The sequence below is a fragment of the Salvelinus fontinalis genome, chromosome 12 (genome assembly GCF_029448725.1).
Source record: "Salvelinus fontinalis isolate EN_2023a chromosome 12, ASM2944872v1, whole genome shotgun sequence".
Taxonomy (NCBI): Eukaryota; Metazoa; Chordata; class Actinopteri; order Salmoniformes; family Salmonidae; genus Salvelinus; species Salvelinus fontinalis.
This window is the reverse complement of record NC_074676.1, coordinates 31,110,889-31,229,727: the sequence shown is the minus strand read 5'-3', so window position 1 is coordinate 31,229,727 and position 118,839 is coordinate 31,110,889. Positions and strand designations below refer to the sequence as shown.

At 43.7% G+C, this 118,839-nt stretch overlaps 6 protein-coding genes and 1 pseudogene across 17 annotated transcripts; 6 read left to right on the top strand and 1 right to left on the bottom strand.

The window, feature by feature from the left end:
* The first annotated feature begins 6,447 nt into the window (after nucleotides 1-6,447).
* On the top strand, nucleotides 6,448-18,406 carry LOC129866542 (anillin-like; annotated as a pseudogene).
* A 111-nt stretch (nucleotides 18,407-18,517) lies between these two features.
* Nucleotides 18,518-29,026, top strand: exoc3l1 (exocyst complex component 3-like 1). 2 transcript variants are annotated; one of them, XM_055940391.1, is made up of 14 exons: nucleotides 18,518-21,331; nucleotides 21,660-21,869; nucleotides 22,387-22,562; nucleotides 23,142-23,361; nucleotides 23,589-23,998; nucleotides 24,236-24,525; nucleotides 25,303-25,420; nucleotides 26,095-26,220; nucleotides 26,399-26,499; nucleotides 26,675-26,791; nucleotides 27,012-27,288; nucleotides 27,376-27,534; nucleotides 28,116-28,249; nucleotides 28,424-29,026. In XM_055940391.1, the coding sequence occupies exons 2-14, from the start codon at nucleotides 21,830-21,832 to the stop codon at nucleotides 28,608-28,610; spliced, it is 2,355 nt and encodes a 784-aa protein (XP_055796366.1). In that variant the 5' UTR covers nucleotides 18,518-21,331; nucleotides 21,660-21,829; the 3' UTR covers nucleotides 28,611-29,026. The 2 variants fall into 2 exon arrangements, with proteins under 2 accessions (XP_055796366.1, XP_055796367.1); XM_055940392.1 differs by lacking the exons at nucleotides 18,518-21,331; nucleotides 21,660-21,869; nucleotides 22,387-22,562 and having other exon boundaries at nucleotides 23,273-23,361; nucleotides 23,594-23,998.
* Nucleotides 29,027-29,208: 182 nt separating this feature from the next.
* On the top strand, nucleotides 29,209-34,110 carry prmt7 (protein arginine methyltransferase 7). Of its 3 annotated transcripts, none has more exons than XM_055940380.1 (17): nucleotides 29,212-29,587; nucleotides 29,833-29,869; nucleotides 30,066-30,215; nucleotides 30,383-30,491; nucleotides 30,811-30,923; nucleotides 31,008-31,237; nucleotides 31,342-31,522; nucleotides 31,598-31,725; nucleotides 31,868-32,006; nucleotides 32,125-32,208; nucleotides 32,320-32,367; nucleotides 32,460-32,549; nucleotides 32,698-32,859; nucleotides 32,931-33,005; nucleotides 33,182-33,339; nucleotides 33,465-33,561; nucleotides 33,716-34,110. In XM_055940380.1, the coding sequence occupies exons 1-17, from the start codon at nucleotides 29,493-29,495 to the stop codon at nucleotides 33,872-33,874; spliced, it is 2,055 nt and encodes a 684-aa protein (XP_055796355.1). In that variant the 5' UTR covers nucleotides 29,212-29,492; the 3' UTR covers nucleotides 33,875-34,110. The 3 variants fall into 3 exon arrangements, 2 of the variants coding, with proteins under 2 accessions (XP_055796355.1, XP_055796354.1); XM_055940379.1 differs by having other exon boundaries at nucleotides 29,213-29,587; nucleotides 33,179-33,339; XR_008761585.1 differs by lacking the exons at nucleotides 33,465-33,561; nucleotides 33,716-34,110 and having other exon boundaries at nucleotides 29,209-29,587; nucleotides 32,698-33,005; nucleotides 33,182-33,268.
* Nucleotides 34,111-34,143: 33 nt separating this feature from the next.
* LOC129867168 (anamorsin-A) lies at nucleotides 34,144-59,325 on the bottom strand. 6 transcript variants are annotated; one of them, XM_055940386.1, is made up of 9 exons: nucleotides 59,201-59,325; nucleotides 46,640-46,802; nucleotides 36,347-36,490; nucleotides 36,169-36,248; nucleotides 35,919-36,081; nucleotides 35,752-35,828; nucleotides 35,544-35,665; nucleotides 34,659-34,740; nucleotides 34,144-34,565 (listed from the first exon to the last, which is right to left on the bottom strand). In XM_055940386.1, the coding sequence occupies exons 2-9, from the start codon at nucleotides 46,794-46,796 to the stop codon at nucleotides 34,455-34,457; spliced, it is 936 nt and encodes a 311-aa protein (XP_055796361.1). In that variant the 5' UTR covers nucleotides 46,797-46,802; nucleotides 59,201-59,325; the 3' UTR covers nucleotides 34,144-34,454. The 6 variants fall into 6 exon arrangements, with proteins under 6 accessions (XP_055796361.1, XP_055796357.1, XP_055796356.1 ...); XM_055940382.1 differs by lacking the exon at nucleotides 59,201-59,325 and adding an exon at nucleotides 58,822-59,079 and having other exon boundaries at nucleotides 35,752-35,825; XM_055940381.1 differs by lacking the exon at nucleotides 59,201-59,325 and adding an exon at nucleotides 58,822-59,078.
* Nucleotides 48,056-57,970, top strand: coq9 (coenzyme Q9 homolog (S. cerevisiae)). 2 transcript variants are annotated; one of them, XM_055940388.1, is made up of 9 exons: nucleotides 48,056-48,147; nucleotides 49,832-50,051; nucleotides 53,770-53,905; nucleotides 54,016-54,158; nucleotides 55,500-55,584; nucleotides 56,051-56,155; nucleotides 56,524-56,625; nucleotides 57,283-57,336; nucleotides 57,601-57,970. In XM_055940388.1, exons 1-9 carry the CDS (start codon nucleotides 48,090-48,092, stop codon nucleotides 57,634-57,636), a joined length of 939 nt encoding a protein of 312 aa, XP_055796363.1. In that variant the 5' UTR covers nucleotides 48,056-48,089; the 3' UTR covers nucleotides 57,637-57,970. The 2 variants fall into 2 exon arrangements, with proteins under 2 accessions (XP_055796363.1, XP_055796362.1); XM_055940387.1 differs by having other exon boundaries at nucleotides 56,470-56,625.
* polr2c (RNA polymerase II subunit C) lies at nucleotides 58,067-63,438 on the top strand. Of its 2 annotated transcripts, XM_055940389.1 has the most exons (9): nucleotides 58,067-58,280; nucleotides 58,628-58,677; nucleotides 61,659-61,727; nucleotides 61,840-61,892; nucleotides 62,011-62,139; nucleotides 62,237-62,288; nucleotides 62,423-62,591; nucleotides 62,687-62,761; nucleotides 63,009-63,438. In XM_055940389.1, the coding sequence occupies exons 1-9, from the start codon at nucleotides 58,195-58,197 to the stop codon at nucleotides 63,151-63,153; spliced, it is 828 nt and encodes a 275-aa protein (XP_055796364.1). In that variant the 5' UTR covers nucleotides 58,067-58,194; the 3' UTR covers nucleotides 63,154-63,438. The 2 variants fall into 2 exon arrangements, with proteins under 2 accessions (XP_055796364.1, XP_055796365.1); XM_055940390.1 differs by lacking the exon at nucleotides 61,659-61,727.
* A 14,890-nt stretch (nucleotides 63,439-78,328) lies between these two features.
* Nucleotides 78,329-116,614, top strand: LOC129867165 (NEDD4-like E3 ubiquitin-protein ligase WWP2). Of its 2 annotated transcripts, XM_055940377.1 has the most exons (24): nucleotides 78,329-78,412; nucleotides 84,236-84,317; nucleotides 85,077-85,230; nucleotides 85,343-85,464; nucleotides 85,801-85,938; nucleotides 92,227-92,308; nucleotides 94,542-94,687; nucleotides 94,790-95,027; nucleotides 95,165-95,254; nucleotides 98,350-98,524; nucleotides 105,109-105,166; nucleotides 108,144-108,225; nucleotides 109,039-109,167; nucleotides 110,221-110,299; nucleotides 110,451-110,522; nucleotides 110,719-110,807; nucleotides 113,654-113,813; nucleotides 114,403-114,536; nucleotides 114,699-114,839; nucleotides 114,991-115,111; nucleotides 115,279-115,383; nucleotides 115,489-115,585; nucleotides 115,674-115,746; nucleotides 115,909-116,614. In XM_055940377.1, the coding sequence occupies exons 2-24, from the start codon at nucleotides 84,248-84,250 to the stop codon at nucleotides 116,006-116,008; spliced, it is 2,655 nt and encodes an 884-aa protein (XP_055796352.1). In that variant the 5' UTR covers nucleotides 78,329-78,412; nucleotides 84,236-84,247; the 3' UTR covers nucleotides 116,009-116,614. The 2 variants fall into 2 exon arrangements, with proteins under 2 accessions (XP_055796352.1, XP_055796353.1); XM_055940378.1 differs by lacking the exon at nucleotides 109,039-109,167.
* Nucleotides 116,615-118,839: the final 2,225 nt, after the last annotated feature.

The following is a 118,839-nucleotide window of genomic DNA, read 5'->3' as shown; positions in this document are numbered from 1 at the left end:
TCCTGTGTCAGTGTTTGTGCCACACGGGACTGTTACGGTTAGTTTGTTTGTTTGTTAGTTTGTATTGTGTCTTGTTTTCGTGTATATTAAATAATGGAAACTTCCACGCTGCACATTGGTCCTCCGATCCTTCTCGCCTCTCCTCGTCCGAGGAGGAGGAAGAGCTAGACTGCCGTTACACCATCACTCTCAACCATACAATTGTTTAATTCCTCAGCAATCCATAGGTATCTAACAGTTTTCACAGTCATTTTCTTAATGGGTGCATGCTTTTTAGCAACTGGAATAAGCAATTTCATAAATGTGTCAAGTGCAGTATCTGTTTGCTCCTCATTACACACCACGGACCAACAGATATTCTTTACATCAATAACATAGGAATTACTACAAAACTTATTGCATGACCTCTTATACACTATATTAGGCCCAGCCTTTGGAACTTTGGTTTTCCTAGATATGGCTACTTATATTGTGATCACTACATCCAATGGATCTGGATACTGTTTTCAAGCTAATTTCTGCAGCATTAGTAAAGATGTGATCAATACATGTTGATGATTTCATAATTGTGCTGTTTGTAACTACTCTAGGTTGACTGATAACCTGAAACAGGTTGGAGGCACTGGTTACAGTTTGAAGCTTTTTCTTGAGTGGGCAGCTTGATGAAAGCCATTCAATATTTAAATCACCCAGAAAATATACCTCTCTGTTGATATCACATATATTATCAAGCATTTCACACATGTTATCCAGATACTGACTGTTAGCACTTGGTGGTCTATAGCAGCTTCCCACCAGAATGGGCTTTAGGTGAGGCAGATGAACCTGTAGCCATATTACTTCAATAGTATTTAACATGAGATCCTCTCTAATCTTTACAGGAATATGGTTCTGAATATAAACAGCAACACCTCCACCATTGGCATTTCTATATTTTCTGTAAATGTTATTACCTTGTATTGCTACCACTGTATCATCAAAGGTATAATCTAAGTGAGTTTCAGAGATAGTCAGAATCTGTTACTAGCAAATTATTGATTTCATGAACCTTGTTTCTTAAGCTACATAAGTTAACGTGGGCTATTTTGATTACTTTTCTTCTGGGAAGTTTACTTACTTTTATTGCTTCACTGGGAAGCTTAGCAGCAGTAGACATGCTCATGTTCTTCATGTTAGCGCAGGGTGAGCTGCACACCAGTGGACTTCCTCCTAGGGCACACCGGCTTGGTGCTAACAGTATAAATCTGGTGCATAGGCACATGATTACTGCATACAATAGCTGTAGGATCAGCAGAGGCATTCAGGACAGTTAGAGGGACATAAATTAGGTTACTCACATTGTGTCTACCAACACCCCTGGTGTAATCTACATTTGCTGAAGCATTATGGCAACTCTGCATCACAATGGTAGGGATTAGCTGAGCTGGGCTTGGGTCATTGATAAGTCATTGTCTCAATGCAGCCTTATAGTGCTGTGAAAGGATACAGGATCCCATATGATTTGGGTGGATTCCATCCTTATAAAACGTGTTTTGTTTCCAAAAGTTATCTAATTTGTTAACAAAAGTTATACCCATTGAGCTGTGATAATCACATAGCCAGTTGTGAAGCGAAAAAATCTGGCTAAAGCGTTCAAAGAACTCAGGGCCTTTTGTTCACCTGATCTAGAATTCCTTACAATCAAATGCCGACCGCATTATCTACCAAGAGAATTCTCTCCGATTATAATCGCAGTCGTGTACATCCCCCACCAAGCAGACACCTAGACGGCCCTGAAAGAACTAAATTGGACTCTATGTAAACTGGAAACCACATATCCTGAGGCTGCATTTATTGTAGCTGGGGATTTTAACAAGGCTAATCTGAAAACAAGGCTCTCTAAATTTTATAAGCATATCAAATGCGCAACCCGGGCTGGTAAAATGTTGGATCATTGTTACTCTAACTTCCACGACGCATACAAAGCCCTCCCTCGCCCTCCTTTCGGCAAATCTGACCACGACTCCATTTTGTTGCTCCCAGCCTATAGACAGAAACTAAAACAGGAAACGCCAGTGCTCAGGTCTGTTCAACGCTGGTCTGACCAATCTGATTCCACGCTTCAAGATTGCTTCGATCACGCGGACTGGGATAGCGAGTTTATTAGCAAGTGCATCAGTAATGTTGTACCCACAGAGACAATTAAAACTTTCCCCAACCAGAAACCGTGGATTGATGGCAGCATTCGCGCAAAACTGAAAGCGCGAAGCACTGCTTTTAATCAGGGTAAGGCGACCGGAAACATGACTGAATACAAACAATGTAGCTATTCCCTCCGCAGGGCAATCAAACAAGCTAACCGTCAGTATAGAGACAAAGTAAAGTCACAATTCAACGGCTCAGACACGAGAGGTATGTGGCAGGGTCTACAGTCAATCACGGACTACAAAAAGAAAACCAGCCCTGTCGCGGATCCCGATGTCTTGCTCCCAGATAATGTAAACAACTTCTTTGCTTGCTTTGTGGACAATACAGTGCCACCGACATGACCCGCTACTAAAACCTGCAGACTCTCCTTCACCGCAGCCAACGTGAGTAAAACATTTAAACGCGTTAACCCTCGCAAGGCTGCCGGCCCAGACGGCATCCCTAGCCGCTTTCTCAGAGCATGCGCAGACCAGCTGGCTAGTGTGTTTACGGACATATTCAATCAATCCCTATCCCAGTCTGCTGTTCCCACATGCTTCAAGAGGGCCACCATTGTTCCTGTTCCCAAGAAAGCTAAGGTAACTGAGCTAAACGACTATCACCCCGTAGCACTCACTTCCGTCATCATGAAGTGCTTTGAGAGACTAGTCAAGTATCATATCACCTCCACCCTACCTGAGACCCTAGACCCACTCCAATTTGCTTACCGCCCCAATAGGTTCACAGATGACGCAATCACACTGAACACTGCCCTAACCCATCTGGACAAGAGGAATACCTATGTAAGAATGCTGTTCATCGACTACAGCTCAGCATTTAACACCATAGTACCCTCCAAACTCATCATTAAGCTTGAGACCCTGGGTCTCGACCCCGCCCTGTGCATCTGGGTCCTGGACTTTCTGATGGGCCGCCCCCAGGTGGTGAGGGTAGGAAACAACATCTCCACCCCGCTGACCCTCAACACTGGGGCCCCACAAGGGTGCGTTCTCAGCCCTCTCCTGTACTCCCTGTTCACCCATGACTGTGTGGCCATGCACATCTCCAACTCAATCATCAAGTTTGCAGACGAAACTACAGTGTTAGGCTTGATTACCAACAACAACGAGACGGCCTACAGGGAGTAGGTGGGGGCCCTCGGAGTGTGGTGTTAGGAAAATAACCTCACACTCAATGTCAACAAAACAAAGGAGATGATCGTGGACTTCAGGAAACAGCACAGGGAGCACCCTCCTATCCACATCGACGGGACAGTAGTGGAGAAGGTGGAAAGTTTTAAGTTCCTCGGCTTACACATCACGGACAAACTGAAATGGTCCACCCACACAGATAGTGTGGTGAAGAAGGCACAACAGTGCCTCTTCAACCTCAGGAGGCTGAAGAAATTTAGCTTGTCACCAAAAACACTCACAAACTTTTACAGATGCACAATCGAGAGCATCCTGTCGGGCTGTATCACCGCCTGGTACGGCAACTGCTCCGCCCACAACCGCAAGGCTCTCCAGAGGGTAGTGAGATCTGCACAACGCATAACCGGGGGAAAACTACCTGCCCTCCAGGACACCTACACCACCCAATGTCACATGAAGGCCAAAAAGATCATCAAGGACAACCACCCCAGCCACTGCCTGTTCACCCTGCTATCATCCAGAAGGCGAGGTCAGTACAGGTGCATCAAAACTGGGACGGGGAGACTGAAAAACAGCTTCTATCTCAAGGCCATCAGACTGTTAAACAGCCATCACTAGCATTGAGTGGCTGCTGCCAACATACTGACTCAAATCTATAGCCACTTTAATAATAAAAAATTGGATGTAATAAATGTATCACTAGTCACTTTAAACAATGCCACTTTATAATGTTTACATAACCTACATTACTCATCTCATATGTATATACTGTACTCTATACCATCTACTGCATCTTGCCTATTCCGTTCGGCCATTGCTCATCCATATATTTACATGTACATATTCTTATTAATTCCTTTACACTTGTGTGTATAAGGTAGTTGTTGTGAAATTGTTAGATTACTTGTTAGATATTACTGCATGGTCGGAACTAGAAGCACAAGCATTTCGCTACACTCGCATTAACATCTGCTAACCATGTGTATGTGACCAATAAAATTTGATTTGATCAATACCGCGATTCAGAGATGGCAGAGGGCCAGATATGATGGGACTTTTGTTAGTGTCTAGCAGAGAGTCAATCAACTCTTTCAAATCCAGTTGAAACTTTTCAGAGCTGCCCTTCATAATGTCATTAAAACCCACATGGACTACGATAGAATCGATGTCCATGTCCTGGCGTAATACATTCGGGAGCAGCTTAGTAATGTGATTTACTCGAGCTTCGGGATAAGACATTGTTTTGCACCAGGAACGGTCACATTTCTTACAATGGAGATTCCCAGAGTCACGGCTGGCGAGAAGGACAAGGAAATCCGCCCACTCCAACGCTTCTCAGGATTCTGAGAACTCTTTATGGACGGGCGAGACGCAGGATATGTTTGGCTCAGAGAGCTGAAATTTAGCACACATGCTCAGGGAAATTAGTCTAGCTAACCCAAGCGATATCTCAGACACCACTGGCCTGATTTTGACAAAAGGTATGTGAATGATGCATCTTGCCATAGAGATCCGGCATTTACAAAATTACACTGATAGGCTCAAAGGGGGACACTATTGTAATCAACTGTATGTACATTAGACACACACAATATCTCAAACACCACTGGCCTGATTTTGACGAAACTTGGGTAGATGATGTGTCTTGCCATAGAGATCCATAATTTACTATATTACACTGACTGACCCAAGGGAGGCGCTGCATCAGTCGTGAATAACTATATGTTTAGGCTATTGCCTTTTTTTAACATGGTTAATGATCAGTGTTGCCATGTTCGCAGTTTTCGTGCGAAATTGTGCTACTTTGAAAACTATGTTGCACTGGTGGGTTTTTGGGCCACTTTTAAATTGCACCGCGCCAGCCATGGCAAGTATCTTTAAAACATCTATATTTCACTGTGATCTGCTGCTGCTTACTATCAGGCAGTGAACAGGCTCTTACTGAGTGAGTAAGTACGTGGTGGAAGGATGTGTGTGCTTTGAGAAGCAGCTGAGTCACGGAGACAGAACAGCACGCCCCCATATTGTGACAACTTTTTACCAGTTGTTGCTATAAACTGAATTATAATGTTGACTTTTCTTATGGATCACAGTATTTAAGCGAAGGGTTTTACTCATGCTCAGTTTTAGGGTCTGGAGCGCTGCTCATTTTGAAATGGAAGTTATGGAACTCCTTGTGCTTGTGTTATGAGAAAAAGTTGACAATGAAAATGACATTAAATGTGGAGAATGATAGGCTACATTTGCATCTGTTGGCCATTGTAATAAATACCATTTAAAATAACACAAGCATATTGCTATTAAATTAAACTGTCGCTTGTCATACAATTTATCACCTTGTCTGAATCGATCCTTGACCGGCTCGCCCTTCTCCATATCCAATTATCAACACCATCAAGTAGTTGATATGCAATTGTAGGCTACCATTTGATACAATAAGTACAGTATGTTGAAATGACGATATCACGACGATAAGCCCAATGGGGGCGCTACAGTAATCAACCGAAATTCCAAACATTGAACGAGCAAATCTCCTGTCCCGTTGGTGCTTGAATTGTTATCACTAATTGGTCCAAATGGCGGCACTGCATCATTCGTGGGACACAACATGTTTACTGTTGACTTGTATTCGATTTTGGTTGTATTTGACAAATCGAGAGTTTGGGAGACTTCAAGGATCTAATGAAGTTAGTTAGATTGAAGTTCCTTGCCTCTTCCGCTCTGGAAGTTAATCGTCGACCTACCATAAATACAATACCAAAAGTTTAACGCACTAACGCTTGGCGTTACGGTAGTCTTATTGCGATGTTTTCAAGCTCACCAGACGTAACGTTACGTCTAAAACCCGCTGAAATTCAAAGTAGGAAAGGCGTTGAAAAAACAAAGTCGTTTGAATCTTCACTGAAATTTATGCCCAGTCGTGACTTGTTTGCCACACACTGACACTTCTGTTAAGGTAAGATGATGTTATATCCTACACATTTTAGCTAACGTTAAGTCGTTTCAGCCACCTACGTTAGCTAACGCTAGCTAGCTAGCAGCAGTATGCAGCAGGCTCGTAGCTGAACCTGCTGCTGGGTAAATCAGATAGCTAGCTAGGCACTTCATTTGGTGTTTATTTTATAGGAGCATGGATAGGAAACATCGAAGTGGGATGTCGACAGCTTTGAAGAAACAGAGAGACCCTCTGTCTGACACATAGGACAATGTCCCCTCGTCAGGTGAGTGTGTTGTCAATGTGTAACTAACAAACCCCTAACAGTGCAGTGTTGGGGCATACCCGTTATTATGAACGTCCTTATCCTGTCTTAGAGGTCAATGATGTTCAGAAGAGGCGTCACCTGAAGTTGTTGGGCGAGGACAACGTCAGTCCTAACAAGAGTTCTTCATCAAGAGACCACCTCTGCTGTGCAGAGCTGGAGGTGAAGCCCGACACCCCTGCTCTCTGCTCTGTCCGCTCCAGAGTACAGCAACTAACCCAGAGACGTGAGGGTAAAATAAGATATGCTGCTGCTAATATTATCTATCCTGATTGCCTAGTCACTTTTACCCCTACCTACATGTACATATTACCTCAACTATCTCATTGTAAACTCAGAAAAAAAGAAAGAAATGTCCCCTCACTGTCAACTGTGTTTATTTTCAGCAAACTTAACATGTCAAATCAAATCAAATTTTATTTGTCACATACACATGGTTAGCAGATGTAATGCGAGTGTAGCGAAATGCTTGTGCTTCTAGTTCCGACAATGCAGTAATAACCAACAAGTAATCTAACCTAACAATTCCACAACTACTACCTTATACACACAAGTGTAAAGGGATAAAGAATATGTACATAAAGATATATGAATGAGTGATGGTACAGAACGGCATAGGCAAGATGCAGTAGATGGTATAGAGTACAGTATATACATATACATATGAGATGAGTAATGTAGGGTATGTAAACATTATATTAAGTGGCATTGTTTAAAGTGGCTAGTGATACATGTATTACATAAAGATGGCAAGATGCAGTAGATGATATAGAGTACAGTATATACATATACATATGAGATGAGTAATGTAGGGTATGTAAACATTATATTAAGTGGCATTGTTTAAAGTGGCTAGTGGTAAATTTTTACATAATTTCCATCAATTCCCATTATTAAAGTGGCTGGAGTTGAGTCAGTATGTTGGCAGCGGCCGCTAAATGTTAGTGGTGGCTGTTTAACAGTCTGATGGCCTTGAGATAGAAGCTGTTTTTCAGTCTCTCGGTCCCTGCTTTGATGCACCTGTACTGACCTCGCCTTCTGGATGATAGCGGGGTGAACAGGCAGTGGCTTGGGTGGTTGTTGTCCTTGATGATCTTTATGGCCTTCCTGTGACATCGGGTGGTGTAGGTGTCCTGGAGGGCAGGTAGTTTGCCCCCGGTGATGCGTTGTGCAGACCTCACTACCCTCTGGAGAGCCTTACGGTTGTGGGTGGAGCAGTTGCCGTACCAGGCGGTGATACAGCCCGACAGGATGCTCTCGATTGTGCATCTGTAGAAGTTTGTGAGTGCTTTTGGTGACAAGCCGAATTTCTTCGGCCTCCTGAGGTTGAAGAGGCGCTGCTGCGCCTTCTTCACAACGCTGTCTGTGTGGGTGGACCAATTCAGTTTGTCCGTGATGTGTACACCGAGGAACTTAAAACTTTCCACCTTCTCCACTACTGTCCCGTCGATGTGGATAGGGGGGTGCTCCCTCTGCTGTTTCCTGAAGTCCACAATCATCTCCTTTGTTTTGTTAACGTTGAGTGTGAGGTTATTTTCCTGACACCACACTCCGAGGGCCCTCACCTCCTCCCTGTAAGCCGTCTCGTTGTTGTTGGTAATCAAGCCTACCACTGTAGTGTCATCCGCAAACTTGATGATTGAGTTGGAGGCGTGCATGGCCACGCAGTCGTGGGTGAACAGGGAGTACAGGAGAGGGCTCAGAACACACCCTTGTGGGGCCCCAGTGTTGAGGATCAGCGGGGTGGAGATGTTGTTACCTACCCTCACCACCTGGGGGCGGCCCATCAGGAAGTCCAGGACCCAGTTGCACAGGGCGGGGTCCAGACCCAGGGTCTCGAGCTTGATGACGAGTTTGGAGGGTACTATGGCGTTAAATGCTGAGCTGTAGTCGATGAACAGCATTCTCACATAGGTATTCCTCTTGTCCAGATGGGTTAGGGCAGTGTGCAGTGTGGTTGCGATTGCGTCCTCTGTGGACCTATTGGGTCGGTAAGCAAATTGGAGTGGGTCTAGGGTGTCCGGTAGGGTGGAGGTGATATGGTCCTTGACTAGTCTCTCAAAGCACTTCATGATGACGGAAGTGAGTGCTACGGGGCGGTAGTCGTTTAGCTCAGTTACCTTAGCTTTCTTGGGAACAGGAACAACATGTGTAAACATTTGTATGAACATAAAAAGATTCAACAACTGAGACATAAACTGGACATGTGACTAACAGAAATGGAATAATGTGTCCCTCAACAAAGGGGGGATTCAAAATCAAAAGTAACAGTCAGTATCTGGTGTGGCCACCAGCTGCATTGAGTACTGGATTGCATCTCCTCATGGACTGCACCAGATTTGCCAGTTCTTGCTGTGAGATGTTACCCCACTCTTCCTCCAAGGCACCTGCAAGTTCCTGGACATTTCTGGGGGAAGGGCCCTAGCCCTCACCCTCTGATCCAACAGGTCCCAGACGTGCTCAGTGGGATTGAGATCCGGGCTCTTTGCTGGCCATGGCAGAACACTGACATTCCTGTCTTGCAGGAACTCACGCACAGAACGAGCAGTATGGCTGGTGGCATTGTCATGCTGGAGGGTCATGTCAGGATGAGCCTGCAGGAAGGGTACCACATGAGGGAGGAGGATGTCTTCCCTGTAACGCACAGCGTTGAGATTGCCTGCAATGACAACAAGCTTAGTCCGATGATGCTGTGACACACCGCCCCAGACCATGACTCTCTCTCTCTCTCTCTCTCTCTCTCTCTCTCTCTCTCTCTCTCTGTCTCTGTCTCTGTCTCTGTCTCTGTCTCTGTCTCTGTCTCTGTCTGTGTGTGTGTAAGATTTTCAATGTGGTTTGTGTGCTCACCAACTCTCTTGAGAACAGCAGGTGCTTATCTAGAGATATGCAATGCTGAAATGTTGATATTACACAATTGTTAAGATTCCTGGGAAGTGTCTGTCTTAAGGCTTCTATTTGTCTGACCAATCAGGAAAGGGAGGGGGAGCTGCGACTCTTAAGGGCCCAGACAATCGCAGAGAATGTCTTTCTAAAGCAAAGATTCTCTGATTCCTCACTGACTGAGGTAAGTTTGGTGTTACCCTCCCCTTGTGTCTGGTAATAGAATTTTGTTCTTAAGGGTTATGTTTGTGGCTCTTTGGTTGAGCTCAAGTTCTCGCTTCCTGATAGAATAATGGTATTTCTTGTGAGATCATTCGAGGGCGACCCCAACCTTCTCCTCATCCTCCCCTCAGATGATGGTTGGCTATAGCAGGAGACTGCAGTGGCCACCGTTCCAACCATGGAATCTGAGTTTACATATATGGACATTGGACTGGGTGTAACCGGTTCTGCAGAGAAACCGGGGTGTCTCAATGTCACAGGTGTCACTGACCATCATTGTACTCTTCAAAGTCATGTGAATGGTAATCGGGTTTAGGGTTCACCTGGTCCTTCACATAGTGGCACAGTACCTTTTGTAATATGTCTATTACAAAAGGCTGCATAGATGTGTGCTTGAGAGGAACAAAGGTGCTTGCTTGTATTTTGGCCTGAGCTATGGGTGAAGGACGGTAGCTTTACCAAGACTTCTGTCACTGCTAAGATCCATGGAGTGGAGGCTCCGATCCAAGACATTGGTAAAACACTGCAAGAGGAGAAGTCACTGTATTACAGATGAAGAGCTTGGAGGTAGACACTTTAACGGTATATGTTGAGAAAAATCTAACTGTTCCTGTTAGTCAATCTGAGTTTTGTGCAAATGTCAGTGTAGAATAGGGGTGTGAGATTGATTATACAACAGGTGATGAGAGCCTCAGTTTACAACATGGATGTCCCACCACAAGAGGTGGAGGAGACGCATGACAGAGGAGGCGGAGTGCACTCTGGACATTTGTCAGGGAAATGCTCTGCCAGATAAACGACATGAGGCAGCAGAGGGTCCTTTAGTGAAAGAGCAGGACAAGGCAGAGTCTTCTGCTAGTAACAAGCAGGAGGAAAGAGGTTCAGTCCTTAGTGAGAAGCAGAGGGGTGTGAAGTTCTATATAGGTGAGCAGTTGGATGATGACTCCCATTCCCTTTTAGATGATAAGCAAATGTCAATGGAGTCAGGAGGAGGTAGGGTCCATGATAGAGGAAGCGAAGGGGATGATGAGGTCCCCACTAGAGGAGGAGAAGGAAATGAGGTGTTCTGTAGTTGAAGAGATGGGGTACTTTGTAGGTGAGGAGCAGATGGACGTGGGGTCTCCACTAGAGAAGGTTGGGTTGCCATTATGTCAGGAGCAAGAGGAGATGGAATCTTCTGGAGTTGAAGAACAAGGGAAGCCAGAAAGTCTTGTAGATGAGGTCCAGGGTGTGGCGTCTGCTGAAGGTGAAGACCAGGGAAGGGGGGTTCTGTTTTGGGTCATAAGCAAGGGTTGACCACAAACTCATCAGACAGGGAACAGGAAGACTCTGAGCTGCATAGAGATGAGGAACAGACTTGTGAACTGCAGTCAGAGGCAAGAGAGCTAAAGAAAGTCACCTTTACCCTGGAGCCAGAACTTATCAATGACTAGGCCCTGTGTGAGCTGGACTCCTCATCTAGCTGGAGAAGAGAGAGTATGTCAGGTGAGACAAATGTGGTCTAGGGCTGTTGGCACAAGTTGGTGAGGTGATAAATAAACAATTTGGGTTTCTTACAGTTATTTTAGAAGGTATTCATACCCCTTGACTTATTCCACATTATGTTGTTACAGCCTGAATTCAAAATGGATTAAATATTTATTTTTTTCTCGAACCCATCTACACACACACTACTCCATAATGACAAAGTGAAAATATGTTTAGTCATTTTTGCACATGATTGAAAATTAAATACAGAAATATAAAATTTACATAAATATTCACACCCCTGATTCAATACTTTGTAGAAGCACCTTTGGCAGTGATTACAGCTGTGAGTGTTTCTGGGAAAGTCTCTAAGAGCTTTCCACACCTGGATTGTGTAACATTATATTCAAAATTCTTCATGCTCTGTCAAATTGATTCTTAATTAATCATTGCTAAACAATAATTTTCAGGTCTTGCCATAGATTTCTAAACAGATTTAAGTCCAAACTAACTCAGCCACTCAGGAACATTCACTGTCTTAGTAGTAAGCAACTCCAGTGTAGATTTGTGTTTTTTATTGTCCTGCTGAAAGCTGAATCTCCCAGTGTCTGTTGGAAAGCAGAGTGAACCAGGTTTTCCTCTATGATTTTTGCCATTCGTTTCTTTTTCATCCTGAAAAACTCCCCAGTCCAAACCGATTACAAGCATACCAATAGCATGATGCACTGTGTGTGTGTGGTACTCAGCAATGGCTTGTATTGGATTTGCCTCAAACAAAACACGTTGTATTCAGAACAAAGTTAATTGCTTTGCCACATTTTGTGCAGTATTACTTTAGTGCCTTGTTGCAAACAGGATGCATGTTTTGGAATATTTGTATTCTGTACAGGCTTCCTTTTCACTCTGTCAATTAGGTTAGTATTGTGGAGTAACTACAATGTTGTTGATCCATCCTCAGTTTTCTCCTATCACAGCCATTAAACTCTTAACTGTTTTAGTCACCATTGGTCTCATGGTGAAATCTGAGCAGTTTCCTTCCTCTCCAGCAACTGAGTTCGAAAGGAGGCCTGTGTGTATTGATACACCATCCAAAGTGTAATTAATAACTTCACCATGCTCAAAGGGATATTCGATGTCTGCTTTTTAAATTTTTACCCATCTACCAATAGGTGCTCTTGTGAGGCATTGGAAAACCTCTCAGGTCTTTGGTTGAATCTGTGTTTGAAATTAATTTCTTGACTGAGGGACCTTACAGATAATTGTATGTGTGGGGTACAGAGATGAGGTAGTCATTCAAAAACGTTAAACACTATCGCAAACTTGTTAAGCACATTTTTAGGCTTGCCATAAAAGGGGTTGAATACCTATTGACTCAAGACATTTTAGCTTTAAATTTGTTAATTTGTAATCATGTTGAAAATTCATAATTCCACTTTGAGATTAAGGGGTATTGTGAGTAGGCCAGTGACACACAATCTCAATTGAATCCATTTTAAATTCAGTCTGCCTGTAACAACAAAATGTGGAGAAAGTCTAGGGGTGTGAATACTGTCTGAAGGCACTGTACATGCAGTCACTTACACACCTGGGTTATAAAGATACTGGCCATATTTTACTGTCTGCAGTGCACTCCATTCTAAACAATCAGTTCAATGGGTCACTGCCACCACCTCATACCCCTATCATTATTTTTTACACTGAACAACCAAATGATGAGCCATTTGAAATATTGAAATATTGGAAGTTGGAAAACCAGGTCCCAGACATACTACAGCAGTAGTTTGTTTGAATGTTAACTTACTGCATATGGGGATTTATCCACAGAGGCTGAGCTCTTAAGATGAAACCAACACTGCTGAGATGATTGACCTGATGTTTTAAGGACATGCTGGAGGCTGCTGCCCAGGGAAGGGAGGAGGAGGGCTCTGAGGATTACGACAGTGGCATAGCCACAGTGTTGCGCAGAAAGGAGAAAACGGACACAGAGTTGGACAAGGAGAACGCTGAGGAGGGTGAAGACCTGGAAAAGACCAGGGAACTGGACTCCAGTGCAGTTGAGCTGCTGACACTCCCACCCAGCTGCATCCTCTCTCCTCTCAGCAGGTCTGTGGAAGCTGTGGTCACTCCAATGGTAAGGCTCTGCAGACAGACAGAGGGCGATAGGGTCACCTTGTTCAATTTGATTCTGAAAGTGTTGCCTTGCAGTTTCAAAGCTTTGAGTGTTTTACACTTCCAAATTGACATCTAAGTGTTTTAATAACCCTGCAGAGACTTGCAGCTAGTCAGCCAGCCACCCCACCATCCCTACCTCTGACTCCTGAAGAGCTGACCACCCCCCCTGCCGACAGTGCCCCTCTTTACGGGTGAGTCATGTCCTCTACACCAGGGTTTCCAAAACTCTGTCTTGACCCCCCCAGGGTACACGTTTTGTTTTTTGCCTTAGCACTACACAGCTGATTCAAATAATCAACGCTTGATGGTGAGTTGGTTATTATGGTGTAAAACTAAACGGTGGGGGGGGGGGGGATCAGCTAACATGAGTGAAATTGGAAAAATGTATTGACTATGAAAATCTTTCAAAAGATATGATTGGCAGCCACCCGAGTAGGGCAGTGGTCTAAGTCACTACAGATTCGGGTTCAGTCACGGGCTGTGTCGCAGCCGGCTGTGACAGGGAGACCCATGCGGCGGTGCACAATTGGCCTGGTGTTGTCCGGGTTAGGTGAGGGTTTGGCCGGTCGGGAAGTCCTTGTCCCATCGCGCTCTAGTGACTCCTGTGGTGAGACGGGCGCTTGCACGCTGACACGGTTGCCAGTTGTACGGTGTTTCCTCTGGAGCATTGGTGCGGCTGGCTTCCGGGTTAAGCGAGCAGTCCAGGTTAAGCGAGCAGTGTGTCGAGAAGCAGTGCGGCTTGGCGGGGTCGTGTTTCGGAGTACGTGCGAGTCTCGACCTTCGCCTCTCCTCAGTCCGTACGGGAGTTGCAGTGATGGGACAAGACTGTAACTACCAATTGACTATCAAGAAATTTGGGTAAAAAGTACAACAACAAAAAATTATTGGCTTGTGATTTCTACCTGTGACTGATGACCCCAATGTGTTTTGTCATTGATTGATTGACAGCATCGATGCCTACCGTACATTGAGGCAGAGCACCAAGCCAGCAATTCAGAGTGTAACCCCAGGGTTGCAGAGGCGTGCAGCTGAGGAGTCCCGCCCCCAGCAAACTGTCAACACCAAGGACAGGATCATGGTCTGTAGTACAACTTGGAGCGGTTGAGTCTATTGTGTCTCCTGTGTCATGGAGCGTGACTACCAGTGTAGCATATCATCCAAAACGTTCCTTTATGTGAAGGCATTGACAAATGTACCACATGGATAACATAACTATGCCTCTGACACTGTAAATAAATATTATTTAAATGATTATGGCTGGGTGGAGTGAATATCCTGGCCTGCTGTGATTGGTCAGGTTCTGAATGAGGAGGCTGCCAAGCTGTAGACGGTCATCAATCAGACGTTGCAGGCCCTGAGCTGCTGCACTGATGAGGACAACGGCAGGGGTTCCCTGGAGGAGGCCGAGGCTGAGAAACTACTGCTCATCTCCTGTGAGTCGCCGCTGGTCATATCCACCTTCTAGCGCCATGATTACAGTTTTTCCATCTGCTCAGTTAGTTTCTACACAAACTCATCTCTATCTCTGTCCTATGGTTATTCCTCTCCTTTCCCTCCCAAATCCTTCTATTCTGGAGTGAATGATGAATCTCTTGATTAGTCTCCATTGTATTGTCATCTGACTGTCCCCTCTCACTCTGGGTCAGGTGAGCAGCGGGCGGCCCTGCTGGCTGAGGTGACCAGGCTAAGGGAGAGGGGGTCTCAGGGGAGTTAGAGGGCGGTGATGGTGAGGGGGACTCCAGCATGTCCCAGCAGCCCTGCAGGGGCACCGTCAGCATCAACAGTGACCAGCTCCCTCTCAAGGTGGAGTTTGTCTGCTCAGCCCGCACACAAACGGGTATCTACCATCCGATAGGCTACGCATGTTGTCACCTTTATAATGTAAAGTTTATTTTGAATCTGCCAGCTGCAGAGGTTAGTTTTTTGCCTCTTCATTTAGGTTACATGCACAAAACAGTGTAGTCCAATTCATGGTAAGCGCAAGACACCATACCAGATTATTAATGAACAAGTCTCCTGAATATTTCTCTTCTCCCTAAAGGTCGCCCAACTCACTATTTCTTTGTCCTGATTCGCTATGGACCCTGCAACATTGTTGCGACCCCATTGGCCACTGCAGCGGACGCCCAGAATGGAGACACCATCTCCTTCCCCACCTCCATCACCCTGTGAGTCCCGCCACTGGTTCCACATATGGAGTATGTGGAGTAAAGGTGACAACTCGATTGTCGGTCTATACAGTAGGTGGCTGTTTGTTCACCATTTGCTTGCTGTTGGCACGCGTGTTATAGAGACCACCTGCCGGTGGATGACTGACGGCCATCATTTTGGCCGTATTTCTACATGTAGAATCAGTTTGCAAATTACGGCCGACACTGTTCAGAGGTGCCAAGTACTCTCGGCCGGCAATCCTACTGGTCTGTCCGTGCCTTGAAGGAGATGCGTATGTAATGTCTACTGTATTACTGCTGAAATGGCTGTCACCCCTCGTCTGTCCAAGTCTTTCTGATTCTGTACTGTGTCCCTTCAGGCAGGACATTCACTCCAACTTTGAGATTGATGTTGAGGTCTACAGCCTGGTGAGATGGAACGTAATTACTGAATGTTTCACCTAAAATGGGTGTATTAGTAAATCTTTACAATAGAGGGTCAATGATGAGAAAGGTGTTAATAGGTTGTATGTATTATTTCCAAACTGTCTTCTATTACTCAGTCCCACACCTCAGGGAACACCTGTAATGTGGATCTCCGCAGCTCCTCCAGGTCAAGGGTGAGTGAGCTAATCTTCTGATTTAAGAAATGCTGTCCAATGTTTTATAGATTACAATGAAGTATACATGCGAGTGTTCTGCACAAAAGCTCATTTCTGATCTTACTACTTGTTCTTTAAGGTCACCCCAAGGAAGCTTCTAAGCACCATAAAGGTGATCAGCTTTCTTATCTGCCTAGTACTTGAAATATCCCACTCACTGTGTATGTATCTGCATGACCCTTTTCAATGAAATGCTGTATATGTTAGGACACTGTATTGATCTGGGATATCAGAGAATACATATTTGATCAGTAAGAGTGCAGAAAGGCACACATGCATTTAATTTGGAACAGAGATGGATAGGCACCAATCCTTTTTCCTTACTTTTTACACATTTCTCATCTGAAAACGTTTTCTTGTTGCTTTTCAACAGAGATCCAACCACAGTGTGACATGTAAGTATTATTGTCCCAGTTGCATATTATCTGAAGTTAACATTCATCCTGAGAGGTGGCAGTTTTTGATTTGGTTCAAATCAACCGCCCACAGCTTCTACTATCCCAGCCCTGAACACCCACCACACTAGCCACTTCTCTCTGGTTGGTTCTCACAAGATCTCCCTGGGCCAGAGCAAGTTCCCCCTGGACAAGGTAGACTCACCTCACCTGGCTGCACATCAGTCACACCTGCTGCAGTGCTCCAGCCTGGATGATTGTGTATCAGATATTTTTACTGCAGTATGGGAAGATGTGGGGATTGATGTTTTTGTCACTGCATTCCATGGTTTTATCTTGTCCTTTTTGATTTTGAACCACCTGATTGCCAGCTTGTTTCACTCACTGTCACTTGAGGATGTGGGTTACCATTTGATTGAATCTATGTCATGTCACATTTCAGATTTTTCCACCCGTTGTATTTGTCAGTTGCGACATACAGATTGGAATGGTTGTCATTTCCTCACAGGACTTTTGTTTGTTTTTGGTTTAAAGTTTTCCCGTGTCTGGGTGGGGATCACTAGTGAAGTAACCTTTACCACCCCCTGTGCTGTGTTTCTTCTTGTGCACAGATATAGTTTGAAGGCAAAATCAGGAGACTCCTGGGAGATGAGTTTCAGGAAAAGGTTTAGCTCTCACTTTTTCTCTTTTCTCTTTGCTTCTCCATTTGACTCCTTTCATGCCTCTGAGTGTGTGGCCAGCAACACTGGTATCAACAACCAATAATTAGTCTTAGCTACACTGGCTTCAATATCAGTGATGGTGTACTCTATAGGTAGAAATAAATGTATGTTCCTATGACTTAGAGGAAAATCCTCTCTGCACAGGTGCCCTTCCTATCTCCACTAGAGGGAAACCTCTACCTGCGACTAGACAGCGAGAGCCACTCTAACGTCCAACACCAGGGCTTCCTTGTGAGTTCCTGTGAATATTATCCTGCTCCTGTCCTCTATACTTTCTTTAATGTATTTCATCTTCCACCCACCCCTTCTTTCTCCCTTCTTCCATTCAGACTGTTTGAGGTGGTGAATGGATTTGGAGCTTGCCATCAACGCTTCTTTGTCCTGGAGGGAAACCATATGTCCTATTGGAACCACCAGGGCAGCAAGGTGGGCATTGAATTGACAGATGGCTATAGACTGGAGCTCTTAGTTCTATTTCTTGTAGACCAAGTTACACCCTGACTTGATATTTCTTAAGGTCATTGAACTCTTAAAAACATTCTGTTATTCCTCTACTGTTCTGTCTGTTTTGCTTGCAGGCAGCAGAAGGCAGCATCTCTTTGTTTAGTTCCTCTAGTCAAAGTGTAAAGCCAGTGAAGAGGGACTCCTGTGCTCGCACTTATACTTTTGAACTGGTCAGTGGCATCCAGACTGCACAACAGGATGACCAGCGCGCTCTGGCCAAGTAAGATGATATTTCATAGTTGTCCAGCATGAACTGCAAAGTAACAACTACTCACATGATACAAGCAAATTACCATTCCTTGACAACAAGTGGTCATGAATGTTTTGTGAATGACGGATCCTGCTAAAGTAAGCCTATCTGTGTATGCCATAGACGGTGGTGTATCTTCATAGATCTAGCATGACATTTCAGTATTCTCATTAAGTGTTGAATCCAATCTCTGTTTTATGATCTCTCTGTTCTTCAGGTGCTGGTTCTCAGCAGATACGCGGGAGGATCGAGAGGACTGGATGGAGAAGCTGAACCAGGTTCTCCTGGACCTGCATACCTGGACTCACCGAGCCCTGAACCATGCTGGAGCACAGCCCAACACTCAGGCCAGCAGTGGAAACATAAGGGAGAGCAGTCTGTAACACACTATTATATAATGCTATATCTTTATATATATATATATATATATATATATATATATATATATATATATATATATATATATATATCATTATGGATTCTTATGATTACCATTGGTAGGTTATTTTATACGTGGTGATATGTTTGCCTTGTCACTTTGAATAGCTCTTTGAAATAGAGCTCCATCTTGTGGCCTATTAGCATTATATACTATTTAACTGAGCTTGATGTGGATAATTAACTACATCCATATAATCTAGAAACACTACTGAATAAGTATCAAAGCTTGTGCAGAAGAGCCCTAACACTAAATGGATGATTAGTCCAATAGTGTAGTTATAATTCTGATAAGCCAAACACTACAAAGCATGACATGGCTACTGGACAACATTATTTCAGGACTACAGCATTGCTGTAATACCCTCTAAAGTGTGGAAATATGTCTCTCAGAAATAATATAGTCTACCTAAAAGATATAAATACCTCATCTAAAAACTCGATAATTTAGTGATTTAAGTAGAATTGCAGTGCAAGTTGAGTTATAGTATTGTACTTGGCAACCTGCTACGAGGTTGAAAATACTGACCATTAATGAGTTCCTTCATTCAAAATCTAGTGCTGTGTTGTGCATAACACAACAGGGGCCAGACCACAAAAATGGCGGCTACCCAGGCGACGCAAAGGAGAGTATAGAATGATGTACGTCCGAAGGAGATGTTCAGTATAATGTTAGTGCCTCATCTGATGATAAATCCTAGTAGGGCCCTAAAGGGACATGATGAATGTACCTGCTGTCTGTAGACTCTGTAGTTAACCTATTCCCCCCCCTCTTTGATGTATTTGCTGTCAATCTGTCATTCTCTTTTTGTATGTGGATGTTATCAGCTACCTGTCAACATTCTTATAGGCAGTTGATTTGAAGGTACTACAAGTAAATAATACAAATGGCTCTAATAGTGTACATTATGTGATGAATTTGTTTTATGTTCCTGCAGTTTGCGTGGCATTTTCTTGTCAAATTTTATTTTTACCCTGTACATTTTTACATGGAAAATATGAACATTCAATTCAAAGCCCCATGGGCTCAAATGTAGCATTTATTGTCCGAGAAGTCTTTAAAGCTGACACACACACAATGCAGTGTGACCTTAATGACCAATATTTCTCTATTTTAATATAGTGATGGCAATATTACAATATGAAAGAGCTAGCCATTGGCTGTGTTTATGACAGTTAAGTATTAAAGGCAGACTGCAGCAGTATGTATCTCAATTTCTATAAAATAATTTCTGGGTAACAATGAAGTAACTTACTGTGATTGTTTTCAATTGAATTGGCCAAAAATAAACAAAATAGCTTCTTAGCAAAGAGACATTTTTCAAGCAAGAATTGTGCTAGGACTATGGGAGTGGCAAGAAGGTTTGAAACTCTTATTGGTCTATTTGAAGCAATAGGGCCCGAGGGGATGTGGTATATGACCAATATACCACGGCTAAGGGCTGTTCGAAGGCACAACGTGGAGTGCCGTGGTATATTGGTCATATATCACAAACCCCCGAGGTGCCTTATTGCTATTATAAACTGGTTACCAACGTAATTAGAGCAGTAAAAAAATCAGTTTTTGTCATACCCGTGGTATACGGTCTGATATACTATGGCTGTCAGCCATTCGGCATTCAGAGCTCGAACCACCCAGTTTACATAAACTGATTTGACACCTAGTGATGTCACCACGCAGGCAAAAAACCCGTCCCACCAAAACAGCCAGAAATTTCGGGCAGTCTTTTCAAACAACGCCTACACTAAAAGGGCATTAAAATAATTCTCAATTTCACAGTATTATTCCAACCTCCTAGTGTGAGAATGTGTATATTAAACAGGATAATTACATTTGACTGCACTGGGCATTTAAGTGAATGGGGTTGGAGTGGAGCAGGAACTCAGCCCAGGTCAGGAATGCCAGACAGGAAGTACTCACTGTGTTTGGTTTACTACTACAGAAATAGACTTCCTGTTCCCTTGAGCCCCTCTGGGTGGAGGTGGGGCTGTTCTCAGCTCAAGGTGATGACAGTGGTGGAGGGGCGCAGGGGTACACATCTGTATAGACCACTTCTCAAAGTGTTGTGTTCAGCCAGCAAACTGGGGTCCTAATTGGCACCTTGTTCTAAAATGTAGTGTACTATGTGGGACCTGGTCAAAGTAGTGCACTTTGTAGGCAATATGATGCCATTTGGTATGCATACTGGGCCTATAGCTAGCATAACATTGACATGAGTGGTGAGATGCCCAGTGCACGCACACAAGGCCAATGTTGTGGCGGAAGTAAGGATAGACATCCAGTGACTTTAGTGATCCGGGTGGTAAGTAAGATACAGTAAGAACAATGGGGCACTGGCCTTGAAAGTACAACAGTCACACCCTGAGAGGAGACAATATAACATCCTCTTCCCAATCTGTTGCTGTCATATTTGGGAAGTTTCTCTTAGTCTTTTGTTTTGTTAGATACCTGGCCTCAACCCATTATGGTACTTGGCATATGAACCACTAAAGACATGGTACAGGAGGCTTTACATCAAATAAACTCTAATTGACTGCCTCACTGATTTGTGGAAGCTGCATCAACTGGATTGGTTACAAACTGGAAAGGAAAATAGTTGTAAGAAATCCCATCACGAATACCAAGGCTGTAATAATACCCCCACTGAGGCTGTTGTTGGCTAGTGTCTGTGCCACTTGGCATAGTTCAGTGTGTTTTGAAGAGGTCCAGGAAACGAGGAGATGTAAACACAGACGTGGGGAGAGGTCAGAGGCCTTGACTGATACACAAATAAACAAACTCCCTTTAGAGGTAGCAGTTGTGAAACGTCCCTAGTTTGTCCCAGATCTCAACAGCTGTGGAGGATCAGAGGACATTACTGGGACTTCGCTCCTCAAAGACCAATGTACAAGGTCAGTACATAATTTACTCATTGTATTGAGCTGCTTTACAAACTACAATGTCTTACAAATATGGAATAGAGTTTTCCCTTTAATTTCTAATGGCAAATACTGTATGCATGCATTTTTCTATCAACGAGTATGATTAACGTGTATTTGCCCGTAGAGGAAAATAATAATTTCAGACACAGAGCGGCACTCTTCGACACAAGACCATAACCCCTTAGCTCTCCCCCTTTTCCCCCATCCATCTGGATTTTGTCTTTTGGCTGGAGTCCCCTCCCTCTTGCCCTCCCCCTCTTTGCCCCCTCTCCCTCCCTTCCTGCCGGCCTCTGCGTAGAGGATGTGTCTGGGAGTGTGAGAGGAAGGCCGTCAGTACAATGGATATGTGCCTTCGTTCCTCCACCCCTTCTCTCTCTTTCGGGCTCTGATCATCCCCCTCGTTCAGTGGTGTTCTGGCCGTCTGGGTAGGCCACTGTTGGTGGTGGACAGGCGGACCACTGAACTTAAATGTCAGACGGAGACAAGAATGGTGGTGACAAACCTGAAGGTACAGACGTCTACTTTACACACACTACTAACAACCAAAACAGACTACCCACTGACTCTAACCAACACCCACTTCTCACTAACTCACAACAGAGGAAAGACTAGATTGTAATACATTTGCATGTATATCTCTCATCCTCTCCAAATTGAATTGTTTCTGTGTTTAAGACCGAGGAAGCCTATTCCTTTCTGTATTTCAAGCATGATGGTGCTGTTAACGAATACGTTAGTCTCATTCTCCATAGGTTTATTGTGCGGCAGAAATGCTGATTTCACATTTAATGCTTGTAGTAAACATCTGTCTCATGACCACCAGTGAGACAGACACAGAGCTGTTTGTTTAAATTGCACATGGATTAACACACCGTGCTGCTCTCCATTGACTCATAATCGCTCATGTCCCCACACACATACAAGCTGAACAAAACAGGGATTTTATTCTATAAAGAAAGAGATGCATACTTTCCTCCTGTCACATAATGTCTGGTGAATTGAGCTTGTTTACGTGTGATTGACAGATGCGGCAGCGCTCCCAGAGGTGTGGCCAGAGGCGGAGCGGGCAGAGAGCTTGGCCCGGGGCGCGGCCCTGAAGTGGGCATCGGGTGTGTTCTGTCGCCCTGAGCATCTGGAGAGGTTAGGACAGTACCGCAAAAGGGAAAGCCAGAGGACCTCATCCATCCAGTCAAGACTCAAGGTATTCTGTTACTACAAACACACCTGCTCTTACTAGAGGCTATTGTCACTTTCCACATGAAATTTAAAAAACTTAAGGGAGAAATAGATTTTTCAAAATGTTTGTGATGGCAGGTTATTAATCTGTGTCGATGTTAACATAATAAATGTTAAGGAGAAAAATCTGATGGCCTAATACAGGGCTGCCCAACTAAAATTTAACACACCTGGTTCTACTTATTAGCTGCTCAACAAGACCTTAAGTAGCTGAATCAGATATGCTAAATTAGGGTTGGACTGAAAACCTACAGGACAGTAGATCTCCAGGAAGAGGGTTGGGCAGCCCTGGTCTCATAGCTCAAGGGTCGCCGTTGATAATGGCAGACCCTGGCCGTACCACCACTCTCCGAGGGTGTCTCAGGGGGAGTTGGTAAATGCAAAAAACACATTTCCAATTCACACATTTGTATAATACACACTTGTACATGTGTGAAATAGGACAAATATAAGCACCCACCAAATTATTATTATATGGCACTTCCACTTGTGCCTTGATTGATTTTCTGATTGTGAGATCCTACATATGTTGCCTTTACCCCAGTCAGTGGTCCAGTCCTACCTAGAGGGGGTGGGCTGGGGTCTGGAGCAGCTTCGTGAGGCCCGGGCAGAGCTGAAAGAGGTGTCCCATGCCCTGGGGAAGGCAGGGGTGGAGTCCAGCAGAAACGCAGAGGGAGTCAAGGCTCTGGAGATGATGCGAGAGGTCTCTGTCAATCACTGTCAACTCCTTGCTGCCGTTAGCAACCTGCCACGCCTCTACTCTGGTGAGACTGCCCCAACAGCTTCCTTGGTTCTGTAGCTTCACAACTGGGAAAATATTTCATGAATCTGTTCAAATAAAACTTAATTTAATCTTCAGAGAGACTCCCATAAATGCACATATCCTATTCCCTAAGGAATAATTGAATGACTCCCTTTCAGCCTACACTTCAATAACTATGTCAATCTGTAACTTGGCTAAAACTACAGTGTCTCCCTTGTTACCTGTCAGTACAGAGCATGGTATCGGAGACAGAGAGGCTGGTGGAATCTCGCCGGCTCCTGGAGGCCCACGCACGTCTGATGGAGCTGGAGTGCTGGCAGGATGACGTCCTGTGGCAGCTCCATGGAGCAGGGGCCCCTGGGACAGCCCTCAGTGCCCAGGATGAGGAGCTGGTCAGGAACTACTTCTCAGGCGTTGGAAAGCTGGTGGAGGCTCTGGGGAAGGAGCTGTGGGCAGTGGTGGGGAGTGGACTGGCTTTAGCCCGGCAGAACCCTACGCCGTTTGTGTCTGCTGTGAGGATTGTGGAGCGAGAGGAGGCGCTGGATCAGGCCATGCTCGAGGAGAGAGGAGGTGCAGGGGGCCACAGCAGGCCTCTTCCCCCTGGACGGCCACGCTGCTGGAGGGAGCGCTTCTTCCAAGTATGTCTAGACTTGTATGTACACTAGTTGAATACAGTGAGATTCAATGATTGGGTTGAGCATCGTTCAAGAGCCCACATTGCTATGCAAGTAGAATTGTACAACACCATACATGACTGGAATAGAGCATGATGCAATAGGCCTAGGTCCTATGTTAATGAGATACAGGGATGGTTTTCCTTATGTTTTGACAGTAGCATTGTACAGGTGCTTTACAGTGATGTTGTACTCTGTTAGGTGTTGGAAGAGGCAGTGTCTGCACGTTTCCGTAGCGTCTCTTACCTGCACACCCGTGGGCCTGGCCTTGCAGGCCACCTGTCTGCCCTACAGCACGGAATCATGGGAGACCTGGCCACGGTGCGCCACCTGCTGGACCACTGCGTTCCGCCCCACTATAACCTGACCAGGGCCTACCTCCGCGCCTGCCACCGCTGTCTACAGTCACACATGGGCCAGGTCAGCGGATGGGAGCTGGAGAGCGGGGAGATCTTTGCTGTTCTTAACTGGGTGCTACACATCTACCACAGGTGAGCAAATATAGACCAAACAATTTGAGCCAAAGTATGTTTTTTGGTGTTAATAGGGTTGCAAAAGGAGGGTATATTACTGGAAACTTTATAAGTTTACCAGTAAACTTACAGAATTTTGGTATCTTTCAATGCTTTTATGTATTCTATCACAAGACATTTAGTGGCCCTTTTGGGAACTTCAGGTTATCACAGGTGGCTGTAATTATCTCTGGCCTGCTGTCTGGCCTTATCCCATTATTATATGAAATAATTACATAAGATGATTTCAAAATAAAACCTTGAATGACAAAGCTGTAAAAAATTATCCTAAATATAAACCATAATACCATTGGTGTTCAATACGGGAGTTTGAGAAGGAAATATCCTTTATATTTTTAATTATTTGATTATGGCATTGTCTATGTATTTGTTGACAATGTTTTTGAGTCAATCTGGTGGCAGTTGTAAAAAGAAAAGTCGATAGTTTGAGGAGTTGCAAAGGTAATTGAAAATAATGCTATTGTTGATTTAAATGCTTTTTCAATAACTAGGCTATTTTCTCTTGAACCATATGATCTATCTACTAGAAACTCATGGACAAATTAATGCTATATATAATTTAAGTTATTCAAGTATGAATGACCAAAGTTACCATAGATTCCAATCGATTTTCTGTTGATTACAAAATTACTGAAGACTCCGGTAACTTTGGTAAATTACGGTAGCTTTGCAACCCTAGTTGTTAATGAGTGTAGAGTTGTTTTGGTGTGATCAGTGTGTACTGTATGTGTGCAGCTCAGATATGATGGGGCATCCAGACCTAATGGTGGAGATGGAGTTAGAGGAGCTGGGACCCCTGATCTCCCAGGAGTGTCTGGAACAGTTGCAGAACAAATACGTACACAGTGTGCGGGTGGGTGAGACTTCTGGGTCTCTGAGTTGTCTGTCTGTCTGCCTATCTATCTGTGTTTCTAACTAGGTCTTGTTTGTTTGTGTACCAATGCCTCTGTGCACTGTGGTGTGGCATATCTGTCTCTGTGGATTTTTTTTTGTATTTTACCCCCTTTTTCTTCCAAATGTTTGATATTTTCTCATTTCTGCAACTCCCCAATGGACTCGGGAGAGACAAGGGTGGAGTCATGCATCCTCCGAAACATGACCCGCCTAACCGCGCTCCTTAAAACCCGCCAGCTTAACCCGGAAGCCAGCTGCACCAATGTGCCGGAGGAAACACTGTTCAACTGGCGACCGGGGTCAGCCTGCAGGCACCTGGCCTGCCACAAGGAGTCGCTAGAGTGCGATGAGCCAAGTAAAGCCCCACCGGCCAAACCCTCCCCTAACCCGGACAACGCTGGGACAATTGTGCGCCTTCCCATGGGACTCCCGGGCCCGGCCGGTTGTGGCACAGTCCGGAAATGAACCAGGGTCTGTAGTAACGCCTCTAGCACTGCGATGCCGTGGCTTAGACCGTTGCGCCACTCAGGAGGCCCCCGTGGAGTTTGTTTTATTGTGCTGTAGAAAAGTGTGGTGGAGTGTGTATTGTGCTGTAGAAAAGTGTGGTTGAGTGGAGTGTGTATTGTGCTGTAGAAAAGTGTGTCTGAGTGGATGCATAAGGCCCTGGAGGTGGAGCTGACAGACTGGCAGAGAGACCAGGAACCAGACACTGACCACGAAGGCTTTTACCTCACCAGCCTGCCAACCATCATCACACAGGTTAACATACATACCTCACTACCTCTACATTAATATTGGTTTAAAATGTTGTTAAATTATATTTCTATGCAGATACATGAGTTGTGGCAATGTTGTGTTTGTTTTGTGGCGACACATTGAGGTGTGTTTTGAGGCCGGTGATTGAGTTGGACTGATAATTGTGTTTGTGTTGTGTTAGATGCTGGAGGAGAATGCACGAGTGGCTCTGATGGTTAGTGAATCACTTCGGGATCAGACCATACAGATGGGGCTCTATGAGATGGAGAACCTCCTCAATAGGTGGGTCAGTGTTCTTATGTCTATGTTTGAGAATGTGGCACAAAATCAGTGATACTTTTCACACATTTAAGCTCTAATGCAACCTATGATATTTTATTGTAACTGCAATTAAATACGGGGTCCTCGTTCTCTTTCCATCATGTAAGTCTCTTATCCCGTCTCCCTCTGTTTCCAGGTTTCGGGAGGCTCTTGTGGAATTTGGGAAGGAGCACCGCAGGGATCAGAGCACAAATCAAAACAAGTTCTATCTCCATTATCTACTGGCCTCTATAAGCAACTGCATCATCCTCAAGTGAGCTTCTGTACATTGTTTTATTTTTGTCAGTGTTATCTGTTTCTGTTCATCTGTACGTTCATCAATGTGACTCTTCATCAATGTTCATCAATGTGACACATACATGCTGTATATTATACAGTTTGTTCAAGACTGTCCTTGCCTCTCCTCTCAACTCCTTTCCTCTTCTTCCCCTCCCCTCTCTTCTGTTTCTCCCCCTTTCCTATCCTCTCCTCAGGACCTCCACAGAGAGTTTGCAGCAGCAGCTCTCGTCCCGTTCAGCCAGCCGGTTCTCCCGGACTCCCCCCGGCCCCCTGGCTGCTCTGGACCGGGCAGTGAGGAGGGCCTGCCGCCTGGTGATGGACCAGCTGCTGCTAGAGCTCCAGCCTTTCCTGCAGGGACTACTGTCTCGCTCCTGGCTGGCCCAGGGAGACGTCATGGTTACCCTGAAGTTATGTGGAGTCCTGGAGCGCCATTTTGAGCTGTATAGTCGTGTTCGCCCACCCTGCCGGCAGGTCAGGCTCTTTGACAATCAAATTAGTCTGTAAAGGACTTATATTAGTCTCCTGTATGGTATTGTTGACCCCTCCCTGTTCCTGTAGCGTTTGCAGGAAGAGTGCCAGTGGCTGACGGTAGTGGAGTATGTGAGGGTGTTGATGCAGAAGAGGCTGGTGTGTCGGAATGCAGAGGAGCGGCGCCAGCTCGCCCAGAGAATGGCACTGGATGCCCAGCATCTGAGGGATCTCTTCCAGGGCCTGGTGGTGAGGATAGCCTTGAGTTTAGCCACACCCAGTGACACCCAGTTTAGTGGGACACTCGGCACAGCTCTGCTCTGTCCTCTGCTCTGTCCCACGGTCCACGGACTACATACCCAACCCACACCATACTCAACATATACCCACCCCTTCCTTCATTTTTATTCACTACACCATTTTATTTACAGTATTCCATGTGTAACAGTATAACTTTAGTACGTCCCCTCGCCCCGACACGGGCGCGAACCAGGGACCCTCTGCACACATCAACAACTGACACCCACGAAGCGTCGTTACCCATCGCTCCACAACAGCATCAATGTAACAGTATAACTTTAAACCGTCCCCTCGCCCCGACACGGGCGCGAACCAGGGACCTTCTGCACACATCAACAACGGTCGCCCACGAAGCATCGTTACCCATCGCTCCACAAAGGCCACGGCCCTTGCAGAGCAAGGGGCAACACTACTAATAGGTTTCAGAGCAAGTGACGTAACTGATTGAAACGCTACTAGCGCGTACCCGCTAACTAGCTAGCCATTTCACATCCGTTACACATGTTCATGCATGCACTGTGTCTGTTTAGGAAGTGGAGGGATCAGTGAGTGAGGTGAACCCAATGGCTTTACTGCCTGTTCTGGCTGACTTCATCCGGCTAAAAGACCCTAGCATGCTTACGCTTGAGGTGTCTGGACTGGTGGCCAAGTACCCTGATATCAGGTATACACACAATCTTTACCATATCAATTTCCTGTAAATCAATTCATGTTTTTTTAACACATCTAACATTTGCCTAAGACATGATTATATCAGGGACACTTGTACAGCTGTCTCTTCAGTAATCAGGTGTTGATCTTCTGTGTTGGTCTTCTCTCTTCTGTCTGTGCCCCTCAGTGATGAGCATGTGTCAGTGTTGCTGGATGTTAGGGGGGATGTTTCCAGGGATGTGAGGGGTACAGTTCTGGATCTCCTGGAGCAGAGCACTCCTCCTCTTCCTGCTGGCTACCGACCCATCTTCTCTGACATCCTGGTCCCTACTCCTAGCATGCCATTCTGTCTGCCTACTGCCAAGTGTGCCTGACTACAATTTTGCAGCCTTTAAATCCACGCAACACACAGCTTGTGATTCATAAGTTATATCAACTTTATAATACATCCATCCACCGCACAGTGGATTGTATATCAAGCTTGATGGTCTGCAGAGTTCAAATCTATGTTTATTGGTCTTGTACACAGTTTAGCAGATGTTATTGCAGATGCAGTGAAATGCTTGTCCAGCTTCACAGGGTGGTACTATGGATATTGTCTGGTGCGATGGTCTTAATGAATACATTACAATTCCAATGTAATTTAAATCAATCCGTTTGATGTTCTGAATTGATTGTTACCACAAGAGACTGTACCTACAGAAAATCGGGGGGCACCTGTAATGTGATGTATTTTACTGTATTATTCATTGTATGTATATTCAGATGAACAATACATTCTAAATGAAAATCTGTGGATTTCGTTACTTTTTACTTGGAAAAATAGTTGATGAATCTGTTACATGACAAGTGTACACTGCCAGAAAAAAAAGAGCCGAAGCACTCAGATTACAAGGGGTTAATTTGACACTAGTCATGTGACTTGGAAGGTGACGTCAGGTGGGTATTCATTACGGAAACAGTTAGCTTCTGTTTTGTTCTTAAACGGCCAACGGAGTAAAACTTGAGTTTCTATTGGACACATTCAGGTAATTTCCGCCCATTTTGTACTGTTTGAGAAACGTTTTCCAACAGAATTCACGGAGTGAATATACCCCAATTGACATTCCGTGGCAGAAAACATGTCTGCCCCCGTTAAAGCAATGCTGCCATAATCCAATTTGGTAGGGATTAGTGTAAAAACGGTATTATTCTGGAATACAATATATTATATTGAATCAAAAACGCGGCATCGGAATCGATATACAGCTACCGTAATGAAGACTTTCTGCGGACGTGCCAACCCGGCCACAGGCGCGTTGGATTGGGTCGAGGAGAGTGAGGAGTATGACTACCATCAAGAGATTGCCAGGTAGTTAACGTTATGCTAGCAAGCCAACCACTTCTATTCCATTAAAAGATTACGCCAATGCAACATTTCGTTTGTATATCATTTAATATTAATTTATTGCACTAGCTATACAAAGCACTATTTTCTGTCTTTTTGTCAAATCACTTTATTAACCATGAGGTGAACTCGATTTAGCGTCCGGGCCGTTTAGGCAGTGTTCCCACGTCCGTATCTGATCAAATTATGATCACCGGTTTGTTTCTCAGGTCCTGCTATGCTGATATGCTGCACGATCACGATAGGGTGAGTGTGTGTCCATGCTTCCTTTGACAGGAAATAACACTTACAGCATATAGTTTGTACTTTTCCTGTATGTTTCTGTGGTTCTCTGCCCGGGGGGTACCCCTGAAGTACCCCTCATGTGCATTTTACCAGTAGGCCTAGTACCCCTGGTTGGGAACCACTGATGTATCTGAACCTCTGTCTGTCTGCCCTCCAGAATGAGAAGTACTACCAGGGCATCAGGGCTGCTGTGAGCAGAGTGAAGGCACGGGGTGAGAAAGTCATCGTTCTGGACATTGGCACTGGAACAGGACTGCTGTCCATGATGGCTGTCACAGCTGGGGCTGACTACTGCTATGCTGTAGAGGTGAGCATGAGTTTGAAACCCACACACCATTGGCAAATCAATCAAATAGCAATTAGAATTCACCATCAATGACAGGATAGTGGAAATGGAATATAGGAAAAGGTGTTCTAATGAAGAATTGATTTTGAAACACCATTTAATTGTGGTTTGTTTGTCTCATCCAATAGGTTTTCAAGCCCATGGCAGACGCTGCTTTCCGAATAGTGAAGAAAAATGGCTTCTCAGACAAGATCAAGATCATCAATAAACACTCTACAGAAGTGACAGTTGGACTAGGTAAGTCACACGTATCATACACACAGTCATGTGATGTACAGTTGTGCTGATTCAAAAATTACTTTTCAAATTGCCTGTGCTGCAGCATCAGTAACTCCTGTGTGTGAATAACTCCAAGTTTGACGGCAAGTGCAAAGTTTGTTTTTGAATCATCTTAACAATAACCCATGTATTGAACTGTGACCTGAAATATTTCTTAAATATGCCTCATACAGTGCAGTTACATCCACTTTGAAGCACTTTTCTTTAACTGTGCAGGGAAACTTTTTAACCTCAACTGTATGTTATCATAAGATTGCTACATGTGTTTTCACTCCAGATGGAGACATGCAGACTCGAGCCAACATCCTCATCACAGAGCTGTTTGACACTGAACTAATTGGAGAGGGAGCCTTACCCAGCTATGAACACGCTCATCTCAAACTGGTCCAGGTAGGTGTGTCTGTGTGTGCTTGCGTGCACGTGTGTTGTGAGAAATAATCAGACGTGTGAAGCAGATGTGTATTTCTCCTGTAGGAGGGCTGTGAGGCTGTGCCCCACCGTGCCACAGTGTATGCCCAGCTAGTGGAGTCAGAGCAGTTGTGGAGTTGGGCACAGTTACAACCCATGGAGGTGGATGGTCGCAAACTGCTGCCTCCTCCCGCTGTAAGCCACTGTGCTGGAGCCCACTCGGTCTGTGACATCCAGCTCAGCCAGGTGCCCCCTAACCGCTTCACACCACTAGGGCCTCTCTGCACCATGTTCAGGTGAGATGCACATTGTTGAACAAACATGTATTATTCATATATTCCCAATGAATATTCTCCATTCAGTGGTCATTTATGCCTTTCTCTCTCTTTTCTTCTCTCAGTGTGGACTTCAGTAAGCCAGTGAGCAGTGCTCCTCAGTCCCACTCCTCCAGCTTCCTAGCTCAGTCCAGTGGCCGGGCTCAGGTGGTCCTCTCCTGGTGGGACATAGACATGGACCCCAGCGGCTCCATCGTGTGTTCCATGGCTCCCAGCTGGACCTACCCAGACCCTCAGTCTGCTCCTGTAAGTGCAGTGGGTATGTCATGGATGTACATGTGTGATACAGTTTGAGGAAGTAATGTTTGTCTGTCTTTTTAGTGGCGGGATCACTGGATGCAGAGTGTCTACTTCCTTCCTGTGGAGAGGAGGGTGGCAGAGGGAGAGGAACTCAGCCTTACTGTCTCCCATGACGACTACAGCCTGTGGTACAGCCTACAGCCAGACGGGTAACTAACTCCTATACACACACACTCTAGACTACTTAGATGTACAAAACTGTCTGTAGTTACCTAATGTTGCACAAAGAAGGGTGAGGTAAATGTTGTTTAATCAGAGCTGTGTGTGATTGTTTATTATGTGTCCTCTCAGTCAACAGGGCACATTGAGTGAGGCACCACCTTGTCGGCCATGTTGCGTCTGTCAGGCTCACCTGGTGTGGACACGCACACGCTTCGGGGAGCTCAATGACCGCCAGCGCACACAGAGCTACGTCAGAGCTCTACGCAGTGTGAGTGATGAGGTTTGAGGGTCAGGTATAGAGCAGGGTGTGTGCAGCTTTGCCATAATGGATATGGTGAAGCTACTATTCGATACAAATAATGAATATGGGTGTTGGTCAATTTTAGGTTGTAAAACCAGACAGCGTGTGCGTAGGGGTCAGTGATGGGAGTCTGTTACCCATCTTCGCTCACATGCTTGGAGCTAAGAAGGTATTACAATTTTGACTTTGTCATGCTCTTACTTGTATATGTTTACTCACCTATTTGGTATTTGAAATTATTCCAACAAGGCCACACTAAGGTTTGTCTGTATCCATCCAGGTGTTCAGTTTGGAAAACTCTGGAATGTTGAAGCAGGTCATTGAACAAGTGAGTCCCCATAACAAAAGCTTGTACTTCGTTCAGATCTATTTGTAAAAGTCAATGACCACAGGGTTGCTAAAATGTGTATATCGCTGTAGGTGCTGAATGCCAACTCCATGAGAGGAGGAGTTCAGATTCTGGGAATTCGTCCTGACCAGCTGTCTAGTACTGACCTGGCGGGGGAACAGGTATTAACAGTAACACTGTTTGGGGGTGATCTGTATATGATATACAGTATTAGAATCCCCTGAACAGTGTCTTTACAAAAACTATTTTACACTTGTAAAAGTTGTTACTCTTTTCTACTGCTTTCTATTTGATTCATGTGTCCCCTAGATATCAGTGTTGATAGGTGAGCCCTACTTCAGCACCACTCTTCTGCCCTGGCACTCCCTGTACTTCTGGTACTGTCGTACTGCCCTGGTCCGTCTGCTGACACCCAATGCCACCATCTTGCCTTGCTCTGCCATTCTGTGCATGGTCGCTGTGGAGTTTCAGGTAAGAGATATTGGTATCTGTAGTAAAATGAAAAGTAAACTTTTGAACTTGTGTGCCTCTCTTTCACTCAGGATCTGTGGAGGATAAGAGCTCCTTGTGGTACATGTGAAGGCTTTGATGTTGGACCTATGGATGAGATGGTTCAGGTTAGAATCCACCTCTTTCAATATGTACTTAAACTACCGTTAAGTGAATGGACATAATTTCATTTGGAGAAAAATACACTTTATCAATGTGATCAAAGATAGCAATGGGCACTGCTCTAGTCTATTCATTAGCTCTCTCACAGCAGTGCACCTTTTTAACGCTCCCCACGCAGCAGTCTCTGGATTTCCGTGAGTCCCATGAGGCCGAGCCACAGCCTCTATGGGAGTACCCGTGTCGGGCCCTGACCCAGCCCAGAGCTGTCATGACCTTTGACTTCCTACAGTGTGTTCCTGAACAGCCAATCAAATGTCAGGGATCACTACCATTTACGAGGTATGGGCTCAATTTTTTTCTCTTTCTCATACCGGTAAGTAAATTGTCATTATCTCCTAGCCAGAGCACAATCTCAAATAACAGCATTCCAAATGGTCCCTAACACCATTTGTGTTTCTGTACAGGAGGGGACGTTGCCATGGTGTGGCCCTGTGGATGGAGTACCAACTGAATGATGACATCAAAGTTAGCATGGGCCTGACAAGACCAGTCAGTGAAGAGGTACTAACATCACTCATTCAATACTACTAATGCATTGCAATTTGTATTTTTCTGTAATTCAGTATGAATCCCTGATAAAGGTTAAATAAATTCACTGATCCAAAATGGTTCTATACAGTTGAATAGTAAATTAACCCCTCTTGTTCCCCTGTAGGGTGCCTGTGAATGGAGTCTCCATCGGAAACAAGGCGTGTACTTCTTCAGGTCCCCATGGGAGAGCTCAGGGGATGGAAGGGCCTCAGTGTCTTATAGTTTCACCTTTGAACCCAGCATTGGGGATATTAAAATGGACTTCACAGTTGCCACACAGTGATCTGTAGTGGTACACATGAAACTGGACATCTCTGGGTTGGCTTCTATAAAGAGGACAGACATTGCAAATACAGCTCCAAATTACTCTAGTAAAACCAAATACTGATGGATGGTGTTTGTTTTATACTGTATTCCTGTGCTTTTAAAGTGTGAAAGTGAATATATAAACAGGTCATGTTTGAAAAATTGTCATTGAATCTGTAAATTACTTATTAAATGGGAAATCCTGAAAATAGACTAACACTTATTTTTGTAGAAAACAATAGATGGTTAATTGAACTGACATTTATTATGGACACCTGTACGTTGAAATATGGTGAGTGCCCTGTGAAATCTTCATTGTATGATATGTCCAGGAACAGTTTTCCCATGGTCAAATAAGCCTGTAACCTGGATCGATTCAGTAATGTTTCGCTACTCTCAATACATTTACTTCAAACTCTACCTGCTTTTTGCTCTTGTAGAAGGGCCATTCTGACCATCTCGGTGAGAACCTGGCATTTGCCATGGACTCCAGGGGGTGGGAGGTTAGAATGATGTAAGGAATGCGATATTCCAGAAAGTATATATTGTGGTTGTTCCTAGGCATCATTTAGCCCTGTGTTGGCTAGTACAATCTTCTCCCCAGGTTTGAAGGCAGGCATCCCAATGTACGGACAGCTGGCACATCGGAAGGCATCACCCAGGTAACACTGAAATACAGGTCAACAATTAAACTGGCTTCACAAAGATGCTGGTGTTGACAGAGCCATGGTGGTTGCATATGGGCAAAGAGTGACACTCACACTTCCACAGGCGGACTTGGGCTGGCTGATTGTCTTGGAACCCTTGCTCTCCTGTTCCAACTCCTCAGCAAGACCACAAGAGCTACATAGGAGTAATGACAAACAAGGCAACAGTAAGCATGCTGTCCCCCACAAATGATGCAGCGACCCCTTGGGCTAAGTGTCATTTTGGAAATGACGGATCTCTATGGCAAGAAGCATCATTCAGGCCAGTTGTTGGATAATGCGTGGGTTTGCTAGACTCATATTTCAGCACTGAGTCAAACAGAAACATGTTCATGGCTTGTTATAGCGTTGATGAGTGTTTGCACCAAAATTGTGTTACATATGAATATATGATATGAAATTGTGTTATATATGAATATCCTTGACTGATTTATATGCATTCGTGCCAGAACACACCCATGTTTATTGGTCAATAGTGGCCAGGTACTATTCAGGAAAATATTACATTGAGAGACCGTTTTCCATATACCACTCATTTGGTGCCAGCAGAGTATTGTTTTTTCCCACAAAATTTAGAATTGTGGAAAATCTGACCTTATGGGTCCCTGAGGCAAATGTGTTCCTTGCGGGGAGGGCCGTATGTACTGAATTTCATGACTTACGGTCAAACAGGGTGAGGGGTGTGACCTTTCAAAGTTAGCATTTTCAATCTGGAGACAGATCCACAGTCGCCTCCCCAATTTCATTGTGGGGGACATTTACAAGAGAATAATTATGATACAAGCAACCATGTGTGATTATCTCCATATTTGCACTAGAGATATTCAATAATCAGTTGAACTTTATCACTTGTCTCTTGGTGATGATGCCAGCTAACTTGTTGGTGTATGGGTGAGCCCTCTTTTCTGTAACCAAAGAAAGAGGATGGGTGTTTCTTACCAGTTCTTGCAAGCCTTCTTTTTCTTTGTGGTCCCGTCACCACAGGAGGGCGCTTTGAGGGAGGCTGCGTCTGGCTTCTTAAAGTCATCTGCATCCAACAGCGTATCTGAATCTACCAGGTCCTGAGAAGAAAAGACGAGGGAGGGGCATATTGAGAATCACCATCAGAGAAATATATATTTTTTAAATACACAAATCAATCACTCACCACATCATCATCATCCATGTCATTGGCTGACAGGGTCCACGCCTTCGCAGCATTGGGGTCAAGTACAGGTTTGTCTACTGAAACAAAATCAATTACATTTTCAAAGGAGACCAGGGCCAGGAGGAATTGTATGAAATGTTAACAGAAGGAAGGAGAACTCCACATACCTGGTTTTGAGGTATTTTTCCCAAAGGAAAGCTGGCTTGAAGAGCCCACTTCAAAGTTGGGTTTAGAAGCAGACATGCGCACCCTGGATAGAGTGTTACCCTGGAAGCCTGTGAATGTCTTCAGGGCAGACACAACCTCTGGGGTCAGGGGTTCTTTACTGACCTGTCAATGTTGGTAAAGAAAAAAATTAGTAGAGTACACAGTGCCTGGAGGAGTGAATCTATGACATTCCAGTGCTGCTTTACTCACCTCAGTCACTGACACCAGGCCAGACAACTTCAAGGCTGATATAAGCTTCTCAGCAGTCCTTACTTTTTTGTGATCAGTTCCTAAGAACAAGGACAGGTGTCAAGAATCTGAGTCCTTTACTATGTGTCCTCAATCATGACCAGGACACTCAAACACTTTGCACTCTCCACCTTCTTACCTGTAACAGGTTCTTCAAGCACTAGTTTTCCATCAGGTTTGATCACTCTGGCCATCTCTGCTAGTGTCTCTGAGGTGTGGACAGAAAAGCTGTCAGAGAGTACACTTGAGAGGACACAGTCGTAGCTTGATGCTGCATGTGAAGCTGAGGAAAAGAGAGAAAAGAGCAAGTAGTTCATAAAATTGTACAATCCGATGCCCTTATAACAAGTATATATAGCTAGACATATCAGACATGGGTTGTTCACTCCCATGACACCCACCAGCTCTGATTAAAAAAAAAATATTTCTGTAGTTAGAAACATAAGATTTGCATTCCTGCAACTTTATTTTGTTGATATACCCAACATCCGATTTGAACCAAACTTTTTTTTTCTAATAAGACTTGAGGAATCCAAATAAATAGTCAAAAGCCACCCACGGACCCCCGCAAGCCAAACCCACCCCAACAACGAGTATACCGTATCAGTTCTCTATGTCTGACAAGTACTGTATGTAGTACGGAGCCGTTAGGGTTATGTCCTATCCTACATCCTGATATTCTGACCACTAGATGGTGCTGTTCCTGCTAGTAGGTAATTTCTTAAATATATTTTTTTTAACTCCCCGCTCAATGTTAAAGGGAAAATTACATATCGGTTTCCTTACCCTGTAAGCAGTTTATGGACAAGTTATGACAGCAACCCATGCTTTGGTTTTGTTTACTTCGCCAAACTCCAACTTTTTTGCATTTGTGGCACAAATCCAATGCAAGTCAAAGTTAGCTATAATAACATTTTTGCTATCGAGATAGTTATGAAATATGTTGTAAGATACTTGATTTGGACATGAAGCGTGAAACTGCTCATATTAGGTACCATTAACCATGTTTCCATCCACAGTTTTTATGCGATTAAAGTCATACCGTATTTTTTTTAAATCATGACAGCTGTGATGGAAACAGGACGTTTAGGTACAATTGTTTAAATGCCAGTAGAATTTGTTCGTTTGACCTGGTGGGATCTTTTTGTGTCGGTTAAATGAATTATGCGAGAATGGCGGTGGAAGCGCTTTTATGTGCAAATATTTATATAATAACCATCATATTGAAGTAAACTTGGATTTACGCGATGATATGTTGTGTGGTCCTCCCACTACAATTCGGGAAACCATGCAGTTTATTAGGCTACAGATGAAATAGATGATGAACTTCACGATGGTGAAAGTACATGGTGATCTTGAAGCTCCTTTCAAATAAATATTGAGGGTCTTATTCTGATGACATGATAATTGATGCTTGACTGCCATTTGACAAAATAATAATCTCATCATGTAGAATACCCTACAGTAAGTTATCTGCAAAATGATGCCTAGAGTGCACGTGCCAAGACCAGAGTAGTAGACACATTTGCTATTTAACGCAACAGTTTGTGATAAAAACTAAATCGGGAGAGTTTTGAAAACACATTTGATTTTTATTCGGTACTGTAATAAATACCATTTAAAATAACACAAGCATATTGCTATTACGTTGTTATAACTAACTTCTTTCAAAACAGGGTTTCTCACAAACTCATAAGCAGATACTGAGACCCACACACACCCAGAGACAGATGGCTGGCACAGACCTTTCATAAACACTGATAAGGCAGGAAAGGCCTTGATCAAAAGGGTACTTGGGTCTGCATTTCACGAGATACTGAGACACACACACACCCAAGGACAGAGGGCTGACGTAAACCTTTCATAAACACTGATTAAGACAGGAACATCTACGCACACACAAAATCTCCTGTTTTAGCTGAACATTTGGAAACACAGAACTCTACTACCAGGCCCTGAAGGACGACACCCAGATCGACAGGACCAATCAGAAGACCAGACCTACTAGACTCAACCTACATTATTTGCTGTATATAATGTTTGTGCACTGTGTTTTCGGGGCTCTTCCGACGGTTCCCTATGAGCCAGACAGAACGAGTCCGTGCACGCTTGTACCAGATATCTTTACTCTTAAATTAAACTGTCGCTTGTCATACAATTTACCACCTTGTCTGAATCGATCCTTGACCGGCTCACCCTTCTCCATGTCCCATTATCAACAGAAACTTGGTAGCAGAGGATGGTTGTCTAGATACCCGGTCCAGAGTGGTTGATGTGGATGTGAGGGGGCGAGTTGGTGGAAGGACGATTCGCGGAAGACTGGTGTAATCACTCGGGGGGAGGACAACAATTCATCTCAGCTCGGGAAACTGATCCTAAAGTCGACTATAAACAAGGTAAGCAAAACCTGTTAAATCAAACTTTGCATATTGTCGTATAGTTTATCCAAATTTGATCAGTATTACCGAGTGTGAGTATGAATTCTTGATTAAATTTATGTGTATAAATGACAACCTGAACGACAGTGAAGTAAACATATGTGGGAATAATTCATAAGACTTGATCATAAATTCTGGCACTGGTGGATATGATGGAGTGCACAGTGAGGATTAAGTTTAGTGATAAGACCTATTCAATAGTCCGGCTGTGACCGGTAAGGAATAGGCTTAATTTGTGATAGAACTTATTCAATAGTCCGGCTGAGACCGGTAAGGAATAAGCTTATTTGTGCTGTACTTATTCAATAGTCCGGCTGAGACTGGTAAGGAATAAGCTTATTTGTGCTGTACTTATTCAATAGTCCGGCTGAGACCGGTAAGGAATAAGCTTATTTGTGCTGTACTTATTCAATAGTCCGGCTGAGACCGGTAAGGAATAAGCTTATTTTGTGCTGTACTTATTCAATAGTCCGGCTGAGACCGGTAAGGAATAAGCTTATTTGTGCTGTACTTATTCAATAGTCCGGCTGAGACCGGTAAGGAATAAGCTTATTTGTGCTGTACTTATTCAATAGTCCGGCTGAGACCGGTAAGGAATAAGCTTATTTTGTGCTGTACTTATTCAATAGTCCGGCTGAGACCGGTAAGGAATAAGCTTATTTGTGCTGTACTTATTCAATAGTCTGGCTGAGACTGGTAAGGAATAGGCTTATTTGTGCTGTATTTATTCAATAGTCCGGCTGAGACCGGTAAGGAATAAGCTTATTTTGTGCTGTACTTATTCAATAGTCCGGCTGAGACCGGTAAGGAATAAGCTCATTTGTGCTGTATTTATTCAATAGTCCGGCTGAGACCGGTAAGGAATAAGCTTATTTGTGCTGTATTTATTCAATAGTCCGGCTGAGAACGGTAAGGAATAAACTTATTTGTGCTATACTTATTCAATAGTTCGGCTGAGAACGGTAAGGAATAAGCTTATTTGTGCTATACTTATTCAATAGTCCGGCTGAGACCGGTAAGGAATAAGGTTAATTTGTGATAAGACATATTCAATAGTCCGGCTGAGACCGGTAAGGAATAGACTGAAAGTATGGGTGTGTGATGAAGGCTTGTTTGATAGTTTGGCACTAGCCAATGTGATGATAGGATAGATGCACGGTGAGTAATTTTGTGAAATATTTAAAGAACTGAAGGTTTAAGTGTTAAATGTTAATGTTACATGTGTGAGTTGAATTTATTTGTTAAATATTAATGTTGCATGTGTGAGTTGAATTTATTTTGATTGAAACGTGGTGAATATTAAAACATTAAATGACTATTTGGGAAATGTGCTGAATTGATATTGGGGAGGGTATAGTGTAAATTGTTGGTTGCGCATTCCACAACGCCGGATAAATTAATAATATATATGACATTTAAAAATTCTGAGTGTACGAGGGAGGAGCTCTGAGATAAGACAGAGTACATGTCTCCAGGAATACATCGCTGGTATTAACCGGTGACGGGCTAAGTATATTCAGATAATCTAATTAAGGTATTTCTTTTTATTAAGCTAATAAAATAAAATATAAATAAGCATAAAATATACGATATATGACAAAATGACGACCCCCAATACTCCAAAGCTTAAATTTAACGATTTTCTAGATCAGAAGATGCAAGATAGAGCAGGGGGAAAGGAACAATACAAGACGGTAAAGAAGGTTTGGGAAGGAGTGAAGCTGAAATGGAAACAAGCAGGTTACTTTAGAGGGGGGAAACTCCAATCTATGCAGAAAGAGCTAGAGGACGCAGTGGAGAAAGCAAGAGCAAGTGAGACAGAGAGGAACAAGACACACATGTTTAAAACGAGGGAAAGATAGAGACATGTTTGTATGCTGATGACAGAGAAAAACTTAAAACCAATTTGGAGTAGAGAGAATACATTTAATAACTTATTTAGGTTAAATTTACAGACTAATGATATTATTGTTATGGATTGGCTGACATGCGATATAAATTTAGCAAAGTATATGGTAAGTTTACACTTTGGAATAGAGAAAGTTGAGAAGTTGATTTTACTTATACGATAGTTTTGCTGCTAAACTCAGTTGGAGTAACTAGATGTTTTGCCTAGAGGCATGAATAAGACAGTCATTTTTGGTATTATATTGGCTAGTTGCTGCGTTCTGAACACAGGTTGAGCGCTAGTAAACGCATATCTTTATTTGGACTATACTAATCTATTTGATAAAAGTACTAAACCTGTATATTTAACATTTGATAATGATTGGCAAATCCATATATTTAACCACAACTTTGAATTTAGCATTGGGTATTATAGGAGGAACGGGATACAATTTGTACTTTCCCCACCGGGTGTGGCCGTATTAAATTATGCTAGAGAAAATTGGTTGTGTCATTTAGAGGGAAAATGTGTACATTATAGCTTTGAGATACTTTTCAAAAGTTGCTGAAAGTTATTGGTTTTGGTTTAGGTAACACCAGAGAATTCGAACAATAAGTAAACGTATTCTAAACGTGATCTGTTTTCATTATGGGGAACAATGAACGACTCGCAACCTGGTATGGCTGGCAGGGAGTTTTTAAAGGGACAGTACACGTTTATCACAGTTGTGTTACATGAAACATCGGGGAAATTTAAAACGAATGATTTAAGGGTATTATCATAATTATTAGGTTTTGTTTTTGTGGTAAGCGTTTGGGTTAAGGGGTTTTCCGTGTTCCCAGAGACAAGATATCTTAAAAGAATACACTCATATTGGAATAGGAGTTTTACTTTCTGAGTTTTATTTAGGCAAGGAACTTTGAGAAGATAAAGGGTTCTTTTGGTATGTCTAGATATGGTATGGAACATGAATGTAGGTGTAACCTTATTGACCTATTTTCGTTGCATTTTCCAGTGACTTGATCACTCACGGGGGAATGTAGTGAGAATAATGAATTTGTGTCATTTGGGATACTAGTTTTGAGGTAAATTGATTATAATAGAGTTTATAACTCTTGACCATAAGGTTAGCATTTGTTTTGGCCATTAGAAGATAGAGATAGGTTTATTAAGGTTATGTAAGGCCTTTAGAGATTGACACTATAAGACATGTTGTTATTTTTAAATCCATGATTTCAGATAAAGTCAAAACAGTGAGACACTTAGTTAATATTGCAAAGGAACACATAGTTGTTATTGACTATTATTAAAAAAGGGCAGACAGAGGGGTCTACCCCGCACTGTTGAGACCTTGAAGGTTTGAGAGTAGAGTGGGGAGGGTGGACCAGGAAATGAGCAAGGTAGGCTGTAAAATAAGATAGGAGAGAAAGGGTTTAACATATATAAGCAGCACAGATACATTTTAAAGTAGATAAGTCACTTGACAGAGAATTGGAAAAGAATAGATATGAATGTACGCCCAAGGGAGAATTGGATATGCGGCGAATGAAAGGGACGTTTCTATATTATAATGTACTAAGTCATTATTTAGAGTAGGTAAGGTTGATACCTGGCCAGACCCAGGTATCAAACGGGGGAGGGGTACATTGTGGTCTAGGATAGGATGGGGCCTATTGGATAATAAACAAACAAAACAAAAAATTCTAGCTAATAAATAGGCATAGAAGTTAAATATATAATCAGATAGAACAAATGACAAACTGTTTGTTAACCAAACCTGTATGTCCAAGATTTTATGCACTACAGGTGAATTACAGGTGAACTCACTCAATCCAGTCCCTGAGGCCTGTTGGAGGGACCATACCAAGGACTCCTGGTAACAGCTAGCTGAAATAGCTACCCGGATTCATATCGCACTGCGGGAGGGTAAGACACATTGACACTGTCGAACAAGCACAGTGTCCGAGAGGAGAACTGGAATTAACAGAATTCTGGGGGCCATCTCTCGGATGAAGATTTCCTTTTCCCGTCATTCCATCCCTGTGTTTGTTCATAGAAGTGAAAGTGTTGCTTGATCTCTGGCTGATGATGTGTTCTCTGGGAGAGGGTGGGGCTTTACAGGACTGCTTGTAGTCCTGAGCTGTCTGTTTAGGATATGATGGGGATGTTACCATCACAGTACTGCCAGAATCACCACCAGTTTCAACGGACCAGGGTTCAGCCGGCCTCCTCCACCACTTCAAGACCAAGTCCCACGCCATCACCTAAGCTCTCCAATCTGGTACAGGTAATAAATGTAAAAGACATCTCAGATAGTGACCAACTGGGCACTGAAACTGGTTATGAGGGAAGGGAGAATATGTGGTTGGCCTAAAAAAAAAAAAACTTAATAGAAAGGACTGTGTCGTATGGGGACATGCCAGACCTATTCTGGCTGCTCACCCATTTGCCCTAAGTAAGGGGGAAGGTTGGATGTGCATATTGGAAAGTTTAAGCCAAATTCAACCCTGTGTAAAACTCTGAGTCTTGTGTTCCCAGAAGTCCCTCCCCAGAAGGCACCGTGGGGAGTTAAGGCAAGAGGGGGATATTACAGCTGTAACACTGGTATAGGTAGAGGTATAGACTATGGGAGGTTCCCTACTACTGCCTGCATCACTAATGTCACTATTAACTAGAGGTGTTGCTGATGTATGGTGGATGTGTGGACCTGCCAGGCGGTTGACCACATTTTGAAAGGAGATTGTCAGGGCACATGTGCTTTGGCCAGTCTGATAAACACCATTGCCTATTATTGAGGTTACAGCTAACCAACTTTTGGGAGCTGCACATGACACAGAGGCTTGGGACCAACCCAGGAGATGGCAGAAACGTGACGCTCCTTGGTCCGAGAGTACAGATAACATCCACACCAACCTGTTGGGGGTCCCAATAGGGGTCCCCCGCGAATTCCAGACATTAAACAGGAATGATGGCCTGTGGCATCTGATGCCCATCATTGGCCCAGCTATTGTTGATGCTAAACAAAATGCCTGGATCAATTATATCTGCTATAATTAATAATGATTTGTTAAATACACCCACACAGCACTTACGGGGATGGCTGAACAATTAGATGCTACCTCTCAAATCAGTAGACAAAATAGACTAGCACTGGACATGATTCTGGCCGACCAGGGAGGTGTATGTAAAATGTTTGGAGAACAGTGTTAGACGTTTGTCCCTAACAATACTAGTCTGGATGGGAGCATTTCAAAAGCTCTGAGTGGGTTGGCAAGGTTATCGGTGGAGATGAGGGGTCTTGCAGGTGTGGAGGAGAGTGGACTGTTCCCTGGCTGGGTGGTTGGTTTGGTAAGTACACTGCAATGATGATTACTGGATTTCTGACCCTAAGTTGTTGGTTTTCGTATGCTCATGTGCCGTAATGCCTGTATCATGCCTTGTTTGAAGAAGTCTGTTACAGATGTGGAAAGGGCCTCTGGTATGATGCCGTTGCTTGATGCTCCAGTTGGAGAGGCTGATACGAAATCAAGCTTTCGCAGGAGAGTGGGCCTGACAGAGGAAGACCCTTGGTTCGCTGTAGTTGATGTTGTCGAATGAATAAAAAGTGATGTTTGTCCTCCCTGTTGTGAAGGTTTGAAGTTCCCGGGTGGCGACGAGCCCACCTGGTACAGGTTGTATAGAGGGATGGACCTGAGGGTTTAACATGTTCTCGCTTTTTTGGTTACTAATGTGTGATTGGCCACTCCAGGTGTAGCACTTGGAGTGGTCTCCTTTTGGTCCTTGCTCATCCTTATTTTTCCTTTGCTTGTGGCAGACGAACCAGATCCAGATCTTCTTTATGATGAATTCTAGCTTTTTTATGTCACGTCTCTTGTGAGACGTGAAGAGGGGGAATTAAAACTTTCTCTCTGAGAAAGTTTCCCTGGTTGTTTACTTTTGCTTTTCTTACTTTTACCTAGTTTATGTCACGTCTCTTTGGAGACGTGAAGAGGGGGAATCAAAACCTTATCTTCTGATAAAGTTTACTCTAATTTTGCCACTTATAGCTTTTGTCACGTCTCTTATGAGACGTGAAGAGGGGGATTTGTAATAAATACCATTTAAAATAACACAAGCATATTGCTATTACGTTGTTATAACTAACTTCTTTCAAAACAGGGTTTCTCACAAACTCATAAGCAGATACTGAGACCCACACACACCCAGAGACAGATGGATGGCACAGACTTTTCATATAAACTAATAAGGCAGGAAAGGCCTTGATCAAAAGGGTGCTTGGGTCTGCATTTCACGAGATACTGAGACACACACACACCCAAGGACAGAGGGCTGACGTAAACCTTTCATAAACACTGATTAAGACAGGAACATCTACGCACACACAAAATCTCCTGTTTTAGCTGAACATTTGGAAACACAGAACTCTACTACCAGGCCCTGAAGGACGACACCCAAATCGACAGGACCAATCAGAAGACCAGACCTACTAGACTCAACCTACATTATTTGCTGTATATAATGTCTGTGCACTGTGTTTTCGGGGCTCTTCCGACAGTTCCCTATGAGCCAGACAGAACGAGTCCGTGCACGCTTGTACCAGATATCTTTACTCTTAAATTAAACTGTCGCTTGTCATACAATTTACCACCTTGTCTGAATCGATCCTTGACCGGCTCACCCTTCTCCATGTCCCATTATCAACAGTACATGTAGCCTTACGTCGTCACATACTGATTTTTATCCATAAGTCCGTTTGGTGGATACACCAATGCTGGGAAAATGCGCATATTTTCTTTATGCGGATTCAAAAATATTTGCATGGAAATCTGTCGCTAAATTGGTTGGAAACCTAGCTACTAACTTGCATTGGATATGTGCCACAAATGCTAAAAAGGTAGCTTTTGAAAGCATGGATTTCTGTCATACCAACAAAAAAATAATACAGAACAGCATCATCTAGTGGGCAGAACCTGGTAATATCAGGATGTAGGATGGGACATAAACCTAACAACAGGGAGGGAAAAACATCACCAAATTCACTGGGAATACATTACATAACACGAAGAAACAATACTCAGAGCTGCAGCTCCATACTACTTGTTAGACATAGAGAACTGATACTGGATACTGGTTGTTGGGGTGGGATTGGAGTGGGGTGTATTGGCGTGGGATGTGATTGGCGTGGGGTGTGGGGGGGTCCGTGGGTGGCTTTTGACCATATCTTTGTAATCCTCATGTCTTACTCATTGTTACATTTTCTGGGGGGGTCCAAATCAGATGTTATTTAATATATTTATTGAACATGACAGGAATCCTATAATTAAAAAATTGGCAATTTGGGTGCAATCAACTAGCTTAATTTCTTATAGATTATATTTCAACAAAATAATGTTGCAGGAAAGCTCATATCTGTTTCTAAATACAGAAACGAATTCGTAAAACAATCTGAGATGGTGGGTGTCAAAATTCTCTTTCTTGTGCTTTTTGAGGTGGAACGACCCACATGTCAATGCATGGGTTTAAGAACAAGCATAGGCCAAGTGTTGTAACAGATCCTCAGGTGAATGAGTGTCACTTCAAATCAAACTTTATTTATCACATGTGCCGAATACATCACATGTAGCCCTTCCAGAGAAATGCTTACTTACAAGCAGTTCAAGAAGAGTTAAGAAAATATTTACCAAATAAACTAAAGTAAAAAGTTATAAAAAGTAACACAATAAAACAACATTAACGAGGCTATATACAGGGGGTAACGAGTCAATGTGTGGGAGTACAGGTTAGTCGAGGTCATCTGTACATGTAGGTAGAGGTGAAGTGTACATGTACGTAGGGGTGGAGTTATGGGCTCCTGAGTGGCGCAGCGGTCTAAGGCACTGCATCTCAGTGCTAGAGGCGTCACTACAGACAACCTGGTTCGAATCCAGACTGTATCACAACCGGCCCTGATTGAGAGTCCCATAGGTCGGAGCACAATTGGTCAAGCATCATCCGAGTTTGGCCGGTGTAGGCAGTCATTGTAAATAATAATTTGTTCTTAACTGACTTGCCTAGTTAAATCAAAATAAACAAATTACAGGTGAATACGCATAGATAATAAACTTACACATTATAAGTCTTTCATTATTCTCCAGGAACACTCGGCCATCGGTGCCAACCATGGCCCCTAGACTCTCTGCCAGCTCCTTCAGGGTTGTTGGGGACGAAGGCTGGCTCCACACCAAAAGCACCTTATCTCCTGCCTTCACACAAAGGTCTGCCATGTCCTCCTGCAAAGCAGCAATCAATTCATTCAATGTAATTTAAAGTCGACTAAAGAAACCACCACAGGACAGCTTCTCCTATCAGACTTGACTTATCTGAGTGGGTGGACATCCTGCTGATAACACAGCAGGGAGACAGGAGTTTTACTAGACCAGGGGAAGACACGAAGCAATAGGGTTTACTCAATCCAAAATCTGTCATTGTACACTGTTCTCAGGGCGCCGAAAACATGGATGTCGATTTAAGGCAGCCTCGTGCACCTCCGATTCAGTCGGGTTGGGTTAAATGCGGAAGACACATTTCAGTTCAACGCATTCAGTTGTACAGCTGATTAGGTACCCCCCTTTCCCTTTAGTATTTTGTTTATGCAGGTCAATTAAAACATGTATTAATAATTTGCTACGTGGGGCTTATTTGATCGAAAATATGCTTCGTAATGGCTAGGTTGTTACGAATGCAGTGATATAAGTTTACGCGTGTGGCATTTCGGCAACTTTATATTGGAGTTGTGCGCCTGTTATTCACACGCGTATCTGCCACATCACTGATCTCGCCTGCCTTCCATCTTTGAGGACATGCATTTCCATTGTTAGAGCGGTCACTCGACTATCTTGTCAATATAATAGATGACATTTGACTAAACCACCCTGATAGCAGCAGTCACATGACCTGAATGATTGCTAAACAGAAATAATACACAATGCTTTACTGATTTATGTTAGGATTTCACATTTTCAGGACTAGTTACAGCCAGCACCTTGCATCAGTTACACATACATCAGGATTAATGTTAGTGTCTCTGTAGTTCAGGGCTAGAGCCCAACCTCATAATAAACACCAATGGAATGTGTAATATTCTAGAACCGACTAGAAACCAAAAACGTTTCTGGCAAACGACGCTACTACCAGTCAAACAGACACCATCAAGCATATGTAACCAACTTGTGTTCTATAAATTATATTGGTCTTATCGCCTCGTGTAATTGTTTTGTGACAACCACCCAGCTAGTAACGGCGTGACATGGAAGTACATTAACGCAAGCTAGTATAAGCTAAAACGTTCAAATCAAAATGTATGTTTTCGCTATGCAAACTCAACAAAACGTGTAGAACATTAAATAGGGCAAAAGGGTTTCGGTCAAAGTTAGATCACCTGCTTACTAACTTACCTCTCCGGTCAAAACAATTGCCTCGTTCAAAACAACTGGGAAATATTCGACTTACGTGCTGCTAAAAGAGAGGCGCGTCAAAATGACGCGTCCGATATCTACAAAAACAGCTAGCAGCTAGATATGGCGGCGCTGCTACAAGGACTTCGAGTTGGAAAAGCCCTTCGATGTCTTGGCAGCGGTGAGCCAAGACTTGCTAGTTGGTCTTAGTCTAGACATTAGCTCAGGAATTTGTTTCTGGTAATCGTGTAGATTGATTTAGGTCTAAATTGCAAGAGAGCTTGCTAACTAGCTAGCTAGCCAACCAATGGTAACATACTTATCGGAGAAGGTGATAATGAAGGACAGAATTAGGTTACATAATGTTGGCAAGCTACATCTCAGCGCAAGAAAACATTTAACTTAGTTATCACAACTGCAAGTATTTTAGCTCTTCATTGCAACGTTAACATGCAATAATTGACCCCTTAAATTGTGAGAGGTTGGCGAGTCCAGTCAGCCTGCTTGTGTTTTCACAAACTACCTAGCTACATAGGGACTCCCCCACCCATTATTTGGCAACTATACTGAACAAAAAATATAAAGTGTTGGTCCCACGTTTCACGAGCTGAAATAAAATATCCCAGACATTTTATTTCGCACAAAAAGCTTTTCTCTAAAATGTTGTGCACGGATTTGTTTACGTCCCTGTTATTGAGCATTTCTCCTTTGCCAAGCAGGCTAAGGCACTGCTTCTCAGTGCTAGAGGCGTCACTACAGACCCTGGTTCGATTCCAGGCTGTATCACAACCGGCCGCGATTGGGAGTCCCATAGGGTGGCGCACATTTGGCCCAGCGTTGTTAGGGTTTGGCCCGGGGTAGGCCATCATTGTAAATAAGAAGCTGATTAAATGGCATGATCATTACACAGGTGCACCTTGTGCTGGGGACAAAAGGCCATTCAAATGCCACTCATGCAGTTTTGTCACAACACAATGCCACAGATATCTAAAATTTTGAGGGAGGGTGCAATTGGCATGCTTGACAGCAGGAATGTCCACCAGAGCTGTTGCCAGAATTTAATATTAATTTCTCTACAATGAGGCACGTCCAAAATTGTTTTAGAGAATTTGGCAGTACGTCCAACCGCAGACCACATGTATGGTGGTTTTGTGTAGGCGAGCGGTTTGCTGATGTCAACGTTGTGAACAGAGTGCCCGATGGTGGCAGTGGGGTTATGGTGTGGGCAAGCATATGTTACAGACAACAAACACAATTGTATTTTATCGATGGCAATTTGAATGATACCGTGACGAGATCATGAGGCCCATTGTCGTGCCATTCATCCGCCACTTTCAGCATGATAATGCACAGCCCCATGTCGCAAGGATCTGTATACAATTCCTGGAAGCTGAAAATGTCCCAGTTCTTCCATGGCCTGCATACGCACCAGACATGTCACCCAATGAGCATGTTTGGGATGCTCTGGATTGACGTCTACGACAGCGTGTTCCCAACAGTATCCAGCAACTTTGCCCAGCCATTGAAAAGGAGTGGGACAACAGCCTGATCAACTCTATGCGAAGGAGATGTCACGCTTCTAGAGGGAAATGGTGGTCACACCAGATACTGACTGGTTTTCTGATCCACGCCCCTACCTTTTTTTTAAGTTATCTGTATTCCCAGTCATGTGAAATCCATAAATTAGGGCCTAATTTATTTATTTACTTAAACGGACTTATATGAACTAACTCTAAAATATTTGAAATTGTTGCATTTATATTTTTGTTCAGTATAAGTTAGGCTAATACATGTGCTCAGGACACAGGATGCAAAGTTTCAGTATGAACATAATTACAGCATCTTTCTCTGATTATTTATTCTAGTGGTAGTTCCAAAAACATCCAGTCCCCAGTGTAATGGCCTGAGACGAGGCTTGCACTGTGCTGAACTTCGGCTTCAGGAGGACAAGGACAAGTCCATCCCAGTCCCTCCATCCCCTACTACAACCTTCCACGAGCATTATCAAGCTCACCCATCTGAACATGACACAGCCACATCAACGCAGGAAGCTGCTGCTGAGGAGGCTCCCCAGCCCAACATCAGGTTAGGATGATACTGCAAACTGACACTTACACACCTTACCAATGCATAACATTACCATACCACATTGTGGCATTGCTGCTAATCTTGGACACCCAGAACTAACATCTTTAGTGTGTCAGATGCTCGAATAAGTTCTGGGGGGAGACATGTTAGAAAATGTACTAACGAGATTAGTGAAATCTCCACCCGTCTAAACCGTAACTCAGCCAATCTATTGGCCACACCTGGAAAATCGTGAGTACCAGAACAAAGTTCCAATTGACAGATGCTACTATTTGTTACGTGCATCTGTCCGCGAGAGATTACATTGCAACTGGAACAACATTGTCATTTTGTTCTTAAGTTACTTCTGACGTGTGTATGCCAACCGTCTATGCTGTGTTCTCTCTGGGTTTTTTCACGTTATTTGTAACTTATTTTGTACATAATGTTTCTGCAACCGTATCTTACGGCAAGAAAGAGCTTCTGGATATCAGAACAGCGATCACTCACCTCGGATTAGACTAAGATTATTTTCTTCAACAAGCAGGAAGCACAGGACATTCTCCAAACACCCGACAGGGCCAACATCCCCGTTATTTGCAAGAGGAGGAGACGTAGGTATAGAGGACACAGAGCGGGATGCCTCGTGAGGACCCGCAGGAGGCGAGTGGGAAAGCTGCCGTTACCGTCAATATTACTCGCCAACGTACAATCATTGGACAATAAATGAGACGAGGTACGATCACGAATATCCTACCAACGGGACATCAAAACCTGTGATATCCTATGTTTCACGGAATTGTGGCTGAATGACGACATGGATATTCAGCTAGCGGGATATACGCTGCACCGGCAAGATAGAACAGCACACTCCGGTAAGACGAGGGGGGGGGGGGGGGGTCTGTGCATATTTGTAGACAGCCAGTGCACGAAATCTAAGGAAGTCTCTAGATTTTGCTCGCCTGAAGTAGAGTATATTGTGATAAATTGCAGGCCACACTACTTGCCTAGAGAGTTTTCAGCTATATTCCTCCTGGTTTTTTATTTACCACCACAGACAGATGCTGGCACTAAGACCGCACTCAGTCAGCTGTATAAGGAAATAAGCAAACAGGAAACCACTCACCCAGAGGCGGTGCTCCTAGTGGCCGGAGACTTTAATGCAGGGAAACTTAAATCGGTTCTACCAAATTTCTATCAACATGTTAAATGTACAACCAGAGGGAAAAAAATTCTAGACCACCTGTACTCCACACACAGAGACGCGTACAAAGCTCTCCCTCGCCCTCCATTTGGTAAATCCGACTACAACTCTATCCTCCTGATTCCTGCTTACAAGCAAAAATTAAAGCAGGAAGCACCAGTGACTCGGTCTATAAAAAAAGTGGTCAGATGAAGCAGATGCTAAACTACAGGACTGTTTTGCTATCACAGACTGGAACATGTTCCAGTATTCTTCCGGTGACATTGAGGAGTACACAACATCAGTCACTGGCTTTATCAATAAGTGCATCAAGGACGTCGTCCCCACAGTGACTGTACGTACAAACCCCAACCAGAAGCCATGGATTACAGGCAACATCTGCACTGAGCTAAAGGGTAGAGCTGCCGCTTTCAAGGTGCGGGACTCTAACCCGTAAGCTTACAAGAAATCCTGCTATGCCCTGCGACGAACCATCAAACAGGCAAAGCGTCAATACAGGGCTAAGACTGAATCATACTACACCAGCTCCGACGCTCGTCTTATGTGGCAGAGCTTGCAAACTATTACAGAGGGAAGCACAGCCGAGAGCTGCCCAGTGACAAAAGCCTACCAGACAAACTAAATCACTTCTATGCTCGCTTCGAGGCAAGCAACACTGAGGCATGCATGAGAGCATCAGCTGTTCCGGACGACTGTGTGATCACGCTCTTCATAGCCGACGTGAGTAAGACCTTTAAACAGGTCAACATACACAAGGCTGCGGGGTCAGACGGATTACCAGGACGTGTGCTCCGGGCATGTGCTGACTAACTGGCAAGTGTCTTCACTGACATTTTCAACATGTCCCTGATTGAGTCTGTAATACCACCATAGTCTCTGTGCCCAAGAACACAAAGACAACCTGCTTAAATGACTACAGACCCGTAGCACTCACGTCTGTAGCCATGAAGTGCTTTGTAAGGCTGATCATGGCTCACATCAACACCATTATCCCAGAAACCCTAGACCCACTCCAATTTGCATACTTCCCAAATAGATCCACAGATGATGCAATCTCTATTGCACTCCACACTGCCCTTTCCCACCTGGACAGAAGGAACACCTATGTGAGAATGCTATTCATTGACTACAGCTCAGCGTTCAACACCATTGTGTCCTCAAAGCTCATCACTAAGCTAAGGATCCTGGGACTAAACACCTCCCTCTGCATCTGGATCCTGGACTTCCTGATGGGCCGCCCCAGGTGGTGAGGGTAGGTAGCAACACATCTGCCACGCTAATCCTCAACACTGGAGCCCTCCAGGGGTGCGTGCTCAGTCCCCTCCTGTACTCCCTGTTCACCCACGACTGCATGGCCAGGCACGACTCCAACACCATCATTAAGTTTGCAGACAACACAACAACGACAACAACGTCACCGACAATGACGAGACAGCCTATAGGGAGGTCAGAGACCTGGCCGGGTGGTGCCAGAATAACAACCTATCCCTCAATGTAACCAAGAATAAGGAGATGATTGTGGACTACAGGAAAAGGAGGACCGAGCACATCCCCATTCTCATTGACGGGGCTGTAGTGGAGCAGGTTGAGAGCTTCAAGTTCCTTGGTGCCCACATCACCAACAAACTAGATTGGTCCAAACACACCAAGATGATCGTGAAGAGGGCATGACAAAGCCTATTCCCCCTCAGGAAACTAAAAAGATTTGGCATGGGTTCTGAGATCCTCAAAGGATTCTACAGCTGCAACATCGAGAGCATCCTGACTGGTTGCATCACTGCCTGGTACGGCAATTGCTCGGCCTCTGACCGCAATGCACTACAGAGGGTAGTGCGTCCGGCCCAGTACATCACTGGGGCTAAGCTACCTGCCATCCAGGACCTCTACACCAGGCGGTGTCAGAGGAAGGCCCTAAAAATTGTCAAAGACCCCAGCCACCCCAGTCATAGACTGTTCTCTCTACTATCGCATGGCAAGCGGTAACGGAGTGCCAAGTCTAGGACAAAAAGGCTTCTCAACAGTTTTTACCCCCAAGCCATAAGACTCCTGAACAGGTAATCAAATGGCTACCCGGACTATTTACATTGTGTCCCTTTTACGCTGCTGCTACTCTGTTTATCATATATGCATAGTCACTTTAATTATACATCCATGTACATACTACCTCAATTGGCCTGACCAACCAGTGCTCCTGCACATTGGCTAACCGGGCTATCTGCATTGTGTCCCACCACCCACCAACCCCTCTTTTACGCTACTGCTACTCTGTCCATCATATGCATAGTCACTTTAACCATATCTACATGTACATACTACCTCAATCAGCCTGACTAACCGGTGTCTGTATGTAGCCTCGCTACTGTTATTTTTCACTGTCTTTTTACTGTTTTTATTTCTTTACTTACCTATTGTTCACCTAATACCTTTTTTGCACTATTGGTTAGAGCCTGTAAGTAAGCATTTCACTGTAAGGTCTACTACACCTGTTGTATTGGCCACACGTGACAAATAAACTTTGATTTGATGGTGCAGTTATGTAGACCAGAGTGGAGAAGAAGGAGAAGACTATGAAACAGAGGAGCAACTACAAGCGCGCGTCCTTAACGCTGCGCTGGACTTTGTCCCACTACATGGTTGGACTGTTGAAGCCATTTCAGCAGGAGCTGAGGTTAGTGAGTTTAGGGAAGTTGGATTCACTGTAGTTGTGTGGATGGAGAGGTTAAGGTAATGTGACTAAATATAATTGTTGCTTTCCTATTACTGTTTTCCTCTGAGCAGACCCTGGGTCTCTCAGCAGCCTCCAGTGGAATGTTTCAGAATGGGGCAGGGGACCTGGTCCTGCACTTCATTGCTCAGTCCAATACCCAGCTAACAGAGCAACTGGCAGAGCATCACAATCAGGTCCAACTTGGTCAGGCAGAGTAAGTTCCCTCTCTAAAATTAGCAGGTGGAAGAATGATATTGCAGTTAGGATTTAAACATGTATGTTATTGGTATGTACAGTGGGGCAAAAAAGTATTTAGTCAGCCACCAATTGTGCAAGTTCTCCCACTTAAAAGGATGAGAGAGGCCTGTAATTTTCATCATAGGTACACTTCAACTATGACAGACAAAATGAGAAAAGAAAATCCAGAAAATCACATTGTAGGATTTTTAATGAATTTATTTGCAAATTATGGTGGAAAATAAGTATTTGGTCACCTACAAACAAGCAAGATTTCTGGCTCTCACAGACCTGTAACTTCTTCTTTAAGAGGCTCCTCTGTCCTCCACTCGTTACCTGTATTAATGGCACCTGTTTGAACTTGTTATCAGTATAAAAGACACCTGTCCACAACCTCAAACAGTCACACTCCAAACTCCACTATGGCCAAGACCAAAGAGCTGTCAAAGGACACCAGAAACAAAATTGTAGACCTGTACCAGGCTGGGAAGACTGAATCTGCAATAGGTAAGCAGCTTGGTTTGAAGAAATCAACTGTGGGAGCAATTATTAGGAAATGGAAGACATACAAGACCACTCATAATCTCCCTCGATCTGGGGCTCCACGCAAGATCTCACACCGTGGGGTCAAAATGATCACAAGAACGGTGCGCAAAAATCCCAGAACCACACGGGGGGACCTAGTGAATGACCTGCAGAGAGCTGGGACCAAAGTAACAAAGCCTACCATCAGCAAGGGCATTGAAGATGAAACGTGGCTGGGTCTTTCAGCATGACAATGATCCCAAACACACCGCCCGGGCAACGAAGGAGTGGCTTCGTAAGAAGCATTTCAAGGTCCTGGAGTGGCCTAGCCAGTCTCCAGATCTCAACCCCATAGAAAATCTTTGGAGGGAGTTGAAAGTCCGTGTTGCCCAGCAACAGCCCCAAAACATCACCGCTCTAGAGGAGATCTGCATGGAGGAATGGGCCAAAATACCAGCAACAGTGTGTGAAAACCTTGTTTAGACTTACAGAAAACGTTTGACCTCTGTCATTGCCAACAAAGGGTATATAGCAAAGTATTGAGAAACTTTTGTTATTGACCAAATACTTATTTTCCACCATAATTTGCAAATTAATTAATTAAAAATCCTACAATGTGATTTTCTGGATTTTTTTTCCTCATTTTGTCTGTCATAGTTGAAGTGTACCTATGATGAAAATTACAGGCCTCTCTCATCTTTTTAAGTGGGAGAACTTGCACAATTGGTGGCTGACTAAATACTTTTTTGCCCCACTGTATGTGAGCATGTGTTAACTGCAGAATTTCTTGCAGACCAAAGAAAACTGCTGAGTTTCTTAGGGATGCAGTGGAAACCAGATTGAGGATGTTGACCCCATACATAAATAATTGGCCACAGGTATCTTGCACACAACACAGGATAATAATTGGGCCCTATGTGCCCTAGACCTTGACAACTGACAGTTAATCCCCTCACCTTGAACAAGTTCAAGCTTCTCCTTGATATAAGGTAGCCTAATCTTGTAACGTCTTCCTGACACACTAATAGAGGCAACCATTTATTACACCTGTACACCACAGGAGGTTGGTGGCACCTTAGTTGGGGAGAACTGGCTTGTGGTAGTGGTTGGAGCGGAATAGTTGGAGTGGTATCAAACAAATGGTTTCCATGTGTTTGATGCAATTCCATTTTCTCAGTTCCAGCCAGTATGAGCTGTGCACAAATGTGCCATACAGCTTACTTAGAAGAAATGTATCACTGCCATCCACATTCTTAGTCTCTCCCAATTATATTAAAACATATATATTACACTCTGTAACATCTGTTTTTTTCTGCTGATTAAAGTACATCTCCCTTTCTCCAGGCTTTGAGTATTCTGTTTCTGCCACACAACATACCAAACAGTCTGAAGCACCTCTCCACCCTGGTGGATGATATCTGGTACTATGCTGGAGACCGCTCCACAGATGTGAGTCGATCCCCTTAGCCTAAGTACCCTTTTCCCCATGTCTTCCTCACCCCCTTTCATCATCACCTCATACTATCTGTCCTGCCTCTGCAAAGGTTACTACTCACCACCTCTCCCTCTTAGCACAGTTTACTCCTTTAATCCATCTCCTATGCTTTATAATATCTCTATTTTACATGTGTGTGCTACTGACATTTGTCTAATCCAAATACTTATATTTCCATCATGATGAAGGTTTTAGTATAGTCTCAACAACCACTATGTCTGTTTATCAAAATCCATTTTTTTCAGTTTACCCTCTGTTCCCATCTCAGTTGAACTGGTATACAAAACGAGCTGTACTGACAGGGATCTATAACACCACACAGCTGGTGATGGTACAGGACTCTTCAGAAGACTTTCAGGACACCTGGAACTTCCTTGACAACCGCATCCAGGATATTGTCAACATGGCCGACGCCGCCAAACAGGTACCATTTCCTCAGTCTGTATAGTCTCTTAATATACACTACCGTTCAAAGTTTAGGGTCACTTATAAATGTTCTTGTTTTTGAAAGAAAAGTACATTTTTTGTCCATTAAATTTACATCAAATTGATCAGAAATACAGTGTAGACATTTAATGTTGTAAATGACTATTGTAGCTGGAAACGGCTGAAGTTTTGTTCCAATGGCACGTTGTGTTAGCTAACCCAAGTTATTTTAAAAGGCTAAATGATCATTATAAAGCCTTTCTAATGATCAATTAGCCTTTTAAAATGATAAACTTGGATTAGCTAACGTGCCATTGGTACACAGGAGTGATGGTTGCTGATAATGGGTCTCTGTACGCCTATGTAGATATTCTATTAAAAATAAATCTGCCGTTTCCAGCTACAATAGTCATTTACAACATTAACCATGTCTGCACTGTATTTCTGATCAATTTGATGTTATTTTAAATAGGCAAAAAGTGCTTTTCTTTCAAAAACAATAATTTCTAAGTGACCCCAAACTTTTGAACAGTAGTGTAAATGGTCACCAGTAATGAAATGTAAAAATCATTAGAAAGACCTCACTAGTATGCAACCTATATTAAGGGAACTCAATACGTGTATTTGACATCGCTTTTGCTATTGTGTCCTGTAGGCGGCATCTACAGGAGAAGCAGTGGTGCAGGGGCTTATGGGAGCTGCTGTTACGGTGAGGATGCTAGAGAGAATATGCATGTTTGAGATGCACAGAAAAGGATTATTATAACATTGACAGCTTAAACGCTTCTCTAGGCATTGTGAAGATATGTTGTATCTGTGTCTTGAACACGCACAGCCTCATTGCTTGTAACCTTAGGTGGATTTTTTTCTCAAATTCTGCATTGTTTTAATGATAATACCAGGCACTTTATTTGTTTAGTTCCAATTGTATTTTGTGTGTTTAGTAGTGACTGGAGATTTCTCTATTTTTCAGCTGAAAAATCTAACCGGAATTAACCAGAGACGGTGAAACGATGGCTATTTCTGTTCCACCATCCCCTCTGATCTCTGACAGTCAGGAGTTTGTGTTTAAAACGGTTTTCCCTCACGCCCACTCCTATCCCTTTTGTATAAAGGACACACAAATGTGATTGTATTTGAAACATTTTTGTTTGGCTCCATTGAGAGTTCCTAAATAAATTACAGTTTAAACAACAGAACAATTTTCTTTTTTTTTCACCCAAATTGATTTAGGATAAGGACAAAACATAATCGGAATGTGTCAACTAAGAAACAGATCTATATTAGATATCCTGTGTATAAACACCTATCCCTAGGAGTTCCTACAATAAATTAGCATTTTATCTTGGTGTAATTATTATTTATTTTTTTAGAACATATTTCCAGACGTCACGGGGGTGTGACCCGGATGTTAAAAAGAACCCGCCCCCCAAGACTGACCAATCAGACTTTATTGATTTATTTTGGCCAATAATCGGTAAGCAATTTGAGGCCTTCCCGGTGGCGTTGTTTTAGACCGACAAGACGTGTAAACTTTTATGTAAATTGCTTTTCTCATACGTTAACCATGCCGTATGCTAACCAGCCAATAGTGAAGATCACAGAACTGACGGATGAGAATGTAAAATTTGTCATTGAGAACACCGACCTGTCGTGAGTAATCATTCAACTGATTATCAAAAAGTTGTTAGCTTGCTTGCGATAGGGTAGCCAATGTTAGCGCGCCTGCGATAAACTTGATAACCACAGCTGTAAATGTTTTAATCGTTGTACGTGAATTAATAAGTAGCAATGGAAACAGACGTGTGACTTACTAGCTAAAGTTAGTTGGCTTGCAAGGATGGCGCAGCGGGGCTTAAACCATCGACTCTCCTGGCTCTTATCTGGGGTCGTGGTGCTCGACGACATGGAGGGCTTGCTGCTAGATTATATTCTTATTACAAGAGACTGCTATTGTCTAAAGTATCACATTCATTCTTCCACATGTCTTATTTATACAGGGTTGCGAATTCCATCCGACGTGTCTTTATGTCAGAGGTTGCAACAATAGGTAAGAGTCTGATTAAATCAGGCTGTACACATAATTGGTACTAGTGTATATACAGCCTGAAACGAATACCTGCTAAATCGTGTAAATAAAATTGTCCTTACAAGACAGAATGTTTATACAAAATTACATTTAAACTTACTCTACCGGTTGCATGTGAGATGTGTCCTTCAGCTGCTCGAAATTTGCAATATGGTGTAATTGCAAACCGCAATTCGAGGCGTTTCTTGATGTGAACGTTCCTTTATCAGGTAACGCCAATTTGTGTCTGCCATTGGTCAATTCCGGTGTTATGATACTGCTTTCTCGACACATTATTTGTTTACATAGGTTAGGATAAGTACCGTGGCAGATTTTAAAAACAAATATCTTATGTTTCACTGAGTTATAGCTGAACAAAGACATGGATAATATACAGTTGGCTGGTTTTTCTGTGCAATTGCAAAAAAGAACAGCTACGCTGTCTATTTCTCAAACAGCTGGTGTGCGAAATTAAATATTAAGGAAGTCTTGAGGTTTTGCTCACCTGAGGTAGAGTATCTCATGATAAACTGTAGATCACACTATTTAGCAAGAGTTTATCTATTTTTCGTTGCTGACTATTTACCAACACAGATGATGGCACTAAGACCACAGTCAATGAGCTGTATAAAGCCATAAGCAAACAAGAAAATGCTCATCCAGAGGCGGCATTCCTAGTGGCCGGGGACTTTAATGCAGGGAAACAAATCCGTTTGACCTAATTTCGACCAGCATGTTACATGTGCAACCAGAGGGAGCAAAAACTCTAGACCCCGTTTACTCCACACACAGAGACGTGTACAAAGCTCGCTCTCCCCTTCCATTTGGCTAATCTGACTATTATTCTATCCTCCTGATTCCTGCAAACAAGCAAAAACTAAAGCAGGGAGTACAAGTTACTCGCTCAATACGGAAGTGGCCAGATGGCGCAGATGCTCAGCTACAGGACTATTTTGCTAGCACAGACTGGAATATGTTCCGGGACTCATCCGATGCCATTGAGGGGTATACCACATCAGACACCGGCTTCATCAAAACACATCAATGACATTGTGACCATACGTACATACCCCAACCAGAAGCCATAGATTACAGGCAACATCTGCACTGAACTAAAGGCTAGAGCTGCCGCTTTCAAGGAGCGGGACTCGAACCTAAAAACTTATAAGAAGTCCCGCTATGCCCTCAGACAAACCATCAAACAGGCAAAGCGTAAATACAGGACTAAGATTGAATCCTACTACACAGGCTCCGATGCTCGTCGGCTGTGGCAGGGCTTGCAAACTATTACGGACTACAAAGGGAAGCCCAGCCGCACAGTGACACAAGCCTACCAGACGAGCTAAATTACTATGTGCGCTTCAAAGCAAGCAACACTGAAGCATGCATGAGAGCACCAGCTGTTCCGGATGACTGTGTGATCACGCTCGCCAGGTCACCATTCACAAGGCCAGGCGGATTACCAGGACGTGTACTCCGAGCATGTGGCGCCAGGACAACAACCTCTCAACGTGATCAAGACAAAGGAGATGATTGTGAACTACAGGAAAACGATCATCATGGTCCAAACACACCAAGACATTCGTGAAGAGAGCGCAACAACGCCTATTCCCCCTCAGGACACTGAAAAGATTTGGCATGGGTCCTCAGATCCTCAAAGTTTTACAGCTGTATCGAGAGCATCCTGACTGGTTGCATGACCGCCTGGTATGGCAACTGTTCGGCTATGAAATAACACATGGCATTCTCTCAACCGGCTTCATTAGGTAATCACCTGGAATGCATTTCAATTAACAGGTGTGCCTTGTTAAATGAATTTGTGGAATTTCGTTCCTTAATGCGTTTTGAGCCAATCAGTTGTGTTGTGACAAGGTAGGGGGGGTATACAGAAGATAGCCCTATTTGGTAAAAGACCAAGTCCAGATTATATCAAGAACCGTTTAAGACATGAAGGTCAGTCAATACGGAACCTTGCAAGAACTTTGAAAGTTTCTTCAAGTGCAGTCGCAAAAACCATCAAGCGCTATGATGAAACTGGCAATGTAGAAAAAATAAAAACCCTTGAATTAGTAGGTGTTCTAAAACTTTTGAAAGGTAGTGTACATGTACATATGACCTCAACTAACCTGTACCCCTGCACATTGACTCGGTACCGGTACCCCCTGTATATAGCCTCGTTGTTATTTTATTGTTGATCTTTTTATTTTATTTAGTAAATATTTGTTGGTTAAGGGCTTGTAAGTAAGCATTTCACGGTAAGGTCTACACCTGTTGTATTCGGCGCATGTGATAAATACAATTTGAATTGAGATTAGGATCATTAACGTGGCTGGTTAGGATAATTACTGTGTGATAATTACTGGTGTGGCAGGCTTAGGAGAATGAGGTTAGGAAAAAGGTTGGGGTTAGGCTTAGCTACATTGCTACAGTCAACAACTGATGTCCCTGAAGCGAAAGACATGTCCACAGACCAATGGCGAGCATCAATGGGTGTAACTTCATATCACAAATGCCCCTAATTGCTGTCTGCAATTGCTCTTCTCAAAATTTGAGACAAAGTATCCACAGGAAAATATTGTTTACTCAACTTTTTAGAGAGGCATATTACCGTCTCTCTAAAAAATTGGGTAAACAATACTTTCCTGTGGATACTTTATCTCAAATTATGGGCAGCTGAAAGACTAACAGCACAGACAACCGGTAGAGTAAGTTTTTAAATGTAATTTTATTCATCATTCTGGCTTGTAAAGAACATTTTAGATGATTTTGCAGGCATTTGTGTCAGGCTGTGTATATACCAATTAATTGTGTATTACAGCCTGATTAATCAGACTAGGTAAGATACAGCATAACCCGTGCTTGTTATAATCTCATGAACGTGTAGACATTTGTTAGTCATGTCCTCCCCAGTCCCCACAATGATTAATATTTTTGGAAGTGTTCATGTCCTTGTTTAATTTCAGCTATTGATTGGATTCAAATTGATGCAAATTCTTCTGTGATCCACGACGAGTTTATTGCTCACAGAGTGGGTATGTAGTTAATGTATTATACGGTTCTACGTTTTTTTCTCCCTTGTTTTCTCCTCCTTCTACCAATATTGTACTGATCACTAACTCACTTAGTCTATGGTCACATTTTCAGGTCTTATCCCACTTACCAGTGATGATGTTGTGGACAAGATGCAGTACTCCAGAGTAAGCATTTGGACACCTGATGAAGACCAGACAATGGCTGAAAGTAATGTTACCAGCCATGCTCACTTGAAGATAAAACCACCACAAGTCTTTTCACCTCTATTCCCGTCTACCGCAGGACTGTACATGTGATGATTTCTGCCCAGAATGCTCTGTTGAACTGACACTGGATGTTCGCTGCACAGAGGACCAGACCCGCCATGTGACCTCACGAGACCTGCTGTCCAACCACCCTCGAGTCATTCCTGTGAGTGCGCTTCCGTTCAACAGTAATTCACATACAGATTTTCCTCCCCTTATTATTTCGTTTGGAAACGAGTTGACTTATCTGATGTGATCTTTAGGTGACCTCCAAGAGTCGAGACAATGATCCCAATGACTATGTTGAACAGGATGGTAGGCTGCTCTTTCCAATGGTTTTCTATTAAAGTATTTTATTATAAATATTTGGTCTCTTACATTCATTGCCGCTCTCACATTATCATTCTACCCTCTTCCTCATCTTGGCTCTGCTTCCTTCCTCTCGTCAGACATTTTGCTGGTGAAGCTTAGGAAGGGTCAGGAGCTGCGTCTCAGAGCTTATGCCAAAAAAGGTTTTGGCAAGGAGCATGCCAAGTGGAACCCTACAGCAGGGGTGTCCTTTGAGTATGACCCAGACAATGCACTGAGGCACACTGTTTATCCACGGCCAGAGGAATGGTGGGTTACATTTTAATGTTCTTAATGGAGACCCATGACCGTATTCGGTGAGGTGGAGAGTTACTGTGAATTGACCCAGAGTTTTTCTGTCTCAGGCCAAAGAGTGAATACTCAGAGATTGAGGAGGATGAGGTGCAAGCACCCTTTGACCCCAATGGAAAACCTGAGAGGCGAGTATCAGTTAATTGGAGTCTAAATGGTTCTTTACCAGTCAGTAACAATGTATTGAATTACATGTTTGTTATTGAGCATTTGTGTCCTTCTGTGTCAACTGTCGTATTCCAATGATGATGACTGTGTGATACAGGTTTGGATGGTGTTAAAGCAGTATATGATGACAAAAGATGGTGAATAATGATCAGTAGGAAAGATGGTAAAGACGTCAGTGTTAATTTGTGTTGTGGCACAAACTTGCAGGTTCTATTACAACGTGGAGACATGTGGCTCACTGCGACCGGAGACCATCGTCATGTCTGCTCTGGCAGTGCTGAAAAAGAAACTGAGTGATTTACAGACCCAGCTGAGCCACGAAATCCAGAGTGATGTCCTCACAATTAACTGAGTCCTGCAGTTTTAGCCAGTTCTACACCGCTCACAGAGATCTGAAGCAGACCCAGTTTCAAATGATGAACTTATTTGATGGTAGCAAATTTTGGATATTGTCAGGAGAAAAGTTGATCCAACCATATCAGCTCACCTACTGATATCATCTGTTGTTTCTACATCATCCACCATATTGTTTTGTCTACATCTCCGCTTTGTAGAAGTTGTTTGCAGGATAATTTTTTTAATGTTTATTTTGTGTAATAAACCTTATTTTTTTTCAATAAACCCCCATTTTCATCCAGTTTGAAAGTGATTGCCTTTTAATCTAAATAAGGTGGTGAATTAGAGCATAGGTGAGCAGTCACTGTGACTTGGGGATATATACAAGGTGTCACCACATCAATGTTTGAAGAGCAACCTACAGAATCGCAATGGTGTCTTGCGATCATTACTTGATATTCAGACAGTATCCAACTCATGCATCACTGGCCTGTTTTGGCTGAATAAGTGCTCAGATTTCATTATTGTAGTTACCTCTAAGGAAAGGAAATTGGGTTGATTTTGTTAGCTTTAATTAACATTACAGGGTCCCAGCTTTTCAGTACTCAGCCAAAGCGTAAGTGTAGCCTACAACCTGTGCTGGCATGACAGCCGGTAGCATAGCTGTTAGAGCTATGGGCCAGTAACCGAAAGGTCGCTAGTTCGACTCCCTGAGCGACAATGTGAACAATCTGCCCTTGAGCAAGACACTTAATCTTAATTGTTCCAAGGTCAGAGTTGTTAATGGCAGGCCCTGGCCATGACACCACTCCGAAGGTGTCTCTAGGAGAGTTGGGATATGCAAAAAAAAAAAAAAATACTAATTCACAGATGCGTATAAATGTGTGAAATAAGACAAATATTAGAACCCACCAAATTATGATTTATGTACATTTTCGGTGCTGCTCGAGCCAAATCTAGTCAAGGCTGCAAAACGGAGCGTTGATATTTTGGGGATATTCTCAATTGCGTTCTCGCCTCTTTCTGAAACCCCATTGGAGGAGAAGGTCAGAGGGGAGGGCGCTCTGCCTTTCTCATCCATTGGCGTTTGAGAAGCAGGGGAGGCGAAAGCGAGAATTATTAAATTGAGTTTCTCCCTTGCACGGGAAGGTGCGTGCATCGTGAACATGCAGAAAAATTGAGACGTGTGATATTCATGTTCAAATGCTATTCATGTTCAAATGATTTGCAGAAAGATAATCAATTCCAGGCAATTGATGTCAGGTCAGAACCGACTACCCTATTAATACATACACATGGTTATTTTCATGATATCACTCATGAATAAAGCAACAATGTTGCGACAGAGACAGTGAGGAACAATATTGCGTTCATTGAATGAATGCCTCATGTAATCGACAGGGTAGTGGTGTCTCAAGGGCAAATAATATATAGTAGCCTAATAATCACTATGCAAATTGCTTCACAGACAGTGAAGTTCACTACTTTTGTCAAGTAATTTTAACATTGATGAAGATTATAGCAATGCTTGCAAGTTGCAACAAGACAAACTGCTTTTTTCCCCAGATAGAAGTTGATGTGGATATCTTGATTTGACTTTGAACTTGGTCTCATGTGCTGTGACACAATCAACACAGAGGCTGAGATGTCTGCAGCAGAAACCAAGGCCTGTGTCTACTCCTATTCTTCACTTGAAGAGGAAGACACATGCCAGTACTATGGCAGTTCCGGCTCTGATCCTCCCATTGAACCACATCCAGACATTGACATGTTCTGGTACACATTAATATTAAAAGTATACCTATAAGTCTCCAGATCTTCCCATGATCCCAGTGTTATTGACCGAATAACATGTAGGCATCATTTTGTCACAATAGCATGTTGACTTCACAAACTATAGAGATATTCAACTGGATCATTATCCTTCTGGTGAGACATTCTCTCTGGATACTAAACGAGCTATGCAGGGAAAGAGAAGAGACCAATAGTGTATTTTGTTTGGGTTTTTCCCCTCAGATCCTGACCCATGCTCACCTGTTCCTGGATAACTTTATACAGTGAGTACATGACACACACACAATTTGCAATTCATGTGTTTTATTTTTTCTCTGACCTCTTTTGAACAGACATGGCTTCTTAATTGATTTGGGGAAGATCTTGGAACACCTTATGGAGGACAATTATGACTGGCCATCTGTCTACCTCATACTGGGTGAGGCTTTGTCATCCCTGAACTATTGTCAGCTTTGATAAACAGTACTCTACCTCAACCAACTGCACAAGGAATATACTGTTCATGAATATGAGCAATAAATTCACTCATCCTTCATGCTTCTCTCACCCTTGCAGCTGCCAATATGTTTGCAATTGCTGCTCTGCTACTTGAGGTGTCTGGATAAGGTGAGACAAGTCTACCCCGGCTTTTCAAATAGGAGAGGCTCAGCTATGTGAACTGTCTCACAAAGGTTGATGTGTTGATTCTAGGGAACAGTGTCCCCCAGTGCATGGTGCTGTTTACACCTGGGGCACTTGGGATAACTGACACTTTTTCTTGCTGTCACCATTCTATATGATTCTTCAAAATCAACAGTTAAATACCACAAATATGATCTGCACAGATATTGACCTGCACTTAAAATTCCAGGTTATGGCTCAGTTGCTATATATCAGATATACAGTGACAAGAAAAAGTATGTGAACCCTTTGGAATTACCTGGATTTCTGCATAGATTAGTCATAAAATGTATCTGATCTTCATCTTAGTCACAACAATAGACAAGTAGTGTGCTTAAACTAATAACACACAAATTGTATTTTTCTTGTCTATATTGAATACATCATTTAAACATTCAGTGTAGGTTGGAAAAAATTATGTGAACCCCTAGGCTAATGACTTCTCCAAAAGCTAATTGGAGTCAGGAGTCAGCTAACCTGGAGTCCGATCAATGAGAAGAGATTGGAGATGTTGGTTAGAGCTGCCCTGCCCTATTAAAAAAACACACATTTTGAGTTTGCTATTCACAAGAAGCATTGCCTGATGTGAACGACACCTCGAACAAAAGAGATCTCAGAAGACTTAAGAATTGTTGACTTGCATAAAGCTGGAAGGGTTACAAAAGTATCTCTAAAATCCTTGATGTTCATCAGTCCACGGTAAGACAAATTGTCTATAAATTGAGAAAGTTCAGCACTGTTGCTACTCTCCCTAGGAGTGGCCATCCTGCAAAGAGGACTGCAAGAGCACAGCGCGGAATGCTCAATGAGGTTAAGTATCCTAGAGTGTCAGCTAAAGACTTACAGAAATCTCTGGAACATGCTGACATCTCTGTTGACAAGTCTACGATACGTAAAACACTAAAGAATGGTTTTCATGGGAGGACACCACGGAAGAACCCACTGCTGTCCAAAAAAAAACATTGCTGCAAGTCTGAAGTTTGCAAAAGTGCACCTGGATGTTCCACAGCGCTACTGGCAAAATATTCTGTGGACAGGTGGAACTACAGTTGAGTTAACAGAAAAATGTATTCAAGTTTATCAAGACATTTTGCAGGATATGTTAGGCTATCTGTCCGCCAATTGAAGTTCAACAGAAGTTGGGTGATGTGTAACAGGGTTGGTTATGTTTCCACTTGCCTCTAAAGAAATGTGTATTTGATGTTCAAGCATTCTTATTGGTTAGTTCAATTCTGATGACAATAACGGGTGTTGTGATTGGCCCCACTTGCAGATAGGGGGAGATCGCGAACGTCAGGTCTTCCCAGTATGAAAATGTGATGCAAGGGGTAGGTCACGTTCTGAATACAGTTTTCTATTTTCTATTTTACAATGTGTACAAGTTTGCTGTACGTTACTGATTTTATACATGTGTGGGTATATGGTACCTGTTAGGGATTGAGGGGCTTTCTGGGATGTGCTTTGGCATATGATTGCTGTAAATAATTGTGTTAGCTAGCATACACCGATGTCATGGTCACATAAACCACGGCTAACACAGTTTTCTTCATGCTACAGATTTTGTCATCGACAGCCATCAACACTGTTAAGCCCTGCACAACTAACGTGCTGTTTCCCATTTAACAACAGGTATTTACACATGTTATATTTTGTATTGTATTTTTGTATTTTGTTCGCCCAGTATGAAAATGTGATACAAGGGATTTTGTCATCGACAGCCATCAACACTGTTAAGCCCTGCACAACTAACGTGCTGTTTCCCATTTAACAACAGCAGAAATAAATGATGCTCAACTGGGACCACTGGCCGAAGTGATTTATTATGAGAAAACACAACGCATGGAGAGTACACTATACATCTGTTACAGATGCAACAGGACAACGACCCAAAACACAGAAGTAAATCAACAACAGAATGGCTTCAACAGAAGATGATATGCCTACTGGAGTGGCCCAGTCAGAGTCCTGACCTCAATCCGATTGAGATGCTGTGGCATGACCTCAAGAAAGTAGTTCACACCAGACATCCAAAGAATATTGCTGAACTGAAACAGTTTTGTAAAGAGTGTGGTAAACCGTGGGGTGTTGGGTTGAGCATGCAGAGATTGACACAGAGACAGGGAGGCTTTAGTCTGCAAAAACAACCTTATTAAACACTTAAGTTTGGCTCGGTCCTTCTCTACTGTGGCTTGGTTTCGGTCTCTCCCCATTCTCTCTCGCGGTGTGCCACCGTGCTCCTTTTATTTGGTCTCCACGGCTGGTTGGCACTTTCCTCTAATTACCTCCACTTAGCTGTCCGTGTCGGGGTGCCCAGCTCCCGTATTCCCAGCAGAGGGAGCCAACGTCGCCTCACGTACCTCCCCTCTATTACCACCCCCAGGGTAGACCTCCAGGGATACCACAAGAGGAATGGTCCAAAATTCCTCCTGACCGTTGTGCAGGTCTGATCCTCAACTACAGAAAACGTTTGGTTGAGTTTATTGCTGCCAAAGGAGGGTCAACCAGTTATTAAATCCAAGGGTTCACATACTTTTCCCACCCTGCACTGTGAATTTTTACACTGTGTTCAATAAAGTTGGTGTCATCAGGGGGTCGGTTTCATATCCAGGGATATCTGTTTGAACCAGTCTGTTTTTTACTTTCTAGTGTTAGTGGGTGCAGTAGTTACTGATGGTTGGTTTGATGCTGTTACCACTGATTGTGGGTAGTGGAGGGTGAAGAGAATTATTCTCTTGTTCAAATGAAATTAAATCAAATTTTATTGGTCACATAGACATGTTTAGCAGATGTTATTGTGGGTGTCGCGAAATGCTTGTGTTTCTAGCTCCAACACTGCAGTAATATCAAACAAGTAATATCTAAAACGTTCACAACAATACACACAATACAAACAATAAAATACACACAAATGTAAAGGAAATGGAATTAAGATTATATAAATATTTGAAGAGCATTGTCGGTGCAGCATAGATTAAAATACAGTAGAATAGAATACAGTATATACATATGAGATGAGTAATGTTCACTCTGAATACCTCTTCTCCACCGGCGGTGTTTTGGATCAGCCTCTGGAATCAGTTCATTTGCCCTGGGGGGTTTGAACAAAAGATCCAGTTCGGGAAAGTTGTATTCCTGGTCGTAATGCTGGTGAGTTACCGCCGCTCTGATATCCAAAAGTTATTTTTGTCTGTATGTAATAACACAAAAACATTTCTGGGCTAATAATGTAAGAAATAACACCTAAAAAAACAAAAAAGCTAAGTTTGTATTCTTGTTGTGGGTAACATCTGTATTCTGCTCCCAAGTGGTGCAGCGGTCTAAGGCACTGCATCTCAGGGCTAGAGGCATCACTACAGAACCTTGTTTGATTCCAGGCTGTATCACAACCAGACGTGATTGCAAGTCCCATAGGGTGGCGCACAATTGGCCCAGTGTCGTCCGGGTTAGGGTTTGGCTGGGGTAGGCCGTCATTGTAAATAAGAATATATTCTTAACTGACTTGCCTAGTTAAAAAAATATATATACGTTTTCCAGGGACTGACAAGTGTATATTACATGAAACAAACGAACACATAGAACACCTGAATATTAAAGGTGAGAACAATTCTTCTTTCTTGGCGTACACAATTTCTAGTTGTAGACAAAGAACACAGACAGTTAATGATATTGACTGTGCTCTGTGTCAGACCTTTACTTTTTCCTCCTGGCACCCACTCTATGCTACCAGTGAGACTTCCCCTTGACCCACAGAGTCCAAATCAACGTCCTTTATGAGAGGCTGGTAAAAATGGTGAGATGAGGGCCACACTATTATCCACCCTCTTAATTTTTGCCTCTTCTTTCAGGTGGTCTTTACTCAAATGATGGTGGTAATCGTGCAGCAGGTGATATGTTTATGTATTAAATGAATGTGTTTGTACTGTGATTGAATAACTGTGATCCTCAACACAGGGGCCCCACAAGTATGTGTGCTCAGCCCCCTCTTGAACTCCCTGTTCAACCATGACTGCGTGACCAAGCACACCTCCAACTCAATTATCAAGTTTGCAGACGATACAACGGTAGTAGGCCTGATTACCAACAATGATGAGACAGCCTACAGGGAGAAGATGAGGGCCCTGGCGGAGTGATGCCAGGAAAATAACATGTCTCTCAACATCAATAAAATGAAGGAGCTGATCGTGGACTTCAGAAAACAGCAGAGGGAGCACCCCCACAACCACATCGACAGGGCCGCAGTGGAGAAGGTGAACATCTTCAAGTTCCTCTGCGTACACATCACTGACATTCTGAAATGGTCCATCCACACAGATAGTGTAGTGAAGAAGGCGCAACAGCGCCTCTTCAACCTCAAGAGGCTGAAGAAATTCAGCTTGGCCCCTAAGACCCTCACAAACTTTTACAGATGCACCATGAAGAGCATCCTGTCAGGCTGTATCACTGCCTGATACGGCAACTTCACCACCCACAACCGCAGGGCTCTAGAGAGGGTGGTGTCGTCTGCCCAACGCATCACTGGGGGTACACTGCCTGCTCTCCAGGACACCTACAGCACCCAATGTCACAGGAAGGACAAAAAGATCATCAAGGACATCAACCACCCGCGGCACGGCCTGTTCACCCCACTATCATCCAGAAGGTGAGGTCAGTACAGGTGCATCAAAGCTGGGACCAAGAGACTGAAAAACACCTATCTCAAGGCCATCAGACTGTTAAATAGTCATCACTAGCCGGCCTCCACCCAGTACCCTGCCCTGAACTTATACACTGTCACTAGCCGGCTACCACCCGGTTACTCAAACCTGCACCTTGAGGCTGATGCCCTATGTACATAGACATAAAATCACTGGTCACTTTAATAATGGAACACTGGTCAGTGGTCACTAATAATGTTTACTTATTGTTTTACTAATTTCATATGTATACTGTATTCTAGTCAATGTCATCCTATTTAACTATTGCTGTATATACTATCCTATCCTATGTATTCTACAGATATACTAAATATCCTATCCACTTCCTGTCCATAATGTCTTTAATGTCAATAAATTCCAGCACATATATATATTTATACTCCAGACTCCGACATTGCTCGTCCTAATATTTATATATTTCCTAATTCCATTATTTTACTTTTAGATCTGTGTGTATTATTGTGAATTGTTAGATATTACTCAACTGCTGGAGCTAGGAAAAAAAGCATTTCGCTACAACCGCAATAACATCTGTGTATGTTTTTGATTTGATTTATGTATAAACATTTTGTTTGTCACGTTCCTGACCTGTTTTCTCTTGTTTTGTATGTGTTTATTGGTCAGGGCGTGAGCTGGGTGGGCATTTCTATGTGTTGTGTTTCTATGTTGGGTTAAAGGGTTGCCTGGTATGGCTCTCAATTAGAGGCGGGTGTTTGGCATTTCCTCTGATTGAGAGTCATATTAAGGTAGGTTGTTCTCACTGTTTGTTTGTGGGTGATTGTCTCCTGTGTTTTCCATGTCTGTGCACCACACGGGACTGTTTTGGTTGTTCGGTTCGTTTATTGTAGTCGGTGCCTGTTCGTGAGTTCTGCGTGTTTTATGTAAGTTCCATGATCAGGTCTGTCTACGTTGTTTGTTTGTTATTTTGTATAAGTCAAGTATAGTTCGTGTCAGTCTTCGTCTTTTCAATAAATTCATTATGTCAACATACCTCGCTGCGTATTGGTCCACCGATCCTTCTCTCCTCTCCTCGTCCGAGGAAGAGGAAGACGACAGCCGTAACATTGTTTGTTTTGTTGTGCCAGTATGTCATTGCTCTGCCCTTGCACAACTGTCGTCTAGGGATCTTCATCATGATGCTCTTTGAGGTGAGTGACTGAACTACCATACAGTATAGGTCTATGTGTTCTATGCGTTCATGCATAATAACGCACCCTTCTCTTTCCCTGCCCCAGCTCCTGGTAGATGTTTACCTTGGACACTATTTCAGGGGTAACTATGGCAGTGGGCTGGTGTGGCTGTGCGAGCTACTGGGTCCTTCTCTGGCTGTGATTATCTATTTCCACGACCACTACATGAGTCACCATGGCCAATGTCCTCCTGGACTGTCCGCTGCTGACTGTTTGTCATGATCACTCACTTATACTGACTTTGGATAGGCTCCAGCACTTTTTGATATCTTTGAAAGACTACTGTCCAGTTTAGCATTCGTCCATTTGTAGGGAGTCATCACAGCCTTAATCTACCCCACAACTATTCATAATTATTTTGAATTTGAATCTTTGGAGCCTGTGTCCTGTCATTATGTGACTCAATCACACATGAAAGATAGGGCTGCTTATTCACTGTTCACAAGTTACCCAACGTTTACTGTAGGTTTATGGATCATAGCCAACCTTTTTCAGACTACTGGTAACTAACTGCCTGGTGAAAACTATTGGGAAACCACACCGTGTTGAGTTCAAGCACAGAATGAATTATACAGTATTGTCACGACTTCGACCGAGGCAGGCTCTCCTTCCCGTTCAGGTGGCGTTCGGCGGTCGTCGTCACCGGCCTATTAGCTGCCACTGATCCTTTTCTCCCCCTCCCTATGTGTTTATTGGGTGCACCTGTTTTGTATGAGGGTGTAATTAGTTGGGCTTATTTAGTCAGCCGGCCCGCACGTTTCTTTGTGCAGGATTGTTTGTATGTAAGTGTGGTGTTGGTTTTGTGCTTCACGTTTATCTGGACTGTGTTCATTCCCCCCGTGTCTGGGGTAGTTTATAGTGTACTCCCAGTGTGTTAGTAGGGTGGCCTAGTATGTTCCGTGTTCATTAAAGAACATTTGTATTTGCACCTGCTGCTCCTGCGCTTTTCCTTCACACTCCGACACCCAGGCCTTACAGAATCCCGCACCAAGCAAATGGAGTCAGCAGGAGCAGCGGCCAAACCTCTCCCATCAATGGAGGAACGGGTACTCCATCATACCACCGTTCTCCACCGTATTGGATCGGCGATGGATTCGATGATGGAGCAAATGGACCGATGGGAGAGGAGTGGTCTCCTCTCTCCGCCTTCGGCTCCTCCAGCCCAGGACTCTCCATCCCTCGGCTCCAGCGCTCTCCGTCTGACACTCCCGAGGGATTATGATGGATCGGCGGCGGGGTGCCAGGGGTTCCTACTCCAACTGGAACTGTACCTTGCCACCGTAAGACCCACTCCCTCGGGAGCGGAGAGGGTGAGTGTCCTCGTCTCCTGCCTCACGGGTCGTGCTCGGGAGTGGGCGAATGCAGTCTGGAATGGCCCAGACTCAGCGAAGGAGCATTACCCAGAGTTCACCTGCCGTATTTGACCATCCTCCAGAGGGCCGAGCGGCGGGAGAACGACTGTTCCACCTTAGGCAGGAGAAGAGGAGCGCCCAGGATTACGCGCTGGAGTTACGGACCCTGGCTGCAGGATCTGGGTGGAACGACAGGGCCCTTATTGATCACTACCGGTGTAGTCTCCGGGAGGACGTCCGCAGGGAGCTAGCATGTTGCGACACCGCTCTTTCCCTGGATGAGCTGATTGACATGTCCATCCGTCTGGACAATCTGCTGGCTGCCCGCGGGCGTTCTGAGAGGGTCCTGTACGTTCCACCACCCAGCCCCTCCGCTCCTATTCCGATGGAGTTGGGAGGGGCTGTGCCGAGGGGTACCGGAGGAGGAGGCTCTCCCTGCATCAGCTGTGGTCGGAGAGGACACACGGCCGATCGGTGCTGGGGGAGTCCGTCTGGGAGTCGAGATGGCAGGCGGAACGCTTCTCGATCACCCCTGGTGAGTCAGTACCAAACTCACCCAGAACCCCCTGTTAGTCACATGTTTGTCTTGATTTTTTTCCTTAAATTTTTCCCCTCTTCCCAGCATATGGCGCTAGTCGATTCAGGCGCAGCTGGGAACTTTATGGATCGCGGACTCGCTCTTAGGTTAAGGGTTCCGCTTGTGCCCATAGATTCTCCCTTTCCCGTGCACTCCCTAGATAGCCGGCCATTAGGGTCAGGGGTGGTCAGGGAGACCACAGTCCCCCTGGACATGGTGACGCAGGGGAATCATAAGGAGCGTATCAGCTTTTATATTATTGATTCGCCTGCGTTTCCAGTGGTGCTAGGGATTCCCTGGCTGGCCCGGCACAATCCTAAAATTTCGTGGAGACAGGGGGTTCTCCAGGGGTGTTCAAAGGAGTGTTCTGGAAGGTGTTTGGGAGTTTCCATTGATGCCACGTCGGTGGAAAGTCCAGACCAGGGTTCCACGGTGTGCATTCCCCCCGAGTATGCCGATTTGGCAATCGTTTTCAGTAAAAAGGAAGCGACTAAATTACCACCTTATCGACCGGAAGAGATTGTGCGATAGATCTCCAGGTAGACGCTGCGCTTCCCAAGAGTCATGTGTACCCATTGTCCCAAGAGGAGACGGTGGCTATGGAGACACATGTCACTGAGTCTCTGGGACAGGGGTACATTCGGTCCTCCATCTCACCCGCCTCCTCGAGTTTCTTTTTTGTGAAGAAAAAGGAGGGAGGTTTGCGTCTGTGTATTGATTATAGAGGTCTAAATGCCATCATCGTGGGGTTTAGTTACCCACTACCTCTCATTGCTACGGCAATGGAATCATTTCACAGAGCGCAGTTCTTCACAAATTTGGATCTCAGGAGCACTTATAGTCTGGTGCGTATTCGGAAAGGAGACGAGTGGAAAACCGCATTTAGTACCACATCGGGCCATTATGAGTACTGCGTCATGCCATATGGGTTAAAGAATGCTCCAGCCGTTTTCCAATCCTTTGTAGACGATATTCTCAGGGACCTGCACGGGCAGGGAGTGGTTGTTTATATCATGACATTCTGATCTACTCAGCTACTCACGCCGCGCATGTGTCTCTGGTACGCAAGGTGCTTGGTAGACTGCTGGAGCATGACTTATATGTCAAGGCTGAGAAGTGTGTGTTCTCCAAACGAGCCGTCTCTTTTCTGGGTTATCGCATTTCCACCTCGGGCGTGGTGGTAGGGAGTGACCGCATTAAGGCCGTGAGTAATTGGCCGACTCCGACCACGGTAAAAGAGGTGCAGCGGTTTTTGGGTTTTGCCAACTTCTACCGGAGGTTTATCCGGGGATTTGGTCAGGTAGCAGCTCCCATTACCTCACTGCTGAAGGGGGGTCCGGTGCGTTTGCAGTGGTCAGCAAAAGCGGACGGAGCTTTCAACAGGTTGAAGGCGCTGTTCACGGATGCGCCCGTGTTGGCACATCCGGATCCCTCTCTAGCATTCATAGTGGAGGTGGACGCGTCCGAGGCTGGGGTAGGTGCCGTGCTATCACAGCGCTCTGGTACGCCACCAAAACTCCACCCCTGTGCTTTCTTCTCGAAGAAACTCAGCCCAGCGGAGCGTAACTATGATGTGGGGGACCAGGAGTTGTTAGCAGTGGTCAGTGCCCTGAAGGTGTGGAGACACTGGCTTGAGGGGGCTAAGCACCCTTTTCTCATCTGGACCGACCACCAGAATCTGGAGTATATTCGGGCAGCTAGGAGACTGAATCCACGCCAAGCAAGGTGGGCCATGTTCTTTACCCGATTCCAGTTTACATTAACGTATAGACCGGGCTCCCAGAACGTAAAGGCGGATGCACTGTCCCGTTTTTACGACTCGGCCGATCGGCCCACCGAACCCACTCCCATCCTTCCCGCCTCTAGGCTGATAGCACCAGTGGTGTGGGAAGTCAATCAATCAATCAATCAAGTTTATTTTATATAGCCCTTCGTACATCAGCTAATATCTCGAAGTGCTGTACAGAGACCCAGCCTAAAACCCCAAACAGCTAGAATGCAGGTGTAGAAGCACGTGGCTAGGAAAAACTCCCTAGAAAGGTCAAAACCTAGGAAGAAACCTAAAGAGGAACCAGGCTATGAGGGGTGGCCAGTCCTCTTCTGGCTGTGCCGGGTGGAGATTATAACAGAACTATGCCAAGATGTTCAAAAATGTTCATAAGTGACAAGCATGGTCAAATAATAATCATGGATAATTTTCAGTTGGCTTTTCATAGCCGATCATTAAGAGTTGAAAACAAACAGCAGGTCTGGGACAGGTAGGGGTTCCGTAACCGCAGGCAGAACAGTTGAAACTGGAATAGCAGCAAGGCCAGGCGGACTGGGGACAGCAGGGAGTCGTCATGTCCGGTTGTCCTGACGTATGGTCCTAGGGCTCAGGTTCTCAGAGAGAGACAAAGAAAGAGAGAACGAGAGAATTAGAGAAAGCATACTTAAATTCACACAGGACACTGGATAAGACAGGAGAAGTACTCCAGGTATAACCAACTGACCCTAGCCCCCCGACACAAACTACTGCAGCATAAATACTGGAGGCTGAGACAGGAGCGGTCAGGAGACACTGTGGCCCCATCCGAAGATACCCCCGGACAGGGCCAAATAGGAAGGATATAACCCCACCCACTTTGCCAAAGCACAGAAGTGGACTCGGACATCGAGCGGGCGTTACGGGCGGAACCCGCTCCTCCTCAGTGTCCGGTGGGGCTGAAGTACGTGCCGCTTGGTATTCGGGACAAATCGATTCGGTGGGCTCACGTTCTACTCTCCTCGGGTCACCCTGGGGTGAAGAGGACAGTGGGGAGCCTTCGGGGGAGGTATTGGTGGCCTACCTTGGCGAGAGACGTTAGGGTTTATGTTTCCTCCTGTTCGGTATGCGCCCAGAGTAAGGCTCCTAGGCACCTTCCTAGAGGGAAGTTACAACCCCTCCCCGTTCCACAACGGCCTTGGTCGCACCTGTCCATAGATTTTCTGACCGATCTTCCCCCGTCTCAGGGGAACACTACGGTACTGGTGATTGTGGATCGGTTCTCGAAGTCCTGTCGTCTCCTCCCGTTGCCCGGTATTCCTACAGCCCTACAGACTGCGGAGGCATTATTCACCCACGTCTTCCGGCACTACGGGGTGCCGGAGGACATCGTTTCTGATCGGGGCCCCCAATTCACGTCCCGAGTATGGAGGGCGTTCATGGAGCGTTTGGGGGTCTCGGTCAGCCTGACCTCCGGTTATCACCCTGAGAGTAATGGGCAGGTGGAGAGAGTGAACCAGGAGGTGGGTAGGTTTCTGCGGTCATATTGCCAGGACCGGCCAGGGGAGTGGGCGAGATACATTCCCTGGGCCGAAATGGCCCAGAACTCACTACGCCACTCCTCTACTAACGTGTCCCCCTTTCAGTGTGTATTGGGGTACCAGCCGGTCCTGGCACCATGGAATCCGAGCCAGACCGAGGCTCCTGCGGTGGAGGAATGGGTGCAGCGTTCCAAGGAGACATGGAGGGCCGTCCAGGAATCTCTCCAACAAGCTAGTGGACAGCAGAAGAGGAGCGCTGACCGCCACCGCAGTGAGGCCCCCGTGTTTGTACCGGGGGACAGGGTCTGGTTCTCGACCCAAAACCTGCCCCTCCGCTTGCCCTGCCGGAAGCTGGGTCCGCAGTGTGTAGGGCCCTTCAAAGTCCTGAGGAGAATAAACAAGGTGTGTTATCGATTACAAATCCCTTCCTATTATCGCATTAACCCCTCATTTCATGTGTCTCTCCTCAGGCCGGTGGTAGCTGGTCCCCTGCAGGACGGTGAGGTGCCGGAGGTCCCCCCCCCCCCCCCTCTGGATATTGAGGGGTCCCCGGCGTACACGATACGGGCCATTCTGGACTCGAGACGCCGGGTGAGGGGTCTGCAGTACCTTGTGGACTGGGAGGGGTACGGTCCGGAGGAGAGGTGCTGGGTACCGGTGGGGGACATTTTGGATCCGTCTATGCTGAGGGATTTCCATCGCCTCCATCCGGATCGCCCTGCACCTCGTCCTCCGGGTCGACCTCGAGGCCGGTGTCGGCGCGCTGCGGGAGCCGCGCGTCAGAGGGGGGGTACTGTCACGACTTCGACCGAGGCAGGCTCTCCTTCCCGTTCGGGTGGCGTTCGGCGGTCGTCGTCACCGGCCTATTAGCTGCCACTGATCCTTTTCTCCCCCTCCCTATGTGTTTATTGGGTGCACCTGTTTTGTATGAGGGTGTAATTAGTTGGGCTTATTTAGTCATCCGGCCCGCACGTTTCTTTGTGCGGGATTGTTTGTATGTAAGTGTGGTGTTGGTTTTGTGCTTCACGTTTATCTGGACTGTGTTCATTCCCCCCGTGTCTGGGGTAGTTTATCGTGTACTCCCAGTGTGTTAGTAGGGTGGCCTAGTTTGTTCCGTGTTCATTAAAGAACATTTATATTTGCACCTGCTGCTCCTGCGCTTTTCCTTCACACTCCGACACCCAGGCCTTACAAGTATAGCTTCCAATTGAATTGTGCTGTTAATTCTTTACTGGGCAACCACACTATGTTGAATTCACACACAGTGTGAACGGAGTGAAATACACTATATAGCTGAATTGTACTTGATACTTTGGCAAGCTTATAAAGCTATAAGAAATGTGATAGTTGTGATGTGCTTGCCCTCTTACCGAGATTTCATAAACTGTCAGAACTTTCTAGGAAGACAATTTCTATTGTATGTATATATTGTTTTGACTTTTTTTTAGATAGTTTGTGTATTTGTGATTATCTTTCCAGTACGTGTTCTCCTTTTTGTCACATATAGGTTTGCCGATAAAGGGGGGCAAATTTACTTTTAAATAAACATGCATTGTTATATTTGGTTTATTATTGCGGTCAAATGACCGTAACTGTATTTGCATGTTGTGAACCACAATTCATTGCGCTAGCCTTTTACTGTGAATCACGTGACCCCGTCATTGAGGTAGGCGGAAATGAAAGTTAACCAGCTTGCGGTACCAGAGGACCACAGCTGAAAAAGGTATTTATGAGAAAATAAACGAAATACGTTGCCAGCAATGTCAAGTAAAACAGGGTTGTAGAAAACATTTCTTCAATAGTACACATTTATCTAACTACCTTTACGAGAAAAGGTGGCTGTCATGTCCTTATGCCCACACAAAGCTGTTAGCTAGCTAGGAGCTATAACGTTAGCTCACCATCTTCCGTGTTTTGTTTTTGTGCGCAGGGTATTTAAATATGGAGGCAATGAGCCAATTTGAGTTGTTGATGTGTACAGTTAATCGATGTACATTAAGCTAGTAGTTATCAGCAAATGCGATGTCTCACCCTGTGCATCTTACACGCAGTAAATGTTTAGGTTCCCTTTTGTTGGGATCACACCAAAGATGGTGGATAAATGAAGATAGTCACTCCGTTCGTTTACCAATGAAAAAAATTGTCAACTCAATTTTCATTGGTCGCATACACGTGTTAACAGATGTTATTGCGGGCGTAGCGAAATGCTTGTGTTTCTAGCTCCAACAGTGCAGTAATACCTAACAACAATACACACATCTAAAGTAATGGAATTAAGAATATAAAATATTTGGATGAGCAATGTCGGAGCGGCATAGACTAAAATACAGTAGAATACAGTATATACATATGAGGTTAGTTATGCAAACATTATTAATGTGACTAGTGTTCCATTATTAAAGTGGCCAGTGATTTCAAGTCTATGAATATAGGGCAGCAGCCTCTAACACGGAACCCAATCTGACTGCACACGTGCGCTATCGTGCATACATTTATTTTGCCCCCCCACACCAAACGCGATCACGACACTCAGGTTAAAATATCAAAACAAACTCTGAACCAATGACATTCATTTGGGGACAGGTCGAAAAGCATTAACCTGTTGAGGACAGAGGGTTTTGTTTTCACTTTGGGGGAAAATCGTGCCCAATTTAAACGGCCTCGTACTCAATTCTTGCTCGTACAATATGCATATTATTACTATTGGATAGAAAACACTCTCTAGTTTCTAAAACCGTTTGAATTATATCTGTGAGTAAAACAGAACTCCTTTTGCAGCAAACTTCCTGACAGGAAGTGGAAAATCTGAAATCGAGGGCTCTGTTCTAGGGCCTGCCTATTAATGTCCTTGATATTTATTAGTATAGATGCACTTCATACGTCTCCCACTAGATGTCGACAGGCAGTGAGAGAAGAAATGGAGTGTGTAACTTGATCTGGTGTCGAATAAAAGCTCTCGGCATGACGTGTCACCAGTTTCCTGTTTTCTGGAGAGCGCGTGAAGGGACCTGGATTTGCCTTCTGATAAGCTGTCGTTATGGACGACTAATATCTCCGGCTTTGATTTTATTTGATACATGTGACAATATCATCGTAAAGTATGTTTTTTCAATATAGTTTTATTAGATTATTGAAATTTATTCGGGACGTTAGGCGTGTTGTGTTGTGTGCCTTTGTTCAGGAAGGAGAGCTTAGCGCCACTTTGCTAGCTTTCCGTGCTAATTGACTGGAGAAGAGGATATTCTAAATCCAAACAACGATTGTTCCCGACAAAGGACCCCTTGTACAACATTCTGATGAAAGATCATCAAAAGTAGGACCCATTTTATGATGCTATTTCATATATCTGTCGAACATGTGAAATAGTCGTTTGCGGCCAGGTTTTGGGCACGCTCTCGCCATAACGTAAACTGCATATCGTAATGAAGTTATTTTTAGAATTCTAACACAGCGATTGCATTAAGAACTAGTGTATCTATCATTTCCTATACAACATGTATTTTCTAGTAACGTTTATGAATAGTTTTTTGGTCAGAATAGTTGGAGTGTCATAAAAATATCCGCACATTCTGGGAAAAAGATGCTACGTTAACACAATGTATAACCACTGATTTCAGCTCTAAATATGCACATTTTCGAACAAAACATAAGTGTATGTATAACCTGATGTTATAGGACTGTCATCTGATGAAGGTTAGTGAAAATTAATATATTTTGCTGGTTTATTCCCTATCGCTAACGTGCCTATTGCTATCGCTAATGTGCCTTGATGAATGAATGTGGTAGTGTGGTAGGCTATTGTAGTAAGCTAATATAATGCTATATTGTGTTTTCGCTGTAAAACACTTAAAAAATCGGAAATATTGGCTGGATTCACAAGATGTTTGTCTTTAATTTGTTGTACACCATCGATTTTTCAGAAATGTTTTATGATGAGTATTTAGGTATTTGACGTTGGTGTCTGTAATTACTCTGGCTGCTTCGGTTCTATTTCTGACGGTAGCTGTGATTGTAGCTGCAATGTAAAACTGATTTATACCTCAAATATGCACATTTTTCGAACAAAACATAGATTTATTGTATAACATGTTATAAGACTGTCATCTGATGAAGTTGTTTCTTGGCTAGTTTGGTTGGTTCTTGGTTAGTTAGGTTGGCTTTGTGCATGCTGCCTGTGCTGTGAAAAATGTCTGTCCTTTTTTGTATTTGGTGGTGAGCTAACATAAATATATGTGGTGTTTTCGCTGTAAAACATTTTAAAAATCAGACATGTTGACTGGATTCACAAGATGTGTATCTTTCATTTGCTGTATTGGACTTGTTAACTTCTTCTGGCTGCAAGGGAAAGTGTTGAGTAGCCAGTGAAATCGTGCCCATTTCAAACGGCCTCCTACTCAATTCTTGCTCGTACAATATGGATATTATTATTAATATTGGATAGAAAACACTCTCTAGTTTCTAAAAACGTTTGAATTATTTCTCTGAGTGAAACAGAAATCCTTCTGCAGCACTTTTCCTGACCAGGAAGTGAAATGTCAGAAATCTATGCTCTGTTCAACCTCATGCCTATACATGGGCGTGTGACGTAGGAGTCTACAAACACTTCCTACGCCTTCCCCTGGTTGTCAAGATGCAGTGAGAGAAGAAATTTCGTGTCTACCTTGGTCTGAGGTGGAATAAAAGATCTTTGTTTGACGTGACCGTCCATATCCTGTTTCTGGAGCGCGTGAAAGAGGACACGGATATGGCTTATGTTTAGCTGTGGTTATGAAAGACGAACATCTCCGTCTTAGATTTGATTTGATACATGTCACCATATCATTGTAACGTATGTTTTTTCAATATAGTTTAATCAGATTATTGAAACTTTTTCGGGAGTTTTGCCGTGTTCCGTTTTCTAACTTTGTTGACTTTGGAGTAATCCGTGTCACTTGGCAAGTGCCAATGCTAAGTGAAGAGGGAAATTTGCCATTCTGAATCCAAACAACGACTCATCTGGACAGAGGACACCTTGTTCAACATTCTGATGAAAGATCAGCAAAAGTAAGAGCCAATTTATGATGTTATTTCATATATCTGTCGTGCATGTTGACTGGTCGTGGGCGCCCAAGTTTTTCTTGCTATTGCTGCTATGCTAATATCACGCTACATTTTGTTTGCGCTGTAAAACATTTAATAAATCGGAAATATTGTCTAGAATCACAGATGCCTGTCTTTCAATTGCTGTACACTATGTATTTTTCAGAAATGTTTTATGATGAGTAATTAGTTATTTGACGTTGGTGTCTGTAAATATTATGGCTGCTTTCGGTGCAATTTCTGATTGTAGCTGAAATGTAAACTATGATTTATACCTGAAATATGCACATTTTTCGAAAAAAAAATATGCTATACAATAAATATGTTATCAGACTGTCATCTGATGAGGTTGTTTCTTGGTTAGTGGCTATTTATATCTTTATTTGGCCGAATTTGTGATAGCTACTGATGGAGTCAAAAACTGATGGAGTAATACAAGTGGAGCCTTTTGCTAACGTGGTTAGCTAATAGATTTACATATTTTGTCTTCCCTGTAAAACATTTTAAAAATCGAACATGTTGGCTGGATTCACAAGATCTGTACCTTTCATATGCTGTATTGGACTTGTTAATGTGTGAAAGTTAAATATTTAAAAAAATATATATTTTGAATTTCGCGCCCTGCACTTGAAGTGGCTGTTGTCATAAATGTACCGACGTCGGGCTTGCACGCCAAACAGGTTAAACAACTCCTTTGTAAGACATTTTTTTTAAATTAAACATGTATGGAAACGGGTGAATTAACACTCCTCAGTTAGCAGGCTCAAGCAATCTAAAACCCACATGGTAGCAAAAACTAAATAGCAGAAATGGTTAACAAATTAGAAATGATTTAAACACTTTGCTGTAGGCTACTATTTACTAGTTAACAAAAAAATTATGTATGTCATGTAAAATATATTCACCCCACCCAGTATTGTAATCAAAACTTACCAGAAACCCTGTAGTCCTTGGCTCAGACAGTGTAGTAGTGTGGGCTCAATAGCATCTCATTAGATCTCGAGAATCAGCTGTACATGTGGTGAAAGAATGCACTGTGCATGCAGATGGTTGCAATTCCATTGAATTGGGGATAGTTTAACCAAAATATGTCACAAATAAGCTTCACTGTTATAAGCTAACTTTGATGAATTTAAGCAAAATTCCCCAAAGACCCGGGCTTAACTTCCCATGGAAAATTTCCTGAAAAATGCAGGGAATTAACCGGAAAGTTTCCGACCTTTGCAACCCTAGTCTTAACACACCAAGACAGTCATGAAGAGGGCACGACAAAACCTATTCCCTGTTGTATTAGGCGCATGTGACAAATAAAATTTGATTTGATACTCATATTTTCCCTATACCCATCATGGGGTTGCGACATCCTAGCCTATGAATGAAAGTTGACAACATAGGTGCACACAGGTCAAGATAAATATTTGACATGACAGACAGCGACACCACTGCGGTCTAAGGCACTGCGTCTCAGTGCTAGAGGCATCACTACAGACCCTGGTTCGATCCCGCTGTATCACAACTGGCCGTAATTGGTAGTTCCATAGGGCGATGCACAATTGTCCCAGCATCGCCCGGGTTAAGGGAGGGTTTGGCCGGGGTAGGCCGTCATTGTAAAATAAGAATTTGTTCTTAACTGACTTTCCTAGTTAAATAAATAATTACATTCAATACCGCCTTGCACACACTTGCCTGCATCTAGCTGATATAGGGTGTAATCATTAGTCCAACAGTTGCAAACGAGACAAATTCTGGTATTTTTATCCCTGCTTTGTTTGCTTCCGTTTGAGAAATGTTTTTCAACAGAATCGGTGGAATGAATACACCCCATATCACGCATAAACACAGTTCAGTTTCATAGCAGCCACGTTGCATTCCTTCTCTCCTCCTCTCACCTATTCCCTTCGTTTGTGGACTTCAATGAACAACACATCAGCTGTATGTGAGCTCTGATAGAGCTCTGATATGTTGGAGGACATCCACCGGAAGTTGTCATAATTACTGTTGTGTAAGTCTATGGAAGTCGGTAAGAACCAAGAGCCTCCTAGGTTTTGTATTGAAGCCAATATACCAAGAGGAGGGCGGAAGCTTGCTGTCCTCCGGCTACACCATGGTGCTACCCTACAGAGTGCTGCTGAGGCTACTGTAGACCTTCATTGCAGAACAATGTGTTTTAATCAATTATTTGGTGATGTGAATATATTTATTACAGCTTTATCTAAAAAGGATAACTTTTTCAATGTTATCAATACAATTTTTATTTTTATGAAATTCACAGAGAAGGATAGTCCTCCCCTTCCTCTGAGGAGCCTCCACTGTTATGTTGTGGTCCACAGTGTATGTAGGAAAGGAGGTTACGCAGGGGAAATAGATAGCTAGCAATTTTTTTGTATTGCAGTGTGTGATTCATTTCAGAGTTTTCTGTGTCATGTCAGTTATGTGTGTTCTTAGATTGTGCCTGTGTGTTTCTCAGGGCTGTGATGTCATGGCAGCAGCCAATGTGACAAGACCCGGCAATGTCCAGACCACAGAGAAATCACAGTTGACGTTGAAAGGTATAAGCTTTTAATTCCTCTCATCTATCCCCTGCTCTTGTAACCTACTCTAATACTCATCCTCTTCCCTGTGTCTATGTACATTTCTCTTAAACTCATGGCAACCTGAACCACCCCAAGCTATTATTGTCCCACTTTCATTTTTCAGCCTCCATTGTTGTTCCACTTTTCCATTTGTTCTCCCTGCACTTTATTACTCCCTTTCCTCTCTCTTTTCCTCAGTTCATATTGCATGCACTACTATGCTGTCACCCATCACTCAATCCACCACTCGTATAAGATCAAATTAAACAAGTTTAATTCACCTTGACAGTTTTAAATAATTGGAACATTTCAGGTCTGTCCTCCCTGTTGAAAAGATTCAGCAGTATCCTAACAGTTATTCGGCCCACGTTTTCCTGAGCGGATATGTCATTCAGTTCAATGTTAATTTTGACATGGATAGCCACGGTAGCCAAAAAGGTTTGACATTTCGCTGGCCAAGTGAGCATCACATTAATATGGAACAATCAACAACACATTTATGAACAGAAGTACACTGTGCCTAAACTACCACCCTGTTTGCCTGTGACAGCTAGAGGGCGGCATTTGCATTTTAGTGTTTGCTTGTCATACAGTTACAAATCCAGAGTAGCTGTAATAAGTATTTGTATTACAAACTGTAGGTTAGGGATTGGCCGGAGTTGGTGTACCACAGTAGTCTTTTTTTGTATTTTGCTATATGTTCAACAATTGTTTATTCTTTTCTTCTTCACCAAGTGGTCTCAGCAAAGCCTCAGTCACCCAAGCTGCCCACCCGCTCCAGACTCAGCTCTTTTGTGGAGGTGACTGCAGATGGCCTGACTAGTGAAACCAAGAAAACGGGCAAACGTACTGGACACCTTGAGCTACAGTGGAATGAGGACCTCACCCTGTGAGCCCCCCTAATCTCAACCTCACTTACTCTGTTTTTTTTTTGTGTGTGTGTGTGTGTCTGTGTGTAATGTAGGCCTATTTGGCTGTGTATCTGATTATGACTTGTGCAGGAATGTGACGCCTCAGAGCCGGTTAGATCTTAAGTTGTGGAGCTGCCACACTTTGAGGAAGGAGTTACTGGGGACTGCCACCATTGACCTGCTTGACACTCTGCGTACACATGATGGCAAGAGTAAGACAATAAAAGTTTATTTTTATATAGGTCATTGTCCATGGATAGCTAGCAGGACTCCCAGTCATGCTACTGTAGTATTCTATCTACTTTAAAATATTTGGTGTTACCCTCTACCGAACTGCAAGATCAAGTTTACAATTGTGGAAGTCTTTTATTTTTTTTTACAAGCATGTCAGAAAAAGAGAAAGAACTTTGGTTTTCTATACGCAGTTGATAGGTTATTGAAGAGCAGTGACCTATCTCTTATCATCTATCTTACTTTTCCCAAATCCTTCATTTTCTTTCTCTTTCGTTTTCCCTCCCTCCATCCCACACTTCCCCCTCTCCCTCCAGTGGAGAATCTGCAGCTCAGTCTGGTCTTGCAGACCGAGAACAAAGGCTCACTTGTAGCTGGAGGCGAGCTGAACGTCTGTCTGGACGGCCTGGTTGTTGATCTGGGATCTTTGCCCAATGGCAGCACAGCAACAGACAGTGAGTCCCGCCTTGCAAAAAACACACACACACACAACACACAACACACACACACACACACACTTACTTGCTTTCTCGCATTCTCTCTCTTGCTCTCTGGTATATATTCACACACTTTGCAGTTAGCGACTTATGCTTTACTTATACTTATGCTTTTCAGACCACCCAAGCAAGAAGTGCAGGGCTCATTTGGAGAACGGCAAAGAGTGTACTTTGTGATGTTGCGGTGGAGTTTTTAATGTGATAGAATAGTGATATTTTGAGCCATCATGTTACTAGTGTGCAAGTTTGCACATAGTCTTTCACATGTTGAGAAGAAGACCAAGGAGTTTTATGTGGCTATTTGACAATTATGACTTTCCAAATCTGCATGTAGGCCTAGTTGATACTATTGCTAAACATCCACTATAACTTGTGAACATAGAAACATAATTAGCTGGTAACTCTTTAGTCTCACCGTGACGCCGGCGCATTTTGGACTTGTAACTCCTTTAAAACATTGTGTTTGAGCTACAGACTTCTGGGTTGTACTATTGAATTCGTCTAGACCAACAATTAGTCTGTGTGATTAATGGGGGCTGAGCTAGAGCGCTGTTTGTGAGACAAGGGCGGATTCTGAAGGGGCCCGGGCTGGATCTTTTTACAAAAACCTCTGTAGACTCCGAATGGTTTTAGCTGCAAACTATTAAAAGATATCTCAAAGCTGAGATCTCTCACGAACACGCACATGTAACATGTTTTGCTCTAAAGCTACACAATAGTTATTAGAAGGTAAGGGGTTCTTCTACATAGAAGATCATAGGAAATCCCAAGACATAGTGTCTGTAATACTGTAATAAGCTCACATTGTTTCTGTCACAAACACCACAGTTGTCACGGACTAGTTGGATGTTCATTTCCCACTGAGTGAACCATTTCTGTACTTTCAGCATTCATATAAATTCATTTTTATCACATTTTTGCTTTGTCTGACCTTATTTTTCTTATTGTGACTCTTTATGTGAAATTAATTTGTTTATACTTGTTATCCTGAAAAGAAAATGGCCAAACACTTCATCGTGCGGCTAAATGTAAGGGTTGGACATGCAGATAAAGGAAAGTCTGATTTTGAAGCAGATTTTTGCTGTGGTTTCGGGTCAGATAGGGTTAACGACAGTGGCAGGTCTTTTGTGTTGTCAATACTTTACTGCACGTGTACAAATGAGTGGTTAAAGAGCCCATCCAAACAGTGCAGCAGCATCTTCTGTTTACAAACAGCAGACAAATATACTTTTGTGAGACAAAGATTGGACTTGCCTCTTGAGTTTGTTAAACGTGGTGTTTTTAATGAATAACATCACATTAAACTGACTTATAGAGGTGGCTTGAATTTCTCAGTTCATGCATCTCTCATCTGTGTATGAAATAACACACAAGCCTTTTCATTCCGAATCACTGAGCCAGAGTGTTTCCTAGTGAATGAACACAGCACAAGTCAGGGTTGGGTTTCTGAGCGTATGGTTCATAAATGTGTATCTTTGTGTGTTTAAACAGTACCAGTCAAATGTTTGGACACACCTACTCACTTTATTTTTACTATTTTCTACATTGTAGAATAATAGTGAAGACACCAAAACTATAAAATAACACACATGGAATCATGTAGTAACCAAATAAGTGTTAAACAAATCAAAATGCATTTTATATTTGAAATTCTTCAAAGTAGCCACCATTTGCCTTGATGACAGCTTTGCACACTCTTGGCATTCTCTCAACCAGCTTCATGAGGAAGTCACCTGGAATTTATTTCAATTAACAGGTGTGCCTTGTTAAAAGTTAATTTGTGGAATTTCTTTCCTTCTTAATGCGTTTGAGCCAATCAGTTGTGTTGTGACAAGGTACAGCCGGGGTGGTATACAGAAGATGGCCCTATTTGGTAAAAGACCAAGTCCATATTATGGCAAGAACAGCTCAAATAAGCAAAGAGAAACGATAGTCCATCATTACTTTAAGAAATTAAGGTCAGTCAATGCGGAACATTTCAAGAACTTTGAAAGTTTCTTCAAGTGCAGTTGCAAAACCATCAAGCGCTATGATGAAACTGGCTCTCATGAGGACCGCCACAGGAAAGGAAGACCAATAGTTACCTCTGCTGCATACGAAGTTCATTTTAGTTACCAGCCTCAGAAATTGCAGCCCAAATAAATGCTTCATACAGTTCAAGTAACAGACACATCTCAACATCAACTGTTCAGAGGAGACTGCGTGAATCAGGCCTTCATGGTCGAAGGACACCAATAAGAAGAAGACACTTGCTTGGGCCAAGAAACACAAGCAATGGACATTAGACCGGTGGAAATCTGTCCTTTTGTCTGATGAGTCCAAATTTGAGATTTTTGGTTCCAGCCGTCGTGTCTTTGTGAGATGCAGAGTAGGTGAACGGATGATCTCTGCATGTGTGGTTCCCACCATGAAGCATGGAGGAGGAGGTGTGATAGTGTGGGGGTGCTTTGCTGGTGACACTGTCAGTATCACTGTCATTTAGAATTCAAGGCATATTAACAAGCATGGCTACCATAGCATTCAGCAGCGATACGCCATCCCGTATGGTATGCACTTAGTTACACTATCATTTGTTTTTCAACAGGACGATGACCCAACACACCTTCAGGCTGTGTAAGGGCTATTTTTTATATTTTTTTATTTATTTTTATTTTTTACCTTTATTTAACTAGGCAAGTCAGTTAAGAACAAATTCTTATTTTTAATGACGGCCTAGGAACAGTGGGTTAACTGCCTGAACTGCCTGTTCAGGGACAGATTTAACCAAGAAGGAGCGTGATCGAGTGCTGTATCAGATGATCTGGCCTCCACAATCCCCCGACCTCAACCCAATTGAGATGGTTTTGGATGAGTTGGACCGCAGAGTGAAGGAAAAGCAGCCAACAAGTGCAAAGCATTTGTGGGAACTCCTTCAAGACTGTTCGAAAAGCATTTCAGGTGAAGCTGGTTGAGAGAATGCCAAGAGTGTGCAAAGCTGTCATCAAGGCAAAGGGTGGTTACTTTGAAGAATCTCAAATATAAAATATATTTGGATTTGTTGAACACTTTTGGGTTACTAAATGATTCCATGTGTGTTATTTCATATTTTTCATGTCTTCACTATTATTCTTCAATGTAGAAAATAGTAAAAATAAAGAAAAACCCTTGAATGTGTAGGTGTGTCCAAACTTTTGACTGGTACTGTATATTGTGTGTTTATGCCTGTGCATGAAAGTTAATATTGTTCTTAAATCGATGAACAACCCCTGTTCTATTCAGATTTGTTACTTTGGTGTTCCCCAAGCGCTCTTTCACACCTGCACGCCGTCATCACGCATTGCCATGCACACGCTTGGGAGTGCTTATGTGGAATTTGTTTCTCAAAATTGCGTAATTGACTCTGGTTTCTGTGAGTTGTGCAGGACAATCGGCTCCTGTGATCCAGGGGGTTTCCTCTCTGCCTGGCTGGGTAGGGACTCACTGTGGGACAGGAAGGGAGGGGGAAGAAGTCTATTAAGGGAATGAATATGTGCTTTCTGAGGTCTTAGTGTGTGTGTGTGTGTGTGTTGTGGGGAGAGTGTTAGTGAATAGAGGTCTGGAGTGTGTGCTCTGAGGGCAGGTTTTAAGGGGCTGCGTGTATGAAGGTCTGGAGTGTGTGCTTTCTGGCGGGGGGGGGGGGGGGGGTTGTATAAAGGTTCAAGTGTGCGCCGTGTTGCAGGGGGAAGGTGTGTTAAGGCCCTCTGTGTTCTCTCTGAATGCAGCTCTGTTAGTTTAGTGTTTTCCCTCATTTCCCCTGGCAGTTTTTCTGACACGCTGACACACACTGCTACCATAAACAGACCTTTGTGCTGCAGCCAGTGAAAAACACATCCAGACCAGACAGAACTCACCTTTACGTATATACAGGCCTAAACGGACAAACACATGCACTCTTATGCATGTGCATTGCACACACTCTTATACATGCAGGCACATCATATAAAATCAACAGACATATAAACTCGGCAAAAAAATAATTGTCCTCTCACTGTCAACTGCGTTTATTTTCAGCAAACTTAACATGTGTAAATATTTGTATGAGCATAACAAGATTCAACAACTGAGACATAAACTGAACAAGTTCCACAGACATGTGACTAACAGAAATGGTGTGATGTTCGGATGTACCGATCCTGTGCAGGTGTTGTTACACGTGGTCTGCCACTGCGAGGACGATCAGCTGTCCGTCCTGTCTCCCTGTAGCACTGTCTTAGGCGTCTCACAGTACGGACATTGCAATGTATTGCCCTGGCCACATCTGCAGTCCTCATGCCTCTTTGCAGCGTGCCTAAGGCACGTTCACGCAGATGAGCAGGGACCCTGGGCATCTTTCTTTTGGTGTTTTTCATAGTCAGTAGAAAGGCCTCTTCAGTGTCGTAAGTTTTCATAACTGACCTTAATTCAAATGTATTTATAAAGCCCTTCTTACATCAGCTGATATCTCAGTGCTGTACAGAAACCCAGCCTAAAACACCAAACAGCAAGCAATGCAGGTGTAGAAGAACGGTGGCTAGGAAAAACTCCCTAGAAAGGCCAGAACCTAAGAAGAAACCTAGAGAGGAAACAGGCTATGAGGGGTGCCCAGAACTCTTCTGGCTGTGCCGGGTGGAGATTATAACAGAACATGGCCAAGATGTTCATAGATGACCAGCAGGGTCAAATAATAATAATCGCAGTGATTGTCGATGGTGCAACAGGTCAGCACCTCAGGAGTAAATGTCAGTTGGCTTTTCATAGCCGATCATTCAGAGTATCTCTATCTCTAATTGCTTACCGCCTGTAAGCTGTTAGTGTCTTAACGACCGTTCCACATGTGTATATTCATTAATTGTTTATGGTTCATTGAACAAGCATGGGAAACGGTGTTTAAACCCTTTACAATGAAGATCTGTGAAGTTATTTGGATTTTTACGAATTGTCTTTGAAAGACAGGGTCCTAAAAAAGGGACGTTTTTTTTGGATGAGTTTTATATATATACACACACACACACACACACACACACACACACACACACACACACACACACACACACACACACACACACACACACACACACACACACACACACACACAGTATGTTCAGAATAATTGTGAAACTGTTAAACCATATGTAAATATTGCCAATAACAAAAGGCAAATAAAATCAACTTTCTTGGGGGGATGGAGTTGTTGAGGAGGCTAGCTGCTGATGTAGGATTGGCTCTTCAGTTAGATGGATTTTAGGGGAACACATGGAATCCAAGCCGCTTTGGCTCAACTCGTTGAAACATTGACTTTTGGAAGGATTTCAAGTAGCAGTGTTCACCAGTAGATGGTTGCCCCCTTTAACCACTTTCCGACTTACTGTTCCTCCATCTCCGGAACGTTTAGCTAAGGCAACACAAACAAACAGATTTGTCTCATGTCTCTCAGGGGGTATATGGGGGCAACCGCTAGACTTAGCTATGTCATTGGATGATGCATTCAGGGCAGTATGAGACAGTGGTTTCTCCTCAACTAGACCGTTTATGTTACGTGTCCAATGGAGTCTCACAAGAGGCCCTTTCATACGGGTGAAACAGGCACACAGGCTTGTTTTTCTCAGTAACTACCTGTTTACCCGAGGCAGGATCTGAGCTATCTGTTAACACATAAAAGCGGCAATATATAACTTTTTGGCTGACCCGACCAAATTCACATAGAAATGTTAGTTATAGATCTGTCATTCGCATCGATAGCAAGTCTAAGAAGCGGTAGATCTGTTCTATGTGTGCGGTTTCTATGCTTCCCGTCCTTCAGTTTAGCTTTTGGCATATTTTACTTTATTCTTTTGTGCACCAGCTGAAAATACTATATTAGTGGTTATGGAAAATATATTTCACGGCATTTTAGATGGTACAGGGATTCTCTACACACTATACTTTCTTGTTTTGTCACATATACTGATTTCTTGGTGGTTAGTTACTGCAGCTCGTGGCCCACTCCTATTATGTGTCCGTGTTTTATAATGAAAAGCATGTTATTGGGCTGTGGTTTCAGTCAGGGGAGGGAATGAACATACACTCATTCAGTCACAGACCACATTCTATAGCAGTGAAAATTCGTCTCTTGAAACAGTAACCATCAAGTGTTCTGTGATTTTTGTTTTTCTCTATAGAGATTGGATGGTATATATTATTTTCTTACTAATGGTTATAATGAAGTTTGGTGTATTGATGGTGTGTCCTTTGTATGTCCTGTTTGTACAGAGATGCTGCAGTCGGACAGATCAAACCTACGCAGGACCCAGAGTGAGGAAACCTCCAGGACAGCCTGCAGCCCCCGCGGCAGGTGAGAACTAACAAACATACATACAAATACTTATTTGTACTGACCTGAGCTATTTATACTCGATTCATACCCCTACAGAATACATGTTGAATGAACAAACTATTTCACACATAGATTCACTCATTTCAAGTTTGGATGTATAGAGATTTACTGTATGTTTCTCTAGTCCCTTGTACACATACGACTGAGCACACACACGGCCTCTCCGAAGTCTTACTTAAAACACAAATATACTCCTTTGAGGGAAATGGTCAATGCAGTGATCCAACACAGAGATGCCTTAATCAGACCAGTGATAAGTTACAGATAATGAGCATGCCAAGCGTGAGACACTGCTATACTTCAACACACAGATGTATGGTATTTCCCTGAAAACATTAGAGGGCATTGCTGTGGACCTTTTTGTTTGGAACACCATTCAATGGCTGCATCCATCTGTCCCTAAAGAGAGGAGTAGAAAGGGAAGTGTAGAGAGAAGCAGAAAGAGAGAAGTGCGGAGTTCTATGCTAAGTTTTTTTTGGTGCTTCTGTATTCTCCCATGACGAGAAGCATGTACCCCCCCCTTTTCCAATGGGGAAAAAGCCAAAAGGTTTATATGTTCTCCTGTCCTTTTCCAAATGACTGTTCTTCTGTTCTTGTGTGCAGATGATACAGTGATATATGTGCATGCAAAGAGCAAACAACAAACTGCACAATAATTCACTACTGTAATGGTCCAGTTTACAAAGTGGCTCAGTGACTCGTGTATGCATCTCAATGTGAAAAAAACTGTTTACATGTTCTTCACAAAGAGGGCAACAGATACTACTGAGCCAGATGTCTATGTATCTAGCTAATTTCCGATTTAAACTGACTACAGATGTAGCAAAACTGTACTTCAAATCTATGATACTCCCCCACTTAACATACTGCTTGACTAGTTGGGCCCAAGCTTGCTGTACAACATTAAAACCTATTCAGTCTGTCTACAAACAGGCTCTCAAAGTGCTTGATATAAAGCCCAATAGCCATCATCACTGTTACATCCTCAGAAAGCATGAGCTCCTGAGTTGGGAAAATCTTGTGCAATACACCGACGCATGTCTTGTATTCAAGATCCTAAATGGCCTGGCTCCCCCCCCACTCAGTATTTTTGTTAAACAGAAAACCCAAACATATGGCAGCAGATCCACAAGGTCTGCCATGAGAGGTGACTGTATAGTTCCCTTAAGGAAAAGCACCTTTAGTAAATCTGCTTTCTCTGTGAGAGCTCCCCATGTCTGGAATACACTGCCATCAGACACACACAACTGCACTACATATCACACTTTGACAAAATGCTTGAAGACATGGCTAAAGGTCAATCAGATTTGTGAACATGGTCCCTAGCTGTGTATTGCCGCTTTCCATGTTGTCTGTTGTCTGTAGCTTGTGAGTGTGGAAACACTTTGTTGCTTTTATGAATTTTGTCTTGTTGCTTTTTGTTCTATGTTGCTCTGTCTGTATGCTACATCTTGCTTGTCCTATGTTGCTCTGTCTGTATGCTATGTCTTGCTTGTCCTATGTTGCTCTGCGTGTGCTCACGGCTCAATGATTGTTTATATTGTAATTGTTTTTAATAACCTGCCCAAGGACTGCGGTTGAAAATTAGCCGGCTGGCTAAAACCGGCACTTTTACTGAAACGTTGATTAATGTGCACTGTCCCTGTAAAAAATTAAATAAACTCAAACTCTGTACCGCTTTTAGTATAGGTAGTTGGTGGGGGAAAAAACTCACTGTGAATAGACAACTTTTCAGAACCTTACTCAAGTTTCCATTGATAATGATCCAACTTTGTACTCAGCATTCTGATGTCTGGGGGGTAAAAACCAACATGTTTTCATTGTATAAAAGCACTTGTAGGAAATAACCTATATTTAGCTTTAGGAAAATATGAGTATATTTTGAGATGAAAAGTTCTCACACTGACTCTTCTTTGTTCGTGTGTATGCATGCCCTGCCGCCTGTGTGTGAGATGTGTTGAGCTGCTTTTTCAACATTTTCAAGTCAAAATATCAAACATTTTCTTTATTCTACTCCAAAGTATCAGCCGCAAACATATTCTATAGTATTAACATTTACGTCAGTAGCTTAGCTTTACATCACAAATCTACATTCTGTCCATTGTAGGAGTTGAAGAGAGGTTAAGGGTAATTTTATGTGGTGTGATTGATCCTGACCCCTCCCCTGTGTCTGTGTACATGTTCTGGTCAGGACTCACAGACACTCTGCAGAGGATTCGCAAGGGGGTTCCCCGGGGGTTGCTCTGGCTAATGGAGAGCTGAGTGAGGAGCAGAGTCCTGGGGCTTCTGGTCGCAACTACTCGGCCAAGAACTCCCACAGCAGCCCTGGGAGTGCAGGTACTATAACCTTGGAGACATGAAACTATTCACTTGACACTAGAATTGATACATTTTTCCCAGTGTGGATCAATCAACTCCTTTACCTGCCCTACCCCACAGGTAAAGTTGAGCTGACTGCCAACGAGCTGGAGAATGGCCGTAGCAGCCTGGCTCGTCATACACCCCCACCATCCTCCCCGTCGGCCCAGTCCCCAGCCCCCAGCAGCAGCAGCCCCTCTCCTGGGCTAGACGGCACAATCCTCCCTCCTCCTACAGAGGCGCCGCCTGCTGGAGCTAACCCAGACCCCGCCAACCCAACCACTGCTACAGAGCCTGTTCCAGAGTTACTACCCACTGGGTAAGAGTTTGCGTGTAGGTGCTTGTGCGTGTCTGATTGGCGTTACGGTCAATCTCCTCACATGTAACTTGACTGACCTAATATGCCTCTGCCTCTCCCTCTCTCTCTCTGCCTCTCTCTCTCTCTCTGCCTCTCAGCTGGGAGCAACGAGTTCTGCCCCATGGCAGGGTGTACTATGTGGACCACAACACAAAGACCACCACCTGGGAAAGACCACTTCCACCTGGGTCAGTCAGCCTACACACTTTGACCTCTACTCCTCCTCTTCCTCTCTTTATCTCACACTTCCTACCATATGAGGAGAGTGCTGACAGTTAGCCAGCCCAGTGCATGATGGGAATATATATTTCAATTCAATTCAAGGGTTTTATTTGCATGGGAACATGTTCACATTGCCAATTGCCAATATCTCTCTCTGTGAAGGGGAGATCTTGCCCACTCGTGAACATTGCCTGCATGTTTCTCCTTAGCTCAGACTGCTGCCTATATAAACATACAGAGCTGGAGGATCCTAGCAGGGGGATGTTGGGGTGTGAAGTGGGCCCACAGTCAGGGAGTGGCAGACTCATTCACAGCACAGTAACGTTCCTGGGGGTCTGACTCTGGACAGTCAAATGAACTGAGACTAGTCTTATTATCTCTGGCTGGAAGAAGCTGACTCCATTAAATATGATAAATTACTGAATAATTGGTTAGCGCCACTCCCCACCCCAACTTAGACTATCCTATCCATTTCTTACAGTAGTAGTGTGTCAGGTCTGTTAGTGTGGGTTTTATGTGTTTGGCCACTTGGTCTCTCATCTCTGAATCAGAGATGAGAGACTGTGAATCAGAGGCTGTGAATCACCAGCAATGATTGTTTGAGTCTCTGTTGATTTCCAGTGGTGTTTCTCACTGTGTGCTGCGTAACCCAGCTCTCTCTTCAGTGAATATGTATTGATTTTCATTTGGCTGTGTGAGAAGCCTGTTTGAGGTAAAGCTCACTCCTGCCCCATCTCACTTTTTCCACAGGAGGGAACAGTCTGGAGAACAAAAGTCCTTTCTTAGAAAGAGCACATGTATGCAGCGCTATTCTGGACCCATATGAGGGTCAATTAGCTGGCTGGTTCTGACTACAGCTGCTGGGTTTGGTGCTTGGTACACGTACCTGGTCTGAGTTAGCATGGCGCTGCCGCCCACCCAACCGCCAACCGTAGTGCAGCTCAGACGAAAGGCGTGGTGTGCATTAATGGGTTTTGAGCTGAGCTCTTTTTCTAGCAGCGTGGGGGTTTAACTGCTCTCATGTTCCAGCCAGTATGGGAGCCACAGTACTGCTCTGTAGGATATAGGAGCCATAGTACTGCTCTGTAGGCTATAGGACTCACAGTACTGCTCTATAGGATATAGGAGCCATAGTACTGCTCTGTAGGATATAGGAGTCACAGTACTGCTCTGTAGGATATAGGAGCCATAGTACTGCTCTGTAGGATATAGGAGTCACAGTACTGCTCTGTAGGATATCGGAGCCACAGTACTGCTCTGTAGGATATAGGAGCCATAGTACTGCTCTGTAGGATATAGGAGCCACGGTACTTCCCTGTGGGATAGAGGAGCCACGGTACTGCTCTGTGGGATATAGGAGCCACAGTAATGCTCTGTGGGATATAGGAGCCACCGTACTGCTCTGTAGGATATAGGAGCCACCGTACTGCTCTGTAGGATATAGGAGCCAAGGTACTGCTCTGTAGGATATAGGAGCCATAGTACTGCTCTGTAGGATATAGGAGCCACAGTACTGCTCTGTAGGATATAGGAGTCACAGTACTGCTCTGTAGGATATCGGAGCCACAGTACTGCTCTGTAGGATATCGGCGCCACCGTACTGCTCTGTAGGATATAGGAGCCACCGTACTGCTCTGTAGGATATAGGAGCCACAGTACTGCTCTGTAGGATATTTGAGTCACAGTACTGCTCTGTAGGATATCGGAGCCACAGTACTGCTCTGTAGGATATAGGAGTCACCGTACTGCTCTGTAGGATATAGGAGCCACGGTACTGCTCTGTAGGATATAGGAGCCACGGTACTGCTCTGTAGGATATAGGAGCCACGGTACTGCTCTGTAGGATATAGGAGCCACGGTACTGCTCTGTAGGTTATAGGAGCCACGGTACTGCCCTGTGGGATATAGGAGCCACGGTACTGCCCTGTGGGATATAGGAGCCACGGTACTTCCCTGTGGGATATAGGAGCCACAGTACTGCTCTGTGGGATATAGGATCCACCGTACTGCTCTGTAGGATATAGGAGCCACCGTACTGCTCTGTAGGATATAGGAGCCACCGTACTGCTCTGTCGGATATAGGAGCCACGGTACTGCTCTGTAGGATATAGGAGCCACGGTACTGCTCTGTGGGATATAGGAGCCACCGTACTGCTCTGTAGGATATAGGAGCCACCGTACTGCTCTGTAGGATATAGGAGCCACCGTACTGCTCTGTAGGATATAGGAGCCACGGTACTGCCCTGTAGGTTATAGCAGCCACGGTACTGCCCTGTGGGATATAGGAGCCACAGTACTGCCCTGTGGGATATAGGAGCCACAGTACTGCTCTGTAGGATATAGGAGCCACAGTACTGCTCTGTAGGATATAGGAGCCACAGTACTGCTCTGTAGGATATAGGAGCCACAGTACTGCTCTGTGGGATATAGGAGCCACAGTACTGCTCTGTAGGATATAGGAGCCACAGTACTGCTCTGTAGGATATAGGAGCCACAGTACTGCTCTGTAGGATATAGGAGCCACAGTACTGCTCTGTAGGATATAGGAGCCACAGTACTGCTCTGTGGGATATAGGAGCCACAGTACTGCTCTGTAGGATATAGGAGCCACAGTACTGCTCTGTAGGATATAGGAGTCACAGTACTGCTCTGTGGGATATAGGAGCCACAGTACTGCGCTGTAGGGTCTCAGGGAAACAGCAGCACAGGGAACAGGGAGGGATGTTAGGTTGCATCTCTCAAAGCTCCTTTTTGAGGAATTTCTGAGCTGTGTGTGTGTGTTAGCATACGGACGTATTTGCTGTTTTGTCTTCCAACTGCTGTTCTGGTTTAGTCAGAGATATGAGAATAGCAGCAGCAGCCTGCACACATAATAAAACACTGCTGTACTGAACTGGGAATGTGCTCATGTGTTGGTTTACATGTGTGTCTGTGGGATAATGCATATCTTAATCTTGTGTTTGCATATCCTAGCTTGTCTATGTCCATAATTAAATATGTCTGTCTGTGTATGTCCGTTTGTACATTTGAATGAGTCTCACTCCTCTCTGTCCCTGTACAGTTGGGAGAAGCGTGTGGACCAGCGTGGCAGGTTCTACTATGTGGACCACAACACCAGAACCACCACGTGGCAGCGGCCCACAGAAGAATCAGTCCGGAACTATGAGCAGTGGCAGTCCCAGCGCAACCAGCTCCAAGGGGCCATGCACCAGTTCAGCCAGAGGTTCCTCTACCAGGTAACTCAACATAGAACTACTGTACTGTCTATACTACTTATTTAGCCCCTTTAGGTGTGGCCCTCTAAAAGCTTCCCATCAGCATCGAATTCTGGGTAAAACGCAATGGTACAGAAGGGCATTCGTTGAGGAAAAAATAATAAAGCATTCTGAATCTGAAATGGGCGTTCCATGGTACAACAAATTACTGAAATGAGCTGCAACTCTCATCGGTTTCTATTAAAAGCTCCCTGCTCCCACCCACCCAGTCTGCTCGACAAGCTAATTTTGAGCCTCTTTTCAAAATAACATCCAACTCATTGATTATGAGTAACCATGAGTCCCTGAGAACTAGCTGGCAGGTCTGCTGCTGCTGATAGGCGGGTTCTGTTTTGGAATGCCCGCTTTGCTGTTAGCTTGCTTATTTTTAGGCCGGTCTGTGCAAAAATGAGTTTGGGGGGGGGGGGGGGGGGGGGGGGGGGGGAGGGAATCAACTGGCTGCTTGGGACTCTGACGTCACTCACCCCCCTCCATGGCCAGATAAGAGCAGGGGTTTAGTCCCCATTTTAGGGCACCTGGCCATTTCTATACTTTTAGCTTTGCTTGTCATTTGAGAGAGATCATTCACTTGAATTCTGTTACTTTGTATCAAATGTTACCAGGTTCGAGAATGTTGCGTATATGACCTGGTGCGTTTGTGAGCTGAGCCCATTATAATGTCATGGTCGATTTAAAGTAGACTGGCCCCTGACCCTACTCATTGTCACGTGCTAAGGCAGAAATATCACACTTGACTCCCAACATTAAGCTGTGTGAGCACACATGCTTGCTCGCTCATCGCATACAAACACACATATGAACAACTATGTCACACAGCACACAATACACACCAAGGCATAGATTAAGTACATAACACACATACATGCTGGGTTTTTGTGTGAGTGGGCCTGTGTACATTTGGCCAGTAATTGCAGCTCGTTAGGAACTCCTGAAAGAGCAGTCAGAGTCATTAACTGCTGTTTCTGCTTTCCAAATTCCCACTTTTCTACCTCCTGCTTCTTATTCACTCTGTCCATTCTCACTGAAAGAGGGGCTCATGCAGCAACACCACTGGAACTGGTCCATTGTTTCAATACTCAACTATCTACTTAAAGGCCCAAGGCAGTCAAAATGTGATTTTCCTGTTTTATATGTAATAATTGATTGTATTTATATAGTGCTTTTCTACTAACTGAGGTATTCAAAGTGCTTTACAGAGTAGGAAACTCACCTCATCCACCACGGTGATGCGCGGCGATAATTTTTGTGCCAGAACACTCACCCAGCTATCAGGTGGAGAGTGATATATGCCAATTAGGAGTGATTAGGTGGCCATGGTGGAATGGGACCAGGTTGGGCATGAAGCCACTACACCAGGGTTAACATCCCTACTCTTACAATAAGTTATTTTTTTCATTTTTTAACCCTTTTTCTTCCAAATTTAGTGGTATGCAATTGCTTGTTACAGTCTTGTCTCATCAAAGGTCAAGAGCCGTGCGTCTTCCGAAACCCAACCCAAACAAGCTGCACTGCATCTTGACACAATGCCCACTTAACTTGAAAGCCAGCCGCACCATTGTGTGGGAGGAAACACCGTACACCTGGCGACCGTGTCAGCGTGCACTACGCCTGGCCCGCCACATGCGTCGCTGGTGCGGGATGGGACAAGGACATCCCTGCCGGCCAACCCTCCCCTAACCCGGACGACGCTGGGCCAATTGTACACCGCCTCATGGGTCTCCCGGGCGCGGGCCGGCTACGACGGAGCCTGGACTCGAACCCAGAATCTCTAGTGGCACAGTTAGCACTGGCTTAGACCACTGGATTGGAACCAGAATCTCTAGTGGCACAGTTAGAACTGCCTTAAACAACTGGATTGGAACCAGAATCTCTAGTGGCACAGTTAGCACTGCCTTAGACCACTGTGCCACTCAGGAGGCCTACAATATGTTCTATGGGGTATTTAATTACCACATAGAGTCAGGACACCTGTTTAACGTCCCATCTGAAGGTCTGCACCCTTTGCAGGGCAATGTCCCCTTCACTGGGGCATTGGGATCTCCTTAGACTACAGGGAAAAGGGAACTCTACTGGCCTTCCAACACTTCCAGCAGAATCTGGTCTCCCATCCAGGGACTGACCCTGCTTAGCTTCTGAAGCAAGCTAGCAGTGGGATGCAGGGTGGTATGCTGCTGATATATGAAGTTTCTTTCCAAAACACTATATATCCTTTTGGAGAAATGTTGGTAAAATAGCTTTTATTGTTTAAAGGACTTATGAAAGAGATTTGGTGTTTTTTCACTTTCTAATCATGGCATGGGGTTTTTCCATGTCAGACATGTATTTGTTTGAAATCTATCATTTTAGAGAGACAAATAATCATGTTATTTTGCAAAACGCTATAAATCTGGCTCACTCTCAGAGAATTAAGTAGTACTGATAGGTTTTACACAGTCAAATGTAACAAATAACTAAACATTTTTATAAATAACTGTACAAATAATACATTTGTGACATCAATATTGTTATAAAAAATGAAAAAATTAATACAGTAATATGAGATCTGTGTGTAAAACATTTACATTTGACATTTTAGACATTTAGCAGATGCTTTTATCCAGAGCGACTTACACTTAGTGCATTCATCTTAAAATAGCTAGGTGAGACACCCACGTAGCAAAGTCAAATATACGGTATACAAAGATTCCATTCCAGCTAAATAATGGATATACAGTGCCTTTGGAAAGTATTCAGACTAGAGGTCGACTGATTTATGTATTTTCAATACCGATACCGATTATTGGAGGACCAAAAAAGCCGATACCGATTAATCGTCCGTTTTTTAAATTTATTTTTATTTGTAATAATGAGAATTACAACAGTACTGAATGAACACTTATTTTAACTTAATATAATACATCAATAAAATCAATTTAGCCTCAAATAAATAATGAAACATGTTCATGAAGCATTGCGAAGAGCTGCTGGCAAAACGCACGAAAGTGCTGTTTGAATGAATGCTTACGAGCCTGCTGGTGCCTACCATCGCTCAGTCAGACTGCTCGTAAAATTCTGGCAAATTAGTAATGAGCCAGGCGGCCCAAACTGTTGCATATACTCTGACTCTGCGTGCAATGAATGCAAGAGAAGTGACACAATTTCACCTGGTTAATATTGCCTGCTAACCTGGATTTCTTTTAGCTAAATATGCAGGTTTAACAATATATACTTCTGTATATTGATTTTAAGAAAGGCATTGATGTTTATGGTTAGGTACACGTTGGAGCAACGGCAGTACTTTTTCGCGAATGCGCACTGCATCGATTATATGCAACGCAGGACACGCTAGATAAACTAGTAATATCACCAACCATGTGTAGTTAGTTATAACTAGTGATTATGATTGATTGATTGATTGTTTTTTACAAGATAAGTTTAATGCTAGCTAGCAACTTACCTTGGCTTCTTACTGCATTCGCGGAACAGGCAGGCTCCTCGTGAGGCAGGTGGTTAGAGCGTTGGACTAGTTAACCGTAAGGTTGCAAGATTGAATCCCTGAGCTGACAAGGTAAAAATCTGTCGTTCTGCCCCTGAACAAGGCAGTTAACCCACCGTTCCTAGGCCGTCATTGAAAATAAGAATGTGTTCTTAACTGACTTGCCTAGTTAAATTAAGGTGTAAAAATAAAAAATCGGCCAAATCGGCATCCAAAATTACCTATTTCCGATTTTTATGGAATTGGAAATCGGCCATTCCGATTAATCGGTCGACCTCTAATTCAGACCCCTTGACTTTTTTCACATTTCGTTACGTTACAGCCTTATTCTAAAATGGATTAACTGAAAAAATCAATCTATACACAATACCCCATAATGACAAACCGAAAACAGGTTTTTAGACATTTTTAGCAAATAATAAAAAATAAAAGAATACTTAATTTACGTAAGTATTCAGACCCTTTGCTATGAGACTCGAAATTGAGCTCAGATGCATCTTGTTTCCATCTTGCATCCTGTTTCCAAAAAATGCCTGCAGCATTGAAGGTCCGCAAGAACACAGTGGCCTCCATCATTATTAAATGGAAGAAGTTTGAACAACCAAGACTTCCTAGAGCTGGCTGCCCGGCCAAACTGAGCAATCGGAGGAAGAAGGGCTTTGGTCAGGGAGTTGACCAACAGCCCGATGGTCACTCCGACAGAGCTCTAGAGTTGTGTTGTGTGACAAAACTGCACATTTTAGAGTACTTTTATTGTCCCTAGCACATGGTGCACCTGTGTAATGGTCATCCTGTTTAAACAGCTTCTTGATATGCCACACCGGTCAGGTGGATGGATTATCATGGCAAAGGAGAAATGCTCCCTAACGGGGATGTAAACAAATTTGTGCTCACTATTTAAGAGAAATATCACATTTTGTGCATATGGAACATTTCTGGTATCTTTTATTTCAGGTTATGAAACATGGGACCAACACTTTACATGTTGCGTTTATTTTTCTGTTCAGTACAGTTAATAGACCAATAAGAAAGAGAGTTCCAAACCTCTCTGCCAATAACAGCTAATGTTCAGTTTTCCCCTCCCCATTCAGAACACTCGCAGACAGTCCTAGCAAAAATACTGCCTGAGAAATTGCCCTTTGCTAAGAAGCTATTTTGGTTTCTTTTTGACCATTTGAATTGAAAGCTATCACATTAAGGTACTTAATTGTTATTATTACCTAAATTATTTGATATTGAGATTAACACGGCTGCATTGGACCTTCTATACACTTTCTAAGATATCACATTGTTATACAACCTGGTTTAAGCTAATTTTAGTATTTTAGTCACTGTTGAGCATTTTATCAGTGGTACCACCGCTACCATTGTTTTTCCCCTTTGGGTGAACTTCTTTTAAGACTTTTTTCCAGCGCTGACACTAGAGGAACTAAATTAAATTAGTGTGCAATGTAGATCTATGTGACTTTTCCCACTCATAGTGCCGGTCATTCATATGGTTCTGGCAAGGTTTTCAGTGTTTAGAGACTAACTGGCCTTTTTGTTGTAATTCTCAGCATCCTGAAGCGAGATAGAAGGAGTCTGTTGCAATTTAAATACTTTTATCAAGAATAATATCTCAACTCACATCACCCACTTACCACTCAATCACCATATATAGTATCTTAGTTTGTCTTTCTCTTTACTATCGCGCTTTTTACCACCCCCGCTTCTGCTTTTATTTTTTCACTCTTGTTTTCCTGGGCTTTTCCGCCTTCTTTCTCTCTCTAGCTCTCTTTCACATCCTCTTGGAACTGGCGAGGAACTGAATGGTCAGGGCATAGCAGATGATGTCATGTCTTTATTTCCTTCTTTTCTTAACCTTTTTTAGTCACAGAAACACAGAAGGGTGGGTCTCATACATGGATTGGCTGTAGATCGAGTGACACACACACATTCCCCTTTAACCCCACATGCATCGTCCTCCTCTTTGCACTCTTTACTATCTTATTCCTTCCGTTCTTCTCAAAGTTTCCGTGATGAATTCTCATAAATGGGCATCGTATGTTTATTCTGGGGAAATGCTGAGTGAAGTTGTGTGGCGTTACCTTCAGTGACACATGGACTGCTTGGAGGGCAGTTTTGCAGACCTGAGGTGAGGAGAACGAATGCATGAATTAGATTTTCATCCAAAGGTACAGCTTTCATACTCAGTCATGGAACCAACAGTCTGCACTAACTCCTCACAAACATCTTTCCACTTGGTGGCAAATGCGCTCACACACACACAGATTCAAACGCAATCTCTTACACATTCAATCAGTATTTGCTATATACACATTTTCCGTACAGTGGCGCACACACTCTCTCTTTCTCTCTGTATGCACAGGCTGAGTAAACCACACTGGTTCCAGTGCAGGGTGAATAAAGGTGCTTTTGTCAGAAGGGGGTGGGCAGTCTGGAACAAGGATGAATGTTCCCTCAGTTCGCTCAGACATCACGCCTCCCTGCTTACTTTCACAGCATATCTAGAAGAGGAGGACCTCTGCAGATGGGTGGGGTAGGGAGGGGTGCAGGGGGGGTAGAAGACGGGGTGGGTCTTAAGGCCAGCCATTGAGCTCATTGGAACAGTTTGTTTTTTCTCTCCTCCTGAGCGTGTAGTTTTTGGAAGGCATACGAGCTGCGTCTGAGCCTCTCTGACAGTCTCCTGTTCCAGCTGCATGAGAGAGGTCACCTCAGCCTTCTGGGGTACGCCTTAGCACCCCTCAAAAAAGACTGGACTTCCCTGTGACACCCTGCTCTCCACTCTGTTTGCTCCTGCTCCGCTAGACTTGAGGTGTTAAACTGTGTGGTTTCTGTGGCGTTTTGAGGCATTTGCTGCATTTATTATATATTTTTTCCCTGTATGTTTGGTTTTCTGAGTTTTTTTCTACCTCACACCAGTGTGAGAACTCGGTTGAGAGCTTTGTGTACGGACAGAAGAATTTCACACAGAGCCGCTGCAGTGAGAGTGAGAGAAGAAGACCGAAAGGTGGAAGAAGGAGAGGAAAGATTCCTAACTGGAAACGTATTCCCTCTCTTTATCCATCAGTCGTCTGGTGCTCCTGCTGTGGAAAATGACCCTCTCGGTGCGCTCCCTTCAGGATGGGGTAAGTACACCTTCATCTACACCTCACCATACTCATACTAGGCCCTGTAGTCAGTGGCCCTCGGTAAGGCTGTGACGATACCAGTATCGCAACGTTTTTTTCCATGGCAAAAATTTCAACACAAAGCAGACCAAACTCTTTGGTAAACCTGCTGTAAAATATAGTGTGCTATAGCTTGGGAAAAACATAAATGTTACTCTGGATGACAACATAATGTTTGTTTCCAACATCAGGGCTGTTTTCCTAAAGAAGTTAAATCCGCTTCGTGTTTTATTTCCTCACCACAATACTAACGAGTATCTCAATACTGGTAACGTCCTGGCTCTAGCCGTCAGTGGTCCCCGGTGGTCCCAGGACCTGAGATGAGTGAGATGAGTGAGGGGAAACACTACTGGGTCCAGTGATGCTGGAGAGGCATTGGCTACATCGACACCTGCACTACTTGTTATGAGTGGGTTCTGATGTCTGTATGCCTTTCAAGGGCACAGGACTTTGTTTTTGTGTTGAAGGGGGAGTGGTTTTTGTGGTTTGTTTGTCTTTCTCTCACACACACACACACACACACACACACACACACACACACACACACACACACACACACACACACACACACACACACACACACACCTACAGATACACGCCGCTGTGGGCCCAGATGTATTGTTCACTATCTTGTATACACTGTGATATACAGCCTTGTCCTTCATCACAGAAGCTCATGCTGAAGATCCCTTTATTCTTCCATTCAGCATAACTCTCCTTACAGTTAGTTATTGGTCAACAACATATGATTTGATTTAAATGTGGGAGATTTCAGTTTTTCCCCTGCTATTATTGATTAGTTGTTGTATCAAGTGTCATCTCAAGGAATTGGTTGTAATATTCTCTACTTATATATTCCTATAGCTCTCTACTCTCATACATTCATTCATTCATTCATATTCTCAAAAGCACATTTTACCAATATATTCCCACGCAAACATTATACAGTGTATACACAAAACACTCAAAAGTAATGGTCATTGGCATTTTTCTCTCCACTTCCCATTTTAACATACTTATCACTTACATACACACTCACTCTTATTTTCTAACCATGATTCGTTTTCAACATGTTGCGGCATCGCAGGCAAAAGCCTCAATTATACCTTGGACTTACATTAAAGGAAATCCATAAAAATTTATTTCTGTATGTCATCTGAGGGGCGTAGAAGAGGGGGTCGATTGAAAGAAACTCTTAACAGGAGAATGACTTGACTGAGCGCGGGAACAGTAAAATATAGGAGGGGATGAATTCAGGAGGGAAAGTGAAGTAGGGGGGGTGAACATGCTAGTAAGAGTTGCAACATGAGGGCTACTGTTCCTGCGCGTTCCACACATGTCTGCTAATGAGAGCAAGATGTCAGAGAGAGAGGAGTGGGGGTGGAGAGAGGGTAGTGGGGGTGGAGAGAGGGTAGTGGGAGTGGAGCGAGGCGAGGCGAGTGGGGGTAGAGAGCGAGGCGAGTGGGGGTAGAGAGCGAGGCGAGTGGGGGTAGAGAGCGAGGCGAGTGGGGGTAGAGAGCGTGGCGAGTGGGGGTAGAAAGCGAGACGAGTGAAGAGGTAGAAAGCGAGGCGAGTGAAGAGGTAGAAAGCGAGGCGAGTGAAGAGGTAGAAAGCGATGCGAGTGAAGAGAGAGAGAGGCGAGTGAAGAGAGAGAGAGGCGAGTGAAGAGAGAGAGAGGCGAGTGAAGAGAGAGAGAGGCGAGTGAAGAGAGAGAGAGGGGAGTGAAGAGAGAGAGAGGGGAGTGAAGAGAGAGAGAGGGGAGTGAAGAGAGAGAGAGGGGAGTGAAGAGAGAGAGAGGGGAGTGAAGAGAGAGAGAGGGGAGTGAAGAGAGAGAGAGGGGAGTGAAGAGAGAGAGAGGGGAGTGAAGAGAGAGAGAGGGGAGTGAAGAGAGAGAGAGGGGAGTGAAGAGAGAGAGAGAGGGGAGTGAAGAGAGAGAGAGAGGGGAGTGAAGAGAGAGAGAGAGGGGAGTGAAGAGAGAGAGAGGGGAGTGAAGAGAGAGAGAGGGGAGTGAAGAGAGAGAGAGGGGAGGGGGGTTGGAGAGCGAGGCGAGTAGAGAGAGAGAGAGGGGAGTGGAGAGAGAGAGAGGAGTATAGAGAGAGGGGAGTGGAGAGAGCGGGAGAGGTGAGGGTGGTGGGGGTGGAGAGCGAGGGGAGTGGAGGGTGAGGGTGGTGGGGGTAGAGAGAGCGAGAGAGGGATGAGGTGGAGGGACCGAGAGAGGGGAGGCGGTGTAGAGAGAAGAGTGGAGGGGACACCAACTACGGTCAGGAAACTAAAGCAACACATATGTACAAACTTTAACATATTAACTCACACAACACACTCTACACACATTCTTGGTGGAGGAAGTTGACATGGTTACCATGTTATTATCTTCCATGTTGTCATTGTAGTGCTCCTCGACTGCTAGAAATATAAATTAGTCAGCAAATTGTTACTCTCCTCTCCTTTTTATTAAATTTATTTTTTATTTTTAATACCAGCCCCCGTCCCCGCAGGAGGCCTTTTGCTTTTTGGTCGGCAGTCAATGTAAATAATAATTTGTTCTTAACTGACTTGCCTAGTTAAATAAAATAATACTTTGCCTCACAGTTGAGCTCTTGCCCTTTACACCTCTGCAACATTCTCTGAGCCCCATGGCCCGTCTTTCTCCAACACTGTCTCCACCAGAGCCAAGTCAGAAAGGCTGAGGTGGATTGTAGAAAGCTATTTTGGAACAAGTTTGAGAGAAATGCCACTCAGACGCGTCAGTTTGCAATCAGCTTTGCGAAATTCAGCCACCCTTTTTTTCTCTTTCCTCCTCTTCTCTCTGATTCTCACTCACTATTCACACATCCTAAGTCCCCACACAGTACAGCCTCTCTGTCAGGTAACAAAAGAATACACTGTTGATCCATCCTTTTTTTTTAACTGTAGCCACTTCTCTTGGTCCCTGTAGAGAAACGGCAGGACAATGGGAGGGTGTATTTTGTCAACCACAACACACGGACCACACAATGGGAGGACCCAAGAACCCAAGGGTAAGCCAATCTGTCTGCTCCACTGTGAAAGTGTGCGTGATCATGCTTGGGTGTGTGTTTGTTCTGTATCATTGTGTGTGTGTGTTCATGTTTGTACACACAGGTGTCTCAGAGAAATGTCACCATACATTGTGACCATATTTTCACTGATATTACATGAACTAGTGTAAGATAGGGACTGCTAGCTCGAGGGCCCAACACTATGCAGCACAACCATGTTATCATAATCATAGACATAATTTACAGATCCTTCATATTTTGCAATAATTGGTGAATAGGACAGTGTCCTGTATCAACCCCATAGTAGGCCATGTCACCTCACTAGGGCTGTCCTCTAAGCTGTGTGGGAGGGGTTTAGATTAGTATTGTAAGCTAATTGCTCAAAGAGAGGCCTAGGGCATTTCTACCCCTGAACTAGTGTGGATGGCATTGCTGTTCCCTCACATCAAATTGAACAACAAAACTACAGTAATGGTGGATGGTCGCTTTATCTTAATTGTATTAGGGATTTTTAGATCATTTTACAATGTCATAACATTTTATTCATTCATCATTTTGTTAATTCACTCCCTCATTCAGTGAACTTGAGTTATATTTTCCCTCATATTTATATTTTCATGTTTTATAACATCCGTGTGGTCTTATTATCATCACCACTGAGCTCCGAGGTTCTGAGTCATGGGCAGGGAGAGCTTCTAGTGGGACGGGGAAAGGGCCAGAGCCGGGGCTAGAGCTGGGGCCGGGGGGGACAGGTGTGCCTAGTTTGGGGAGCCTCCCGTTTAGGCTCTGCTCACTGCCCTCTCCCTCTTACAGGATGATCCAGGAGCCCCCCCTGCCCCCTGGCTGGGAAATGAAGTACACCGCGGAGGGAGTCCGATATTTTGTGGATCACAACTCTCGCACCACCAGCTTTAAAGACCCTCGTCCCGGGTTTGAGTCAGGGTAAATATTAATCTGCAGATAAGGGCAGTTACATTTCCTTATAAAAGCTCCTGATAAAAGCACTGTACGACTCATTTCTGTCAGGGATGATGTATGTAGGGTTCTCTTTTGTCATCTTTTTTTAATGTTTCTTTGAACCTAAGCAAATTTAAGTTGACTATCTTTAGGGCATAGATAGCTAGCATAGATACAAGAAAGCTAGCCTAGATACTATATGTATATATATATATATATATATATATGTACACACATATGCAAGCACACACTAATATAAACACGTGTGTTTTGCCTTGACGCATGGCCCTAATTTTGAAATCTTCCAAAATAGGCAGTCAGGAAAATTAACATGTGGGCCAACAAATCAAATCCAAAGCAGTCGGCTCTGCTATCTGACTCTGTCTGTGTGTACGTATGGATGTGTGTGATTGAGAGAGAGCAAGTGCTCATGCTGATGTTGAAACATATGAAGGTCTTGGTGTTATATTTTTAGATGAGAGGCCATAGAGGGTTCTTAAACTGTCTCAAATAATTTACATTTGATACTGCTGCAGTCCGTATCTGTAGCCAAAGGGTTGCCTCTGTGGTCTGAAACCTCCTAACCAAAACCAAGTTGGGCCTGGCAGTGTTCGACAAAGCGAATCAGCGAGTATTAGAGGCCTCACTCTCTCTTTCGTTCGACCTCCATATTTCCCCTTCCTTGCTCTGTCTCTCACCCTCAGTTTCTCCTCTGCTGATGAGGCACTTATCCAATATGTCTGTAGTGAAGTGGTGTAGCTTGTACTAACACAGCTGCACACCAAGGCATACCTCCATCTCTGGGCTTAACCCAGTTCCTGCTGCTCATCAGATCTGACCACCTACTTAGAGTACTGCCCAAAGTCCTCACTTTGCCTATTTTCCAGCCTCTAAAGCATTTGTGCACGGGACAGCCATGATATGCCTGTCTTTGCCCAGTACAGCTACAATATCCCTCCCCTGACATGCACACATTTGAAACCTGGCTTTATTTCTTGCTGGAACAGCAAAAAAGACGCTCCTTTTATTTCTCTGTAGGTCGAGAACGGGTAGTTCTCCCGGGGCCTATGATCGCAGCTTCAGGTGGAAGTACCACCAGTTCCGCTTCCTGTGCCATGTAAGTGCTGACTGTCGTTTCTCAGACCTCTGTTATGAGAACAGGGTCTTATCTCGAGCCAAGTTATTTTCTACTGTGCCGACTCGAGATCTCTTTGCCTAATGTCTAGCATTGAGGAAATTGATTTTTACACTTCTCTCTGCCTCTCCAGTCCAATGCCTTACCCAGCCATGTGAAAATCTCAGTGTCCAGACAGACTCTATTTGAGGACTCATTTCAGCAGGTAAGGATGACGTGGAGTCGGTTTCCCTGCTGAGGATATTATATTCTAAATGTTATGTAATAAACATGCATGAGGGTTGCTATTGTTTATCTATTCATTAGTACCACTATTTGTATTTTAACAACTAATATAGGATGGTAGGGTGGCAGTTTCTTTGTTGTGATGTATGTGCTTGTATTTTGTCCTCTTTCCTCAGATCATGAATGTGAAACCCTATGACTTGCGTAGAAGACTCTACATCATCATGAGGGGAGAGGAAGGTCTTGATTATGGAGGCATTGCTAGGTAAGATGGCCGTCTACTGCCTGCATGCCTGGCCTTCTGCCTCTTACAACAGTTGTCTTTCTTTCTCCTACCTCAGCTATAAGTATTCTTTGTCTACCCTGTGTTCCTCAGTTAATTATTCATCATCCATCATTTATCAACTCCCTGTCTCTTGCACTGTCATATGTTGTCTGTATGTGTTTTGGTGTTTGTGGACTTGTGACAGTGTGTCCACCACTGGTTGGTGTCAGCGGTGGGATCCCGGGCTTTGTTCCTCCTGCTCCTCCTCCTGCTCCTCCTCCTGCTCCTCCACGTGGTCTGTGTTTGCGTGTGTCTCTGTCTCCAGTGTCGCGCCAGTGGTTTTACCCTATGGTAGGTTACGTCATGCTGTTCTACCACAGGGTAGAACCACGGACGGGATGTTTGGATGTGTCTGCACAGCCCCGGTACGACCCCCGGGACCGGCTGGCCGGCCGTGGGGGCAAAGGTCAGGGGCTTAGTGGTGGCTGGGGCTTCATTCTCTACATGCATTCATGTTCTACATTATACTGCTTGTCTTCGTGGTGCTTTATGGTGTTGTGTGTGTTAGTGAGAATGTATATTTGTATGTCCATGTGCTGACTGTGTATAGGTACTGATTTTGAATAACTTTTCAGTCATGTCTCTGTGTTGGTTGCAGGGTTATCATTAGCCTGTAATAGCCGGCTTTTGGCCGATAAAAATCAATAAATATTGAAAATCCGATCAATAAAATTGGCACTGGCCAATTGTCTGGGAGAAGATGAAAAAATCCCATTGAGAAAAATGTTTTTTAGCCTATTCATTGATGGAAATACCTTTGACTGGTCATGCTTATCAGACCATAGGTTAATTTGCAAATTTCTTGGAATGAAATTGCCTTGTGTACAGTATATACGTTATGTATCTTATTTATCACACGCGTACAGCATACAGAGCCTTTGAGCTGAAAATCTGTCAGACAGTTGGAGAGCTGCTGCTGTAGCATCTCAAACGGCAACGGAAGGCTTCACCAGCGCATCACACAGCATAGGCAACGGAAGGCAGGCTTCACCAGCGCATCACACAGCATAGGCAACGGAAGGCAGGCTTCACCAGCGCATCACACAGCATAGGCAACGGAAGGCAGGCTTCACCAGCGCATCACACAGCATAGGCAACGGAAGGCAGGCTTCACCAGCGCATCACACAGCATAGGCAACGGAAGGCAGGCTTCACCAGCGCATCACACAGCATAGGCAACGGAAGGCAGGCTTCACCAGCGCATCACACAGCATAGGCAACGGAAGGCAGGCTTCACCAGCGCATCACACAGCATAGGCAACGGAAGGCAGGCTTCACCAGCGCATCACACAGCATAGGCAACGGAAGGCAGGCTTCACCAGCGCATCACACAGCATAGGCAACGGAAGGCAGGCTTCACCAGCGCATCACACAGCATAGGCAACGGAAGGCAGGCTTCACCAGCGCATCACACAGCATAGGCAACGGAAGGCATGCTTCACCAGCGCAGCACACACCACTTTGCAATGAGTTGGAGGCAGTATGCATTTTGAAAACATTTACTTCATTGTTTTAAACCTGAACGTTTTAATACATATTATGAGTCTTACCTTGCTTCAAATGAGCCTATTAGATCTCTCTTTCAACATTTCTAGTTGATGTTTTCATCTCTGTCACATGAAACCGCCTGCATGTACTTTTGACAATGGTGTTTTCCTGCTAATTGTATTATGGAAGGAACATTCACGGGTAGCCTACTGCTTTGTGCGCATTACTGCGCTTATAATGTGAAGAAATAATAGTTTATCAACATTTTAAGATAAATGTTCTGATCTGTTGCATCACTCATTGCTTTAAAAAATATATATTATGTAGCCTAGGCCTACTGGTTGTATGAATTTGGGATCTATCGTCCCACAACTGTCCCTGAGTCTGTTTGGAATAGGCTATTTCTCTCTTGACAAGCTGACCAATAGAAAAGGTCTACTTTTGTACTATGGGTGATAATAGATTGACAGGCTCGTGATTTAGCTGTTTGTTACTCGTCTTGTTGGCTGAGGAAAAGTACATGTGGACAGTTATTCTAACATCTTCAAAGTGCACATCAGAATTCGGTAAGAAGGAAAGCACATCTTTGCATCCTCGACTTGCATGTTCTGTTAATATGCGGCATCCCGTTTTGAAACGTGATTTCTGTCATTCTGAGCACCATTACACACCCAGGTCCGGTAAATTTAAATGTTGCCGGTCAAATGTCCATGGTCTTTCATATTTTGCAGATAGAAAGGGGACATTTGGAAGCCATTTTGGAGTTTGGTTATAGCGGTGACATTTTAAAATGTTAGCATAAATTACAGCACTTACTATGGTGATAAATGGAAAGTCATTACCAGAATAAAACCGATATTCCAAATACCTGATCATTTTTCTAAACGACACATTTTTGTTGAAACTGCCATACAGCTAATGACCTCCATGTTATAATTTTGGTATACATATTGAATTATTTGTGAATTTGACATTGTGCTTTTATTCATTAGTTTAGTTACTTTTGAGTTACATTTGTTTATTATTAGCAAGTGTGTGCAGAAACCAGACCCAATTCTGATGAATTATTTAGAAATTATAGCAACTGTGACGTTTTTTTGTGCTGTCAGAATGTCTCTGATTGTTGTTGTCAAATGTGTGGTTTTGTAATGTATGAGATGTTTTCTATGCTGTACTACTCTGTAGACAATACAAAAAAGCTGTGACAATCGGTACCCCTCACACATAGCCAGATTAGGTAGATTTCCTGTCCCTCTGATAGATATAGATGTGTAATGCCCTTTCTCTCCTCCATACAGAGAGTGGTTCTTCCTGTTGTCCCACGAGGTGCTGAACCCCATGTACTGTCTGTTTGAGTACGCTGGGAAGAACAACTACTGCCTGCAGATCAACCCCGCTTCCTCCATCAACCCTGACCACCTCACATACTTCCGTTTCATAGGGCGATTCATCGCCATGGTGAGCAATGCTTCATTGGCAAATTTGGTGCAGATTTGCAACAACAAAAGTAAACTACAGCAATAGTTATGGTTAGAATTTAACATATGATGAGGATGTGTTGCACAGAAGGATTTTTAGGAACAGGAGAGGAGAGCACAGTGTATGATGGTCTGTGTGTGTGTGTTCCTTAATCTCTAAATAGTTTTAAAGCCGTGTTCCTAAACCAAGTATAGTACCCTCCCCACCCCCGACGCCCATCTTTCCAAACCTAACTCTCTCTGTGACAATATCCAGAAGCGACAGGCCCCTAAACCAAAAGCCCCCCCCCCCCCATGACCTCACTGCCGGACACAGACCACACCTCTTATCCACCGTTTCACTACTAACTGAATCAATCTTCTCCACACACAACCAGACTTGTAACTTACTCTATGCGTTTTCTGTGTGTGCGTTCTGTTAGTATTGAAACGGTGCGTGTGATCACTTTACTGTGGTTAGGCTAAATGTGTCTTCATCTATGTGTATCAGCACAGGAGAGAGATGAAGCTTATGACATGTTTTGGTGTAGTACTTATCGCATCCACTCTCTCCTCCCCTCTCCCTCTAGGCCCTGTACCATGGCAAGTTCATCGATACTGGCTTCACTCTGCCGTTCTACAAGCGTATGCTCAACAAGAAACCCACTCTGAAAGACTTGGAGTCTATTGACCCTGAGTTTTACAACTCCATCATGTGGGTGAAGTAAGTACTCCGCCCCTTCATTATGTCTGTTTGAATGTGTGCGCCCTTGTGGCAAATTGTGTGAATCTGAAAAGTATGTGAAGAGTGTGATGGAAGTATTTGACATAATAGTGCAGCTTTAAGCTTCAATAAGTTTACGATGCATCTGTGATCTGTCTACAGAGATAACAGTCTGGAGGAGGGTGGGGTGGAGCTGTACTTTGCTCAGGATATGGAGATTCTGGGGAAGGTGTCCACCCACCAGCTGAAGGATGACGGAGAGGACGAGCTGGTCACCACGGAGAACAAGGAGGAGTACATCAGGTCAGCCATCTACATCACTACTTTGTCCCTCTTGTCTGTCTCTGTGCGCCACAGACTAGCATTCATCTTGTTTCATCTTGACACTTACGTCAATGAATATCCTTCCTTGTTGCCTAGAAAATGCTATTTTATCATCCCTGTCTCTCTACAGTCTGCTGACAGACTGGCGGTTCACACGTGGGGTGGAGGAGCAGACCAAAGCCTTCTTGGATGGCTTCAATGAAGTCGTGCCTCTTGAGTGGCTTCGCTACTTTGACGAGAAAGAGCTGGAGGTACGTAATGATGCTGGAAGAAAATGCAGGAAGTGTGCTCGGTTAGATAGGCGGAGTTATAGGTTATGGAGCTTTCACAATGACTTAAGTTGGTAGAGGGGACTATTTGTTGCAGATTCCTTTTCTGTGACTGTGGGTTAATGGTATGTTCTCATTCCTCCCTCCAGCTGATGCTATGTGGGATGCAGGAGATAGACCTCAGTGACTGGCAGAAGAACACCATATATCGGCACTACACCAAGAACAGCAAGCAGATACAATGGTTCTGGCAGGTACAGTACAGTGGCCTCTCTTTACTGCTGTGTGTGTCTCTGTGTGACTGTCTCACTATGTATACGTATTGCCCGTGTCATGAGTCTTACCTGTGTATTGTGTAGGTGGTAAAGGAGATGGACAATGAGAAGCGGATCCGCCTGCTCCAGTTTGTCACAGGAACATGCCGTCTGCCAGTCGGAGGCTTTGCTGAACTCATAGGTGCAGTTCAGCCACCATTCAATAACCACCTTTTTCACTGTCAAATGTCTTTTGCCTAAGAATCTAACATAGTCTCTTTTTCCCTTAGGGAGTAATGGGCCACAAAAATTCTGTATAGACAAGGTGGGGAAGGAGACTTGGCTTCCAAGAAGCCACACCTGGTGAGACTGATGTTTTCCTGAATTCCTTTGCCATAGTTGATTTATTGTTGATTATCGGTCCTATGATAACATTAATTAATTTTGTGTCTATGTGTGTACCCCTACTGAACACAAACTGATCCCTCTCTCTATCTTTTCTCTCCATCTCAATCACTCACACAGCTTCAATCGCCTGGACTTGCCACCCTACAAGAGTCTGGAGCAACTGCGAGAGAAACTTCTGTTTGCCATCGAGGAGACTGAAGGATTTGGGCAGGAATAAGGGAAAAATAATCACATAATGAGTGAGGGAAGGTGGATAGAGAAGGAAGAGTCATTCATTCAAGTAGTTTTTTGTTGTTAATCACAGGAATATGAACTCTCTGATCATCTAGCCCCCACTTCCAGATCATGTGTGGTTGGGAGACCTTATAACCATAGGACTGTGGGTGCCACCCTGTACCTATCCTCACACTAGGTTGTGGGTACAAGGGAACCAGGGTCAGAGTAGGGAACAGGTGTGTGAGCTGAGGGATGGTCCAGAAAGATTAGTGTTATGATATATGACCCTAAACCCTCTGTCCTGCCTGAAGACGCCAGCCACTAGATCTAGAGCACACCAGAAGCATAAAACAGAATAATGTCTTCAAATAATTGTATCAACTGCAAATTGCAACAACAGCACAGCTACAGCCAGTATATCATATCTATCTAAGAGAAATGAACATTTAAAAATGAGAGCGTGTGTGTTTGAATGGGAGAGAGATAGTGGTTATAATTCGTGACTTCTGTTAGGAGGAAAGATTGGTGAGATGTGATTTTCTTTTCTGTTCATTGTGAAATTCATTATTACCTGTACATAGCAAAAATAAATAACTCAAATCTTGAAGTGGGTTGATTGTGATGGTACAAGGAACCAATTTTCTTAACGCCTTGGTTAGAAATGTTTTACCTGAATATGGTTTTGGTTAGAATGTCATTCTATTGCTAGAACACTGATTTGGTTATCCTGCCAGCCGTATTAGTCTGCTAACAGTATTTCTGTGAAACACTGTGTCGATGACCTCCCATTTCCAACATAAACTTTGACTGCAGATACTGACAGGAGACAATGGCAATGTAAGCAATAATAATACATAGTTACACATTTTGGGCACATCAAGCATTTCATGATAAAATAAGACTTGTGCTGCTGAAATAAGTCAACATTCAATTTTGACACTACAATTTACATGGATTAATGCATCTCAAAATGTATGCACAGTAGTGCAACAATGGTAAAACATCAATGAAGGTCCCAAAATTTGTAATGATTGGGTCTATGCTGAGATCGAGCTACCTTGGGCAATGTCTGGAAGCACAAGGCCAGGGATGGGCAAAAAGTACAAAATACTATTACAAAATACCATAAAGATCAATGTATCAACATAAACTACAGAATACTTGTATTTTCAAATACAGAAATACATTTGCAAGTAGCCTGCCCGAACACCACCAACATTCTCAGAAACTGTTACAGAAATGTTTTAATTGCTATGACTGTGATATGTTGTTTATCTACCTTAGTTGAATGCACTGACTAAATCACTCTGGATAAGAGTGTCTGCTAAATGACCAAAGTGTAACATTTCTATGTGAAAATGAACATACCAGAATGAACTGCAAAGCAAATGACAGCAATATTTCCACATATAACTGTCACCATTCCTATTATGTTTCATGGACTTTGAAATAAGCCTAGGCCAAAGTACCAGAGTAGGCCTACATCGATGCAGAGTGATGATTTTCCATACAATTTTGACAAATGGTGTGCTCGTTTTCATAAATCCTTGTCGGTTTAGTGTGACAATAGAAAAATGTCTAATCAGCCCTGAACTTTTCGTTTGTCAATGGGCATGTGAGGAGCATGAACACACACAATTTAGTGGCAATACAGAACTTTTGCCTCTGGGGGTGCTCTTTAGCCAAAAGGAGTCAAAAATTGGCTGAAATATTGCGCAATAATTTCTGGATTAGACATAATGGTTTATGTTATATCAAATCAGGGGTGCAACTTTCACTGGGAACGTGAGTTGTATCATTGGAATGGGATGCAAAACGAGGCGAAGGTGTGCTTTAGGACCATGAGGACGCCTCCGAGCGGTCAGGTTGGCTGTTTGGAGTGATTATCCGACTGGATTTAAAAAGAAAATGTCCCCCCACTTCTAAAACCAAAGTTACAGCCCTGTATCAAATAATGTGTGAGTAATGAACAGTACAGGCTACACTCAAGACAAAATGTGAGGAAAACAATTGGGAAATAAACCTCTGTACAGCCACTAAGGGCCATGGTGACAATGAACAGCAATTGGTTGATAAATATTTTGTGGTTCCGTTCAATTTCCAGAAACATTGTACCATGTTGTTGTTTGACTAGTACTTGATTGACGTCTTTTAGAGACCTTCAAACTAAATACTTTCTGGAAGATAAAGTTTATTATGTAGTGTGTATGAATACTAGAATAACCTCATCCATTCATGTCTTGCATAGGTTAAAGGAATAATCCACTCAAAAACTCATGGTATTTCTTTTGGTATTTTTTCATTAGTCCACTGTTGATACAGTCCCACAGTTCTTTCCATGTCAGCAATCAACTTTTCAAGATATAGGACTTTAAAAAATCTAATTGTTACTTGCCACATCATCATGAAGATGCAAAATGCATCATATGATGCAAAAACATCCTCATGATGATGTGGCAAGTGCCATTTTGCTTTCAGGGCTTAAATGCCCCATGAGCACATTGCTATCAATGCACCTTGATGAGGTTATTATCGTGCATGGTGCTTCTGAACAAATGAATGGGTGATGCATGGTACTTTTGATTTAATATCTCGACAAAAAAACATTTTTTATGTCGTGAACATGAGATAAATAAGTCGTGATCTTGACATAACAATGGATATATTTTTTCTTCTTTCATATATCCTCTCTGCTCTTATGTAAATATTAGAGAGAGAAGTGGAATGAAAAATGTGCAATGCAATGAATGTATCAGTGAGATACAACTATAATAAAAGAGCATAGTTTTTTTATTCAATTAACTAACCACCACAGCAGGGGGCTCCTGCCAC

Coding starts and splice junctions, on each gene's coding strand:
- LOC129867165 (XM_055940377.1), top strand. CDS start 84,248: ATGGCAGCAGCCAATGTGACAAGACCCGGCAATGTCCAGACCACAGAG. Junction 94,688..94,789: donor CAGCAGCCCTGGGAGTGCAG/GTACTATAACCT, acceptor CCTACCCCACAG/GTAAAGTTGAGCTGACTGCC. Junction 113,814..114,402: donor TAGGGCGATTCATCGCCATG/GTGAGCAATGCT, acceptor CTCTCCCTCTAG/GCCCTGTACCATGGCAAGTT.
- LOC129867168 (XM_055940382.1), bottom strand. CDS start 59,079: ATGTCTTTGTTCAGCTATAACTCAGTGAAACATAAGATATTTGTTTTT. Junction 35,666..35,751: donor ACATGGATGATGATGATGTG/GTGAGTGATTGA, acceptor TTTTCTTCTCAG/GACCTGGTAGATTCAGATAC. Junction 34,566..34,658: donor CCAAGTCCGCCTGTGGAAGT/GTGAGTGTCACT, acceptor CCTGTATTTCAG/TGTTACCTGGGTGATGCCTT.
- prmt7 (XM_055940379.1), top strand. CDS start 29,493: ATGAAGACTTTCTGCGGACGTGCCAACCCGGCCACAGGCGCGTTGGAT. Junction 32,550..32,697: donor CTGACCTGGCGGGGGAACAG/GTATTAACAGTA, acceptor TGTGTCCCCTAG/ATATCAGTGTTGATAGGTGA. Junction 32,860..32,930: donor TGGTCGCTGTGGAGTTTCAG/GTAAGAGATATT, acceptor TCTTTCACTCAG/GATCTGTGGAGGATAAGAGC.
- polr2c (XM_055940389.1), top strand. CDS start 58,195: ATGCCGTATGCTAACCAGCCAATAGTGAAGATCACAGAACTGACGGAT. Junction 58,678..61,658: donor GTCAGAGGTTGCAACAATAG/GTAAGAGTCTGA, acceptor GTTTAATTTCAG/CTATTGATTGGATTCAAATT. Junction 62,289..62,422: donor TGACTATGTTGAACAGGATG/GTAGGCTGCTCT, acceptor TCCTCTCGTCAG/ACATTTTGCTGGTGAAGCTT.
- coq9 (XM_055940387.1), top strand. CDS start 48,090: ATGGCGGCGCTGCTACAAGGACTTCGAGTTGGAAAAGCCCTTCGATGT. Junction 48,148..49,831: donor CCTTCGATGTCTTGGCAGCG/GTGAGCCAAGAC, acceptor TATTTATTCTAG/TGGTAGTTCCAAAAACATCC. Junction 50,052..53,769: donor GCTCCCCAGCCCAACATCAG/GTTAGGATGATA, acceptor TTGATGGTGCAG/TTATGTAGACCAGAGTGGAG.
- exoc3l1 (XM_055940391.1), top strand. CDS start 21,830: ATGTCAGACGGAGACAAGAATGGTGGTGACAAACCTGAAG. Junction 24,526..25,302: donor GTGCTACACATCTACCACAG/GTGAGCAAATAT, acceptor GTATGTGTGCAG/CTCAGATATGATGGGGCATC. Junction 25,421..26,094: donor AATACGTACACAGTGTGCGG/GTGGGTGAGACT, acceptor ATTGTGCTGTAG/AAAAGTGTGTCTGAGTGGAT.